The 136,302-nt window shown below is 40.3% G+C and overlaps 9 protein-coding genes and 1 long non-coding RNA gene across 16 annotated transcripts; 6 read left to right on the plus strand and 4 right to left on the minus strand.

Annotated features, from left to right (window-relative positions):
* Positions 1-2,991: 2,991 nt before the first annotated feature.
* On the plus strand, positions 2,992-5,496 carry LOC130427750 (uncharacterized). The gene is made up of 3 exons (XR_008907344.1): positions 2,992-3,100; positions 3,200-3,792; positions 3,877-5,496. It is a non-coding gene; the product is annotated as an uncharacterized LOC130427750 (long non-coding RNA).
* A 13,709-nt stretch (positions 5,497-19,205) lies between these two features.
* Positions 19,206-29,552, minus strand: LOC130427406 (high-affinity choline transporter 1). Of its 2 annotated transcripts, XM_056754867.1 has the most exons (9): positions 29,284-29,552; positions 28,702-28,897; positions 27,747-27,860; positions 27,374-27,529; positions 26,544-26,692; positions 26,160-26,303; positions 25,873-26,026; positions 24,059-24,276; positions 19,206-20,812 (listed from the first exon to the last, which is right to left on the minus strand). In XM_056754867.1, exons 2-9 carry the CDS (start codon positions 28,883-28,885, stop codon positions 20,162-20,164), a joined length of 1,770 nt encoding a protein of 589 aa, XP_056610845.1. In that variant the 5' UTR covers positions 28,886-28,897; positions 29,284-29,552; the 3' UTR covers positions 19,206-20,161. The 2 variants fall into 2 exon arrangements, with proteins under 2 accessions (XP_056610845.1, XP_056610844.1); XM_056754866.1 differs by lacking the exon at positions 27,374-27,529.
* Positions 29,553-33,940: 4,388 nt separating this feature from the next.
* Positions 33,941-45,497, plus strand: rrp1 (ribosomal RNA processing 1). Of its 2 annotated transcripts, none has more exons than XM_056754865.1 (16): positions 33,941-34,134; positions 34,423-34,505; positions 34,614-34,671; positions 34,853-34,938; positions 35,051-35,112; positions 35,260-35,389; positions 35,491-35,555; positions 35,638-35,771; positions 35,858-35,946; positions 36,025-36,122; positions 36,217-36,236; positions 36,323-36,451; positions 37,057-37,901; positions 44,489-44,584; positions 44,673-44,739; positions 45,178-45,497. In XM_056754865.1, the coding sequence occupies exons 1-16, from the start codon at positions 34,008-34,010 to the stop codon at positions 45,330-45,332; spliced, it is 2,244 nt and encodes a 747-aa protein (XP_056610843.1). In that variant the 5' UTR covers positions 33,941-34,007; the 3' UTR covers positions 45,333-45,497. The 2 variants fall into 2 exon arrangements, with proteins under 2 accessions (XP_056610843.1, XP_056610842.1); XM_056754864.1 differs by having other exon boundaries at positions 33,942-34,134; positions 44,486-44,584.
* Positions 45,498-46,939: 1,442 nt separating this feature from the next.
* Positions 46,940-51,280, plus strand: cldn10b (claudin 10b). Of its 2 annotated transcripts, none has more exons than XM_056755082.1 (5): positions 46,940-47,218; positions 49,264-49,425; positions 49,505-49,586; positions 49,666-49,770; positions 50,637-51,280. In XM_056755082.1, exons 1-5 carry the CDS (start codon positions 46,999-47,001, stop codon positions 50,788-50,790), a joined length of 723 nt encoding a protein of 240 aa, XP_056611060.1. In that variant the 5' UTR covers positions 46,940-46,998; the 3' UTR covers positions 50,791-51,280. The 2 variants fall into 2 exon arrangements, with proteins under 2 accessions (XP_056611060.1, XP_056611061.1); XM_056755083.1 differs by having other exon boundaries at positions 50,640-51,280.
* Positions 51,281-51,462: 182 nt separating this feature from the next.
* Positions 51,463-54,656, plus strand: LOC130427813 (claudin-10). Of its 2 annotated transcripts, none has more exons than XM_056755496.1 (5): positions 51,463-51,759; positions 52,471-52,632; positions 52,856-52,943; positions 53,623-53,718; positions 53,826-54,656. In XM_056755496.1, the coding sequence occupies exons 1-5, from the start codon at positions 51,528-51,530 to the stop codon at positions 53,980-53,982; spliced, it is 735 nt and encodes a 244-aa protein (XP_056611474.1). In that variant the 5' UTR covers positions 51,463-51,527; the 3' UTR covers positions 53,983-54,656. The 2 variants fall into 2 exon arrangements, with proteins under 2 accessions (XP_056611474.1, XP_056611475.1); XM_056755497.1 differs by having other exon boundaries at positions 51,463-51,645.
* Positions 54,657-60,492: 5,836 nt separating this feature from the next.
* Positions 60,493-67,074, plus strand: cldn10c (claudin 10c). Its single transcript, XM_056754095.1, has 5 exons — positions 60,493-61,196; positions 62,641-62,802; positions 63,030-63,111; positions 63,214-63,321; positions 63,817-67,074. The coding sequence occupies exons 1-5, from the start codon at positions 60,965-60,967 to the stop codon at positions 63,941-63,943; spliced, it is 711 nt and encodes a 236-aa protein (XP_056610073.1). The 5' UTR covers positions 60,493-60,964; the 3' UTR covers positions 63,944-67,074.
* Positions 67,075-67,990: 916 nt separating this feature from the next.
* On the minus strand, positions 67,991-86,549 carry plbd2 (phospholipase B domain containing 2). 2 transcript variants are annotated; one of them, XM_056755208.1, is made up of 12 exons: positions 86,352-86,549; positions 80,508-80,601; positions 80,272-80,430; positions 78,448-78,548; positions 78,147-78,361; positions 75,908-76,002; positions 75,673-75,833; positions 75,498-75,593; positions 74,800-74,871; positions 74,336-74,488; positions 68,367-68,529; positions 67,991-68,281 (listed from the first exon to the last, which is right to left on the minus strand). In XM_056755208.1, the coding sequence occupies exons 1-12, from the start codon at positions 86,519-86,521 to the stop codon at positions 68,111-68,113; spliced, it is 1,650 nt and encodes a 549-aa protein (XP_056611186.1). In that variant the 5' UTR covers positions 86,522-86,549; the 3' UTR covers positions 67,991-68,110. The 2 variants fall into 2 exon arrangements, 1 of the variants encoding a protein (XP_056611186.1); XR_008907324.1 differs by lacking the exon at positions 67,991-68,281 and adding an exon at positions 69,018-69,226 and having other exon boundaries at positions 68,392-68,529.
* Positions 86,550-87,854: 1,305 nt separating this feature from the next.
* Positions 87,855-109,982, minus strand: LOC130427418 (cyclin-dependent kinase 16). Its single transcript, XM_056754888.1, has 17 exons — positions 109,744-109,982; positions 108,596-108,755; positions 107,543-107,661; positions 107,121-107,246; positions 106,915-106,971; positions 106,308-106,422; positions 106,119-106,213; positions 105,992-106,051; positions 105,527-105,650; positions 105,334-105,454; positions 104,608-104,705; positions 96,130-96,229; positions 95,885-95,927; positions 94,055-94,145; positions 89,561-89,638; positions 89,383-89,475; positions 87,855-88,960 (listed from the first exon to the last, which is right to left on the minus strand). The coding sequence occupies exons 2-16, from the start codon at positions 108,723-108,725 to the stop codon at positions 89,396-89,398; spliced, it is 1,437 nt and encodes a 478-aa protein (XP_056610866.1). The 5' UTR covers positions 108,726-108,755; positions 109,744-109,982; the 3' UTR covers positions 87,855-88,960; positions 89,383-89,395.
* Positions 109,983-114,097: 4,115 nt separating this feature from the next.
* Positions 114,098-119,752, minus strand: aaas (achalasia, adrenocortical insufficiency, alacrimia). The gene is made up of 17 exons (XM_056755911.1): positions 119,674-119,752; positions 119,479-119,578; positions 119,208-119,338; positions 118,878-118,933; positions 118,713-118,804; positions 118,588-118,634; positions 118,412-118,510; positions 118,198-118,341; positions 118,004-118,124; positions 117,600-117,724; positions 117,451-117,511; positions 116,373-116,463; positions 116,216-116,288; positions 116,013-116,080; positions 115,827-115,908; positions 115,659-115,743; positions 114,098-115,541 (listed from the first exon to the last, which is right to left on the minus strand). The coding sequence occupies exons 2-17, from the start codon at positions 119,569-119,571 to the stop codon at positions 115,413-115,415; spliced, it is 1,497 nt and encodes a 498-aa protein (XP_056611889.1). The 5' UTR covers positions 119,572-119,578; positions 119,674-119,752; the 3' UTR covers positions 114,098-115,412.
* Positions 119,753-121,530: 1,778 nt separating this feature from the next.
* map3k12 (mitogen-activated protein kinase kinase kinase 12) lies at positions 121,531-136,090 on the plus strand. Of its 2 annotated transcripts, XM_056755656.1 has the most exons (14): positions 121,533-121,840; positions 123,192-123,714; positions 123,789-123,972; positions 128,489-128,680; positions 128,861-129,019; positions 129,104-129,262; positions 129,762-129,870; positions 130,205-130,314; positions 130,471-130,587; positions 130,699-130,818; positions 130,911-131,556; positions 131,805-131,872; positions 134,326-134,611; positions 134,689-136,090. In XM_056755656.1, the coding sequence occupies exons 2-14, from the start codon at positions 123,291-123,293 to the stop codon at positions 134,803-134,805; spliced, it is 2,691 nt and encodes an 896-aa protein (XP_056611634.1). In that variant the 5' UTR covers positions 121,533-121,840; positions 123,192-123,290; the 3' UTR covers positions 134,806-136,090. The 2 variants fall into 2 exon arrangements, 1 of the variants encoding a protein (XP_056611634.1); XR_008907370.1 differs by lacking the exons at positions 134,326-134,611; positions 134,689-136,090 and adding an exon at positions 132,594-132,637 and having other exon boundaries at positions 121,531-121,840; positions 131,805-132,535.
* Positions 136,091-136,302: the final 212 nt, after the last annotated feature.

The raw sequence follows: 136,302 nt of genomic DNA on the forward strand, positions 1-136,302 counted from the left end.
TCAGTATTGGCTGCAACCACACACAAAGAAAGAAAACTTGTCTAAATGTTCAATATTTGTTATCCAAAAGACACAATTATTCACATCAAAATGAAATCTTCATGACTTGTTGGAATCTTTTAACTTACATGGGAAACCAGGAGCAATATTCACTTCTGTGTTTGTTTCATTCAATCAGATGTAGCCTACACACAAACACTTATCAGTTATAATCAAACTCTTCTTGTTTTGTTTGTTGTTTATTATTATGTCGCCAGCAACACATGAAAAGCAAACGTGTGACACAAGGACAGTTCTCCACAGTGATGTCTCTTTCACAGACTAAAATGAATGTTTGATCTGTCCTACCGACAAATAACTAAAATACCTCAAATATAATTATCAGTGCATTGTTTTGTCTCAAGAATCACACCAGTAATGTTTTTAAATACATGTTTGTATATCCTAATTGAACTAAGGGTTGATGTTGGCGTAGGCTAAACCCTGTCTGTGTAACAGTGTGTTTTAAACACTAATGAATTAGATATACATTTACATTTATGCATTTGTCAGATGCTTTTATCCAAAGCGACTTACATTTCTTTATCCTATAATACAATGCTCTTACCACTGAGCAACAGGAAAGCAGCTTTAAATATGTTTGATTTGATTCAGTTGTAAGTGTTGTGTTGGTTTTATTGTTTCTATGGTTTGTGTAATTTTAAACGGGAAGTGATTCCTGCAAACGGGTCTATAAATGGTTCTCATTTAAAAGTGGACGCAGATGATGAGAAGAATGAGTCTGACTGCGTCATTACAGCGCCACCTGCTGCTCATATGATGTTAACAATCACCACATTATGATTTACTGCTAACTGATGTTTAAAATAAACTATATGTTTCAACTCAACATTGAATCTAAAAACATTTACTGTACAGACATCATTTGACCAAGCTACACTTATGAGACTGTACATGAACACGTAGCCTCTGTTTAAAACAGCATGAGACCCGGACATCCCCACTGAGGACAAACCATCCTGTGATTGAACTCCTGCTGACTGTCAGACTTCCATTGATTAAACTCACACAGTCTCATCACACCCACAAAACACACCAGAGAACAAACAGACCTTCGCTTTATATTTGAGGCATATGTGAATGTAAAGAATCCTTCAAACTCATTTCAGAGTTGTTGTCATAGGAACAGGTATAGGATTATTAGATCTGGCTTTATAACAGAATGTCTACTGCTCATTTTACATGTTAATTTCATTATTATGATGTAGGTTTAACACAAATAATCATAAATGAAATAATAATAATGGATTTAGCACTGAAAATTAACTCAAGTTTAATTCACATCTGTTTCATTTTTTTTCATTTTTCATTTATTCTTCGCAATGCTGCACTATACTGCATACTGCAAATGGCATTATTGTAAATTTTATTGTCCTCATAAAAAGCTTGTAATCTTCTAAAATGGCATATACTCATTTTCTGAGACTATGGAACATACGGTCAATTAATATGAAAAATGACATTTGATAAAAGGCAGGAGTGTAATTAAATTCAATTCAATTCAATTTTATTTATTAAGCACTTTTCACAATGTGCACTGTTCCAAAGCAGCTTTACATGAGAAAAACACAAAGAATGTAAAACACAGCACAAGCAAGATCACTCTTATAATATGATGTTAACAGAATCTACTGAGATTTAAACTAATCTAATAAATAATATCAGCAGTCTCACGGTGAGCAAGCCAACACGGCCCTGTGGCGATGAAACTAGACTCCAATGATGAATAAATGGAGAACAACCCTTCAGGAGGAACCAGACTCACTCAGGGGGACCAGATCTTCTCTGACGTGTCACAGCTCCACTCACTGACTTTCATTAAAAGATACTGAATACAAGTTATTGAAGAATAGGGAGAGTTTATTAGTTGTGATTTAGGAAGTTTCATTTGTTGAAACTGTTTGGATCTAATTTGTTGTATTTTTTAAATATATATATTTATCCAACAGAGGAATGTTATAAACAGGGAAAATAATAATGGCATAATGAATCTGAATGCAGCTATAACTTCATACTGCTGTCATGTGGTGTAAGTTTAGCATTAAATACTTAGCAATGTAGATGTAGCATTAATGTGACAAGAATAGTCCGTCTTTGCTCTCGGTTGGTGATGGAATGGCCTGAGATGGAGCTGAGATGGTCAGTCGGTCCACAGACTCTCACAGGAGGATGGCACGGGATGTTCAGATGTGTCATATATGGTTGGTGATGGGCATATGATGTTCATCTGATCCTGGTGTTATCTCTCTCTACCTCATGATGGGCATCCTGAGGCGGCGGAGGAAGCAGAGAGAGATGAATTAATGTAACTGCTGTGTAACACATAGTTAAGTAGTGAAGTCATCGTTTAGATCATTGTAATAAAAGCTTTAGAGAACAGAACCCAACACTCTCCCGGTGAACAAGAAACTCCTGAACTCTCTATGAGAGGAAATCTACAAGCTTTACAAATATATCAGACATGAACAACAATGCAGATGTTACAGAACCTGTGCCGTCTGCCATCCATTCACATATCCATACCAAAATAAATGTGACGTGTGATTACATATAACAATATATGATCTACTCAAGACAATCACATCACTTTACAGAAATCGTTTCATCTAGACATTGTTGGACAGCTATGAATCATTCTTGTTTCTTCACGACTTGTTTGATGTTATAGCTCTCGGTTTTCTCTTCATTTGATGATGTGACATCAGATCTCTGTGTGGATCACACGATCATACATTCTGTTTCATTCGAACAATCTAGATATTTTTATTTCAGTAGGAGTCTTCATGTGAATAAAAACACTGAACGTTGTAACAGTTCTAGTAAACTGTTACCTGTCTCCTATGTTAAATGCAAGTTGTAATTTCACTCCCGGCCATTAGAGGGCATTAGGGAGCCATTATTAGGAAGATCTCTGCATACCAGAGAGTAAAAGGAAGAGGGAAGTGTGAGTTAGGAATACCTGTTAGCTGAGAGCACATGCTCTTTCTATGCTTTCATTTGGAAAACCCTGTTGAGGAACATTTGTGTTCTACATCTCAATGTGAGTTGATGTGTTTCTTTATTATTAACAAAGGTTTATAGCGTGAATATATTTTGCTTGCTGAACCTCATGTTGTATTGTTTGTTTTGTTTTGACCAGAGGGTTTTGGTATCTGCTTGATTTTGATGGCTTCTCAATTGGTTCAAATTCTTGATGGTATTGTCTTCTACGTGGAAGTATATCCGAACTCCAGAACGAAAAGACACTTTTACCTTGGATTAACCCTTGTTGAGCAAATGTGGATTTTGTCCTTCTAACCCCTAAAACATCTACAATGGCATGATGGACCAAGGACATTTGTGGTAACTCTGGACTTTGATATCGGGTGTACTTTTGTAAGGTTTTGCTTCCAAATGCTATGCATCATGAAATTGTCACAACCTTGTGTATGATCTGAAAATGTATACCTTACTTAAGGGAAATATAATTGTTGGTTAATGGTGATTGATCCCTCCTCATTTATTTATGTAACCCTTGAAGTTAGTGTTACAACGTGTCAATTGATTGCTTTTCATTTTCTTTGAGAAGAAATGTCACATAACTCTATTAAAGTAAACCTCAGGCAGAAATCTGATGAAAAAATGAAACGACTAACGCAAATGTCAGTGTGAGATGAAGAGATTTGTAATGTTCTGGACTAATACACCAAGACCTCAAACACTCTTCAGTCAGCTTGAAATGACAAGAATAAGGTACACAAATTATGCATTCCATAAGCGCTACGTTACATCTCAATGTTCTTGTGAAATCTAACACTTGTGTGATTGTGTTGTCAGTTAGTAGTTGACAGGAGCTGATTTCTATTCACACAAACACACATGAATGCAGTTCATTTATTCAGAAGCATGAGATGGACGGGCTGACAGAGAAGTGTGAAGATGATGATGATGATCTGACGTTACACTACACATTTCATCTATTGACGATAACTTGCCATCAATCACCCTCCAGGATATCACCAAACATCATGTGTATAAAACAGTTACAGAATTACACAATCCTCATCCAGTCATGAACTAAACAGAAACAGACTGCTTTGATGTGGACGCAGAAGTGAGTTTGGGACATCTTGTTGAGATATAAACCCTTTGACTTCAACCGTGTCTAAAAACACTTTTCTTTAAAGAGGACATTGAATGAGTTCAGTCAATAACAGCTGAGGTCAACACAATCAATGACGCCCTGACACTCGGAGGAAACCCACATCTCCAGCTGCTTGACAAACCAAGCAAAACACGCACACACGCACGCAAGCATGGACGCACAAATACACACCCACACAAATAAACACGAACACAGACACACATACACACACACACATACACAGACACACACAAATATACACACAAGCACCCACACACGCACAAAATACACACACATGCACACACACAAACAAGCACACACGCAAATATACACACACACACACGCACACACACACAAATACACACACACATGTACAAAACATGCACACACACAACAGCCCTATTTTAAATTAAAGTCTGACTGTAGATATCCGTGGGTGAGTGAATTTATCGGATCTCTATTATCACACACACACACAGAGTTCAGCGCCATACAAACACACTTTGTTAGTTTCAGCAGCGTCAGTGAGAATGTGAATGAATTGTTGCTGTCAGCTTGTGTGATTCATGCTGGAGCTGAAGCAGGATGAAAATAATGAAATAAATAACAGGCAACGGTCAATGACAGCACATCTATCAGCGGCTCGTGTCCGCCCCCGCCGGCGAGCTAAATCTAGCTATTGCCTGAATCATTTTTAAAGGACAGTCCTGTAAAGCATCAGCTGAGGCCTCTGACAGCGGTTTGTTAGCAGGATAGATGAGCGGCGCTCTGAGGTAATCTAGCAGCTGTCAGATACACCGCACCACACGTGCTCTTCATCGGCTCGCTGTGTTTCAGAGGCTCACGCATTTGTCAGCTCTAGTTGGAAATAGTAAATGTGAAGAGTGACGTCCATCTTCCCCATAGCGGCATCTTCACAAGGTCAACAGAGTTCAATGAGGAAGAAGATCAATTGGGTTTTTAACACGAGCAGCGGCGCGTTCAACACAAACACCTTAAACAAACCTGGAAGCCAGAATATATCAAATATTGTGCTCTTATAGACATATTCAATTGTTTCTTTTGTTTACTGGCATACAGTTTGTACAAGATCTGAATGAACATTACAGTAAAAGCCATTGTTAGATTTAATTTCCGCATAATCGAATACAAGCCTGTTAACAAATGAATTGTGAAGTTGTTAAGCTCACTGAATACATTCTTGGCCAGACAGTTGGAGGAAGGGTTTCCCTCTGGCTATATGGGGGGATTCTTTCTATGCTAAACATTCTCGTCTGCTATACCTTATTTGGTCATTCTGTCAACCCCTGGACATTTGAAACCACCCAGAGGTCTTTTGGTACCTATATAAAGACTTGTAGATTCTAAAATAAATGAGTTCAAAAGCTGGATGCCTTTGTGTCTAGTTCTTCTGTTCCCAGATCTGCAGAAGAATTCTCTCACAACATCCAACCTAATCCAAAACAAAGAAAGAAATGTAGTGTTCGAAAGGAACCTAAAGTTTAACAGTGATTTATAGATGAAAGAAATACATGAAGGAAAGTTCAATGTGAGGTAAATTAACACAGTAACACAGAACACATCATCATGTCTGTTTAAATGTTTGTTGCGTGTAATGTTGATGTTTTGTATCAGTGAGTCTCTCCTCTCTGTGCAGAAATTTGTGGATTATGTGGGTTAAAAGTTCACAGCATTGGGAGATATTCTCTCTAAATCACTGTTGAAGGATGTCAGCTAACAGCTCATGAGGGACAACAACAAGCCCATTCATCCCTCTCCCCCATGGACATTCTGTAACTTCCTCTTTCGCTTCTTCCTGTTTATTCCATATTAAAGCCTGTTCCATGTGCACGATTGAGAAGTATTGCCAGGTCAACTGTGCACAGAGATCTCAGTAAAGCAAACTCCTTCTTGTGATCTTTGGACTCATTGTACTTTGCTGTCATCCGGCTGTCGGCTCTCGTTTGTAACAGATAGAGACGAGAGATGCTGCAGTAATGTAAACATGTGAAAAATAATGTTCGCTATGGATAATAATAAAAAACGCATGTGAGACCGGCCACTGCTTTAATATATTTACATTTACATTTAGTCATTTAGCAGACGCTTTTATCCAAAGAGATTTACAGGTGGGGTATGCAATGGAAGCAATTAGGACAGAATAAGTACAACAAAAGCATAAGTGCAATCAAAAAAGAAGACTGGTCTCATATAACCTAACACTGTATACAGAGATATATTAGTTAGTTAGTAGTTTTTTTTTTTTAAGAGTAGAGAAGAAAAGAGTCAGAACAGATCAGTCAGATGTTGGCGGAAGAGATGTGTTTTCAGGTGTTTCTTAAAGATGGCTACAGAATCTGCAGATCTTATAGCAGCAGATCATTATATAGGTGGAACAGATCCGGAGAAGGTGCGCGAGAGAGATTTTTTACCTTTATGGGATGGCACCACAAGACGTCGTTCGTTTGCAGAGCGTAGGGATCTGGCGGGTACATATGTCTGTATTAGTGAGTGAAGATAAGGTGGTGCCGAACCAGTAGTGGTCTTGTAGGCCAGGAGCAGAGTCTTGAATTTGATGCGAGCGACTATAGGGAGCTAATGTAACTTAATGAGGAGTGGAGTGAGATGTGCTCTCTTCGGTTCATTAAAGATAACTCTTGCCGCAGCATTCTGGATCATCTGTAGAGGTTTGCTTGTGCAAGATCAGGGCTCTAGACTAACTTTTTGCACTGGTTGCACTGGTGCGCCTTACTTTTTTTCTTGGGTCCACCAGCACAAAAGTTAGGTGCACCCAAATTTTAGACCGCATCGCATTTAACATTTACCTGCTTTGATCAGTTCACTTTTGTTTAATGTCCATATTAGCAACATTTACTTGTAAATGTTTATCTTACAAACTGTTCAACATTAAGTTCTTTATTTGAAGTACAAATTTACAAGAAAGGTAATTTACTGATAAAGTGTTTGTACTTAAAGTGCTTCAGTGAAGTGAAATTAAACTTAAAAGATTTCAAGATAAATGGTCAAGGGCTTGAAGGCTCCGTGTCAGAGCATTGCTTATGATTTTTGGACGGATCAGGCCTTAAATTAACATTATTTACGAAAAAGTTGTGAATTTTTCTTTTCATCTTCTCTCATCATCCCCTTCTACATTCACTCTGTTTAACTAACAGCATTAGTCTCCTCACCTCTCTGTCTCACTGCAGCACACGCATTTTCAAACGTGCACACCAGAGGTTGCGCTAGTGTTTTTTTTGTCCGTCATTTTGACTAACATGCTCGTAAAAACTCCGTCATAATCTGTTATTACCCATCACTATGGTTCAAGGTGGCGTTAGGTGCTAATTTGTATGTTCGTGACGTCATCACGCTGTACTGGCGTCTCAGAACTTGTTGTATTGTGATACAACCGAATGCCCAATAAAACCGATACAGTTTTTGATAGCATATTCAAGCCCTTTCCAAATCACTTTTTATTTTGCTCATATCTTGTGTATGTAGCAAAAGTTATGGCTGAGGTCGACTGAAGCACTATGATTTATAACGGAATTTGGAGTAAATTAAAAGCACAACAGTCCAGTATCACAAGAAAAAGTCACTTTCCAGTGGTGAGAGACTTACTCTAATAACAATTTATTTAAAAAAATCCTAGTGTTGAAGTCTATAAAAATACTGTACAAAACCGTTTGAATAAAACGTAAGTAAGGAAAATGGTGCAGCGCACACTTAAAGAACGAGAGCTCTAACATTATCACTACACAAGGAAATTAGCAAACATTACGGACAACAACTAATAAGCAGTGAAGCAACTTTTACATTGTTTATCATGTGCATAGTGTCTGGACTTTTGATCATCTCTTGTTTGTTTTGCGATCGCGGTCCGGCTCGCGTGAGGAGCGGAGAGGTGATAACTCCTGGGGCCCGTTTCAATAAGGAAGTTCCACCAACACCGAGTTAAAATCTGAACTCTGAGTTGATTTACTCACAGAATCGTTACTCTGAGTTTTCAGTATCAGACCAGCTGATTTGAGTTAGTTCAATCCACTCTGAGTAAGTTCACTCTAGGTTATGCGCGTGCAACATGGCGATGAAAAGCCATCATCAATTGAGTGAAGATAGCACTATTCACCATGGCAACGGCACGTGACAAGAAGCGCTCTGTTCATTTCTCGCCAATCGAATTGAAGGAACAGTTACAAGTGTACAGTGAATATGACACATATTAATATAAAAGAGCAACACAGCCGCAACAGCAAAAGAAAGAGAGTTGGCGTGGGAGAAAAGTGCTTCACGTGTTAATGGGCATGTTTATATGTCAATCACTTTTATATTTATTTTGTTGAAACTTTGAAAAAGCTCTCTCGCTCTCATGTAGGTGCAATCCTTCTGCAATAAAAAGATCTTGGCAGCAGCTGAATATGAAATATACGACGGCGTCGTAAAAAAAAAAGATTTCGAGAATAAAGTCGTAATATTTTGAGAAAAATCACAGAATTGCTATAAACAATGGCTGTGGAGGATTTCGTTGAATCCTACTTTAGATTAGGATTTAGCAATAAGGAAATTATTTGTCTTTTGGTGCGGTAGGAAACTGAATTTATTCAGAAGAAAAAATCTGACGTGAACTAAGAACTAACTCACTGGTTCAGATGACGTGCTTAAACATAACTTAAACTCTTAAACTACAACTTTCATGAAAATAAAATACGTATTACGACGAGTTTATTCTTGTAACATTTCGACTTTATTCTCGTAACATTTCGACTTTATTCTCGTAACATTTCGACTTTAATCTCGTAACAATTCGACTTTATTCTCGTAACATTTCGACTTTATTCTCGTAACATTTCGACTTTATTCTTGTAACATTTCGACTTTATTCTCGTAACATTTCGACTTTATTCTCGTAACATTTCGACTTTATTCTCGAAACATTTCGACTTTATTCTCGTAACATTTCGACTCTATTCTCGTAACATTTCGACTCTCTTTATTCTCGTAACATTTCGACTCTCTTTAATCTTGTAACATTTCGACTTTATTCTCATAAAATTTCGACTATATTCTCGTAACATTTCGACTTTATTCTCGTAATCTTGAATTTATTTTATTTTTAACGTGGCACTAAAACGCCGTCATAGAAATACAATAACATCATTCATTCAGGAAAGTTTAAAGAAATAAAATGCTCTTTCTAGTAGGATGCCTGATTGGGAAATGTTAAATGTACTTCTTAAACTGGCCTTAAAAGTTAAGATAAAACGTACAAACGGGGCCTCACAATTCTCTCTCGACATAAATATAATTCTCTGTGAATTAATGCAGCTTCCTCATCTATGGGTTCCTGAATAAACGGAAATGCCATTTTAAGTTCTGTGTGACTAAATAGAGCGCGATTAGGAACACGAATCAATAAACAAATGATGTATGCAATTTCAACACCGCTCGCGCTTCGAAAAGGGGGCGGAGATTGTAACAAACCCTGGGTTTGCGGAATTAAACCTGCTCCTGACCAGGTTGGGTTCACGGTGTGTGTTACTCTGGTTACTCACTCGGAGTATAAGATACCTCGATTTCTGAAATGGGCTTCACTTACTCCGCGGTCGCGGGTTTGACATACCTCGCGTTCTGAAACCAAAAACCCTGATTATTCCATTTTCTGGGGTTGACTAACTCTGAGTTTGCACTTTCTGAAGCGGGCCCCTGGTGCTGCAGACTGTGAGCTATGTCAACTCACGAAAACATTGTTTAAAAAAAACTTTTCGTGACATAGTTTACACAGTACTGGCGGGAAATGTGCAGTGATACTCCTTCATTCTTCATGTTATTTGGTTTACTTTGATTGGTCAACTGTCTTTCCCACGTCCCAGCGCGACATCCGATGCATATGTCTAGTCAGTAACAAAAACAGGTGAAAACACGCAGGTCGCTTTTCGAGCATATCACGCTGAAGAGAAATGGGGATTTACAAATTGCCCTCATTGTAATCTGCCAAAATGACGGGCGGCCATCAGATTTTTCCGTCACGGGTGAAAAATCCGTCAATGACAGAGACTTTTCAGTTAACGCGACCTCTGGTAAACTCACGTGCAGGAATATCTGGACCACAGCCAATCAGAGGGGGGTCCGCCCTTCACTATCATTGATTGGTTTTGATTGAAAAATCATTGAAAAATAAGGTTGCATGTGCGACCAAATTAGTCGCACTCTAGAGCCCTGAAACTGGAAGTCCATCCAGTAGCACATTGCAGTAGTCCAGTCTGGACAGGACCAGAGCCTGTACTAGGACTTGCGTAGCATGCTCTGATAGGAAGGGTCTAATTTTCCTAGTATCGTAGAGGATGAATCTACAGGACCGGGCGGTGTTAGCAATTTGATCTGTGAAGTTGAGCTGATCATCGATCACCACTCCCAGGTTTCTTGCCTTTCTGGAAGATGTGATGGTTGATGAGCCCAGTTGAATGGAAAGGTTGTGATGAGTCTTTGTATCAGCCGGGATTGCAAGCAGTTCTGTTTTTGAAAGGTTCAGCTGCAGGTGATGGTCATTCATCCAGAGCGAGATGTCAGCTAGGCAAGCAGAGATGAGTGCAAAAACAGTCGGATCGTCTGACCGAAAAGAAAGGTAGAGTTGTGTATCATCCGCATAGCAGTGATAGAAAAAGCCATGTTTCCGGATGACAGAGCCTAGGAATGACATGTATACAGAGAATAGCAACGGACCAAGCACTGAACCCTGTATTTAAATGCAAACCTTTCTATGAATGTATTTTATTCACTAGTTACTCAGTGCCGTGATGAATAGAGAAATATGATTAAAATGCCTTACAAACTTGTTGTCTTAGTACAAGAGACTGAGCTATTGGGTCAAATATGGACAAACCCAACGGTCGGGTAAAAATAACTCAAAATTTGCATTTTGTATTAATGCATTTGGCAGATATGGAAAATATAGTTATATTTTACCCAATAATGGGTTAAAACGACACAGAATTTCGATTTGTAATGACCCAGCATAGGTCCATTTATAACTCAATGGCTGATGCATTTTTACTCAGCGTTGGGTCGAGTGTATATCAGAAAGCATATTTATATATATTTATATATATAACATTTCTTAGACATACTTATATACATTTTTGAGCACTTTTAAGTATGTTTTGGACTTGCATTTAAATTGTGGATATGATTTTTGTTTATTAAAGTCATTAATAGTTGACTTTGAAGTGACGCTAAAGAGTGCAAGGGTATGTCATCTTACTTGATTCATTCCTCCATCCTCCAATACAAGAGATTCTTTCATCTGCTAGTTCACAATATTCACTGTGACCAACACTTCCACATGAGTTGTGTTTGTCACTCAGCATGTTTGTGTTCATTTCACAGCTGAAACATGTCAAACTTTACTGACATCAAATGGAAAATAATAAAAACGGATCTAATAAATGAAGTGTTTCTATTTCTCTATAGGGTCGTGCTCATGTTGAATGTTGTAGATGCCTCAGGGCTTCTGTGTGCTTTAGATCAGCACTTTGGTTGCACTTTAATGTAAAAACCTCCGGTGGTTTCTCTGATCTCTGAACATCTGAAGCTTTAAAACACATCACAGTCTCACTCCACCATCACTGTTTCAAGCTTCAAAACAAGACCAACACTTTCCAGGTCAGTTGTTGTGTATGAAGTGTATGCTTCCATTCTTGGTTTCCTGAACAAAACTCTGATTTCATCACACAAATACAAAAATCTTTTTTTTTTTTTTCTCAGTTCAGCCATCTAACAAATCATCACATATGTGCATACATCTTATCCAACAGTGCACATTTTTATTGACACTTCTGATGACGTCACACATCACACACACAGCTTCAGCTTTTCCGCCCCGACGGCCTGCAACCCAGCAGCATTGGAGCGGAAATTCTGTCCGACAACATCTCAAAGACGCTACGCACCATTTGACTAGTAAGTACAAATTTTTACCATAGTCTGTGTTGCTCTCACCCAACTGTTAAGAATGTTACTGCTAGCAAAAACGTTGAAACTGTGTCTGTTCCCCGAATAATACAAGCAAATAATAATTTATTTAAAAGTCAGAGAAAAAATCTTATCATGATTAAACCTAAAGACAATATATTTAATGAGCAAAACCAACGCCTAAAGTTTGGGCTACTTAATATTAGATCACTAAATCCAAAGGCAGTTATTGTTAATGAAATGATCACATCCAACAGTTTTGATATACTATGCCTTACTGAAACCTGGCTTAAGACAAATGATTATTTTGGTCTAAATGAGTCTACTCCACCAAGCTACGGTTATATTCATGAGCCACGTCCGGTTAGTCGAGGTGGTGGTGTCGCAACAATCTTTAGAGACTTTCTTACCGTTACTCGGAGAACAATGCATACATTTAAATCATTTGAAGTGCTTGCGTTGAGCATAATTTTTCCAAACAAAAGTAAAAAATCATTGGTCTCTCTTACATTGGTTACTGTGTATAGACCCCCTGGGCCTTACACTAATTTTCTGATAGAGTTCGCAGACTTCTTATCGGATCTATTGGTTAACGTCGATTAAGTACTGATTGTCGGAGATTTTAATATCCACGTAGATATTGCTAACGATCCATTAGCTGTGGCGTTTAAATAACTACTACGTCAATAGACCTACTCATCGCCTTAATCATACCCTAGACTTGATTATATCTCACGGAGCCGATATAACCAATATCGATATTATACCTCAAAGCAACAATGTTTCCGATCACCATCTTATAACATGTACACTGCACACTTCTGAAATCAGTTGTATATCTCGTTATCGACAGGGTAGAACAATCACCTCAACTACTAAAGATAGTTTCATAAAGAACCTGCCAGATCTGACTCCTCTAATAACCTTTCCAACTAATATAGAATCGCTCGACGACATGACCAGCATCATGGGCACTATTTTCTCTAACACATTAGAAGCGGTCGCAACTATGAAGTCATAAAAGATTAATGAAAAGATCATAGCACCATGGTATAATAACACCACTCGCGCCCTAAAAAGAGAAACACGTAAACTGGAGCGAAAATGGAAACAAACCCAATAAGTGGTCTTTAAAATTGCATGGAAAGAGAGTACAAACTGTTACAAAAAGGCACTCAAAGCACCAAAAGCCGACCACTTCCGTAACCTCATAGAAAATAACAAAAACAATCCAAGGTTTTTATTTAGTACAATTGCTAAACTAACAAACAAACAGACTCCACCTGACCTGGATATTCCGCCGCACCTTGGTAGCAATGGATTCATGAAGTTTTTTACTTAGAAAATCGAAAAAATACGAGAAAACATAGCTAAAACCAAACCTCCATGTCAGGATTCCATCACCATCTCACTCCACTCATTCCCTCACTCCGCCCAATCAGTCATTCACACGCTCATTGTCACCCGATTACTAATCACTATCACCTGGACCTCATCAGCAGTGCACCCATTTATACCACAGACCAACATTCACTCATTGTCTGATCTCGTCTACACATGACACAGACTCTATACCATACGTACCTGTATTCCTACCTACTATCCCGATCTTCTCAGCGAATCTTCTTCCGGCCTGCAAAGGAATTCATCATCAGCTTTATCAGCAAGATAAAGAGAGAGACTTGGTTACACTACGGATAAGTTTCCATCGGTTTTGTCATCTTACCGGATATTCACCTATCTCGTTGTACCGATCCATTCTGCAAATTAAACTTATAAACTTACCATTCTGTCTGTTTCGTCTCTGCCAAAACCTGACACTCCAAGTGTGACGAAGAATTAGTATCAACCATCACACAAAAAGAAAAGCTACAGTGTTTTTCTCCTATAAATCAGGAAGATTTAATAAAATTATTGCAACATCCAAACCGACGACATGCTTATTAGACCCCATTCCGATTACTTTATTAAAAGAGTTACTACCTGCTGTAATTGAGCCCATTTGTAACATAATCAACTCGTCAATTAATCTAGGACATGTCCCAGGGCCCTTTAAACTGGCTGTAATTAAGCCTCTTATCAAAATACAAACTTAGACCCCAATGAACTTGGAAGTTATAGACCGATTTCAAATCTCCTGTACTTGTCTAAAATACTAGAAAAAGTAGTGTCAACTCAACTGTGTACCTTCCTAGAAAATAATGACATGAACGAATAGTTTCTGTCTGGCTTTAGACCGCATCATAGCACTGAAACTGCGCTCGTTAGAATTACAAATGACCTCCTTATTGCATCAGATAAAGGTAACATCTCACTCTTAGTCCTGCTTGACCTAAGTGCTGCTTTCCATACTGTAGACCATAAAAAAATATTAGATCTTTTATACAATTATACCCGGCACTAAGACAGGCACTACAATGGTTCAGATCTTACTTAACAGACAGATATCAATACGTCCATTTAAATGGGAAATCGTCAAATGTTACGCAAGTAAATTATGGATTACCTCAGGGATCGGTTTTAGGAACCCTTGCAAACACAACATCCCCAATTTGAGATTACGCCAGCTACAGCTGCAGACTGACTGACCATCCCAGCTCCATCTAAGGCAATTCCACCACCAGCCAAGAGAAATATGACCATCGGACCATCCCAGCTCAGACCACTACATCCCCAACCAAGAGCAAAGACGGACTTTTTGTCACATTAATGCTGAAGTTACAATATTTGATATTAAATGCTAAAACTTAAATCACATGTCACCAGTTTGAGTGCAGCTATGACACGTCAGAGGGGATCTGGCCCTCCCGGGTGAGCCTGGTTCAATCATGGGAGATTGGGTTCCTCGCCACAGCAGGGCAGTGTTGGCCTGCTCACCAGGAGCAGGCCAATTTATTTATTTATTTAGAAATTAGATATTATTTATTAGAATGATCTTACTCGTTGTATAAATACCATGCACTGTGCTGTGTTTTAACTTTTCTGTTTTTCCTGTTTGCCCCTGTAAAGCTGCTTTGAAACAATACACATTGTGAAAAGCGCTATATAAATAAACTTGAATTGAATTGACACAAGCCCAGTGGATGTGGCACATGGTTGTTCTTGATGACAAATGCTGTGACCCCTCTTTCCCTCCACCATTACTGGGACACCGGTGTAGCACTACCACACTTCCTCTATACCGATGCTGCCAGACACATTCTCCCACTTTAATTCATTCTTTTTCAACACTCATGAAACACAGTATTCCTTGACAAGCTGATTTGTTAAAAGTTTCTTATCTGAGTGGAGAGCTGGGAGAGCTGACCCGTGTGGGACTTTCTTCAGCGTAGGGTAATCTGACGAGGGACGGAGCAGCGCACTTTGCTCAGATTGTTCATATTTGTCACTCAGAAATAAAAGAAAATGTCATGTTCAATGTCAAAACACGGTCTTAAATAGACCTTTAGCCATTATGAAGAAAGGTTGGTCCTTCATGAGGATGTGTGAGGAAGTACTCTGGTATATACCAGCTGATATGTCTTAATTCGGGTGCACTGTAAAAATAGGAAATTTGATGTCTGCTGGAATGACTTAAAGTATATAAAAGTATATAAAGTTTGGTATATAATTTTTTTTTAGAATTGCCTTTGCCTCCAACCTAACATGAACCTTAAGAAAACACACACAGAGGTCAAACAACTGTGAATTTTTAAGATACATTCAGAAATGGTCATAAAAAAAAAACCTCTATCACTGATCTCTGAAGCTGTATATATTTTCATATGTTAGATATACAGTATAACCATATATATATATATACACATATATTATATAAATGTACATATACATATACATATACCTAACATATACACTTACCACACAAAAATAGACTTTATATTTCACATCAAATAAAAGAATTATACAACAAATCATTGTTTGAATGAATAACATGTTCTCCATAAATGAGCACACGGGAATTATCAAATATACATCTATATTCATTAATGGTTTACTAGACCCATAATCATAACCAACACACAATCTAAACCGAAACCGACATGTTAAAGGCTGAGAAACACAACTGTACGACTGTAACGCTGCATGACGTATGACTGTAGCGCTTTATGACTGTAACGCTGTATGACTGTAACACTGTATAACTGTAACTCTGTATGACTGTAACACTGTATGACTGTAACACTGTATGACTATAGCGCTGTATGACTGTAACACTGTATAACTGTAACACTGTATGAATGTAACACTGTATGACTGTAACACTGTATGACTGTAACACTGTATGACTGTAGCGCTTTATGACTTTAACGCTGTATGACATAGCGCTGTATGACTGTAACACTGTATGACTGTAACGTTGTATGACTGTAACACTGTATGACCGTAACACTGTATGACTGTAGCGCTTTATGACTGTAACGCTGAATGACTACAGCGCTGTATTATTGTTACACTGTATGACATAGCGCTGTATTATTGTTACGCTGTATGACTATAGCGCTGTATGACTGTAACACTGTATGACTATAGCGCTGTATTATTGTTACACTGTATGACATAGAGCTGTATTATTGTTACGCTGTATGACTATAGCGCTGTATGACTGTAACACTGTATGACTATAGCGCTGTATTATTGTTACAATGTATGACATAGCGCTGTATTATTGTTACGCTGTATGACTATAGCGCTGTATGACTGTAACGCTGTATGACTATAGCGTTGTATGACTGTAACACTGTATGACATAGCGCTGTATTATTGTTACGCTGTATGACTATAGCGCTGTATGACTGTAACGCTGTATGACTATAGCGCTGTATGACTGTAACACTGTATGACTATAGCGCTGTATTATTGTTACAATGTATGACATAGCGCTGTATTATTGTTACGCTGTATGACTATAGCGCTGTATGACTGTAACGCTGTATGACTATAGCGTTGTATGACTGTAACACTGTATGACATAGCGCTGTATTATTGTTACGCTGTATGACTATAGCGCTGTATGACTGTAACGCTGTATGACTATAGCGCTGTATGACTGTAACACTGTATGACTATAGCGCTGTATTATTGTTACAATGTATGACATAGCGCTGTATTATTGTTACGCTGTATGACTATAGCGCTGTATGACTGTAACGCTGTATGACTATAGCGTTGTATTATTGCTACACTGTATGACATAGCGCTGTATTATTGTTATGCTGTATGACTGTAACATTGTATGACTATAGCGCTGCATTATTGTTACACTGTATGACTATAGCGCTGTATTATTGCTACGCTGTATGACTGTAACATTGTATGACTGTAACACTGTATGACTATAGCGCTGTATGACTATAACGCTGTATGACTGTAACATTGTATGACTGTAACACTGTATAGCTGTAGCGCTGTATGACCGTAATGCTGTATAACTGAAACTCTGTATGACAGTAACACTGCATGCCTGTAACACTGTATGACTGTAAGACTGTATAACTGTAACACTGTATGACTGCAACACTGCATGGCTGTAACACTGTATGACTGATACACTGTATGACTGTTACACTTTATAACTGTAGCGCAGTATGACTGTAACACTGTATGAATGTAATGCTGTATGTCTGTAACACTGTATAACTGTAACACTGTATGATTGTAACGCTGTATGACTGTAACACTGTATGACCGTATGACTATAACACTGTATGACGGTAACACATGACTGTATTTCTGTATGACTGTAACACTGTTTAACTGTAGCGCTATATGACTGTAACACTGTATGACTGTAACACTGTATAGCTGTAGCGCCGTATGACTGTAATGCTGTATGACTGAAACTCTGTATGACTGCAATGCTGTATGACTGAAACTCTGTATGACTGTAACACTTTATAGCTGTAGCGCTGTATGACTGTAACACTGCATGGCTGTAACACTGTATGACTGATACACTGTATGACCGTAACACTGTATAGCTGTATGACTGTAATGCTGTTTGTCTGTAACACTGTATAACTGTAAGACTGTATGACTGATACACTGTATGACTGTAACACTGTATGACTGTAAAACTGTATGACTGTAACACTGTATAGCTGAATCACTGTATGACTGTAATGCTGTTTGTCTGTAACACTGTAAAACTGTATGACTGTAACACTGTATAGCTGTATCACTGTATGACTGTAATGCTGTTTGTCTGTAACACTGTAATACTGTAGCGCTATATGACTGTAACAATGCATGGCTGTATGACTGTAATGCTGTTTATCTGTAACACTGTATGACTGTAGCGCTATATGACTGTAACACTGCATGGCTGTAACACTGTATGACTGTAACACTGTATAGCTGTATGACTGTAATGCTGTTTGTCTGTAACACTGTATAACTGTAAGACTGTATGACTGAAACGCTTTATGAATGTAATGCTGTATGACTGTAACGCTGTATGGCTGTAACACTGTATCACTGTTACACTGTATAACTGTAGCGCTATATGACTGTGACACTGTATGACTGTTACACTGTATGACTGTTACACTATATGACTGTTACACTGTATGACTGTAACACTTTATGACTGTAACACTGTATAGCTGTAGCGCTGTATGACTGTAACACTGTATGACTGTTACACTGCATAACTGTAGCGCTATATGACTGTAACACTGTAAGGCTGTATGACTGAAACTCTGTATGACTGTAACACTGCATGGTTGTAACACTGTATGACTGTAACACTGTATGACTGTTACACTGTATGACTGTAGCGCTGTATGAATGAAACGCTGTATGACTGTAACACTGTATGACTGTAACACTGTATGACTGTAACACTGTATGACTGTAGCGCTGTATGAATGAAACGCTGTATGACTGTAACACTGTATGACTGTTACACTGTATAACTGTAGCGCTGTATGACTGAAACGCTGTATGACTGTAACACTGTATGACTGTAGCGCTATATGACTGTAACACTGCATGGCTGTAACACTGTATGACTGATACACTGTATGACTGTAACACTGTATGACTGTAGCGCTATATGACTGTAACACTGCATGGCTGTAACACTGTATGACTGATACACTGTATGACTGTAACACTGTATAGCTGTATGACTGTAATGCTGTTTGTCTGTAACACTGTATAACTGTAAGACTGTATGACTGAAACGCTTTATGAATGTAATGCTGTATGACTGTAACGCTGTATGGCTGTAACACTGTATGACTGTTACACTGTATAACTGTAGCGCTATATGACTGTGACACTGTATGACTGTTACACTGTATGACTGTTACACTATATGACTGTTACACTGTATGACTGTTACACTGTATGACTGTAACACTTTATGACTGTAACACTGTATAGCTGTAGCGCTGTATGACTGTAACACTGTATGACTGTTACACTGCATAACTGTAGCGCTATATGACTGTAACACTGTAAGGCTGTATGACTGAAACTCTGTATGACTGTAACACTGCATGGTTGTAACACTGTATGACTGTAACACTGTATGACTGTTACACTGTATAACTGTAGCGGTGTATGAATGAAACGCTGTATGACTGTAACACTGTATGACTGTTACACTGTTTAACTGTAGCGCTGTATGACTGAAACCCTGTATGAATGTAATGCTGTATGACTGTAGCGCTATATGACTGTAACACTGTATGACTATAGCGCTATATGACTGTAACACTGTATGGCTGTAACAATGTATAACTGTAACACTGTATGACTGTAGCGCTGTATGACTGTCAATGATAAAATATAAAATGTGTAATCACTAATCCTAACATAATGTTAAAAAAAAACAGATAAACTATCACCATGAGATCACATTACATGATAACAAACACTTTGTAATACTTATTTCTAGCCTGTGAATAATCCACAGTTCTGCCTCCTGTCCTCCATCCTGCTACTTATTTCTTTTATCTTAAGCACGTTAAACTCATGCTCATCCCTGCAGCAGAAAAATAATCACTACTCGTATTCATTGTTGGAGGCTGGGCTAATGTCTCCCTCATCAGTCAATGCTTCTGTGTTTATAAAGGTTGCTGCCAGAGATCTTCCATGTCTCGCTTTAACAGGAGCCAGTTCAGACAGATTGATGTTGTCATTTGTTACGAGGGTTGTCTTGTCCATAGTGTTTCTGCTGTGCTTAGAAACCACTGCATCCAGAAAGTCATACTTCGGGGACAGAGTTCCACTCTCAAACAGATATTTGGCCAGATGTGAGAAAGCTGCGTTGCTCAATAGTGAAGCCAGCATGGAGACAGTCTTGTAGGGGAACCTCTGTTCTACGTAGAGCTCCACTTCCTTGGTGAGATGATGCACCTTTTGCCGGGACTGCCAGCCGGGGTAGTAGATGAAAGGGGGCAGTCTGAGGTAGGGTTCCCCCCCACCGATCCGCAGCAGCAGTCCGAAGAGGTATCCTGCCACGGAGCCGTACGTGTTGGTGCCCTTGACGAACAGCACGCACAGAAGCTGCGGGAAGATGATGATGTACACTAGATCTGAGCTCAAGTACCACAGACCGTAAACAGAACCAGTCAGAAGAGCCATAGCTGTTGCCAAACCCCCAAACACAAAGATGGTGATCCTCATAACCCACACAATCTCTCTGTCAGAGGCCTGTGGAGAGAAACACACAAGTATTGAGATAATGATACTTTGCAAACTACTGAACAATAGAAACATGATCATAAATGAACCCATAACTGGCATAATCTTGGCTCACTGTGGCCAGTGTGACATAAAAGCAGTGTTTCATAATATGACATGCATGCACACAGAAGAACAAACATGACATTAAAGTATCTCGTGATCAGTTTGACATACACAACACATAATATCACAGCATCAGTCTATGTGGACTTTGGTCACAGTGTGGATGATGATTTGTAGATGTTAATCCAGCTCTTTTTTTTTTAAGCCAAAACTACAACGATATACTAATAGGCCTACAGTACATAAGAAAAACATGGAGGTGTAACAGGTTTACATAGAAATGTAAACACAACAAACTAATAAAACACATTGTGATCAGTACCAGTTGTTATTGTGTTACTGAGAATCATTCAGGGGTATCTGAAGGTTATATTACAACTTGTGTTATCACATCTCTACCTATCAGAGACCGAGCATGTCAGCAGTATCGACATATTTTAAAGTTGCAGGGTTAAAGTTGAAAACTCCAACTGGTACACCATCACCATCCGCTGCCATGGTCTGTCAGGCAAAGCCTTAGGTTTTATGTGGAGAGAGGCATCTTGGGCCTGTTGGCCTTCCATATGCTCTCTCCAGTCTCGTCTTCGGCCCCGCCCCTCTTGTGCTCTCGTTAGCTTCCCTTCAGTGTTTTATTACCTACATCTGCCCATTGTTAATTATCATTTGTTACTTCTGCTATTTAATGTCCTTGTGTTTGCTGTCCTGTGCAGTTTCGTTTTGGTTCTTGCAAGCTATGTTATGCTTGCCTCAGTCCACATTCTTGCAGTCCCAGTCAAGCCTTGTACCTGTTAAGTGTTTTATTTTGATATCCTGTCTCTTGTTTTTTGTCGCCTCGTGGAAAGTCCTTGTTTTAGTTTTGTAATTTGGATTGTTCCGTCACCGTTTTACCCCATCGTGGGTCTTTTTGTTTCGCTTAAATAAATCTATAGGTATTACACTGCTGCCGGGGCTTGAGTTCTCCTTCTGTGTCCAAACTGTGCCACGGACTTTGAAAAGGCTAATGATAGTGCCAAAGCACGTAGTAGGCTATTACAAAGAATATAATACTATTCAAGGCCTCAGATGAGCAGCCATTCTCTCTGATAAAAGACACTGAATATTGAGCTGCATGACATGATGTCAAACAGACAGACCTCGCTGGAACAATACACATTACATTCTGTCATTTAGCCAAAACTTTTATCCGAAGCCACTTATAAGTGAGGTGAACAATAGAAGCAATCGGTACAACCCAAGGACAACAATGCATTGTGGGACAGTCACAGCGTGGCAGTCGTGGCCTAATGGTTGGAGACTCGGACTTGTAACTCAAACGCTGCCGGTTCGAGAGCACAAATTCGGAGTATGGAACACCATACTTGGCCTCACATCACTTTCACAAATTGCAGTAAAACTGCTTTCAGTAAGCCTAACTAGTGGTGGGCATAGATTAATTTTTTTAATCTAGATTAATCTAGATTAATTCCAAGATTAATCTAGATTAATCTAGATTAATATGGCTCATTTGAATTCTGCCGAAGGAATTCAGAATGTGTGCTACCCAAATAATGACTAAAAGTAAGTCTTTGAGAACGGGTGTCTAAAGCCAGGTGGCGCATTAGACCAGGGGCTCATCTCCTGTTTCCAAAATGCATCACAAACTGCTTGAGAAAGCTGTTCTACTATGATAATTGGTGATGAAAATTAAATTATGTTCAATAAAATGAACTTGTGACTCCTGAGAAAGGCGCAGGCTCCCCGTGACCCGAGGTAGTTCGGATAAGCGGTAGAAAATGGATGGATGGAAAATGAACTTGTGTTTACTTCCGCATTAGCTAAGGGATTCTTTGCGTTTAGGTGGTACTTGAGACTGGAAGAGCTCCTACAGTACATTTACATTTAGTCATTTAGCAGACGCTTTTATCCAAAGCGACTTACAAAGAGTGAGGGAGCAACAAGCGATATGTCATACAGGAGCCATAATACATTAGATCTCAATACAAAGTTACTGGTTTCAACTAAAGCTAGACCACTACCTGTTGAGAGAAAGTGTTTTTTTTAAACCAATTCCGCATTGCACAAGGTGCAAACAACCTTAGTCTTGTCGATGTTTCCATTGGGAAGCTTTTTTAAAATTAATATTCCCTGAAGCAAACCCGGCGGCTTCATAGCTGCATCCATGTTAGCACGTCACGTTTGATGCGGTAATTTCACAGTAACGTTATGTTGTGTTCAGACCAAACGCGAATGGCGTGTCAAGCGCGAGTGATTTATGTGTTAATGCAAAGAGACAATAGACCTACTTGCTGCGCGAATGAAGCCCTGGTTATGAGATGATGAGGCGGATTCTGCTTCCGCTTCCGCGAATGACGCGAATCACGCGAGTTGAAAAATCTCGTTCTCGCTCCGTACAGTGCAGTTAAGCTGGTATACATCTGCGCTAAAATATCAAGGTGAAAGTCATCATAGCTTGCGTAGTATAGACCCAGCTGCCAACCCAACTTTGAGAATAGATTAACGGCGACAATTTTTTTAACGCGCGATAATAGTCTCACTGCGTTAACGCCGTTAACGGCCCACCACTAAGCCTAACACATTATAAACTATTTTTTTGTCTAGTATAAAGTCTACTAACGTGAACCAAAGCGGGTCTTATCTACACGACAGATGAAGTTATTCTCTTGACCACAACACTGAAGCATCTGCATACAGTAGATAAGAGCTGAAAACGCACACCACAGCTAAATCAAACACTGCTGCTAAACACATTTAAAGAAACTGAGTCCATCCCTCATTGTAGTACGTCAAAAGTAGTAGATGGAAGATTGAAAGTTTTTTGTAATGTTGGTTTGCACAGATATTTAAAGAAGAACTAAGCTTACATAAACTGCGTTTGGACGTTTTCATTATAATGTGTATTCCACATTTACACTCTCTGTATTTGGTGTGTTACTATCAATAAAAATGTGATTATTCATGTTCATTTAGTAACCAGTTCTGAAAACTTTTAACTTTTTTGGTTAAGCCGAGTGCATCCTGAATGTTCTTTTTAGTACATCACTACTTAAAGCGCAGATGACTGAACACCCACAGATACCACTCCAGATCTTCACAATTCCTTTTCTTTTAATATTGAAGCAATCATTGAACCTCACAGTATCATGAACTTACTGATTGACGGAAAGCAAGCTGGTAAATATTTCTGGCAAACATGGAACTGGCAGAAAGAATGGAGGAGTCCGCCGATGACATCACAGCAGCTGACACCGCCCCTAAACCAAAGAAGGAAATGAAGGAAGGGCAGAGGTGTTGTAGCACAATCGGCAGAATCATTTCAGATTCATCTTTCTCCACTGGAGGAACCGGACCGTAGGACGTCTGATTCCAGTCTGAAAACACAAACACAACCGTACATCAAAACACATCCGCACCAGTGTACATTTCTATGCATCTTAAATGCCAAAAATCAACATAAAAGAAGATATTTTGAGAAATGTCTCAGTGGTTTTGTGTTCATACAAAGGAGCTCAATGTGGTTCAGTGCTGTTTTATTATCAACATTCTTCAAAATATCTTCTATTGTGTTCTGCAGAAGCAAGAAACTCATACAGATTTGTGTCATAGTTTCAAGTACAAACAGTGTTTTTGGCTGATGAAGTTTTAGTTTTACAGAGTTGATGTTCTTGTCTTCTCTCTATTTGTCAATCACGTGCATCAATTTAAAGGTTTATCATCTTGGAATGCTCCGATCCACACTTTACTCTCATTCAGGTGAGCTGAAATACACATCAGGTCACTTCTCATCGTTGACTTAGAAATCTGTTGTTTCTATATTCATTTGGAGATTAAATGTGAAATTGTTCGAATGTAAAAGTATAATTAAAACAATAATGTTATGTGCAATTAATGGAGATTAATCACAGTAAAAAAAGGGAGATTTTTTGATCCATTGACAGCACTCATAAGTTTATATTTAGTCCACACTGGATGAAGCGCGACGTGACAACTCCATTAGAACAAGCCGTGTGTCGAATTTATGAATCTGATTTTATAAATCATTATCATTATTGAGATCATTCTGGCTCCATATTGACACGCTGTGAGCTGAAAGATGCATTTATCTGTTTGGCAATAACATAAAAACAGCCCATTAATACAGAAAAACTGTCATAAGTTACTAGATTGTACCACATTGATAACAGGGTTGTCGTAGACGCTACCCTCCGGTGTAATATATATAAACTATCCTCACAAATATTGGACTTGAATATTATTATTTAAAACTAATATATTTCAAAGAAATTACATGAAATATGTTACCTGTAAAATGTCAAAGATATTCACACAATAATTTGATTTTAATTGCTTGCTGTTTTTTTACCAGAGCAACACACAAGCGCTCTTTTCCATGATAGAATGTTGTTGGGTGTTGATGGCAAACATCAGCATATTTATGTGCGTAAATCAAGAATTGAGAGTTGAGAAAGAAGGTCAGTCCGCATCATAAAACAGATGAGCTCAGATGATCCGGGGTGGGTTTGTCAGGTGTTTGTTTTCATCGCCTTTTCCAGCATCACATGAGTATAACCCAGAGTTTATATTCCATGTCCTAAAAAATGCCTCGAAGCTGCACCTGCGCTGTATTACTGTATCTATTCAGTGTGTTGTTATTAAAAAATACTGCAAGACGTGTAACGGTACAGTGTATTTCATCTCATGTGTAGAGGGTGTAAACATCTGCTTCTTATGTGAGACGGTCTGTCATTAACAACTTTAATGAAGTCCCTGTAGATTGTGAAATATAAATGACAGCAACCATCTGGAGTCACCGGCACGCATGAGCTCTGTGTGTGTGCTTGTGGTGAAATCCCCTGTCATTCACATTCTCCCTCTTATAAACAAACAGATAAAAAGATTTTGATGCAGGTCTCTAACTGAATCGACTACTCAATAAGACTGGGATTCTCTTCTTTTCTCTTTGTTACCTGTGGAAGCTCCTATAGCTCCGATCAGGACTGAAGGGACGGCCATGACCAGACATCCAAACGCAGCCAGAAATGACAGAACTTGAGCATAAGTGGCTGAAGACGCAGAGAGAACTCGCTGAAAATACACCTGCCAGGGAATCCCACCCAACATCTGACAAGAAACAAGAATCAGGAGATCTTCACACACAGTTGTCTGTTTCTGTGTGTGTGTGTGTGTGTGTTAGCGTTGTTTAGAAATGATCTCTGAGAGAGGTGAATGTGAAGGTTCGTTGTCACGGACTTACAAGAAGACAGAAGTTATCAGCCCACATCCAGCCGTCAGATGGATGGATCTCACCCAGCCAGGGCGTCTGAAACACTGCGTTGACTGCGGTAACACTGATGTCTGACACAGCAGGATTGGACAGTGCAAACGGCACACTCATCCACTAAATAAACAGACACAGAAAGTGTGTCATCAGGAAAACATCTGACGTCTCAAACACTTTCTGCAGAAAAACACAGCATCAGTATCACTGCACGCAAGAGACGACGTGTGTGTGAATTTTATTTGAAAATGCAGAAAGGTTTGTGTGATGCTTTGGTTTAGTGGTAGAATGAGGGTCACAGAATACAATATACAGTAAATAAATCATTATGACGATGGACAATCTAAACTGAAAATTTACCAATCCCAGAAAAATGCAGAAGAGTTGAACGACATCTGTGTAAGCGACAGAGTAAAGTCCTCCCACCAGTGTGTAGAAGACTGCTATGAGCGCAGACACCACCACTGACACGCTGATGTTTATGTCGACAATCACACTCAGTGTGGCACCTGCACAACAAATACACAACTGGGTTTACATCATCCATACAGTATCCACACATAAATGTCATTCTATAAGCCCTGTGTGACCTGTACAGTCTGACTAAGCATCACACACCACACAAGATCACAGACACACACAGAATAATTCGGCTGATGTACACACTTTTCCCACTGCACTTAACACCGGGTGTCTTCATACTAAACACAGATTTAGCAGGGAGAACCCTGGATTCCAGTGCTGAATGTATGCGGTGTGAATGAAGCGGAGGAAGAATATTATATAATAATAAAAACAACCAAACAAAAACTGGACAGCTCTTACCTCATATCACACTTTTTCAATAGAACAAATAACGTCACAGGAGGCTTAAAACAGCCAAAAAGGATTTTTTCTCAGATGTGGAACAGCGAGGTGATGGGTTTTTTAAAGCAACTACACACTGTTTTATTCAGTGGATTTGACACTGACGTGTTTATCCAATCATGACTGTTGACACTCAAATAAAGGGGTTCAAGGAGTCATCCAGGGGAGTCTCTGACGAGTGCCTCAGATTATTGTGACATCAAAAGTGTGCTTTGTTGGGGGTTCTCTGGCATAACAAACGGCATAAAGTTTATCCATCTGTATGAAGAGGTGATGAATGATGATGAGGAGGAGGAGGAAGAACACATTTGTGCTTTACAAACCCAATGCTGACAAAATTGCAGCAGACCAGAATAACTCTCCCAGTAAAGCAGGAATAAAGAGAAGTCCACCCATTCTCTTCCCATAGAGCTGCTGGAAAGGGTCCAACATAGTCACATAACCTCTAGAGCGCATGGGTTTGGCAAAAAATAACCCACCTGTCACACACAAGACCAGACAAGAGAAGAGTTGAGAAGAGATGTGTGTTCAGATGACTGCTCGTATCTGACTTTATCTGGTGATACTGCACAGAAAACTCTCCATTTCAAATGTGTCTATCTGATAAATGTTGATTTTGATTTACAGACAAGAAGTATAAACTCTCTTTAATAGAGTTCTTTACAGTAATGTGATATTGAAGTGAAGTCATCTCACCTACGACTAAACTAAGAGCGTAACCGAACGGTGCCTGAGCCCAAGCCAAGCCAGAGCCGGGCAGATACACCGACTCAGCCGTGCCGTTTATATAACCCCCACCAACCCATGTTGCTGAAACGAGAGAAAAGAGGAAAACATCACACAATTGTGCATGTGTGTGAGTGAGTGAGTGAGTGAGAGTGTGTGTGTGTGTGTGTGTGCATGTGTGTGTGTGTGCGTGTCTGTGCATGTGTGTGCATGTGTGTAAGTGAGTACGTGTGTGTGTGTGTGCATGTGTGTGTGCGCGTGCGTGCGTGCGTGTGTGCGTCTGTGCATGTGCGTGTGTGTGCGTGTGTGTGTCTGTGCATGTGCGTGTGTGTGTGCGTGCGTGTGTGTGTCTGTGCATGTGTGTGCATGTGTGTGCATGTGTGTAAGTGAGTACGTGTGTGTGTGTATGTGTGAAATTGAATGATCTTGCACAAACTATATGTGTGTGTTTGTGTTCCTCAGCAGTATAGGCCTATTACACTATAAATGGCATGATTAAATAAAATAATAAACATTATATTTCACCAAACACAGAGGAATAAATATCTCTCTTGAATGCGTTTCATTTTAAATGAGATCATGAATGAATAATGCAAGAACAATATAAAGCCTCAGGCTTTTTTTCTCATATCAGAATTATAAAGAACAAGGGCTGGACTTTATTTTCATACGTTGCTTTTATCAGACCAGTATTAGTCGTCTACAGTACAAAATATACGTAATAAATGCAATATACGCGTTTTGCCGTCAGTAATTAGTCGATGCGTTTATTAACGCTCCATTACATTTTAAAATAATTCATTTTTCCTTTTACTTAGCGCACATATAATTAAATTTGGACAAAAAATGAATGTACAATAATATATAATAACATTTTAGACAACAATATAAATAGTGACTTTATGAGATGAGATGTAAGACTCACCGGTCATTGTAAATCCACCGACAAATAATCCGATGTCTCGACCCCCGACCATGATCGACTCACTGCGGGTTGATCCGTCTGATGTCCCGGACCTCTTGTTCTTCCACGCTGCCCAAATCCCCACCATTAAAATCAACAGATAGAAGATGATGATGGCCAGCAGTCCTTCTACATGGATGGTCATCTTCACACACACCTGCACACACATGTACATAAAGAAGACTGATGGGCTTCATTTTTAAAAAAACAACTACTTAACACATATCAACAATCATGTCCTAAACATATTCCCTTATAATAAATAGTGCATAAAGCCCGAGAACAGACTCGTGTACGATTTTATATCTGAGAAAAAAGGTTTGCGTTGAGATGAGCGAAAGAAACTTTTATGTTTTCATAGCAATGTTGTCTGGTTTCTGTCATAGACTGTGTTCATTTGTATCATGCAATCGGTAACAAACACGTTTCAGATCAAATCTTTTTTAGTATTAAACGACATTACAGTTTAAAATTAAACTAGTTTTTAAATGATGTTCACACTGAATGAAGAGAGTAAACTGTGAATAATGAGAATAATGTTACCTGACGTGAGAGGATGAAGATCTTCAGATGCTTTTTAATATCTATAACTTCTAACGTGTCCTATTCCATTGACTGAAAAACTAACGCAACACTATCCAATAAACAAACGTTACTCTGATTTTCTGGTTTGAAGTAAAGAACACGACACAGTTAAGACAGTCTGACAGTTTTTATTTCTGCAGCAGATCTTAAAAACCCTGAACTTGTCGCCACCTGCAGGTCAAATGTGAGAGTAACATTACACTTCTCGCTGGAACTCTGAGAGGTGGCCAATGGCCAGTCAGAAATGCTCCAGATCATCCATCTGATTAATCGGCTGTCCACTACATTTCCCATCATGCATCACGGGCTAACTTTCAGTCTCCAATTCGCAGGGGAGTAGTGTATTATCTGGGGACTCGTGTGATTTAGAAAGTACCTCCAGACATCTGTTTTTCACACGGCGATCTTCTTCTGAACCTGTTGGCAGGTATTTATGACCCAGCACCCGATATAATATTAAAACATTACATTTCAACACAGCCTCCATTGTTCGCGATCGGTGGTTAAACCTTGAGGTTAGGATCAGGTGTGGGGGACCCACAGGACCAATGACAAAGCATCATTATAAGTGAATGAACTAATTAGAAGTCAAAATCTCACAGGGAGTCGAAATTCGGTCCGATTAGGGTGAATATTCGTGGTGTAATTCATGACCTTCCGGTTTTAACACAAAGGGAATATCCTCATGTCATCATTTCAGCACGATTCATACCTCACTCTGTCACGTGACACTCACTGAACAATGCTTGTGATCAGGTGCACATAAGTGACCATAAATAACAGACCTGGAAATGCCATAACAAGCCAATCAGAACTAAGTATTCCCAAGTGCCATGTTCTAAAAAACACATTTTATTAAAATAATCCTTTACACAATTTTGCATTGCTGCAAGCAGCTTTCCATACATTTAGGGAGCAGTTACTGTAGTAAAGAGAAATACTTATGAAAGACACAGAACACGTGGTATTATAATACATGATATAATTGCAGTTTTTCTTCATTTGAAACTAAACTGAAGTTTCATTAGTTTGTAATTGGATTGTAATTTTTATTCATAGTCCTAGTAACAACCGTGTATGTGGACATTTTTTGTGAAGTATATTAATAGGAGTCATGACACAGCTCTGCCTGTGTTTCCCTGATTATTGTGGACTTTTAGTTTGTATGCCCTTACGTTGTGTTCCCGTCTAGATCCTTTTCTGTCTCTAAAGTAATGCTCATTGGCTCTCCCCATCAGAAATGAAATGCAGGCTCTATAACTCTTTCTATCGAGTTTGCTTCCTTGGAGTTTCAAAGCAAACAAAATAATCTTGCAGTCATTTTTGATGCTTCACTGTCATTTGGGCCATTTATTCAGAATACGGTCAAGACCTCCTTTTTCCATCTGAGAAATATAGCCCTTTCAGTTGCTGAAAGGTTGATAAATTCCTTTGTTTTTTTCGCGAATTGACTATTGTAATGAAAAACTCCATTAACAAACTACAATATGTTCAAAACTCAGCTGCCAGAATTCTGTCTGGGTTCAGGTTTTGTGATCATATTTCTCCAATGTTGGAGTCTCTACACTGACTCCCTGTAAGATACTGCATTGATTTTAAAATCCTTATGTTAACGTTTAAGGCTTTGCATGACCCGGCTCCGCAGAACCTGTCTGATCTGTTATTGCCGTACACACTATGTCAAAATCTGCGCTCTTCTCAGTATGGTCTTTTAGTGGATTCTCCTCATACGCTCCTAAACTCTGGAACTCTCTATCGGCAGGCAGGGAGACAAATTCTCTTGCGATTTTTAAATATTTTCTTAAAACATTTTATTTTAAGATTGCTTTTACTGGATTTTATTATTTGATTTTGTTGTTGTTGTGTTGTTTTACAACATATTTTTTACAAATTGTGTTGTTTTACCTGATGTGATGTCATCTGTGAAGCGCTTTGAGAAATAAACTTTTAATTGGTCTGTACAAAATAAATGTATTATTATTATTATTAGTGTTGTAGTTCGGTGTAGTTCCTTTTTCTATTGGTTCTGTGTCATGATCTGTTTCACAAAAGGGTTCATTTCTCGAGGCTTCATTTGCTCACAACACCTCCTGCTGGCCAAAGAGTGTAAAACACGCAGATACATTACAGATGTGCCTGATGTGGCCTCTGATGCGCTGTATTTTGCGCCAGTTAAGAGTTAAAAATATCGATGAAGAATAAATGAATCTATGTATGTGTAACAGAGTCAAGCCAGTGAAGTGCTGAGCAAGTATGTAAACCTCACTCCTCTGCCTCAAGGACTCTCTAGCGACAGACGCTTGATACTGCGGTCTTTAGCCTCCTCGCTAGAGCGCCCGACTCCCGTGCAGAACCCCGCCTGGAGCAGGTGTGGTTCGTTCCGTCACATATGTGTTTACAATGTGTATCTTCTGATGGTATATAATGGTTGTATAACATAACTGTGTAATAAACGTATTGACTTGAAATGATCGGTGCCATCAAATGTGTGTAAATCAATTCTGTAGTCATAGGCAGAAGGGACAATATTGTTATTGTAAAACTGGTCAGATGGCGGTGAATGTGTTTGTGTAACTTAGTTTATTTGGCTTTAGAAATGTCGCGGCAACATTTGAACCGCTTACTGAACCACTCAGGCGGAAGAGAGGCTTCAAACGTCATATATGACGTCATTGGTCTAAAGCGATACAAGTCTCGATTGGAGCTTCACTGAAAGATTCCGGGATTCCTCGAAACAGAACGTGACGTCACTACCGTTTCCTGCCTGTTACTCTGTGTTTCATCAGGACCGAGTTTTCAGTGTTTCGAGTCAGATCAGTGCCAACTGCCATTACTCGGAACGGGAAGGGAATTTAATGCTCAATGTCCCGCCTTCCAGTAAAAAGAGCCAATAGGAAACGGATTAAGACTGATGATTCTCAAGGGCGGGGCGCCACGCGAGGCACTTGCCAACCAGAAAGAATTTGGTTATAGTGCAATTTAAATGAAAGAAAGGTTATGGTACAGCTGATGTCAGGTTCATTTGTTGGTCAGAAAAATGCCATTAAATGTGTTTTTTCCAAGCCGAGCGGCTCTTCTGGACTCTGATGGGTCCTGTGCACTGCATATGTGTAGATTGGTGCAGTGATGACGTCTTTCTGTAGGTGGACTCTGAAGTCAGCGCAGCACTGGTTAATGTAATCATACATTATTCCCTTAGATCTGTGATGAACATCTGTGTTTATGATGTTGAACGTTACATGTTTTGTCTATCAAGGTGATCTTTACAGATGAACAAAAGCTATTTATGAAGCCTAATTACAATCGGCAGAAGTGAAAAGCTAATATGAGACTACAAACAGACTATACATTACAGTCACCACCACCAATCCTCCGACAACTCTTTCAAACTTTATTCAAAACTTGTTCCCTGGTAATTAATAACTCCGTGAATGAATCCGCATCCATGTTTTTAGAGATTTGATCCTATGTTAGACATGACGAAGCTTTCAAAATCACAGGTGACCTGGAGGTGCAGAAGCTTAGGGTGCCTCTGACAAAAGTGCCCTTTTCACGAACCAACAGGCGGGGGTGACACTCATGCACCTTCTCTGGATCTGTTCCAGGAGTTAGGAATGATCTGCCTGTTGCTACAAGATCAGCAGATTCTGTGGCCATCTTTAACACATCTCTTCCGTCAACACCTGACCCATTACTTCAGGACTCTAATGCGGATGTGATTGGACAAGAACTTTGACGAGAGGCTGAAGTGTAGTGTGATGTCATGGAATATCTACATTCGTTTTGAAAGCTTATATCTTCTACATGCTAATTTTGTCAGCACTTTGGAGCATAACAGTTTATTGATGTTCTTATGGCTAACATGTTTTGAATAAAAGGAGAAAAAAATCCTTTTCACTTCAGTGCGTCTTTAACTCCATTTTAATATATTTTCAGCTGTGTAAGCCAAGGTCAAGTTCAGTGCATTTGTCTTGACATTTGAACAGTTTTTACTCTGATCATACATTTCTCATATAATATTATATAGAAATCACCAGATACATGAATACAATGTCCTGGTTATCTCTTGACCAGTGTACTACACATCTAACTCATACAACATTCCCGTGAGATTGTTTCACAGTGTTATTTCAGGATGGAGCCACAACATTTACATTGGACCATCTAGAAAAATTAAACTTCAAAAAGACGTCCTCAGAACGTGGTCAGAAAGTAATGTCAAACCGACCAAATAAAGATACAGTGCTTTTAAACCTGTTAAATAAAAAACAGGCAGATAGATAGGAAGATAAATTGTGTTAAAGAAAATATATCAGCACAAATAATAATAACAGCAGATCCTCACAATTGCTTGGACTAATAATCCGCAATAAATACACTGTATTAAGAATAACATTTGCTAGTGTAAATATTTTTATATTTAATATTTTGCACGTAACCATAAACATCAACAGTTATTATCTTTTGATTAACGTACATTATGGGAGCCAAACACGTTATTATTAAAGGTAAGAGGTCCACAAGTAACTGTTAAGAAATGCGATGACGTGCGCGTGCTGCCCGCCATCTTGCGGCGCATATGGGGAAATGCAGCCAATGACGTAATTCGAGTGCGACGAACAGAGGTGCGCATGCGCGGGGGTTAAGCGTGCAGGGTGAGATACACGTGAAGAGCAGTAAAAATGGCATCGCAACAAGAAGCAGAAATTATATTCGCTCAGAAACTCGCGTCCAACGAGAAACCCATCAGGAGTAAAGCGATACTGAAACTGCGTAAATACATCAGTGTGCGATCAGAGAGAGAGACGGGTAAATATATTACATCACATACTGTACTTTACTGTACTGAAATCGTGATTACATCAGTGTGCGATCAGAGAGAGATAAAGACAGACAGACAGTTTCATAGATAACATCACATGCTGTACATTACTTTACTAAAACCGTGCGCGTGTGTGTCTGTAGTGCGTGCGTGCGTGTGTCTGTAGTGCGTGCGTGCGTGCGTCTGTCTGTCTTTCTGTCTGTAGTGTGTGTTAGTTTAGTGTAAGCAGGAAAGCTGTGTGTTTTTATTAGCTGTTGTTGTGTTGTTGTGTGCAGGTGGATTCACTGAAGTCGAGCTGTTGAAGATCTGGAAAGGACTCTTTTACTGTCAATGGATGCAGGACATGCCTGTGCTGCAGGTCAACACACACACACACACTCACACACACACTCACACATGCACTCACACATGCACTCTCACACTGTTGTTCATTGAAGTTGTCATTGAATGTTGTGAATGTTTGCAGGAGGAACTGTCGACAAAAATTTCAGGACTGCTCCACAGCTTCAGGACCGTTGACAGCCGTGAGTTTCATGATGAAGTGTCACAGAATGCATTAATATTCAAATAATAACATTGTCAGGAAAATAACATTCACACACATGAGGCATGTTGGGTGTTCTTGAAGTTTGTAAATAAAGTCAGAGAGATGAAGTTTGATGAAGCTGTTCAGTGATTTCTGCTGTTGTTGATGTAAACACACAGAGCTGCTGTATTTTAAAACATTCCTTCAGACTATGAAGAGAGAGTGGAACGGCATTGACAGACTGAGAATGGATAAGTTCTACCAGGTCAGCACACTTGTAGCATCTGTTTGGGACTTAAGTCTTAAGCAGTTGTCAATCATCATGAACAGTTGTTGTTATGTGCTAGTCGTGATGTTTCTGCTGTTTTCTGCTCTAGATGGTGCGTTTTGTCTTTCGGGAGATGTTTAAACTGCTCAGACAACATGACTGGAAGTCCAGGTAACTGCAGACACCATGTATTGATGCAATTGTTCTGATATCTATACAAATATAGTCTTGTTTCCTCTTTGTGCATTTAAAAGAACGGAATCAAGTTGTTGTGATGAGCTGAAATATCTGAGTTGTGTGTTTGTGGTTGTGCTGCAGTCTGGTGAATGAGTTTCTAGAGCTGATGTCAGAACAGCTCCTACAGAGCTCCAGTTCGGCTCCGCCTGGACTCATTCTTCACATTCTGGATCTCTATATGACTGAACTGGCTGTCGTCGGGTCAGATATGGTAACACATACACACACACACACACACACATGTTCTCATGCTGTGATGTCGATCTGAAGTGTTGTTGATATTGACGCCGTTACGTCTTTCATTTGTTTCAGCTCACGGCCCAACAGAACCTGACCTTCATTGAACCATTCTGCAAGACTTTGGCCAAAACCAAAGAGTATGACATCATGCTTCTCATCTGTGTGTTGATGTGTTCTTGCTCTCGCTCATCCTCTCTCTCTCTCTGTGTGTGTCTGCAGTCGGGTGATGTTGAAGGCCATTGGAAGTAACATCTTCAACAGCATCGTGGATCAGGTTCCTTATGCCATCGAGGATCTGCTGCGAGAGATTGAGGAGTCTGGTCCTGATCCCATGAATCATACAGATGATGACGGTAGGCTCATAACACAATCCCTTCAGTAGTGTGTGCGCTGTATGAGGACACAGAGCTGATAGAAACCTTTGTGTTGCTGATCTCAGATCAGGAGGAAGACAGCGGGCTTGTGGAGGATGATCTTTCTGACGTGAAGGGTGTTAAAGATCACGATGAATGTGGACCCGTTCTTCAGGTGTGTTGAATGTGTACTGTGTGTGCGTGGGCTTTCTGGTCACAGACGTGTTCATCACGTGTGTGTTTTCATCTGCAGTTTGACTACGGTGCCGTAGCCGACAGACTCTTTCAGTTGGCCAGTCTCACATACATCCCCAGCTTCAACCGCTCCAAAATATACAAGTTTGTGAAAATGTAAGTGTGACTTTACTCGTCTCTCCTCAGGCAGGCAGAAACATTTGTTGTGTTTGACTTAATGGCGTTGTTTTGTCTTTCCTCATGTTTGCAGATTTCGAGACTTGGCTGAAGGTAAAATCTCTCGACTGATCTGGAGTCAAAATAGTTTCAGCATCACGTCTCATGTCTCTGAGTGATGTCGTGTTGTTGTTTGTCAGGTGTTTTCCCTCAGGATGAGATGGAGGAGGTGTCCACTGATGATGAGGATGAAGATGACGACAGGAGGAAAAAGAAGAAGAGGAAGAGGAAGAGATCGAAGAAACAGTCACAGGAGAAGACAGACAAAGGTTCATTTCTTCATTCTTTTTTGTGAAGTATTGTCAAGTTCATTTAAGATCAGCATTTACTTCCACCAATCAGATGTGTCAATTCAGCTTTCAACAGGAGACGTTTGTTATTTGACTCACGACAGCACGTTAACAGTCATGACATGTTGTTTTATTACAGTGTTAGATCAACATCATCCGTCATGATCACAGATTTCAGTCTCTCGTACAGATCGTCTTGTCTTCTGTGGAAGTTTCAGCATTTACTCCAAACCTTCTTTCTTTATCAGAACACAGCAGAAGATATTTTGAAGAATGTTGATAATCAAACAACACTGAACTCCATTGACTTCCATTGCATGAACACAAATCCACGGAGACCTTTCTCAAAATAGCTTCTGTTGTGTTCCAGTAAACCACATGTAGGTCAGAATAAATGATGACTGAAGATGGAGGTGTTGTGTAATGTTTGAAGAGTTCTGATGCAAAACCCTGTCAATCTGTCAGACCACTTCATTTATCATCAGGCATTCACTTCACATTTATAGCAGATATTTCAGATCAGGGTATTGATCGTGTTTGTTAAATAAAGTTTTCTTTTCTCTTTGTTGTTGTGGAACGTTCAGACGGGGAGAACCGCTCTGAGACGATACCTGAAGATCCATCACAAGAACCCAAACAAGAAAAGAAGAGAAAGAAGAAAGGTGTGAAGAGTGTTGAAGATAAAACACGATCAGATGCTGACAGACCCACAGCAGCCACCACACAAGAGAACAACGCCGAAGGGTTAAAGGTCAAAGAAAACCTGGTTCCATATAATGATTCCTCTGACCTCAGACCAGACGAGAAAGAAAGTGAAAGTGGAGCGGATGTAGAGACGAACATCAGTGTCCTTCCTTCAGCACTGCAGAAAAAGAAGAAGTTGAGAAAACTGAAGAAGACGACGACCAGAGATGTTCATGATGATGAGCAAACAGATGAAAACCAGACAGCACACATCAATTCTGCACCTGAACACACATCCAGAGAAGAAGAGCCGTCCTCAGATCCCTCCACGATCACAACACCACTGAAGAAGAGAAAAGTGAAGAAGATGAAGACAAGAGATGCTCATGATGGAGAGAAAACGGATCATTTGAAAGAAGAAAACTACTCTGGAGAATCAAACGTAACTTCTGCACGTGATGAAGAGCAGTCGTCAGATCCCTCCACACCGAAGAAGAGAAAGACCAAGAAAACCTCCTCAGATCAGACAGAAAACAACATGACAGCCAGAAAGAGTGAAAGAGTGAGAGCTGTGAAGTCTGAGGCTGAAGAGTCACATGAACACACAAACACCAGCCAGAAGAAGAAGAAGATGACAACACTAAAATCTCTAGAGCTGAATGGAGACACGACTGAACCCAAGAGGAGGAAAAAAATCATGATGAACGGACACACAGAGAGTGTGAAGAAACCCAAAACCCTCAGTGTGAGTCTCAGTGTGAATCTCTCTCTCTCTCTCTCTCTCTCACTCACTCACTCACACTCTCTCTCTCTCTCTCTCTCTCTCTCTCCTTCTCTCTCTCTCTCTCTCTCTCTCTCTCTCTCTCTCACTCACTCTCTCTCTCCCTCACACTCTCTCTCCTTCTCTCTCTCTCTCTCTCTCTCACTCACTCACTCTCTCTCTCTCTCTCTCTCTCACACTCTCTCTGTTGCTCTCCCTCACACTCTCTCTCTCTCCTTCTCTCTCTCTCTCCTTCTCTCTCTCCTTCTCTCTCTCTCTCCTTCTCTCTCTCTCACTCAAGATTCAAGATTCAAGATTCAAAGGAGCTTTATTGGCATGATAAAAGAAAATTTACATTGCCAAAGCACAAGATTAAATATAAACATGCAGAAATACAGATTAAGATCAAAAATAAGATAGAATAAAATTAAAAGTCTATAAGTAAAAATCTATATATATATACATCTCAATATAAACAGAAAAACAGTTTTAATTAAAGTTCTCAATAAGGGTGATAGTGTCAGTTTGTGTGTGTTGTTCTGTCAGTGTTGTGTTGTGTTGTGCTGCTTGTTCTTTGGTCGTGGCAGGACTTGACATATCTTGCAGCCAGGTTTGAGCTTCTTGACTTTTCTCCCAGTATGTATGAGATCTTGTCCTTTTGTTGAAACTGGTCAAAGTCTTTGTGTAAGTTTGTAAACTGGGGGAAGAATGTTTCTCTGATGTGTGTGTAGTTGGGACAGGAGAGGAGAAAGTGCAGCTCTGTTTCCACTTGATTGTGTGTGCAGTGTGGACACAGTCGCTCTTCTCTCGGTGTCCATGTGTGTCTGTGTCTGCCCGTCTCTACAGTGAGCTGGTGATCACTGAGTCTGTACATGCTCAACACTTTTCTTAGTTTAGGGTCTGATACGCTTGTGAGGTATTCTGACACTTTATATTCTCTCTTTAGTGACAGATAGCATTCCAGTTTACTTTGCTGAGCTGTTGCTTCTGTCCAGTGTTGGAGATATTTCTCTTTTTGTCTTTTGATCATTTGGTTTGTCTGGCTGGGGTTTGGGGTTGACTTGGGCATGTTTGGGGTTGTAGAGTTAGTTGTGAGATCAGTTGGATGAAGGGGTTTCTCTCTGGGCTCAGCTCTTGATGACTTAAGGCTTTGTGATGGAGTGTGTCTGTGTCGCTGTTCTTAAGGTGTGTGTAGAATTTTAAAGCTCTTTTTTGTATTTTAATGATTAGAGGATACAGTCCTAATTCTGCTCTGCAGGCGTTGTTTGGAGTTTTTCTCTGTACCCGTAGAATGTTTTTACACATTTCTGTTTGCAGAATCTCTATTGGGTGTTTGTCCCATCTGCTGAACTCTTGGTTGGCGAGAGGACCCCAAACCTCACTTCCATACAGCGCGATTGGTTCTATAATTGATTGTATTATTTTCAACCAGATTACGGTTGGGATGTCAATTTTGATATTCTTTTTTATGGCGTAAAAGGCTCTTCGTGCCTTGTCTCTCAGGTCGTTCACAGCCTTGTTTAAGTTTCCGGTGTTACTAATGTTTATACCAAGATATGTGTAGTTCTTGGTGTGTTCTAGGGGCACGTTGTTTAGTTTGAAACGCTGATGTTGATTTTGGCTACTGGGCTTTTTTTGGAATATCATGACTCGAGTCTTCTTAAGGTTAACCGATAGGGCCCATGTTTGGCAGAAAGTGTGCAGGGTGTCCAGATGTTGCTGTAGACCTTCTTTTGTGGGTGACAGCAGCACCAGATCGTCTGCAAACAGGAGACATTTCACTTCGGTGTCTTGTAAGGTCGGGCCGGGTGCTGGTGACTGTTCTAGAGCTCCAGCTAATTCATTCATGTAAATGTTAAATAGTGTAGGACTTAGACTACAGCCCTGTCTCACTCCACGACTCTGGGAGAGAAAGTCTGTGTGCTTGTTGTTTTAACTGCAAATGTGTTATTGGTGTACATTGATTTGATGATGTCGTAGGTTTTTCCTCCGATGCCGCATTGAATCAACTGAAGAAAAAGTCCCTCATGCCAGATTGAGTCAAAAGCTTTTTTGAAGTCAACAAAGCATGAGTAGAGCTTTCTTTTATTTTGGTTTGTTTCTTTGTCAATTAAGGTACGAAGAGTGTATATATGATCGGATGTGCGGTATTTGGGTTGGAAACCAATTTGGCATTTTCTCAGGATGTTTTGGTTGTTTAGATATTGGAGAAGTCTGCTGTTAAGAATGTTACAGAGGAGTTTACCTAGATTACTGTTTACACATATTCCGCGGTAATTATTAGGGTCGAATTTGTCTCCACTTTTATGGATTGGAGTTATGAGACCTTGGTTCCAGATTGTGGGAAATATACCTGTACTAAAGATGATATTAAACAGTTTGAGGATGGCGAGTGTAAGTTTTTGGTCTGCGTGTTTAATCATCTCGTTTAGGATACCGTCGATACCACTTGCTTTTTGGGATTTAAGTTTTGGTATATTTTGTTCTAGCTCAGCGAGTGTAATTGGATAGTCTAAAGGGTTTTGGTAATCTTTAATTGTTGACTCCAGAGTGCATAGTTTGTTGTGTAGGTTAGTTTGTTCATGGTTCTTGTTTATTTTACTAAAGAGGTTTGAGAAGTGCTTTATCCATACGTCTCCGTTCTGAATGGGAAGATCTTCATGGTGGGGTTTGTTAAGTGTGTTCCAATGTTCCCAGAAGCGATTTGTTTCTAGAGATTGTTCAATTGCTTTTATCTGGTTTTGTGTATCTTGTTTCTTTTTCTTCCTTAGTGTTTCCTTATATTGTTTAACTTTTTCATGGAAGAGTTGGCGTGTGTTTACATTGTCAGCATCTCTGTGTTTCTGATTTGATAGAATTCTTACTTCTTTTCTAAGGTTTTTACACTCCTTATCAAACCATTTCTCATTTACCGGCTTTTTGTTTGGTTTTGTGTTAGTGGGTTTTAGGTCAGATAGCGTTGCAGATATTGTAAAAATTTGGTTAATCCTGTCTACTGCTAAATTTACACCTTCATAATTGTGTGGAAATGGGGTATCGAGGAATTTATTCAGTAGGATTTGAATTTTTGGTTCACGAGTTATGCTTTTGTATGTATCTTCGCAATTTTGTTTCCACCTGAAAGTTTGTTTTAGGGTATGGAGGTGAGTTTGTTTTGATGCCTCTGTGTTAGGTTTGGATCTATTGAGGTAGAGAGTGATTTTACTGTGATCTGACAATGGTGATGGTGGGCTGACTGTGAACGCTCTGAGGGAGTTAGGATTCAGATCCGTGATGAAATAGTCTACCGTACTGTTACCCAGCTTAGAACTATAGGTGTACCTACCGTATGAATCTCCTCGTAGTCGTCCATTGACCATGTACAGACCCAGTGTGCGACAAAGATGGAGAAGTCTTAATCCATTTTTGTTTGTTGTTTTATCGTAGTTCAGTCTTTGTGTATGTGTAGGTATGGAAAGGACATCTCCTCCTGGAATGTGTTTGTCTCCCTTGGAGTGAACTGAGTCTGACTCTTCGCCTGTCCTGGCATTTAGGTCACCGCAGATCAGAACATTGCCCTGTGACTGAAAGTAGTTGATCTCCTCTTCCAGGATCGTGAAACTGTCCTCATTGAAGTAGGGTGACTCTGCTGGAGGGATGTAGGTTGCACACAGGAAGATATTCTTATCTGTTGAAGTGATGGTCTTGTTGATTTCTATCCATGTGTAAAACTGGCCAGTTTTAATCATTTTTGTTGAGTTAGCGTATTCAGATTTATACCATATCAGCATTCCGCCTGAGTCTCTTCCCTGGGTGACACCAGGCAGTTTGACGGATGGAATGATGAATTCTCTGTAGTTTGTAGGGCGACCAGTGGGTCCGTCTCCTCTACTCCATGTCTCCTGTAGGATGAGGATGTCTGAGTTTTTTGTTTCAGAGCTGAAGTCTATGTTTTTGCTTTTCAGTCCAAAAGCAGATGACCTCAGGCCTTGAATATTCCAACATGATATTGTAAATGATTTGTTATCCATAAGTTATTAATTTGTTTAGTGCGGATTTTGTCTTAGTACAGTAGGTGTGAGCAGATTAGGTTCAGCATCTGATGGATGTCTTTTAGCTCGGCTGTTGGAGCTTGTGCAGATGTCGGTGTGGAGTTTCTGCTCACTGTCTGGGCATAGCTTAGGCTGCTGGAGTTCTGTTGCATATGCCGGGTGGGGGGTGTAGGCAGCAGGGGTGGTGCTCTGGTCTGTTGGCTGTTGTTTTGGCAAGGAGGGGGGCCCAGTCTCTGGCTGTTTTTAGAAGGTGCGGTGTGGTTCATCCATGGTCTGGGTAGGGACTGCCTTGCTCCGTTGCTTCTAGGGGGGTTGTTTGTGTTGCGGTTTAGAGCAACATCTTTTAATTTCTTTGTAAAGATGGGGACAGACGCTCTGTACAGGTGTACATGGTCATAGAGGCATGTAAGGTCCAAGGTGGGATGATGTGCCAGGTGCACTTGAGGTTTGAGTGCACAAGTTCTAGAGAGATTTGCGTTTATTTGTTGAATTGTGTCTGGGTGGAAGTCTTTCCGTGGTAGCAGTGTCGAGATGGTGATTTTGGCATTTGGGAAGGTGGTTGTAGCTTTTTCGATTACCCTTTCGAGTGCTGTGGCCACTCTTTCTTGTTGTGCTCTCAGGTCGTTTGTGCCAGTGTGAATTATAATATGGCTTGGTGATCCTAGGTTGTCCTTGTTCAGTAGTCTGAGGGCACTGTGCGTGTTGGGGCACCAGAGTTTGGACACCCTTTGTTTGGGGAAGAGCTTTTTTTCGTCTAGGAATTTCCCATTTGAGTCTATCAGAAGGACAATATCTGTTTTCTGTGAGTCCTCGGTGGGTGTTGGAGTGTTGTCGGGTTCATTGCGTTGATCTGTACTGGGCAAAGGGTTTGGTGAAGATGGTGGGTTTTGGCTGGGTTGTGACAATGAGGTCTGTGAGCTGTGGACCGTTTGAAGGGTGACCTGTTGTTCTGGACCATTTTTGGAGTTGAGGGCTGTGAGGTGGGTATCTTTTTCGTGTTTCAGTTCTCTTATCTCCTCTCTTAAAGCAGTTAGCTGGGTCCGTTGACTCTCTGTCTGCTGTGTGATCTGGGTTTCCAGTGATGCCAGCTGAACCTTGAGCCTCTCCCTTCCTTGCACTAGCTGCTTCACTTCGGCCTGAAGTGAAGACAGTTCTTTCCTGATGTTGTCTCCCTCTTTTTGTTTGGCTGTGGGTTTGTTGCCGGATTGGTCTGGGCTTTGTATGGTTTGGAGAGAAAGAGTAATTTCTCTGAGCTGTACTAGTTCCCCCTCCAGGGCTGTAAATCTCTCTCTCATGTCAGTACAGTAGCAATGTGAATGGAGGTCCTTTGGTTGTTCTGCGTTAGGAGGATCTGTATGTTCTTGCTGATCATCAGAAACTGGGGTTCTGTCTGGTTCCTCTGTGGTGGGTTGCTCATTGTCGGGTTCCAGTTGTAATCTTCCTTTGATACTGAGGAAGTTTTGTTCGAAAAGACCTTGAGTGCTTTTCACTACAACTATCCCTGTTGTTTTGTAGATGTTAACATTTATCATTGTTACGTCATCCTCATTTTTAATTTTTAGCTGGAAACCCCCACAGATGCCTTTTCTTTCAGCGTTTGGGAATTCTGAGATGATGGCTTTGTGCCATGAATGAGGTCGGTTGGTGTAGAAGATCAGGTTACTGGTGCTACCATCTTTATGAAGGTCTGCGAATAAAGTCTCTGAGTTTTCTGTGAGTCTTTTGTTTTTGTAGACTTTCCTTGCTGTATCGTTCGTAACCTCTTTTGGGTAGTGTAGAGGAATGGCCTCCACACATTGGGGTTGTGCACTCATGATGAAATGGGCCGTTCGCACCTGTGTGGGCGTTGGTTGAGGAATGTCCTTTGTTTGGTCCAGTCGTTTTCTCACCTTCCAATTCACACCTCTGAGGCGTGGGTCATGTGGTTGAGCAGAGTTTGCTGCCTCAGTAACACTATTGTATCTTTGAGTAAAACTTTTAGTTTCTTTTCTTTTGCTTGTTTTGTTTGTTTGATTGTAGTTATTGTCGAGTATTTGGCACAAAGTGGTGGTAAATTACTTATTTTGGTACCTGGTAGAAGATAGACCTTGATAATCTAGTCCTCTTGTTATTTTTGGTTTGTTTGTAGAGCAGGATTGTTGGGTCGGTGTCCTTTGTGTCCTTTGTGTCCTTTTCTGATATTTTGTTCCAGAAATCCAGATTAAGAGTAAAAGTTTGATTTAAAAAACAACAGGTTCCGTTAATGAAGGTTTGTCTATGTCTCCTTTGTAAAAAATTCCAAGGAATTTCAGGTTAATCCAGTAGTAAAATATGTTTGTTGCAGGAGCTCAAGAGTGTGTGACCTCTCTCTCTGTCTCTCTCTCCCTCACTCACTCTCTCTCTCTCTCTCTCTCTCTCACACTCTCTCTGTTGCTCTCTCTCACACTCTCTCTCTCTCACTCTCTCTCTCTCCTTCTCTGTCTCTCTCTCTCTCTCTCTCTCCCATTGTAGTTTCAAGCCCTAGTAAACAGTATTTTGTGACTCTTCATCTCTCGTTAGAAGAAACCTGTCAAGCAGACCGATGGATTTGTGTTCAGTGAGAAGAAAAGTCCCACAGCTCTCTTCTGTAGATCTACACGCATGAGCAGGAGACGGCAGGTACACATGAATGATAACAGCACATGACATCACACACACACGCGTGTAATACATCAGTCTTTACAGTTATTTTGTGATTTTCATCCAGAGTTGCACAACTCCAAAATCAGAAACCAAAAAAGTGACTTTCGGGCTGAAGAATAATCAAACAATGGGTATGTACATCTACTCCAGAATCCGTCGCTGTTAAAATGATGATATTTATTCCGGCAGGTGATTCAAATATCTGTGATGTTCATTATTATCATTATTATGAATCATTTGTTTGAAGAAAACAATAAAGCACATATAAGTGAATGCAGCTGATTTCTTCAGACTTCTACGGTAAAGATTATTCATTATTGCTGATTATATTGTTAAAACATGAGTTTGAAATAACAATTGTTTTTATGAAACTGTTAATACATTTTTATGAAATTATGAAATAAACCTGGTGGTAGTTTCACATTGAAATATAAATATTTTTCAGATCATGTACTGTTATCTGTCCATGTGGTATTCTGTAAATGTTTTGGATTATTTTCACTTGTAGTTTGTACACAGTCAGAAAACAAAAACCTCATTCTCTCTCATCTGTTCTTTACTGTCGTCAGAATTCAGAAAGATGGACAGAAGTGCACTGGTGAGTCCTGGCGGTCCATCACGTGTTGCTTTTGACCCCAAGAAGACACCGGTGTCTGGAGTGTTGAAGTCGCCCACGTCATCTCCAGCGCTCCGGAGAAGATTCAACGCTGCAGATTTCTTTTAAAATAAAACAACTTGTTTCCATACGTGTAAAGCTCTTTTATATTCCAGTTTCTAATGTTCATTTGTGTTTCATCAGCTGGCCAATGTTAGAAAAAAAGAGCTTTATATTTCCTATAAAATTATTGTAATGAGTGAACAAAGATGATTAAAAAATATCACATCCTCACCTGTTTCAACCCATGTTGTGTAAAACCAAATGAGAATTATCAACATCACTAACAGGTGACAATAATACAAATACTTACAGACAAACTGGTCGTGATAATGGAGTGATTACACAGTTAGTGTTAATATGAATGAAGCCACACTTTGGTCTACCACAGGAATGCTGTGTATGCATGCATGCGTTTGCGTGTTTTGAAGACGTATGTTTTATTTGATAGATTTATTTCCCTTTTAATATCCCTTCAGGTCTTTCTCATCGGTTTTATTCATATCGTACTTCTCATTTATTGTGGTGTGTGTTTTGTATTTCTTACAGTTGAGGTTTTTTTCTCATGATGTCCACTTGGGTTATTTTAAACGTGTTAGAAATAAGTATTCAACAGAATTATTTAGGCAGCTAAATGAATAAAACATTTATTTCCATCTCTTACTCATGGTCAGTAGATGACGCTCTCTGTGTGTTCAGGACACTTAACTTGTGATCAGTCATCACTCAGAGGTCTCTGACAGGTCTCATTGAATGGAGGGGTTCTGCTGGGTAGCCCGAAACCACAAGCAGTTCTATCTTAGCACGGTTAAGTTGAAGGTTTCTTCATCCATCACCCAGACATGCTGAGATGTGAGCAGCTACCGCTAGATCATCTTGATCTGATGAGAAAAAGAGTCATATGTCATCAGCATAGCATTGGTAGAAGAATGACAGGTTCTAGGGACATCATGTAGATGGAGAAGAGAAGTGGTCCGTGCACTGAGTCTTGAGGTACACCAGCAGTGAGACTTGTCAGACACCTCACCACTTCATGACCCTTCACACTAAACCCTTTGTCCTCAGGGTTTCCAGGATGATGTGGTGCTTAACCGTGTTAAAAACAGTGGACAGATCCAGTAGGATGAGTACAGATGGTTTGGAGGCTGCTCCAGATATTGAGAGTAGTTTCACTTTGGAAGCCAGACTGATTCTTGTCCAGGTGGTGGGGTTGTATGTGACAGGAAGAGAGTCGGTCAAACACAACACATTTCTCCAGTCTGTTTGAAATCAATAACTTTTGATTGGTTATTGACAACACACTTCATTTTTTCTTTATATTTAGGTTTTTTGGTGTGTTAAATGAACCTGTCATCATTTCCTCTGAACGGTGAAATATTACTTGTCAGATCTTCACCATATATCAGAACCCTCCAGAACGAATACATTTTAGGGTATTTCTGTATTGATTATTGTGTGTGTTAATACAGCTGAAGATTTTCTGTTAAGCTGCTTTGAAATGATGGTAATGTGACCTGAGGATCATAACAACTTGTTGTCTTTTTTTGTTTTGCTGTGATGTTGAATGTCTTGATCAAGAAGAGAAACTAATATTGTCAGTGAAGTATCGTGACATTTCTTGTGCGTCTACTTTACATTCAGCGTATGGGTCTGCCTCCCATGACAATACATAAACCATCAGTTGATGTGCGCTGACTGAAACGACACAAACGTGCGGCGCTGAAGAACGCTTACAATGAGTAATATGGTGAGAGAAATCCTGGCGTTCATCCTCACCACCTCCGGCTGGATTCTGGTGTCCTCTACTTTACCTACAGATTACTGGAAGGTTTCTTCAATCGACGGCACAGTTATCACCACGGCCACCTTCTGGTCTAACCTGTGGAAAACATGTGTGACCGATTCCACCGGAGTCTCCAACTGTAAAGATTTCCCATCCATGCTGGCTTTAGATGGTGAGAAGTTTTCTCTCTCTCTCACAAACACACACACACACACAGGATTCCTGGTGTATATAATCGCTTTCTCTATTGGGAGCTTGAATTTAAAGGAAATTCTTAGTGTTTGGTGTTTCTGGGTCTTGTGAGGACAATAAGCAGATGTGTTTAGTAGCGTTGAAAAGCAATATGCCTTGCATTACGCTGGGTTTTATCACGGGTTAAATCTGTTTTCAGGAATTCTAAATTCATTTATTCAATGTGAGTTTGTTGGAACACTTTTCTAGGTGAGGGTTTACAGTACTGCTTACATATTGTAACTCAATTCAGTTTTATTCATGTAACGCTTTTCACAATGTGCGCTGTTCCAAAGCAGCTTTACAGAAAATAAGAAAAACACAGAGAATGTCAAACACAGCACAGCACATGGTGTTCAAATAACAAGTACGATCATTCTAATAAATCATATCAGCACAACATGACCCTGAGGTGAGGAACCCAAACTCCAATGACGAATAAATGGAGTAAATGTAATTGTTTTGTCACTGTGATGACATCCCTTCCTGTTCAGAATGTTGAATGTGACACGGGTCCGTGCGGATAAACTGTGATGATCGAACATGACATTCAGACTCCATCTCTTCTCCTATTCAGAAGAACTCTTTCTGCATTCATATCAGTCTTCATTCAAACACCTGTCAGTCGATGGGTTTGAACTGAAAGAGTCAGAAATGAAGCTGAATTCCGGCTCATGTGCACAAAGTGAAACTGAATGTTAATGATTGTGGCAGGACAGAAAGAGTTTATGAGTTCCAGGAAAGAGAAGTCACCAGAGCGAGACATTTGTTGAAAGTATAAACACTCTCTTACCGTCATCATGTCAATGTTTAGCACTGAAGTGTTTTCACGTCTCCAGGCTGTTTTCCATCTCTTCATTACTTCTGTGAGTTAACCAGCAGCCTGCTGAAGAGAGAAAGACACCTTCAAGGACACTTCACTTCTGTGGTCTTACTGCTCTCTGTGTCTGTGACGGGAGATGAATGAACGTGAAAAGTAAAGAGATGATCTGTTACAAGCTGTAGACAGATATCAATCACACACACAATCTAATCAAACTGTTTTGTGTGTTTATGTGTGTGTGAGTAACCCATCGGTTGGGACTTCACTTGGTTATGATGCATTATGAAGGGTTATTAACGGTGATGATGGATGACGATGAGGTGCCCAATCCTGCTCCTGGAGTTCTAGCGTCCTGCAGAGTTCAGCTCCAACAGCAATCAAACACACCTGAACACAGCTGCTAAACATCTTCTGGATTATTTGATAAATAACAATCAGGTGTGTTTCATGAGGGTTGAAGCTGAACTCTGCAGGACGGTGGATCTCCAGGAGCACGATTTTGCAGACGTCATACATTAAAAGCTCTTGACAAGAATTTTAACCATAATATCGCCAGTGTTAAAAAATGCTAAATAAACACTCACAGTGTATATACAATCCAGACTATTGAAGTGTGGACTATACTGTTTATACACTGTGAGAGTTCTTTTGACACTGGCCATTTTGCTGTGAAAATTAATGTAACAATGCAACAATGATGTGTTAAGTGTTATGATGTATTAGCAATAACCCTGAGAGCACACATACATCTGGGTTACGTCTATTTGACGTCTGGATGTACATCTGCAAGACATCTAAAATAGAATGGAAGTAAAGCTGCTCTTTCTAAGATATTTAGCTGATGTTTTTACGCAGCAGATCTCCAGATCTTTAACAGACATATTACAGATGTTCAGACATCTCTGAGTATATTGCAGATGAGCAAACTATGTATTGCAGATGTCTTGCAGATGTAAATCCAGACGTGAAATAGACGTAAACCAGATGGATTGTGCTATCTAGGAACATTTCACTATAAGGTGGATTGCAAGGCACAATGTATATGTTAAAAGAACCTTTATAATGCATTAATAGGATTTGTGTCCTAAATAAAAGAATGACACAAAATGTTGTGATCTGATCATTTATCTGAATGAGTGAAGTAAACCGAATGCTTTGTTCAGGATACATTCAGGTGTGTCGAGGATTGATGATCTCTTCTGTTTGTCTTGGATTTTTTGGATCAATATTTGCTCTCATTGGTATGAAATGCACTAAAATCGGAGGACTTGACGAAACTAAAGCCAGAGTCGTCTGCTTTGCTGGTCTCAACTTTATTTGTACTGGTAAGTTTTCCTCCGTCATCATGAACATGATAAGAAAGACAGCGTTCTTTAAGACAATAATGTGATGATGTTGTGACAGGTCTGTGCTCTCTCGCCGCATGCTCTCTCTACGCTCACAGAATCACCTCTGAGTTTTTCGACCCCATGTTTGTTGCACAGAAGTATGAGAGTCTCTATTCTTTAATGTTATGGTAATGATTGACAGGTGGAGGTTTGTCATGAAATCTGATGTTCTCTCAGGTATGAATTAGGAGCGGCGTTGTTCATCGGTTGGGCCGGATCGGTTCTGTGTATTTTAGGAGGACTGATCTTCTGCCTCTCGTTGTCTGATGGACTGGATCAAAGGTAAACAACAACAACACTGGAATGACATCACACAATAGTCTTTCTGAAGAAAAGTTTCCCATATTGTAACTCTTTTCAAACAAGATCATGAGACTATAGTGCTTCTGTACGGTGAAGAGGTCAGAGGCCTTCAGCCATGATCTATTCACCATAAAGCACTAACAACTGATCAATCTTAGTCACACACTATACAACATACTCCTCTCAATGACTCCAGTCACTACATGATGTTTATACAAAAGACTTTAAGAAGCATTCTAGTTAGATGCTGATAATTCCTCTACATGCTAAACATCCAAACCTCAAATCAATTCAACACTGTTCACTGATCATCATGTGTAGTACAAAAAAATAGAGTTCAACAAACTGTTTAATAACCTGATAATTCTGGACTTAACACTACACAACCTCCTTCCTCAACAAGATCAACATGATTTAAGAAAAGTGCTATATTCTTCATTAGGTCAAGAGAAAAACAGATAGGGGGTTCAGGATGGAGGTCAGAGGTCACAAAGCCCGGGGGGGTCTGGGGTCTCATTTATGCAATACTGCGTAGAATCCTTTAAGTGATTTCGCCATCATTCTGTCCAGATCCTTCACAAGCGGTAACACTGGCTTATATTTCCAAAAAACCTGCAGCAGTCAGACAAGCAAAAGACCCTAACGCGACGCTAAGCACTTTTCCACGTCAAAACACATTTGTATAAATATGAATGTTTGCTGTAGATGTTTTGTGTACACATACTCTATGATCCAATCCTTGTTTGTGAAACACACTGTGATTGGTTGCTGTGTCTCTGTTGTCGTTGTGTACGTGCAGAAGAATAGCACCTGTGTCTGTGTGTGATTGGTTGTTGTTGTGTTAGCAGTTCTCCCCATCATTCAGACAGAAGAGCATTTATCAACAGCGGTGTTTCTGGAATATCTTCTCGTGTGGTGTCACAGCGCCAGACGTCACACAACAGAAGACCAGACTACAGCAACACTTCACAACACTTTGACAAAAATGTTTATGTATAACCCACTCTTTCATTTCACACTTCTCTTCTCTACTCACACTTGAATGTATGACTTTATGTGTTCTTTAACATCAGTTAATCCATTCTCCAGGAACCAAAGCTTTTCACAGCATTTATTACATGCTTGTTATATCACTTGATGAAAATCTATGTTATCACTGAAATACTATTTACAGTACTTCACGTTTGTGCGTGAAACAAGGTAAAATTAGAGATGGTTAAACGATGATTTCAAGAGTAAAATCAAAATCAAAATACTATACAATATTTTAATTTTCATGATGGGTCAGTGATTTGTGTTTGTTTTGTTGCTTTGAACAGCTGCTAATTAAGTTCCCAATTTTACACAAGAAATACAATGTCATAAAACTGTCCGATACACGATACTGAAATTACATTGGACAGAAGAACTTTCAAGACAGATATTCTGAAAAACGATTGTACACCCTAATGTTTAACCACTCAATTAATATAATAAACATTGAAAAATAGTCGACTGAGTTGTTTTGAATGACAGGGAACACAACATCTGTAGTAAAATTCAGCAGATTTTTTATAAGAGATCTACTTATCTGAGCATTACGTCTCCTATGACAGGAACAGACTTTATAATATTTATAGTAAACAGTCGGGATGATGTGTGTTAGGACACAACACACACACAGCTGTCAGATCTACATGTGTGTGAGCACACAGAGAGTTCACCTGTAGAACGATCTCACACTTCTGACTGTAAAAATGAGGAGATCTCTGATACAGGTGTTTGGATTCTTGATTTCTACACTCGGTTGGCTTTTCGTCAGCTGTACAACAGCCATGGACTACTGGAGAGTCAACTATGTGGGAGGAAAAGGAGGTAACTGGATGATCAAGGCGTTGTGGTACTGGTCAAACCTGTGGAGAGACTGTGTGACAGACACTTCATCTGTCACTAACTGCAGAGATTATGATGTTCTGTGGTCAGTCACACGTAAGTCTACTTTAGTGCTGTAGTAGAGAATAAACACACACTGGATGTCCTCAAGGTTGTGTACTGAGGCCGTTATTGTTCTCACCCATTGCTGTATGGACACCTATGAAGAAAATACACTTGCTGATGACTTACAGACCTCCTCATCAGAATTCATGGTCTACTGATTTAGTGCAGAAACATCAAAGCTGAACAGACACTTGTGGATTTTAGCAGCGCCACAAGTCAATTCTAATAGTAAGAGGACCGAGAATCAAGCTTTTTAATTGTTTTCACACTCGTTTTATTAGTAAGAATGTCTTAAAAGTAATTTTTTATGTAACAGTTTTTTATGGCAGTGGTTCCCAAATGTGGGCTGGTTGATTATTTTGGTATTGCAGGGGGCCTGTGAATTACATATATTTTTTAAATATTATATTAAAGATATAGTCATGAATTGGACTGCAAAAAGGTTCACAAACTGACTGTGTGTCTTCTCACACATGTATTGCAGTGTTTGTGTTTGCTGTGAATACGTGTAGAATGTGACGCTTTAAATCTAATCACTGAGCTCAGAGTCGTCATGTCCACAATCAGCAGACATTATTCAACTTTTCTTATCAAACTAGACGTGATATAGCTTCATCCTCAGACTATTGGATATGGATATATTTAAGTGAGAGGTCGTGTCGGTTGTGTGATGACTGTTGTTGTTGTTGTTTTTATGTACAGCGTACGTTCAGGGTGTTCGAGGTCTGCTGATGATCGCCATCTCTCTGGGATTTGTAGCCATTATTCTCTGCTTCATTGGAATGGAGTGTACTTACATCGGTGGAAGAGAGATATCCAAGGATAGAACCTTAATCTCTGGAGCAGTTCTTCATTTTGTTGGTGGTGAGCAGAGTGTTTTGTAAACAAACATGAATGGTGTTGTGAGTCTGAATGTTAACACATCTTGTGTGCTGGAGGAGGGCTCACAAAAACTGTGATTTGCTACTGAAACACTAAAGAAAACATTGATAGAGTCGTTGGCTGTATGAGCGCAGTACTGTGAAGCCGTGCACACATCACACACATGCAGGTTTTTGAGAAATAAGCACAGATTGTTTTTCCACAGGTTTGTCGTCTTGTGCAGCGTATTGTTTATATACAAACAGAGTGGCCAGTGTGGCGTTTTCCCCCTCCACGGACAGAAGTGTTATCAGGTAAACAATCACAACACAACCGCACTCGGCCTTCATGTGCTTTAGACATGTTCATTATTATTGATGTCTCTAAAAATAAAACCTTCAGAGTGTGGATTAATAATCATAGGAGGCAGACACACTGTAAACGTAAGAAGCAGATTTGAGCAGATCAATGAACGATAATATCATCACGTCAGGAACAGTCGGACCTGTGCTTCTGTCGAGAGAAAACGCTCTTGTAGTTAAAGATGTTGATGGAAGATGGTTGTTGTCATGTGATGGTGACTCATGTTGAGTATTTCAATCAACTGTAAATATGTCTGACAGAAATGTTTGGCATCACATCGCCTCTATGAGTGTTTAGAGAAATCAACAGAAGAGCTGTGATGTCTTCATCTAACTTCATAACACAGAAGCAGCGCTTCATTAGATTATAAGACAAAGTATTTACTCTAGTATTTCAGCACTCTTTATATAATAATACAGTGCTTCATACACACTTTCATAATTACACCATTTATATAGAAATGACATGTGTATGTATCCTTTATATAATTGTGTGTGTGTGAAGACCCAAACTTACTTTTTAAAAAAACAATCACAAAATATATCTTCTGTGACCTTATTGCTGATGTAATATGATAACAGTACGATCTGAATGTGATTGTGGATTTGTTATAATGATCAATCTCTACAGGTACACAATAGGAACACCAATATTTCTTGGATTGGTTGGAAGTTTTTTCATCATTCTTGGATCTGTTTTGTATGCTATTACAATCACACCAAAAAGGTATAATTCCCAACATTAGTCTGTTTACTAATTCAAATCCTTATTTTATTGTATAGGTATAGTTACACTTGAATTCAAACAAATGAAATGTGCCATTGATTTTTTAGAATGACCAATGCATTCAGACAAAGACCGTTGAGCGGCCGTTCTGTCCGGCGCACAGCCATTAAAACACATCACACAACATCAAGAGATCGGTGGAACGGCTCCAGGACATCACACACCGATCATGAGAAAATATCTGTCAGAGACACTTTTGTGTGAACCTGATGATCCATCAAAGACATTTCTGCCTCTGCTTACAAATGTAAAGAAAGCATATAGTTTTATATTTGCATTTATCAAAATAATTAGGCTACACACTTTAAGTTTGTTATATGAGTTTACAAAGAGAGTTTGTGTGTGTGTGTCATGTATATTAAACATGATTTATGCTTTGTAGAACAAAAGCATGGCTTTGTTTTTTGGGAAAAGGTGAGATGTTTATATATGTTTTATATTCACAGAATACAACTGAAAACAAACATCTTTGTAATATTACTCACGGAGCTCTTGTTCTTCACTGGCTATCTGTGTGTTATAGAGTAGATTTTAAAATCCTTTAAGTCATTAAATGGGTCAGCGCCGTCCTACCTTGTGATCTGTTGACAGTCCATCAACAAGAGCTCATAGGTTCACCAATCTGAAGCTCATACTGGCTCTAGATCTATCGGCTCAAGACTCGGGAGATCGAATGTTCTCCATAGTTGCTACAAGAACTTGAAACATTCAGCTTACACAAACTAGAACCGCCCCTATCGCTTGACAATTTTAAATCAAGGTTAGAACTTTTTTATTCAATTTGTCCCATAACACATGATTGTTGATGGAGTTATCTTGTCTTGATGTTCTGTAGTTTTATCTGTGACTCTGTCATTGTGTTATATTTTTAAGGGTTTTATTTTGTACAGCACATTGGTCAACATTAGTTGTGTTTAATTGTGTTTTATTAATAAATTGAAATGAATAGAAAACCAACTTTTAAGTGTGTTTGAATGTTTGAAGGCAGGGTTAGAGATAAACTAAACAGAATAAGAACATGGACCCAAGCACATTCTGAGTGTAAAATCTGCTTTCATTTGATTTCAAAGAATCATCTTCTTCATCATCTCAGTGCTCTCGGCTGGACGGGCAGAATTATTTTATACTCATTCTATTTATGATTTCTTTCAAACCTGTACTTTTTTTATTTTAATCATAAATTGACATATTATTATATTGACAATTAACCTAATATTCACTATTAGCGACATGTATAGTTTTAATATATTACCAAAAGAACTGTCATTCTGAAAAAGACAATTCTATTGACTTAATCTCAAGTTTTTAAACCTTCCAGTTTTCACACATGATTTATTTCACTCAAATTAAATGAGTTCAGTTGGATCAACACTTTACACATTTAGTTGTTTTGAACTTGATTAACTGTAGCATGTTTAACTTCCGCAATGATGACCTGAATCCAAACACAACACAAATGTTTATTAAAATCCATAAAACACAAAGTAACCCAGCAGAGACATGGAGAGAACACATCAACAGAGGGTATGCATTGACATCACTATCTCCTGTGAACACGCAGGAACACGTCCCCTTGAGTGGCAAAACACTCAGCTGTTTACAATAAGAGAAACTAAGAAAGCGGGACTAAGACATGCATCTCTATCTGTTCGTACAATCAATCACACAACAACGTTTTCTGGTTTTAAATCTGGTAGAAATAGCGGCAAACACTGCTGCATTCTGTCTGTCTGACACTCAGAGAAAGCGACTTGTTTGACTTCCGTGTGCGGTGATGTCACATTCACATCTTTTATACATAGGAAGAAACACAGGTGCGTTACACAAGGACCAAAGACTACAATACAAAATTCATGACAACTCAAAGACACACATGAGAGTAGACCCAGTCCAGTGTGTGACAGGAGAGGAGTAGGACACAACACAGAACCACAGTACTGGACACCAGGGCCCATGGGTTTGGGACCACCAGGATGAGCTCCTCCTCCTCCTCCTGATGGAGAGGTGGTCATCTTGTGAGTGTCCTCATGGAGAAAGCAGCATTGAGTCGCCCTCCACATACAGTTGTGTTCAAAATTATTCAACCCCCACTGAAATTGATTGTTTTGGTCGGTTTGACATTGATTATGATCATTCAGTCATCCTGCTTACAATTAAATCAAAGAGGCACGTGTAGGTCAGACAAATATAACATAACATTTATAATGAAATAACCACAAATGTCTTTTCTGAGCTCACATCATTATCAGTTTTATTCAACCCCCAAGTGACATTCAATCTTAGTACTTAGTACAACATCCTTTTACAGTTATAACAGCTTTTAAACGTGAAGCATAGCTTGACACAAGTGTCTTGCAGCGATCTACGGGTATCTTCGCCCATTCATCATGGGCAAAAGCCTCCAGTTCAGTCACATTCTTAGGCTTGCGCACTGCAACTGCTTTCTTTAAGTCCCACCAGAGGTTCTCAATCGGATTTAAGTCTGGTGACTGCAATGGCCACTTCAAAATGTTCCAGCCTTTAATCTGCAACCATGCTCTAGTGGACTTGGAGGTATGCTTGGGATCATTGTCCTGTTGAAATGTCCAACGTCTTCCAAGCCTCAGGTGACTTTTGGCATACTGCAGTCGACTCTTCTTATTCTTTGGGGACAGCAAGGGGGTGCGCCTGGGAGTTCTGGCATGGAGGCCTTCATTACGCAGGGTGCGCCGTATTGTCTGAGCAGAAACTTCAGTACCCACATCTGACAAATCTTTTCTCAGTTCCTCAGCAGTCAGACGGGGACTTTTCTCCACTCTACGCTTCAGGTAGCGCACAGCAGTCGAAGTCAGCATCTTCTTTCTGCCACGACCAGGTAGCGTTTCAACAGTGCCCTTTGCCTTGAATTTGCGAATGATACTTCCTATGGTGTCTCTTGGTATGTTTAACATCTTTGCAATCTTCTTCTAGCCATTGCCCTTCCTGTGAAGACTAATCACCTGTTCTCTTGTCTTCCTGGACCATTCTCTTGACCTCACCATGTTTGTAACCACACCAGTAAATGTCTAGAAGGAGCTGAGTATCACAGTCATTTTAAAGCTGCCTAATTGGTGCTTATTAGGCTTTATTGCTGCTCCCTGATATCCACAGGTGTTTTCAATACCTGATTGAAAACACTTCATTGAACCTCTGTTCTTCAGAGTGGTAGTCTTTAAGGGGTTGAATAATTATGTCAATGAAGAATTCACAAAAGAAACATTTACTACTGTATTAGAAAACTAATTGATGTCATTTTAGTTGCACATGGTTCTTTAAGAAGTCCTTGTAGGATTTCATTCTGAATACAATTACAAATGTACACTAAATTCCCTAAAACCATTTACAGCATTCGGGGTTGAATAATTTTGAACACAACTGTAAAATTCACAGTGAGAAGACAAAGGGACAACCAGAGATCACAATCAGTAAACTCACACACAATAGAAGCCCTTCAGCATCACATCAGACCACCCTTACATAAATCAAGTGAGTCATCCTGAAGGACCCACTCTCGCACTGAACAGTTGCTGTTACTTACCAAATGTGATGATGTCTGTGGTTCATCAAAACGATGACTTGAGTTAAACTCTTCTTTGGCTAATGAATCAAGTGTGTATGTGTGTGTGTGTGTGTGTGTGTGTGTGTGTGTGTGTGTGTGTGTGTGTGTGTGTGTGTGTGTGTGTGTGTGTGTGTGTGTGTGTGTGTGTGTGTGTGTGTGCGTGCGTGCGTGCGTGCGTGCGTGCGTGCGTGCGTGCGTGCGTGCGTGCGTGCGTGCGTGCGTGCGTGCGTGCGTGCGTGCGTGCGTGCGTGCGTGCGTGCGTGCGTGCGTGCGTGCGTGCGTGCGTGCGTGTGTGTGTGCGTGTGTGTGTGTGTGTGTGTGTGTGTGTAATGTGCCAAACTGAACGAGACTTCAGTCTGTTTGTTTGCTGTTGTGTGTTTAGTTTGTGCACTTATGGCCCTTGATGTGTTTGTTGTCCAGTGTTGTTTCTGTGCTTTGACTCTTGACTGTTGTTGTGGACTGATCAGAAGTGTTGAGTTCAGGGGAGAGACTATAACAGCTGCTCATCACCGTGTGCTGATTGTGTCTTTATGACTCGATGATCTTCAATAAAATAAGCAGCTGGTTCCTGTCACTTCAGCCAAACGTTAGAACGATGACAAGAAATCAAGTTTGACATCAGATAAGCAACTTCTGGAATCATTTAAATATATACGGTACATGATCTAAATATAGAATGTTCTGGAGTAATATTGGCATCTTGGGGGAAACATAAAGACCACAAGCATTAAACACATTAAATGCTAAAACCGGGTCTCTAGTGCACCTGCCAACTCAGAAAACGTGAAAAAATCATTAACTTCTTAATACGAGCCTATTTCTGCAAGCCTTTGAGAAAACGAGCGCTTCAGAAATCGCGCTCTTACTGACATAAGCAGTCGTTCTTATTATAATATTTCCGCCCCTTGTTCTGAATTTGTCCAATCGCACCGCCGCCATTGTTGTGTTCACATGTGTGAAGTTCAAACACGATGATAGAAGTAGCAAAGCTTACAAACTGTTGTGTTGTTGTCTGCACAGAACAATGTTCCCAGACTTACGGGAGACAAGAGAGCGATGGATTATTAAGTTTTCAATGGAAATCATCCACACTGAGCGAGGCAAAGCTGCAAATAAAGACATTGTAAGTAGCGGTATTTTAAAGTAAATCCTCAGGGACCTGCGGTAACTTTAAAGTAGATAAAATGTCTCTGTGACACGTTTGTCCGTTCACTGTTAGAATGTGATGTGTGTGGCTTGTAAACATGCAACAGGATTCTTCTGTGTAACATTAATTTGATTTAGAGAAATATTGATGCGTTTGTCTGGAGTATCTTAACTTCAGAAAACTGTTTGATTGGTTTGTAAACACGCGACGCGGTTCTCTCTCCCGACAGGGACCGGAGGCAATAGTGTCTGATTGCAGAGTGCAAGACAGAGGCGTAACTGGTAATGGGCGGAACCTGTAATTGTCCAAATCACACGGGACAACGAGAGATATCAAACGTGAGATGTCGAAAAGATCACCTTCTTATTTTATGCTTTAATAGTATGTACTGGTTTGTGACGGAAAAAGTAGATATTTTTGACACCGGAGCAAATGTGTGCACTGGTACAAACGCGAAACTAAAGTCACAACTGTTTCCTTAGGACACTATAATTATTAACAAAGACAAACAGCATCTTGTTTTTACATTTAAGCATTTCTTTATTAATCATTTATTATGTATTATTAACTGTTTAGTTTTATTAATTCAGCGACGCATCATTTGGCCTATTTATTAATTTTGTGCAGCGCAAGTACACTACTACTCGCTCCGTACCGGTAGTGGTTTTTAATTGCTTGTCTTCACCAGATGTATGCGTGATATCCTTTGTGACACACCGTTACGAGACAGGAAGGAAATATTAACTCTGGGTTTATTTACATGTGGAACATACGACCATCTGTGACGTCTAACACCCGACTTCCACCGGGAACACTCTTCAAGGTTGCGCAGGAGAACAGAACGACATGATAGTAAAATACGTCCTCTACTGGCCACCTCCACCCTACAACACTACATTACGTCACAGTTAATATGTTAGACAAATTTAGTTTTATAAACATATAAATGAAAATGTTGCATTTGTTATACACAATTTCTGAAGATGTTAGAGTTCTAAATATTTCAGCATACTTTGACAAATCTGCATTTAAGAAACACACAATGCTTTCATTTATTAATTGTTTATTATTATTCTTTATTCTTTTTCAATCATTCACTCCCCCACCCATTCACTCTTTACTCTTTCAGCCATTCATTCTTTACTCCTTTTTGACCATGGCATTGACTCTTAAGCCGTATTCATCAACACAGGTTGACAAAAATGTTTCCCTGTCTTTGAGATGTTGAAACACAAACATAAAGTTATCTCTGTCTTCTGGGAAATGACCCTCCAGGACGAAATGATACCAACATGTGCGTTCCCCTATTATTGCATGAAAATTACTTAACAAATTAATATAAACTTTTATCTCGGGAAAATATCCTTACCGCTTTATCTATACGACCCGCCATCTTGCCGACAATGTGACGTTTTTGATATCTCGCGTTGTTCCGTGTGATTTGGACAATTACAGGTTCCGCCTATTACAAGTTCCGCCCATTACCAGTTACGCCTCTGTCTTGCAGTCCGCATGGCCCCGGGGGACACAGGTGTGCTTATCGAAAACACAGCACGTTTTCTGCTGAAAAGGGGGCGGAGACTAGCAGCTCTCTTGCATTTAAAGAGACACACACACATACCAAAACAGCGTGTTTCTCCTCACATGCTAAAGTGGGCATGTAGCGCATGGAATATTAAAAGATCGGTGGTGCTTTTTTTAGCTAAAACTTCACAATCACACTCTGGGGAAACCAGAGACTTATTTAACATCTAGTGAAACCATTCGAGCAACCTCTCCATTAAAGGCAGCGACTATAACACTAGGTTTAAATAGCGCTAGGCTCTGTTTACACTGAGTGAAAGTAGCAGCATTTCTTTGTGATATACTGTCTACACTAACCGAAAATAGCAGTGTTTTCTTTGGATTAAGTAGAAATAGTAGTGAGATGCTATGTTATTATAAATAGTGGCAGATCACTATATTTATAAAAAATATTCAAATGATGGCAAGTTATTGCCATAAAACCGCCGTACACACCTAACCTCACCCTGAACTTTATCAATAAAATGTTTTATAATAATTTTTATCGAAAGCAAATGCCTTTATGACCTGTAGGGTTATAGAAAACGGTAGAAGAGCATTTCGAGCGAGAGGTGGATGAGAACTCCAGTCTCCAGTGCTACACACACTTCACAATTTACGCCACTGGAGGCGCTGTCACGCTTTCTCTGTCCAATCACATATTGGTGGGCGGAGCTAGTGCTGCAGATAGTCCCTGCCAAACAAGGCCGGCTATTTGTTCTCAGTGTAAATAAACACACATATTTTAAGAGTATGTAGTTGTGCTTGTTCTAAGCTGTATGTACACAATAAACACACATCTGAATGACACTGATGACACCACAAACATTGTTTTCTCCTCCCAGCGATCAGATGAAATGATTCTTTTCTCTCAGACGGTGTTGATCACACTATAGATCATGGATCACAGAGCTGTGCTCATGTACGCTGAAATCGGCTGTTTCGTGGTCTGTGTTAGCGGATGGATCTTGGTTTGTTCCACAATGCCGACCGAGTACTGGACTTATTCTGAAGTGCAGAGTTTGGTTCTCACGTCTTCTCATTATTACTCTAATCTGTGGAAAGACTGCATCTCTGATTCCACAGGTGTGACTGACTGTAAAGGCTTTCCTTCTTTACTGGCTTTGCAGAGTAAGTGACAAGAACTGACAACACGACACACATGCTAATGAAATGTAGGCGACACCTCGAATAGACTTCTGCAAAATACAACAATGGAAAAGTAAATAGTGCAAACTTAAAATGGTAAAAACGTGCATAAATACCCCATCAAATGTTCTAGGTGCACATATAAACGAACTAAAATTTGATTGGCAGCGATGCTCAAACATCATTTTATGACATCAAATGTAACACAAATGTTTGTGTTGATAGTGGGCATTAATCTGAACTTTACATCTGAATAATCTGCTTGTATTAATGACGTATGGGGTTATTTATTTCACACTAAAACTTCATCAATGTGCCACCTCGTGTGAAAAAGTTACATGACTTTTAAGGTCCTGCTTTGGTTTCTGGAGTGTCCAACAACAAGTTTATGTTCATAGAAGGTGTAAAAACACTATTATGTCGTAATAATAGTCAGTTATTCTTACCTTAATTCTTGACTGACTCTCAAATGATTCGTTCCAATATTCATCCGTCTAATCCCCTCCTATCCGCTAGCCTAGTGTCATGTGATTGGTCAGATGGTGTATATATGGTGTATACGCCTATCATCATTACTAGATTACAGTTTACAGGTGTTTGGATATTATACAGTGTATAGATAGAGATGACGAGGATTTGAGTCTGATGAAGAAACATCCAAAGACGAAAGTAGATAATAGATAGACCGTAATAGATTGAACACAGGTTCTAGACATGATGCACACGCATCACAAATGAGCGAAGGTGTTTGGGGAGGAGAGTGAATTTCAGTCCCAGCAAAACGTGGGCGAGGACTATTTCTAGTGATGTAGATACGCGGCGGTTAGAGACTCGGCCTAGTTCACGTCTACTTTGCGTGATTCTGAGTTGACTCACTTTTTTACAGCCAATAACTTTGTTATTCATTCACCTTCAGATTTAAAACTTGTCAGACTGCTTACTTTCAAACACACCAACATAACAGACTGCATGAAATGTCATTTTCATGATCTCAAGTTATTTACTCTTTAACAAGCCAGAACCTCCCTTCACATATACATTCATCACCTTTTCTCTAATGAGTTTTATTTCATCATTAAACCATTATTATGGTTTAATGCAGAGGAAACACCAGATTTTTTCCCAATTGAATGAATGAAACAATTGACAAAATCATTAATCACATGCCAAACTGAAACTAAATGCTACATATTTCAATAAAATAAACTTTTAAATGTCAAAACATCACTTAGCCAAAAATGAAAAGTTATGAACAAAGAAGAGGAAGGTGATGTGTGTCTGCAGGTCAGTGTGGTTCTCGTGTGTTCGTTGTTCTCTATGCCACAGCTTTACCCCACAGGGAACCAATCTTTCTAGGATAAACCTTAGTGTTAATATACTTGTAATGAATGTATTAACAAACATGCAACAAATTGTGATTATTCAGCCCACATTCATCTGTGTCGATCTCTCATCATCATCTCTATAATTCTGGGATTCTTTGGAGGCGTTCTGGCTTTAGTTGGGATGAAATGCACAAAACTGGGCGGCTCTGAAACCATCAATGCCAGAATCACCTTCTCTGCTGGGATCAATTATTTATTGTCAGGTAAACGTGCACCTTGTTTCAATATGTTATATCTGGAAATCTGCAAGTACCGACAGCCAGTTCACAACATACTCCATGGCCTTTATTTCAAAAACAACTTCTGGGTCTTCCCGCATTTTCCATAATACAAGTTCCTAGTAAGAGTCTCAGCACTTTAACAGCACACGTCTCAGCAGTATACACAGAACCTCACAGTGTTGGACGTCTGAACTCTGTGTGTGCCGCAGGTCTCTCTGCTGTGTTCGCTTACAGCTGGTATGGAAACAAAGTCATATCCGCCTTCATGGATCCCAACTACAAAGAAAAGAAGTGAATACATATTTCCATCACTTGGTGAATCAGATGAAATGAATGTAAGCGTTTTTCACTTGATGTCAAAACTGAAGCCGACTGTCTCTGATGGTGTCACAGGTTTGAACTGGGAGCGGCTCTGTTTGTGGGATGGGGTGGATCGGCTCTTCTCATCACCGCCGGACTTATTTACTGCATCATAACAGGCCAAGAAATCTGCCAAAGCAGGTACAGTATCAATCCACATCATCTGTTTATATACAGTATGTCGAAGGTCACCTATTACACAGACACTCGTCAAGAAAGCATAAAAGAGGTGAAATAAAATAAAGTTCTTTCATTGTGAACTGCTGTGCAGAGTGTAGACAGAATGAGTCAGTCAGGTCATCCTGATGTGCGAGACGATTGGCTGACGGATGGCAGGATTAGGATTCATTTCACAGGAGATGAGGTTTAGAAAAGCTTCTGTATGTAGACTGTAGGGAAGTGTACATACACACATAATATACAGACTGCTTTTCACGACACAAAACATGTCATGAACAGCTCAAACATCTTCCTCAATCAACACTTCATCATCACCATCATCATAGCAAAGCAGAGCTCTTTCTTTCTTTTCACTTCAAAGGACAAAAGGACATCAGTCTTGTTTTTAGTGTCACGTTTATATGAACTCTTTCTCTTTCAACAACGTCTGTATGTTAACCATGAGTCTGATTTCAGCTCAAAGACTGAAGAGACGTCATATTGTGATCCTTCCTCAACATACACTCATCCACCTTCATCTGGACCTGAGAGAGATGACAAGCAGGAATTCAAGTCTTCAAGAGTCACGACAGCGTATGTTTAACGCTCATCTTCATCTGTTTCAATGCTGCCGGAGAGGATTTTGTGTCACGTGTCATCTCTATTATTCTGGCTGGTTTTTATTTGGGTCACATTTTGTCACAAAAACAGATTCTATGGAGCAGTGTTCGGTTGTTCTGTTTTTCTGATATCATGATTGTGCCCTGAGTGAGTCATGGAAAAAACAAATAGTGTAATATTAAAGATTCTGATCCCGCGAGCAGTTTGATGATGTTTAACACGACACGGAATCGTTGCTTTGGTTTTTTATAACTGGAAAGTCTTTGATCTCTCAGAAAATGTAAATGAATGATGATTATGTGTGTGTGTGTGTGTGTGTGTCCGCTGAAGATGATACGAGCTGTAGTCTCATGTCACACATCATGAGCTCTCACTGTTGATGTTCTCTTCCACTATTGACTGAATGAAAGCAGTTTCATTGATTGGACAAATTTCATTGGAACACTTGAGACTTGTTAAGGATCTCTTCAGGTCCTTAACAAGTCTCAAGTGTTCCAATGAAATTAAGATGAATGTGGTGTGGAGATGGACAGCTTCATGAATTCCTCAGAAATAGCCTCCATATACACACCAGTATATGAGTCAATGACATATAATTATGGGATGAATTCCGACTCAAAATGATTAACAAATGCAAGCACAGTCATCCGTGAACGTGACACACGTTACATTTGTATTTTACGATTCATAAACAAATGCCTTATGATTTAAATCTGTGAAATTTAGATTTGAATAAACATGAAGCTATTTGTACAAATAGAGACAGATTTGTGATTGCAATGTTTTATTTTATGTTCATGTATATTGATTTTGCGCATACCAATGAGAAGTTGTGCATTTGTCTATCCTGCAACGCGCGTCCATTTATCCTGTTCGGTTCATTCGGATTTTGAGACTTTCTTTACGCGGTTTTGCGGTTTCTGCGCAACTGCAGATCCATGCGCAACCGTGCAAAAATAAGAACTGCCACTAGATGGCAGGCTTACGGAAACCATAGGTGCTGGTCCCATTACAATATCATCAAAAAGTTGATGCATTTCACTCTCACATTTCACTACAAAATTCAAACATTTCAAATAATTTAAACAATTTGAAGTGAGGCGATTGTCTCAGCACACCAAGGTGACTACAAACATGATGTTGTCCAGTCACGACTTCTTGTTGCACAACATCAGGGCAAAAATGTTAAAGTTTTAGGGGTGATTTTATCGGAAAGAAATTAGAATAGACTAAAATAAATAAAATAACTGTCCAAACTGAAAAAACTTATGCTGAACATATTTGGCGAAAAACAAAACTTGAAGTTCACTATAAAATCTATAAAGACAGTCAGCATGCCTTTAATATCGAATCAGGCAAAGCTAGACAGACTTATTTCTATTGACTGCAACAACAGTCATAGGCTTTTTGCTAGTGTAGAAAGACTAACAAACCCCCAAGTCAAGTCCCCTTCTAAATCATTTCTGATGACAAGTTTGCAACTTTTTTCCTTGAGAAGAAAAATAATTTCAGAATGGCAGTCAGCAAAGCCCTACATGGCACTCAGGTCAGTCTGACTTAATTACAACAATCTAAGAAATTAGCAACATTATCTGAATTTCAGACAATTGATCAGAAAACTTTGGAGAAAACAGTAACGCATCTTAAGTCCTCAACATGCAACCTGGTACACTCACCGCATCCTTTTTCAAAAAAGTGTTTAACTGTTTAGAAGCAGATCTTTTAAAAATAGTAAATACGTTATTTCTCTCAGGAACTTTCCCAGAGTCCCTAAAAACTGCAGTTGTCAAGACTTTACTAAAATAAGAGCAGAGCAATCTAGACAAAAACTTACTGTCTACCAACAAATCTTCCTTCATAGCCAAGATCATTGAAAAAGTTGTCGTCAATCAGCTGAACAAATTCCTAAACTCAAATGGCAATCTGGACAATTATCAGTCTGGTTTCCGTCAGCATCACGGCACAGAAATCTACTGCACTGTAACTTTAATAACTGCATTGACTCATCTACTGCACTGTAACTTTAATAACTGCATTGACTCATCTACTGCACTGTAACTTTAATAACTACATGACTCATCTACTGCACTGTAACTTTAATAACCGCATTGACTCATCTACTGCACTGTGACTTTAATAACTACATGACTCATCTACTGCACTGTAACTTTAATAACTACATGACTCATCTACTGCACTGTAACTTTAATAACTACATGACTCATCTACTGCACTGTAACTTTAATAACTACATGACTCATCTACTGCACTGTAACTTTAATAACTACATGACTCATCTACTGCACTGTAACTTTAATAACTACATGACTCATCTACTGCACTGTAACTTTAATAACTGCATTGACTCATCTACTGCACTGTAACTTTAATAACTGCATTAACTCATCTACTGCACTGTAACTTTAATAACTACATGACTCATCTACTGCACTGTAACTTTAATAACTTTATTAACTCATCTACTGCACTGTAACTTTAATAACTTTATTAACTCATCTACTGCACTGTAACTTTAATAACTGCATTAACTCATCTACTGCACTGTAACTTTAATAACCGCATTGACTCATCTACTGCACTGTAACTTTAATAACTACATGACTCATCTACTGCACTGTAACTTTAATAACTACATGACTCATCTACTGCACTGTAACTTTAATAACTACATGACTCATCTACTGCACTGTAACTTTAATAACTACATGACTCATCTACTGCACTGTAACTTTAATAACCGCATTGACTCATCTACTGCACTGTAACTTTAATAACCGCATTGACTCATCTACTGCACTGTAACTTTAATAACCGCATTAACTCATCTACTGCACTGTAACTTTAATAACCGCATTGACTCATCTACTGCACTGTAACTTTAATAACTGCATCTACTAACTTTATGAGAAAATGCTTTGTCTTTTAAATTAAAACACCTGATCAATTTGGGATTTTCATTAGTTGACAGTTATAATCATTACAATTAAAATAAATAAACATTTGAAATATATCAGTCTGCGTGCAATGAATTAATATAATTTAGAAGATTCACTTTTTGAATGGAAATAGTGAAATGCATCAACTTTTTGATGATATTCTAATGGGACCAACACCTATGGTTTCCGTAAGCCTGTCATCTAGTGGCAGTTCTTATTTTTTTGCACGGTTGCGCATGGATCTGCAGTTGCGTGTGTGTGGATTGTCCAATGCAAAACCGCGTAAAGAAAGTCTCAAAATCCAAATGAACCGAACAGGATAAATGGACGCGCGTTGCAAGATAGACAAATGCACAACTTCTCATTGGTATGCGCAAAATCAATATACATGAACATAAAATAAAACATTGCAATCACAAATCTGCATCTATTTGTACAAATCGCTTCGTGTTTATTCAAATCTAAATTTCACAGAATCAAATCATAAGGCATTTGTTTGTGAATCGTAAAATACAAATGTAACGTGTGTCACGTTCACGGATGACTGTGCGTGCATTTGTTAATCATTTTGAGTCCGAATTCATCCCATATTATAATGACCAAATCATTTGGTACGACCAATTAAATCAGTTATTGTATTAAATAAAAAATTGGGTCTGAAATATGAATCTCTGATAAAAGGATGCTAAATTGAATCGTATTTATAAGAGATTTTCAGGAAAAAAACTTTAAATTTAAGAAGAAAAAAAATATGAGATGATTAGTTGCCAAAACACAAAGAAATGCAAATACTTTGTTTCTTGAAATCCTTAAGATTTGTTAGCATGGCAAGTAAATGAATAATTTTAAGATAGATCACAGTCGCACCACATGACATGATTCATAGATGAAAAAATGTAAGTCACTTAATTCAACTTTTTAACCTGCATTTATGAGTACAACACAGTCTAAATGTTTGAATAACTACAATAGATATTATTTATTTGTATTATGTATACATCATTGAGCCATACTGTATATGTGATTTTAATATTCCTGTACACCAAAGAATAAAGAATGGAGGGAAACCGATCCTAATTATTAAACAATCATCTTTATTTTCATTTCAAACGGAGGAATATTTACACATGTGTTCCCTTTAGTGAAGATCTTGGAGTGTTATATATCTCAAGAATGAATGATGTAATAAACCTCTATGTTGACCATTTGACGTGAACGGTGTTGAAGTCCCAGCGGTCCGGATGTCCCATATGAAGAAGTTTACTGTAGGGTGAAGTGCTCCACTGAAACACAGGCACCTGATCCCACGCCGGACCGCTCACGGCCAACATCTCAAAGTGTTTCATCATCTCATAACCCGTCAACTACACAAACAACATACAAACACATCTAACACATCATGTGCATGTACAGCCTCATCAACAACATCTGCTTGAGTTTGTACTTCACCTTCATGTCAGTTCCACCGTGTGCCCGCTGCCTCAGAGCTCCAAACGGATACGTGCCATTGGCAGGATTGAGATCAGAGCGAGCGGAGATAGCGTTCTCACCGTTCTGAACTGGAACACAGTCATCACAGATGGACAGAGGGTCCTCCTTATAGTTATTATACCTGCCACAGACAGACACACACAGAGAGAGAGAGAGAGAGAGAGAGAGACATACAGACACACAGAGAGAGAGAGAGAGAGAGACATACAGACACACAGAGAGAGAGAGACATACAGACACACAGAGAGAGAGAGAGAGAGAGAGAGAGAGAGAGAGACATACAGACACACAGAGAGAGAGAGAGAGAAAAAAATGTAAGTCACTTAATTCAACTTTTTAACCTGCATTTATGAGTACAACACAGTCTAAATGTTTGAATAACTACAATAGATATTATTTATTTGTATTATGTATACATCATTGAGCCATACTGTATATGTGATTTTAATATTCCTGTACACCAAAGAATAAAGAATGGAGGGAAACCGATCCTAATTATTAAACAATCATCTTTATTTTCATTTCAAACGGAGGAATATTTACACATGTGTTCCCTTTAGTGAAGATCTTGGAGTGTTATATATCTCAAGAATGAATGATGTAATAAACCTCTATGTTGACCATTTGACGTGAACGGTGTTGAAGTCCCAGCGGTCCGGATGTCCCATATGAAGAAGTTTACTGTAGGGTGAAGTGCTCCACTGAAACACAGGCACCTGATCCCACGCCGGACCGCACAGAACTCCAGCAGCCTAAGCTATGCCCAGACAGTGAGCAGAAACTCCACACCGACATCTGCACAAGCTCCAACAGCCGAGCTAAAAGACATCCATCAGATGCTGAACCTAATCTGCTCACACCTACTGTACTAAGACAAAATCCGCACTAAACAAATTAATAACTTATGGATAACAAATCATTTACAATATCATGTTGGAATATTCAAGGCCTGAGGTCATCTGCTTTTGGACTGAAAAGCAAAAACATAGACTTCAGCTCTGAAACAAAAAACTCAGACATCCTCATCCTACAGGAGACATGGAGTAGAGGAGACGGACCCACTGGTCGCCCTACAAACTACAGAGAATTCATCATTCCATCCGTCAAACTGCCTGGTGTCACCCAGGGAAGAGACTCAGGCGGAATGCTGATATGGTATAAATCTGAATACGCTAACTCAACAAAAATGATTAAAACTGGCCAGTTTTACACATGGATAGAAATCAACAAGACCATCACTTCAACAGATAAGAATATCTTCCTGTGTGCAACCTACATCCCTCCAGCAGAGTCACCCTACTTCAATGAGGACAGTTTCACGATCCTGGAAGAGGAGATCCACTACTTTCAGTCACAGGGCAATGTTCTGATCTGCGGTGACCTAAATGCCAGGACAGGCGAAGAGTCAGACTCAGTTCACTCCAAGGGAGACAAACACATTCCAGGAGGAGATGTCCTTTCCATACCTACACATACACAAAGACTGAACTACGATAAAACAACAAACAAAAATGGATTAAGACTTCTCCATCTTTGTCGCACACTGGGTCTGTACATGGTCAATGGACGACTACGAGGAGATTCATACGGTAGGTACACCTATAGTTCTAAGCTGGGTAACAGTACGGTAGACTATTTCATCACGGATCTGAATCCTAACTCCCTCAGAGCGTTCACAGTCAGCCCACCATCACCATTGTCAGATCACAGTAAAATCACTCTCTACCTCAATAGATCCAAACCTAACACAGAGGCATCAAAACAAACTCACCTCCATACCCTAAAACAAACTTTCAGGTGGAAACAAAATTGCGAAGATACATACAAAAGCATAACTCGTGAACCAAAAATTCAAATCCTACTGAATAAATTCCTCGATACCCCATTTCCACACAATTATGAAGGTGTAAATTTAGCAGTAGACAGGATTAACCAAATTTTTACAATATCTGCAACGCTATCTGACCTAAAACCCACTAACACAAAACCAAACAAAAAGCCGGTAAATGAGAAATGGTTTGATAAGGAGTGTAAAAACCTTAGAAAAGAAGTAAGAATTCTATCAAATCAGAAACACAGAGATGCTGACAATGTAAACACACGCCAACTCTTCCATGAAAAAGTTAAACAATATAAGGAAACACTAAGGAAGAAAAAGAAACAAGATACACAAAACCAGATAAAAGCAATTGAACAATCTCTAGAAACAAATCGCTTCTGGGAACATTGGAACACACTTAACAAACCCCACCATGAAGATCTTCCCATTCAGAACGGAGACGTATGGATAAAGCACTTCTCAAACCTCTTTAGTAAAATAAACAAGAACCATGAACAAACTAACCTACACAACAAACTATGCACTCTGGAGTCAACAATTAAAGATTACCAAAACCCTTTAGACTATCCAATTACACTCGCTGAGCTAGAACAAAATATACCAAAACTTAAATCCCAAAAAGCAAGTGGTATCGACGGTATCCTAAACGAGATGATTAAACACGCAGACCAAAAACTTACACTCGCCATCCTCAAACTGTTTAATATCATCTTTAGTACAGGTATATTTCCCACAATCTGGAACCAAGGTCTCATAACTCCAATCCATAAAAGTGGAGACAAATTCGACCCTAATAATTACCGCGGAATATGTGTAAACAGTAATCTAGGTAAACTCCTCTGTAACATTCTTAACAGCAGACTTCTCCAATATCTAAACAACCAAAACATCCTGAGAAAATGTCAAATTGGATTCCAACCCAAATACCGCACATCCCATCATATATACACTCTTCGTACCTTAATTGACAAAGAAACAAACCAAAATAAAAGAAAGCTCTACTCATGCTTTGTTGACTTCAAAAAAGCTTTTGACTCAATCTGGCATGAGGGACTTTTTCTTCAGTTGATTCAATGCGGCATCGGAGGAAAAACCTACGACATCATCAAATCAATGTACACCAATAACACATTTGCAGTTAAAACAACAAGCACACAGACTTTCTCTCCCAGAGTCGTGGAGTGAGACAGGGCTGTAGTCTAAGTCCTACACTATTTAACATTTACATGAATGAATTAGCTGGAGCTCTAGAACAGTCACCAGCACCCGGCCCGACCTTACAAGACACCGAAGTGAAATGTCTCCTGTTTGCAGACGATCTGGTGCTGCTGTCACCCACAAAAGAAGGTCTACAGCAACATCTGGACACCCTGCACACTTTCTGCCAAACATGGGCCCTATCGGTTAACCTTAAGAAGACTCGAGTCATGATATTCCAAAAAAAGCCCAGTAGCCAAAATCAACATCAGCGTTTCAAACTAAACAACGTGCCCCTAGAACACACCAAGAACTACACATATCTTGGTATAAACATTAGTAACACCGGAAACTTAAACAAGGCTGTGAACGACCTGAGAGACAAGGCACGAAGAGCCTTTTACGCCATAAAAAAGAATATCAAAATTGACATCCCAACCGTAATCTGGTTGAAAATAATACAATCAATTATAGAACCAATCGCGCTGTATGGAAGTGAGGTTTGGGGTCCTCTCGCCAACCAAGAGTTCAGCAGATGGGACAAACACCCAATAGAGATTCTGCAAACAGAAATGTGTAAAAACATTCTACGGGTACAGAGAAAAACTCCAAACAACGCCTGCAGAGCAGAATTAGGACTGTATCCTCTAATCATTAAAATACAAAAAAGAGCTTTAAAATTCTACACACACCTCAAGAACAGCGACACAGACACACTCCATCACAAAGCCTTAAGTCATCAAGAGCTGAGCCCAGAGAGAAACCCCTTCATCCAACTGATCTCACAACTAACTCTACAACCCCAAACATGCCCAAGTCAACCCCAAACCCCAGCCAGACTAAACCAAATGATGAAAAGACAAAAAGAGAAATATCTCCAACACTGGACAGAAGCAACAGCTCAGCAAAGTAAACTGGAATGCTATCTGTCACTAAAGAGAGAATATAAAGTGTCAGAATACCTCACAAGCGTATCAGACCCTAAACTAAGAAAAGTGTTGAGCATGTACAGACTCAGTGATCACCAGCTCACTGTAGAGACGGGCAGACACAGACACACATGGACACCGAGAGAAGAGCGACTGTGTCCACACTGCACACACAACCAAGTGGAAACAGAGCTGCACTTTCTCCTCTCCTGTCCCAACTACACACACATCAGAGAAACATTCTTCCCCCAGTTTACAAACTTACACAAAGACTTTGACCAGTTTCAACAAAAGGACAAGATCTCATACATACTGGGAGAAAAGTCAAGAAGCTCAAACCTGGCTGCAAGATATGTCAAGTCCTGCCACGACCAAAGAACAACCAGCACAACACAACACAACACTGACAGGACAACACACACAAACTGACACTGTCACCCTTATTGAGAACTTTAATTAAAACTGTTTTTCTGTTTATATTGAGATGTATATATATATAGATTTTTACTTATAGACTTTTAATTTTATTCTATCTTATTTTTGATCTTAATCTGTATTTCTGCATGTTTATATTTAATCTTGTGCTTTGGCAATGTAAATTTTCTTTTATCATGCCAATAAAGCTCCTTTGAATCTTGAATCTTGAATCTTGAGTGAGAGTGAGAGAGAGAGAGACATACAGACACACAGAGAGAGAGAGAGAAAGAGAGAGACATACAGACACAAACAGAGAGAGAGAGAGAGAGAGAGAGAGAGAGAGAGAGAGAGAGAGAGAGAGAGAGAGACATACAGACACACAGAGAGAGAGAGAGAGAGAGAGAGAGAATGAGAGAGACATACAGACACAAACAGAGAGAGAGAGAGAGAGAGAGAGAGAGAGAGAGAGAGAGAGAGAGAGAGAGAGAGAGACATACAGACACACAGAGAGAGAGAGAGAGAGAGAGAGAGAATGAGAGAGACATACAGACACAAACAGAGAGAGAGAGAGAGAGAGAGAGAGAGAGAGAGAGAGAGAGACATACAGACACACACAGAGAGAGAGAGAGAGAGAGTGAGTGAGTGAGAGTGAGAGAGACATACAGACACACAGAGAGAGAGAGAGAGAGAGAGAGAGAGAGAGAGAGTGAGTGAGTGAGTTAGTGAGTGAGTGAGTGTGAGAGAGAGAGAGAGAGAGTGAGAGTGAGAGAGAGATTGAGAGAGAGACATACAGACACACACAGAGAGAGAGAGAGAGAGAGAGAGAGAGAGTGAGAGTGAGAGAGAGATTGAGAGAGAGAGATACAGACACACAGAGAGAGAGAGAGAGAGAGAGAGAGAGACATACAGACACACAGAGAGAGAGAGAGAGAGAGAGAGAGAGACATACAGACACAGAGAGAGAGAGAGAGAGAGAGAGAGAGACATACAGACACACAGAGAGAGAGAGAGAGAGAGAGAGAGAGAGAGAGAGAGAGAGAGACATACAGACACACAGAGAGAGAGAGAGAGAGAGAGAGAGAGAGAGAGAGACATACAGACACACAGAGAGAGAGAGAGAGAGAGAGAGAGAGAGAGACATACAGACACACAGAGAGAGAGAGAGAGAGAGAGAGAGAGAGACATACAGACACACAGAGAGAGAGAGAGAGAGAGAGACATACAGACACACAGAGAGAGAGAGAGAGAGAGAGAGAGAGACATACAGACACAGAGAGAGAGAGAGAGAGAGAGAGAGAGAGAGAGAGACATACAGACACACAGAGAGAGAGAGAGAGAGAGAGAGAGAGAGAGAGAGAGAGAGAGAGACATACAGACAGAGAGAGAGAGAGAGAGACATACAGACACAGAGAGAGAGAGAGAGACATACAGACACAGAGAGAGAGAGAGAGAGAGAGAGATGTTGAGAGTCAAAGTCACTGCAGTAAGAGGTGAAGGTACAGTCATGTTGATGTCAGTGATGAGACGTGAGGAGGAGATCTGACCTCATAAGTTGCACCATGGACTCAATGTCAGTGATGAGAGTTTGATTTCTGCGGAATATCTGCGCTCGAGGATTCTCACTGAAGGAAAACCACAATCCGTATTTCTGAAGCAGCTCTTGACCTCCGCTCGCATTGAAAACCTCCTCAAAATATCTACAACATCAAACACGACATCACATGAACAAAACATGACCAATGAAATTCAGTTCATAGCAGATCACCTGTTATAGATATCTGTGATAATGTTTACAGCTCATGTGATACAGCAGCGATGTCCTCTGATATTCAGATTCTCACTTGACATATATCACACAGAGAGAGATCAGGGGAAGTGTGTGTCATCACACGTGTCAGATGAAGGGCCGGATCTCACATCACATCCAGTGTCATGGCTCTTCCAGATACCGTATGTACGTGTGTTTCATCTCTTTATGTGACCGTCACAAGACAGATGTTTCACTCACGGGATGTTGTAGCTCGCCCAGTAACCGCTCTTCAACAGTTCTTCAGTTTTATCTGCGTTTACCATCATACCACTGAAGCAAACAAACACAACAATTAAACAATAAACCTCCTGTAGTCACACACTCCTGTGGTTCATTACACAAATAAAGTGTGTAGTAACAGCATCAGTTCAGCTGTTGTGAGAAGGATCTTCAGTTTGACAGATGTTTATGCATTTCCTGTTAACAGCTATAGTGCCAAATGAATGTGAATGTGCTGCTGTATTTGAGCAGAAGGCACGCACACACTCCACAAACACACGCACACACACGCACAAATGCACACACAAACGCGTGCACACCCACGCACGCACTGCACACGCGCAGAGCACACACACACGCACCACACGGGTACACACAGCACACACGCACCACACAGATACACAAAGCACACTCACACACATACACGCACCACACGGGTACACACAGCACACACACAGCACACACGCACGCACTGTACACGCGCAGAGCACAAGCGCCCACACACACACACGGATACACACAGCACACACACATGCGCAGAGCACACACACACAAATGCACACACAAAAGCGCACATCCACACAGCACACGCAGGCACACACACACACAGCACATATAAATGCACAGACGCACATAAGCACGCACACACAAATGCACACACAACACTGAGTGCTTACGGTATTTGCTCCAGGACGGTGAACAGTCCTTGTTTCAAGTGTTTTTCTCCAGGTGTGAAGAGCTTATAGTCCACTATCATCCACTGATTATTGTACCTTACAAAGTAAACATGTGTTATTGTGTTCCATCATCAGTGTTTGTGTGTTGTGTTGTGCGTGTCGATGATTTCTTTACGTTCCGCTGTTGTACATGCTGAAGATGTCGGCCCACGCTGGTCCGCTCTCAGCAAGCCGATTGGCAACGATGTTTCTCAGCCACTCCATGACAGCATCCTGAGGCTTCACAAACTTCCACCGATCATCGTTACTGTTGCCAATCGTCGTTTCCATGGTAACCTATACATGACATCACGTGTCGTCATGGAGTTCAATGATGATGTGACACTAACGAAGAGCGGTGGGGGTCTCACCAAACCACTGCTGAGGATATAGAAGTCATCTCCAGAGAAAATACTGCCGGGATACGAGGAGAAGGCTTGAACTCTTCCAGGAATGACCCTCTTCCCTGTGACACACACACACAACCATCAGCCTCATGACATACAACATGAACACTTTCTAATGTCACAACAACCTCAAACAGATCAACTACACCAACACTTCTCGGTCTGATTGAAGATATTCTGTTTGGTCATGTGTTTACACAGATCAAGTGAATCGTCCGGTCTCTCTGGTGAAACCAACACGGAAGTGATTTAAACTGCACTTCACTGACTGGCCACCAGAGACTGTCTCTAGAATCTCACTGAGCCTCGTGTTCACATGCAGAAAATACATTAAACATCTTTACAGTCTTATGCAGAAACTATTTCATTACAACCGTGAGGCGGACGAATTGATTTGATAACTCATCCATTTAAATGATATTAGTTGGGTCAGTTAGGTCTAGTGGTTAGAGAGTTCGACTCGTAATCAGAAGGTCACTGGTTCCATTCTCAGTGCCATCAGGAAATGGCTGAGGTGCCCTTGAGCAAGACACCTTACTTGGGCTGCAACAACGAATCGATTAAATCGATAAAAATCGATTACTAAAAGAGTTGGCAACGAATTTCATAATCGATTCGTTGTGTCGTGCGACACAGAGACGTTTGATTATTTAAAAAAAACTTTATTTGAGCGCGGAGTGGAGTGAACACACTCGGTCTCTCTCGCGCACTGATACTAACAGAGTTCGGCGCCTCATAAACAGGGCGGAGCAAAAATAAAAATAGGCAGAGAAAGGCAGAGAAAGAGAAATCCGCGCGACCCAAGTCATCCAATGTGTGGGAGCATTTCACACTAAATAAACAGAAAAAGTGTGTTAACTGCAAAATATGCAAAAGCAGCATGGCACGGGAGCAACACGGCAATGATCCAGCACCTGAAACGCAAACATGTTTGAGTCTTTGATTAGGAGGAAGGGAGTTCAACAGCAGGTTAAGTCATTACAGAATCCCACTTTTGTTCCGTTTTGTTTACTCGTTATCCAGCTTGACAAGTTAGCGTTAGCTCGTTGGTAACAGTAGTAAAGCAGGGCTGGTATAGTTACTTTGCACTTTGCATTGCAAGACTAAAGACACGTTTTTATTAATCTTAAATCAAGATTACTTGACAAGAAAAATGGCCTGAGAAAATTAGGTGATGCTTAAAACTTCTGCTTGAGATTAAATCTCATTAAGATTATTTTTCCTACCCCATTGGCAAATAATTTTGCTTGTTTTAAGCAAACAATCACTTAATTTTGAGGTGTTTTTTCAGAAAACAAGACATCATTTCTTATGCTATTTCATGTGTCTAGTAAATGTATCTTGATTTAAGATTTTTTTTATATATGGACTGATAACAGGACAAAACTGTCCTGTGAGAGTTTGTGCATCTGCTAGTGTGTGCGTCTGCAGTGTAGTTTAGAGAACAAGTTCTGACATTCAAACAAATCCTGCTAAATTTTCTGATTTGAATTGTTCTTTATTTTTGATAAATTATTAATTGTTCTAGCAGCTCAGGTGGCACTTTATTTAAAAAAAATTTTTTTGGCAAACATGTGTTTGTTTTTTGTGTTAGTCAACACTATTATTTTATTTTATTATTATATTTATTATTATTATAACAGCTCAGGGATGATCAAGGAGCAACATGTTTGTGCACTTTCGGAAGATTTTAGTTCTGTTTTGAATAAAGGGTTGAAAATGAATGGGTTTTTTTTTAATCCGATTCATCGATTAATCGAAAAAATAATTAATAGATTAATCGATTATTAAAATAATCGTTAGTTGCAGCCCTACACCTTACCCCTGTTTACTCTGCAGTGATAGCTGCCCACTGCAGCCTACATGTAAGTTGCTTTGGATGAAAGCGTCTGCCAAATGAACAAATGTAAATATTATATTCTGCCCTTTTAAGGGGTGGTCACTTGAGTGATGCAGTAGGTGGATTGACGTCATTGTCTCCACCCACAGTCATCTAAACTCCACCCACATCTTTGCCCATTTACGGGAGTGAACCACTGTCAAGACTCCACCTACTTTAGGCTTCAAATGTGCTCTTCAAAGACCCTTTGTGTGACCTCACAGACACTACGTCCATGTAGCACATTTGAATGAAAGAAGAAAGTGAAGCAGACACATGATGTTGTGTGGATTATTTGTGTTTGAGATTGACGGTTGAATGTACCGTCTGGAGAGGTGCGGTAGGTGAAGTTGTATTTCTTTAATATCCTCAGCATTGACTGGTAGTTGTTCCAGGTATCGTGTGACATCAGTAAATCTCTGTTATCTGGCAGGAGTTTGATGAGAGCGGAGCAGGAGCCGGAGCCCTTTGCCCGAACAACGCTGGATTTATTCAATGCTGCCTCCAGATCCTCTAAATCTCCACCCATCTGAAAGAGTCTGAACAATCCAGAAGAGTTTACTCCAACACACACAAACAGAGACGTCAGGGGATGACCGACAGCAGCGTGTCTTTCTCTACTCACAGGAATCCAAACGGATCAATGGAAAAACTTCTGCTGGGATAATCCACCTGCCCGTTATAGCCGTCCTCCAAACCCTTGAGCTGAAGCAAAGCCAAACGCACCTGAACACACACACACACACGACATACATTCATTCATACCGACGCCTTCATCTGAGACATGTCACTGTGTTCTTGCAACGTCAGAAGTAAAGAAACAGTTCACTTCATACAGGAGAGTCTATCAAAACAGATAATAAATGTGTGAGGCTATCATGTTGTTCATATCAAACACAATAATGTCAAGATCCAGAGGCTGTTCAAGTAAACAAAAATAAACAACACAATACAAATAGACACACTTGACATCTCCATTAGGATATTAACAACACAGAGACTTCAGTGTTGAGTTGTGTGTAAAGAAAGATTTTTTGAGTCGTATAAACCTTCAGTCTGTGTGTGTGTGTGTGTGTGTGTGTACTTGTACATTTATCTTTAGGAGGACCCGTTTTTAGTTTTAGACCAGCAGAGTGAGGACTAAGAGAGTAAAGTGAGGACATTTTGTCCACTCCTCACTTTCTGAGACCCCTTTAAAGGGCTGTTTGAGAGCTGCTCAAGACCCGGTCTTGGGTTTAGGTTATCATCAGGTTTAGGTTATAATCAGGTTTAGGTTATAATCAGGTTAAGGTTATAATCAGGTTTAGGTTATAATCAGGTTAAGGTTATAATCAGGTTTAGGTTATAATCAGGTTAAGGTTATAATCAGGTTAAGGTTATAATCAGGTTTAGGTTATAATCAGGTTTAGGTTATAATCAGGTTTAGGTTATAATCAGGTTAAGGTTATAATCAGGTTAAGGTTATAATCAGGTTTAGGTTATAATCAGGTTTAGGTTATAATCAGGTTAAGGTTATAATCAGGTTTAGGTTATAATCAGGTTTAGGTTATAATCAGGTTTAGGTTATAATCAGGTTTAGGTTATAATCAGGTTTAGGTTATAATCAGGTTTAGGTTATAATCAGGTTTAGGTTATAATCAGGTTTAGGATATAATCAGGTTTAGGTTATAATAAGGTTTAGGTTATAATCAGGTTTAGGTTATAATCAGGTTTAGGTTATAATAAGGTTCAGGTTATAATCAGGTTTAGGTTATAATCAGGTTTAGGTTATAATCAGGTTTAGGTTATAATCAAGTTTAGGTTATAATCAGGTTTAGGTTATAATCAGGTTTAGGATATAATCAGGTTTAGGTTATAATAAGGTTTAGGTTATAATCAGGTTTAGGTTATAATCAGGTTTAGGTTATAATCAGGTTTAGGTTATAATCAGGTTTAGGTTATAATCAGGTTAAGGTTATAATCAGGTTTAGGTTATAATAAGGTTCAGGTTATAATCAGGTTTAGGTTATAATCAGGTTTAGGTTATAATCAGGTTTAGGTTATAATCAGGTTTAGGTTATAATCAGGTTTAGGTTATAATCAGGTTTAGGATATAATCAGGTTTAGGTTATAATAAGGTTTAGGTTATAATCAGGTTTAGGATATAATCAGGTTTAGGTTATAATAAGGTTTAGGTTATAATCAGGTTTAGGTTATAATCAGGTTTAGGTTATAATCAGGTTTAGGTTATAATCAGGTTTAGGTTATAATCCGGTTTAGGTGATAATCAGGTTTAGGTTATAATAAGGTTTAGGTTTTAATCAGGTTTAGGTTATAATCAGGTTAAGGTCAGGTTTAAGTACTCACTTCTGATGGTTAGGGGCTAGAGATTGCATTGTGTCAATGTATGTCCTCATAAAGATAGCTGTACAAACACGTGTGTAAAGTGAGTTGATATGAGCAGATCTACCTGATGCCAGTATGAGGAGTTTGTGTGTGTGTCCATCTGTTGTGTGATCCACTGCAGGTTTGTGTTGATGTAGTGTTTGAGACGCTGACAGTAGTCTGGCTCATGAGTGAACGCTCCACAGTACCCCATCAGTGTGTTCATCCAGTGTTTATAGATGAGCTGCGGATCACATCACATCACATGACATCACGTCACATCACATGTGCTTCAGTGTGAAGTGTGTGTGTGTGTGTTACCGGTGTTGTGACAGACGCCTCCACGAGTCCTGCAGCATACGCCTGTAAGGTGTCATTATAACTGCCATTGCTGCTCACCTCCAGATACGACCACCTGACACACACACACACACAAAAAGAGAAAACAAAACCACTTGGCTACAAAACTACACGAGAAAGAGAGAGAGAGAGAGAGAGAGAGAAAGAGAGAGAGAGAGCGACAGAGAGAGAGAGCGACAGAGAGAGAGAGCGACAGAGAGAGAGAGACAGAGAGAGAGAGAGAGAGAGAGAGAGACAGAGAGAGAGAGCGACAGAGAGAGACAGAGAGAGAGAGAGAGAGAGAGAGAGAGAGAGAGAGAGAGAGAGAGAGAGAGAGAAAGAGAAAGAGAAAGAGAAAGACAGAGTGAGAGAGAGACTGAGAGAGAGAGCGACAGAGAGAGAGAGAGAGAGAGAGACAGACTGAGAGAGAGAGAGACAGAGAGAGAGACAGAGAGAGAGAGAGAGAGAGAGAGAGACAGAGAGAGAGACAGAGAGATAGAGACAGAGAGAGAGAGACAGAGAGAGAGAGAGAGAGACAGAGAGAGAGAGAGAGAGAGAGAGAGAGAGAGAGAGAGAGAGAGAGAGAGAGAGAGAGAGAAATATACCAAAAACAAAATTATATTTTGAACATTATATATAAAAATAACTAACTGAAGACTCACTGAAATTAGAACAATTTTGTACTATATTAGAACAAAATATACCAAAACTTAAATCCCAAAAAGCAAGTGGTATCGACGGTATCCTAAACGAGATGATTAAACACGCAGACCAAAAACTTACACTCGCCATCCTCAAACTGTTTAATATCATCTTTAGTACAGGTATATTTCCCACAATCTGGAACCAAGGTCTCATAACTCCAATCCATAAAAGTGGAGACAAATTCGACCCTAATAATTACCGCGGAATATGTGTAAACAGTAATCTAGGTAAACTCCTCTGTAACATTCTTAACAGCAGACTTCTCCAATATCTAAACAACCAAAACATCCTGAGAAAATGCCAAATTGGTTTCCAACCCAAATACCGCACATCCGATCATATATACACTCTTCGTACCTTAATTGACAAAGAAACAAACCAAAATAAAAGAAAGCTCTACTCATGCTTTGTTGACTTCAAAAAAGCTTTTGACTCAATCTGGCATGAGGGACTTTTTCTTCAGTTGATTCAATGCGGCATCGGAGGAAAAACCTACGACATCATCAAATCAATGTACACCAATAACACATTTGCAGTTAAAACAACAAGCACACAGACTTTCTCTCCCAGAGTCGTGGAGTGAGACAGGGCTGTAGTCTAAGTCCTACACTATTTAACATTTACATGAATGAATTAGCTGGAGCTCTAGAACAGTCACCAGCACCCGGCCCGACCTTACAAGACACCGAAGTGAAATGTCTCCTGTTTGCAGACGATCTGGTGCTGCTGTCACCCACAAAAGAAGGTCTACAGCAACATCTGGACACCCTGCACACTTTCTGCCAAACATGGGCCCTATCGGTTAACCTTAAGAAGACTCGAGTCATGATATTCCAAAAAAAGCCCAGTAGCCAAAATCAACATCAGCGTTTCAAACTAAACAACGTGCCCCTAGAACACACCAAGAACTACACATATCTTGGTATAAACATTAGTAACACCGGAAACTTAAACAAGGCTGTGAACGACCTGAGAGACAAGGCACGAAGAGCCTTTTACGCCATAAAAAAGAATATCAAAATTGACATCCCAACCGTAATCTGGTTGAAAATAATACAATCAATTATAGAACCAATCGCGCTGTATGGAAGTGAGGTTTGGGGTCCTCTCGCCAACCAAGAGTTCAGCAGATGGGACAAACACCCAATAGAGATTCTGCAAACAGAAATGTGTAAAAACATTCTACGGGTACAGAGAAAAACTCCAAACAACGCCTGCAGAGCAGAATTAGGACTGTATCCTCTAATCATTAAAATACAAAAAAGAGCTTTAAAATTCTACACACACCTTAAGAACAGCGACACAGACACACTCCATCACAAAGCCTTAAGTCATCAAGAGCTGAGCCCAGAGAGAAACCCCTTCATCCAACTGATCTCACAACTAACTCTACAACCCCAAACATGCCCAAGTCAACCCCAAACCCCAGCCAGACTAAACCAAATGATGAAAAGACAAAAAGAGAAATATCTCCAACACTGGACAGAAGCAACAGCTCAGTAAAGTAAACTGGAATGCTATCTGTCACTAAAGAGAGAATATAAAGTGTCAGAATACCTCACAAGCGTATCAGACCCTAAACTAAGAAAAGTGTTGAGCATGTACAGACTCAGTGATCACCAGCTCACTGTAGAGACGGGCAGACACAGACACACATGGACACCGAGAGAAGAGCGACTGTGTCCACACTGCACACACAATCAAGTGGAAACAGAGCTGCACTTTCTCCTCTCCTGTCCCAACTACACACACATCAGAGAAACATTCTTCCCCCAGTTTACAAACTTACACAAAGACTTTGACCAGTTTCAACAAAAGGACAAGATCTCATACATACTGGGAGAAAAGTCAAGAAGCTCAAACCTGGCTGCAAGATATGTCAAGTCCTGCCACGACCAAAGAACAAGCAGCACAACACAACACAACACTGACAGAACAACACACACAAACTGACACTATCACCCTTATTGAGAACTTTAATTAAAACTGTTTTTCTGTTTATATTGAGATGTATATATATAGATTTTTACTTATAGACTTTTAATTTTATTCTATCTTATTTTTGATCTTAATCTGTATTTCTGCATGTTTATATTTAATCTTGTGCTTTGGCAATGTAAATTTTCTTTTATCATGCCAATAAAGCTCCTTTGAATCTTGAATCTTGAATCTTGAGAGAGAAAGAGAAAGAGAAAGAGAAAGACAGAGTGAGAGAGAGACTGAGAGAGAGAGCAACAGAGAGAGAGAGAGAGAGAGAGAGAGAGAGAGAGAGAGAGAGAGAGACAGAGAGAGAGACAGAGAGAGAGAGACAGAGAGAGAGACAGACAGAGAGAGAGACAGAGAGAGAGAGAGAGAGAGAGAGAGAGAGAGAGAGAGAGAGAGAGAGAGAGAGAGAGACAGAGAGAGAGAGAGAAAGAGAGAGAGACAGAGAGAGAGAGCGACAGAGAGAGAGAGAGACAGAGAGAGAGAGAGAGAGAGAGACAGAGAGAGACAGAGAGAGAGAGAGAGAGAGAGAGAGAGAGAGAGAGAGACAGAGAGAGAGACAGAGAGAGAGAGAGACTCTACCATGAAAAAGTTAAACAATATAAGGACACACTAAGGAAACAAACTGTTTAATATCATCTTTAGTACAGGTATATTTCCCACAATCTGGAACCAAGGCCTCATAACTCCAATCCATAAAAGTGGAGACAAATTCGACCCTAATAATTACCGCCGAATATGTGTAAACAGCAAATACCGCACATCCGATCATATATACACTCTTCGTACCTTAATTGACAAAGAAACAAACCAAAATAAAAGAAAGCTCTACTCATGCTTTGTTGACTTCAAAAAAGCTTTTGTCTCAATCTGGCATGAGGGACTTTTTCTTCAGTTGATTCAATGCGGCATCGGAGGAAAAACCTACGACATCATCAAATCAATGTACACCAATAACACATTTGCAGTTAAAATTGGCAACAAGCACACAGACTTTCTCTCTCAGAGTCGTGGAGTGAGACAGGGCTGTAGTCTAAGTCCTACACTATTTAACATTTACATGAATGAATTAGCTGGAGCTCTAGAACAGTCACCAGCACCCGGCCCGACCTTACAAGACACCGAAGTGAAATGTCTCCTGTTTGCAGACGATCTGGTGCTGCTGTCACCCACAAAAGAAGGTCTACAGCAACATCTGGACACCCTGCACACTTTCTGCCAAACATGGGCCCTATCGGTTAACCTTAAGAAGACTCGAGTCATGATCTTCCAAAAAAAGCCCAGTAGCCAAAATCAACATCACCGTTTCAAACTAAACAACGTGCCCCTAGAACACACCAAGAACTACACATATCTTGGTATAAACATTAGTAACACCGGAAACTTAAACAAGGCTGTGAATGACCTGAGAGACAAGGCACGAAGAGCCTTTTACGCCATCAAAAAGAATATCAAAATTGACATCCCAACCGTAATCTGGTTGAAAATAATACAATCAATTATAGAACCAATCGCGCTGTATGGAAGTGAGGTTTGGGGTCCTCTCGCCAACCAAGAGTTCACCAGATGGGACAAACACCCAATAGAGATTCTGCAAACAGAAATGTGTAAAAACATTCTACGGGTACAGAGAAAAACTCCAAACAATGCCTGCAGAGCAGAATTAGGACTGTATCCTCTAATCATTAAAATACAAAAAAGAGCTTTAAAATTCTACACACACCTTAAGAACAGCGACACAGACACACTCCATCACAAAGCCTTAAGTCATCAAGAGCTGAGCCCAGAGAGAAACCCCTTCATCCAACTGATCTCACAACTAACTCTACAACCCCAAACATGCCCAAGTCAACCCCAAACCCCAGCCAGACTAAACCAAATGATGAAAAGACAAAAAGAGAAATATGTCAAACACTGGACAGAAGCAACAGCTCAGCAAAGTAAACTGGAATGCTATCTGTCACTAAAGAGAGAATATAAAGTGTCAGAATAGCTCACAAGCGTATCAGACCCTAAACTAAGAAAAGTGTTGAGCATGTACAGACTCAGTGATCACCAGCTCACTGTAGAGACGGGCAGACACAGACACACATGGACACCGAGAGAAGAGCGACTGTGTCCACACTGCACACACAATCAAGTGGAAACAGAGCTGCACTTTCTCCTCTCCTGTCCCAACTACACACACATCAGAGAAACATTCTTCCCCCAGTTTACAAACTTACACAAAGACTTTGACCAGTTTCAACAAAAGGACAAGATCTCATACATACTGGGAGAAAAGTCAAGAAGCTCAAACCTGCTGCAAGATATGTCAAGTCCTGCCACGACCAAAGAACAAGCAGCACAACACAACACAACACTGACAGAACAACACACACAAACTGACACTGTCACCCTTATTGAGAACTTTAATTAAAACTCTTTTTCTGTTTATATTGAGATGTATATATATATATAGATTTTTACTTATAGACTTTTAATTTTATTCTATCTTATTTTTTATCTTAATCTGTATTTCTGCATGTTTATATTTAATCTTGTGCTTTGGCAATGTAAATTTTCTTTTATCATGCCAATAAAGCTCCTTTGAATCTTGAGAAAGAGAGAGTGAGATAGAGAGAGCGAGAGAGAGACAGAGAGAGAGAGAGAGAGTGAAAGAGAGAGAGAGAGAGAGAGAGAGAGAGCGGGAGCGGGAGAGAACTAGTTCAGCTGTACATTGTTTGAAAACACTACATTTCATGGCACATATTGTAAATAATATTTAGTGTTATTCTCAGCCGTTTTGGTGGAATTTGGTGGATTCATCTTGACCGGTAAACTCTGAGCTCTTGACAAGAGATTAAATAAACGCTAAATATATTCATACGCTGCTCGCTTTTATTAATTCTATCACTTTTGTTCATTTGTCAAACCGCGTCAGAACGAACACACTGCGGCTCAAACACAGACACTGTTCCGCTGCGCACACAGATGAATTGATGTTAAAGTGTCGCGAGAGCCAAATGCTTATTTATGCTTTCGAATCGCTCTCGCGTGACTTTAATGTCATAAGCCAAACAGTGTGTGTGACGTGTGCGCAGCCCCACACCAAACATACGAAGTCGAACACATCTGATTTATGACTTCAATATTTACCCGGTTTTGTGAATGTCGTCTGTGAAATTGGCGACTGCGACAGAGTTTGGGTAAAATCCCTCCTTTAGAAGCAGATTGGATGTTTTCTCATCATACAGCGCAGAGAAGATCTGAGCAAACGAGGCATTTAAAACACAGAACAAACACAAAAACAACAGATGAAGCGCCATTTGATCACGTGATTCCACCGTGAATGCAGCCAGCCACCGCTCACGTGTTACATGCCAAAATAAAAGTCTAAATAAGAGTCTTACTTTACACTGTCTGAAAGTGAACAAAAACGCTACATCTGAGAATACTAAAACAAAATATGAGGATCAAAAATAACATGAATAAATTAATAAAAAAATATATAACCCACATTACGTATGAAACTGACAGTTTTATGAAATATAAGTGTAGACAATATAAATCAAATGACCTTCGTCACATGTAGCTGCTCATCTGTGTTCATCACTCTCAGTTGGGTTCATATCAGGACCCTTTTCTCTATTGTTGACCCCTGTGCATTACATTTCAGCGCTTTTTACAATTTTCATTGTTGCAAAGCAGCTTTAGATTGGCTACATCATAATTAAAACTAATAAAGAATAATATAGTGGACATGACGGAACAAAATTAAAGACAATATATGATATTAAGAGACATGGTATTATTTCTCTATGCAATTTTAACTGATGAAACGGAAATAAACTCTATTGAATTAAATGCTGTCTTGGATTGCCATGACCGTCAATTATTCAATTGAAGTATATTATTTAATTTAAGTAGGCCTATAAAACATTTTACAATGTTGTTATCAGGACTGGAAACCTAAAATAACTATTTACATGAACAATTTGCAATAATACCAAAACCAAAGAAAGAATATATTTGTTAAAGTGAAGGTGTTAAACATAAATAGTTTATACAGTATAAAGTCATGTCTTCCAGTGACTATAAGCCAACGGTGGCAAAGAACCAAAACTGGACAGTATGTACTGTATGTGTATAAGAGTGCATCTTTACAATAGACACTTGTGGATGTGCTAAAAGTTGTTGGGATTGTCATGGCACGACGAACATCCAGCTTGAGACTGATCAATATGTCACAACCAACTGAAACCATCGCAGACATTCTATTGGTTTCCACTTAAATACCATATTAACCATTAGCCTTTCCCACTAAAACATTACAAAATTCCTTTTTGTAGTGTGTTTTGGGCATTATTCCAATAGGTTAATCTGCCAGATAACATCCCACTAACAGAACCCATCACATACCAGTAGACACCATTATGGTTTGCATTAAAGCCAATACAATTCCCATTATAACCATCAAACCCATGAGATTTTCTATTGTTTTTGTGCAGGGTTTAAAAGATGTTGTTTTTCAATGAAAAAACAATGTTTTATTAAATCAGTCACATTGTGTTTGTCTGTAAAGGTTGACTGACATCAGATGATATTTGATGAGTGATCTAAACTCTCTTCACAATACACAAATATAATCCAAACACAACATGAAAGAAAATGGCATTTATTTAAATTAAACAGCGTACAGCAAGAACTCATCGATGTTGTTCATCATGAGATCATACATCCACTGGCGTGGCATGGGTTTATTCTGAGAAACAGTCTAATATCATGTGTCACAGATTTCTTCTGGTTTCTAAACGTGAAGTTCATCATGAACTGAAGTGTCAGAATGTGTTTCGTGCTCACTGCATGTTGTACACAAACACAATTAAAGCTCATCTATTATTGCCTTTAAACCTGACCAGAGTTTTCTGTTCATTTGAGACATCAGATCTTCTGCAGATATCATCTGTGAACATGTGTAGTGTTGTTCATTCATTCATTCACAAACACACACACACATGTGAATCTAAAAACACATTTCCCTCTAAAATCTAATGAAAGAAACATGATTTTGTTTTGCATAAGAAAGATGATTTCTCTGTGTCCTACTGTAATGCATCTGATCTGAAATGATTCTCTTTTCTTTCTGCAGAATATAGTAACCGCTCATTTCTTTCATGGTAGTAAAGAAGTGAATGATTCATGCTTGTCCATGCCTGTTTGTGTCTATGGGTCGGGCACACGTCATCAGTGTGTGTGTTGAGTCACATGCTGTTGATATGTGTTGATGTGCAGCTGCACACGTGATAAATGTCTGTTGATCATCACTCATAGGATTTACAGTTCTGTGTGTTTCAGTGAATGAAAGAACAAAGCTGTCGAAATGCATTCACACGTGTCCACACTTCTGCAGACTGAAGACTGTTCTTTCTAGAGAAATATATAACAGCAGCGTGTTGCTCTTTCTACATGAATGATTGTTCTACTTCTTTATAGCAGCGATGGACGTGTGTTCAGTGTGATGTCATCATCATCATCAGCTTATAGTTCAAACAAATGTCAGACATTACCCCTGAGTGTGGAGACTGAATGAAGAAGCAGTTAACAGAATGATGATGATGGTGATGATGATGGTGATGGTAAAGAAACACGGGCGGTGCTGGTCGTCTCTCTGTGAAGATCTTAGAAACACACGTGATCTCGACTCAAACACTTGTGTTGATATACAGTGTCAGCATCTCCACGTCTTTCACATCTCCACCGGTGATCTGTTGAATAATAAACAGTGCTGTTTGGTCTATTTATGTTTTCATTAAATGTGATGTGATGATCCATCATAAAGATAAAGAGTTCCCTTCATCTGAGTTCTGAATGACCGGATCATTAAAAGACAAACACACATCAACACCATCACGCTGATCTCATCACAGGGAAAAAAGAAATCAATGTTTTGTTTCTACATCAAATCGTTACAAAGTTTTTTATAAAAAAAGTCATTTCTAAATGAGTGAGGTGTGATGTTTCATAACCCACTGAAGGTTTCTGACACCCGTCTCCTGTAACCCACGTTATAAACATCAGCAGATCTCATTGTTCCCCTTGGTGTTCAACACTTCAGCACTGAAGGACGATGAACTTTAGAGACTGATAAACCCCAAACAAACACAAGACTAAGATTAAACCCGTTTACCACATGAGGGAGTTCATGAGGAGAGAGGAACACGGTTGACTCCATCATTGTGAAAATGTTCAGGTGGAGCAGAAGCCATGCGACCGGCAAGAGCTGTCAAAACAACACATCACACTTCAGCAACACTGGTTTATATGATGCACTGTGTGTGTGTGTGTGTGTGTGTGTCAGGAGTCACCTGACTCTCTGTGAGATGTGAAGCGTTTGCCAGGATCCTTCTGTAGTCGAATCTCTTTGATGGAGAAGATTGAAGCAGCTGATGTGACAGAATGAGAAATGATGTCATCCACAGAAGTCAAGTCATAAACTAGAGAACATCAGTTACATGCTGCGCGCAGTTCACATACTAACCCTCCTAAATACATTTACATTCAGAAAAGCAACCGGAACCACAAGAGGACAACAGAGAGCATAAGCACAGTAACACTGGTCTCATATAGCCCAGCCCAGTTTACAGACTAAAGGATTTCTATTTGATAGAAAGATTAGAAAAGAGTTAGAAGTCAGATCTGATGGGTCAGGTGCTGACGGAAGAGATGTGTTTCAGACGATTCTTAAAGACCACCACAGAATCTGCTGATCTTGTTGCAGTGGGCAGATCATTACACAGTATTCCAAAGATTCATTAGTACTGTATGTGCCAAATCATAGTGTGCTGAAAGAGAATTACAAAGATTCCCAGATGGTCTACTACGTCCAGCAGAAATTCAAAGTTCAGAATGATTCACACTCTGATGGCTGATATTACCCACAACTCAATGCTAGTAGGCAGAGTTTAGTGATGCTCCACTGCAATCCCTTATGGATATTAACAACGGTTTACTACAGTTAAAACCAAAAAAACATGGTTACTATAGTAAAACTATGGTTTAGCCAAAAGTAATCAATAAATTAAACCACAAAATAAACATGTTCAATTTTGGTAAGGGATAATAAAATGAAATAACTGAAGGGTCTCATTATAGTATGATAGTATAATAGTTAACATCACATATGAAACAATGAGTGAATGAACCCTTCAATGGAAAGAAGAGCTGTATTTTGATGTGAGTGACAGTTAATGGCCACAGTGTTGTCTAGGCAACAACGGCCACTTCTGTTTCCTGTTAGTGTGTCCCAGTGTGTGCAGATTGTTTTGTGTCATGATCCCATCTTGCTAGCGGCTGTATCTCTGGAGAAGCGAACAAGTCATCACAAGTCTGCTGTAGTGCGTGAGTCTGCGATTTACCCCGTTACTTTGTTTAAACTGTTGAACTGGACTGTTGCCTGTTGTTAGTTAAGATTATTTGAGCTCGTTTATTTAATGATTCGTTGACTGATTGCTAAATTGTTAGCGTTTTTTTCGTTTGTACTGAATTTAATTTGCCGTTAGCCGCTCGTTACGGCTTGACATTACAAGTTTGCACTTAAAAGCACCGAGCTAGTTGATCGCTGTTTGATCCGTGGCCCATTCACATCGTACAGACTTTGTTTTGCTAATCGAGAAGGCGTGTTCCAGCTGTATTCTGTTCGCGCTAATCTCAACACATACTTAAGCAGTGCCTCTGCGCTTTCGCGGTAAGCGTCAGCGATAGCATCAGCCCTCGTGTTCAGCCTTCTTGTGTGAAGACCGAAGAGTGTAAAGACCTGCGACTCTACCTGCGCGACTCCACCAGGCAAAGACACCGGCAAGGCACATCAGTAAATTTAACATACCTTTGCTGTCATTTACTTGTCTACTAACATGTGTTTCGAGTTTATTCCTGTATTATACCGTAGACAGCGTTCTCACCCAAGACGCAAGGCACAACGCACACACTCTCAAGCGCGTCCCATTCACATCTCCCCTTTCACACCTCTGTCTCTATCTATGGGTCTCTGGAACTGCCAGTCAGCTGTGAACAAGACTGACTTCATCCATGCGTTTGCCAGCCAGTCTGATATTCACATTCTTGGTCTTACTGAGACTTGGATTCGTCCTGAAGACTCAGCCACACCGCTGCTCTCTCCACAAACTACTCCTTCTCTCACACTCCCCGCCAAACTGCTAGTGTTACCTCAGCAAAATCGTCTTTCTATACCACCAAGGTAAGCAATGCATCTAACACTCGACAGCTTTTCAAGACATTTTACTCTCTTCTTTGCCCCAATCCTCCCCCGCCCACTTCATCATTGACTGCGGAAGACTTCGCTGTATTTTTCACTGACAAAACATCATCCATCAGCAAACAATTCTCGGTACCTCAGACCTTGGGAAACACCTCCCACACTTCAACCATCAAACTCTCCTCTTTCACCCCACTTAAGGACACTGAAGTCACCAGGCTTCTCTCCAGACACCCCACCACCTATCCCCTTGACCCTATCCCTTCCGATCTCCTTCAGGACATATCCAGCTCGCTCACACCTGCACTCACACACATCATCAACACCTCCCTGCTCACCGGCACTTTTCCATCCACATTCAAACAGGCCCAGGTCACGCCCCTACTGAAGAAACCAACATTGGACCCTTCTACTCCCGACAGTTACAGAACTGTCTCTCTCCTCCCATTTATAGAAAAAACATTTGAAAGGGCAGCTTTCAACCAGGTGTCTTCCTACCTGTTTCAGTATAAACTACTGGATGACAAGCAGTCTGGCTTCAAAACAAACCACTCCACTGAGACGGCATTGCTATCGGTCACAGAAGCACTGCGGTTAGCCAAGGCGGAATCTAAATCCTCGGTCCTGATTCTGCTAGACCTATCTGCAGCGTTTGACACTGTCAATCACCAGATACTGCTAGCAACCCTGTCATCACTAGGAATCACAGGCTCTACCCTCCACTGGTTCAAATCCTACCTCTCCGACAGATCCTTCAGGGTGTCATGGAGGGCTCGCTGTCCACGGCTCACCACATGATCACTGGGGTCCCTCAGGGGTCGGTGCTTGGACCGCTGCTTTTTTCCATCTACACGACATCACTGGGACCCATCATACAGGCACATGGCTTCTCATATCACTGTTATGCCGACGACACCCAGATCTACATCTCGTTTCACCCAGGCGATACCACTGTAGCAGCTCGCATTACAGCCTGCCTCGAGGACATCTCAGCTTGGATGAAAGACCATCACCTCCAGCTGAACCCTGCCAAGACCGAACTACTCGTGTTTCCGGCACACCCTACGGTCCAACACGATTTCAACATCCATCTTGGCAATACCACTATCACCCATTCCAAAACAGCCAGGAACCTCGGAGTCATATTTGATGAACAGCTGTCCTTCAATGATCACATTGCAAAGACAACACGGTCATGCCGATATGCCTTATTCAACATTAGAAAGATCAGACCATATCTCACGGAGCATGCGGCACAACTCCTTGTCCAGGCCCTGGTAATCCCAAGGTTGGACTACTGCAATGCTCTCCTTGCTGGTCTTCCTGCAAAGGCTATCAAACCACTTCAGCTGGTTCAGAACGCAGCAGCACGCCTTGTCTTCCAACAGCCCAAAAGGGCTCACGTGGCTCCCCTTTTCATCTCTCTTCACTGGCTACCGGTTGCAGCCCGTATCAGATTCAAGTCACTAATGCTTGCCTACAGGACTATCACTGGATCTGCACCGGCTTACTTCCACACTCTCCTGCACTCCTACACCCCATCAAGATCCCTGCGTTCAGCAAACCAGCGGCGGCTTGTATTGGCTTCCCATAAGGGCAGTAAATCGCTCTCCCGCTCTTTCTCATTCACAACTCCTTCCTGGTGGAACATTCTTCCTAACTCTGTCCGTTCAACCACATCTCTCACAACATTTAAAACACTACTTAAAACCCATCTCTTCTGTGAATACTTGACGGACAAAAAAAAAAAATACACTAACTCTTTCTCTCAACAGGTAGTGGTCTAGCTTTTGTTGAAACCAGTAACTTTGTATTGGCACCTAATGTATTATGGCTCCTGTATGAACTATCGCTTATTGCTCCTAAACTCTTTGTAAGTCGCTTTGGATAAAAGCGTCTGCTAAATGTCTAAATGTAAATCTAAATGTAAATCTCTTGTTCTGGCCGACGGGATCATGACAGCCCCATTTCTTATGTTTGTGTTGGAAGCACATGGCCATTGAATGTGCCTTGTGCTCTCCTGTCCTCCATATAAGCCCCGCCCCCTCATTTCCTTATTCATTATCACATTCATTGGTTCTCAAAGTTTTTTGTCTTAAGTACCCCTTTTTATGATTTTTTCATGCAAAGTACCCCTTGACCAGACAACAACATTTTACTTTAAAATACAGTGAAAAAAAAGACAAACAGTTATTATATCTAAATTTATCAATTTATTTTACTTTGTGTAGTCCTAATTTCATATAAAAATACTATCATCATTATTTATAGATTTTCATTATTTATTCCTGAATGTAATTTTCTCTCACGTACCCCCTGCAGTACCCCTGGTATGCGTAACCCTATTTGAGAACCACTGCATTATCCCATTATCAGTTCTGTTCCATGTCAGTTTCATGAAAACAAGTTTATACTTTCCATGACAAAAACAGTACACACTTTAAGTGCATACTAGTACAAGTAGGAGAATTGGGCCGCAGCTACAATGTGAACAATGAGTGTGTCTCACAATCACATTTACATGCTTTTACTATAGTAAAGCCTTCAAAGAGTGAGGTGTGTGTGTAAAAACACAGATGAGACTCACTGTCAGCCAGGTGATGAACTCTGACCCCAAGATCTCTGAAATAAATGTGCTGCAGAGACACGTCTGCTGAAACACGCCGCCTACCTGAAAACTACACACACATCACATCACATACACTAGTGTGTGTGACGCTTGTATGTGAGTGTGAGTGATGTGTGTGTGTGTGTGATGTTTGTATGTGAGTGTGTGTGTGTATGATGTTTGTATATGTGAGTGATGTGTGTGTGTGATGTTTGTTTGTATGTGAGTGTGTGTGTGAGTGAGTGTGTGAGTGATGTGTGTGTGTGAGTGATGTTTGTATGTGAGTGTGTGTGTGTGTGTATGATGTTTGTATATGTGAGTGATGTGTGTGTGTGATGTTTGTTTGTATGTGAGTGTGTGTGTGTGTGAGTGATGTGTGTGTGTGAGTGATGTTTGTATGTGAGTGTGTGTGTTTGTGTGTGTGTGTGAGTGAGTGATGTGTGTGAGTGTGTGTGTGTGTGTGTGTGTGTGCGTGATGTTTGTGTGTGTGTGTGTGTGTGTGTGTGTGAGTGATGTGTGTGTGTGAGTGATGTTTGTGTTTGAGTGATGTGTGTGTGTGAGTGATGTGTGTGTATGATGTGTGTGTGTGTGTGTGAGTGATGTGTGTGTGTGTGTGTGTGTGTGTGTGAGTGATGTGTGTGTGTGAGTGATGTGTGTGTGTGTGTGTGTGTGAGTGATGTGTGTGTGTGAGTGATGTGTGTGTGTGAGTGATGTGTGTGTGTGATGTGTGTGTGTGTGTGTGTGTGTGTGAGTGATGTGTGTGTGTGATGTGTGTGTGTGTGTGTGTGTGAGTGATGTGTGTGTGTGAGTGATGTGTGTGTGTGTGTGAGTGATGTGTGTGTGTGATGTGTGTGTGTGTGTGTGTGAGTGATGTGTGTGTGTGAGTGATGTGTGTGTGTGTGTGTGTGTGTGTGAGTGATGTGTGTGTGTGAGTGATGTGTGTGTGTGTGTGTGTGTGAGTGATGTGTGTGTGTGTGTGTGAGTGATGTGTGAGTGATGTGTGTGTGTGTGTGTGTGAGTGATGTGTGTGTGTGAGTGATGTGTGTGTGTGAGTGATGTGTGTGTGTGAGTGATGTTTGTGTGTGTGTGTGTGTGTGTGTGTGTGTGTGAGTGATGTGTGTGTGTGAGTGATGTGTGTGTGTGAGTGATGTGTGTGTGTGTGAGAGTGATGTGTGTGTGTGAGTGATGTGTGTGTGTGTGTGTGTGAGTGATGTGTGTGTGTGAGTGAGTGATGTGTGTGTGTGAGAGATGTGTGTGTGTGAGTGATGTGTGTGTGTGAGTGATGTGTGTGTGTGAGTGATGTGTGTGTGTGAGTGATGTGTGTGTGTGTGTGTGTGAGTGATGTGTGTGTGTGTGAGTGATATGTGTGTGTGAGTGATGTTTGTGTGTGTGTGTGTGTGTGTGTGTGTGTGTTTGTGTGTGAGTGATGTGTGTGTGTGAGTGATGTGTGTGTGTGTGTGTGTGTGTGAGTGATGTGTGTGTGTGAGTGATGTTTGTGTGTGTGTGTGTGTGTGTGTGTGTGTGTGAGTGATGTGTGTGTGTGAGTGATGTGTGTTTGTGAGTGATGTTTGTGTTTGTGTGTGTGTGTGTGTGTGTGAGTGATGTTTGTGTGTGTGTGTGTGAGAGTGATGTGTGTGTGTGAGTGATGTTTGTGTTTGAGTGATGTGTGTGAGTGATGTGTGTGTGTGATTGATGTGTGTGTGTGTGTGAGTGATGTGTGTGTGTGTGTGTGTGTGTGTGTGATATTGAATAAAGAGTGTGTAGAATATGTCAAGACTCTTTCAGTCTGATTGGATGAACAAACATTACCTGTAACAACTGATGGATGAGATCATGTCCATCACTGCTGAGCCTGTCAAACAACACACACAACATCCACACACATGGAACACATCTGTGACACACTGATCCATCAAGTTCTGTTTCATTTAAACTCATCAGAACACATGCACTCGTGTCATTACTCAATGTGCTTGAGAGTTTCCTCTCATGAGAGAGTCAGCACATGACAGGTGAATATAAACACTGTCAATAACAGAAGAAGAGAATCACACCTGGGTGCATGAGTGACGAGAGGTTCTCCATCATAATGAGGAAAATGATAAGAATGAAAACTCTCATTGAGTTCTGGCCAAGACTTCTCAGTGGGAGAACCTGCACACAACAACCTCATCATCACTCCATCATCAGATCAGACATCATCACTCCATCATCAGATCAGACATCATCACTCCATCATCAGATCAGACATCATCACTCCATCATCAGATCAGACATCATCACTCCATCATCAGATCAGACATCATCACTCCATCATCAGATCAGACATCATCACTCCATCATCAGATCAGACATCATCACTCCATCATCAGATCAGACATCATCACTCAATCATCAGATCACACTCCATCATCAGAACACACATCATCACTCCATCATCAGATCAGACATCATCACTCCATCATCAGAACACACATCATCACTCCATCATCAGATCAGACATCATCACTCCATCATCAGATCAGACATCATCACTCCATCATCAGATCAGACATCATCACTCCATCATCAGATCAGACATCATCACTCAATCATCAGATCAGACATCATCACTCGATCATCAGATCAGACATCATCACTCCATCATCAGATCAGACATCATCACTCCATCATCAGATCAGACATCATCACTCCATCATCAGATCAGACATCATCACTCAATCATCAGATCACACTCCATCATCAGAACACACATCATCACTCCATCATCAGATCAGACATCATCACTCCATCATCAGAACACACATCATCACTCCATCATCAGATCAGACATCATCACTCCATCATCAGATCAGACATCATCACTCCATCATCAGATCAGACATCATCACTCCATCATCAGATCAGACATCATCACTCAATCATCAGATCAGACATCATCACTCGATCATCAGATCAGACATCATCACTCCATCATCAGATCAGACATCATCACTCCATCATCAGATCAGACACCATCACTCCATCATCAGATCAGACATCATCACTCCATCATCAGATCAGACATCATCACTCCATCATCAGATCACACATCATCACTCCATCATCAGATCAGACATCATCACTCCATCATCAGATCAGACATCATCACTCCATCATCAGATCAGACATCATCACTCCATCATCAGATCAGACATCATCACTCCATCATCAGATCACACATCATCACTCCATCATCAGATCAGACATCATCACTCCATCATCAGATCAGACATCATCACTCCATCATCAGATCAGACATCATCACTCCATCATCAGATCACACATCATCACTCCATCATCATATCACACATCATCACTCCATCATCATATCACACATCATCACTCCATCATCAGATCAGACATCATCACTCCATCATCAGATCAGACATCATCACTCCATCATCAGATCAGACATCATCACTCCATCATCAGATCAGACATCATCACTCAATCATCAGATCACACTCCATCATCAGAACACACATCATCACTCCATCATCAGATCAGACATCATCACTCCATCATCAGATCACACGTCATCACTCCATCATCAGATCAGACATCATCACTCCATCATCAGATCAGACATCATCACTCCATCATCAGATCAGACATCATCACTCCATCATCAGATCAGACGTCATCACTCCATCATCAGATCAGACGTCATCACTCAATCATCAGATCACACGTCATCACTCAATCATCAGATAACACATCATCACTCCATCATCAGATCAGACATCATCACTCCATCATCAGATCACACGTCATCACTCCATCATCAGATCAGACATCATCACTCCATCATCAGATCAGACATCATCACTCAATCATCAGATCACACTCCATCATCACTCCATCATCAGATCAGACATCATCACTCCATCATCAGATCAGACATCATCACTCCATTATCAGATCAGACATCATCACTCCATCATCAGATCAGACATCATCACTCCATTATCAGATCACACATCATCACTCCATCATCAGATCACACATCATCACTCAATCATCAGATCACACGTCATCACTCCATCATCAGATCAGACATCATCACTCAATCATCAGATCACACATCATCACTCCATCATCAGATCACACATCATCAATCCATCATCAGATCACACATCATCACTCAATCATCAGATCACACGTCATCACTCCATCATCAGATAACACATCATCACTCCATCATCAGAACACACGTCATCACTCCATCATCAGATCCCACATCATCACTCCATCATCAGATCAGACATCATCACTCCATCATCAGATCAGACATCATCACTCAATCATCAGATCACACTCCATCATCAGAACACACATCATCACTCCATCATCAGATCAGACATCATCACTCCATCATCATATCAGACATCATCACTCCATCATCAGATCAGACATCATCACTCCATCATCAGATCAGACATCATCACTCCATCATCAGATCAGACATCATCACTCCATCATCAGATCAGACATCATCACTCCATCATCAGATCACACATCATCACTCCATCATCAGATCACACATCATCAATCCATCATCAGATCCGACATCATCACTCCATCATCAGATCAGACATCATCACTCCATCATCAGATCAGACATCATCACTCCATCATCAGATCAGACATCATCACTCCATCATCAGATCCCACATCATCACTCCATCATCATATCACACATCATCACTCCATCATCAGATCAGACATCATCACTCCATCATCAGATCAGACATCATCACTCCATCATCAGATCAGACGTCATCACTCCATCATCAGATCAGACGTCATCACTCCATCATCAGATCAGACGTCATCACTCCATCATCAGATCACACGTCATCACTCAATCATCAGATCACACGTCATCACTCAATCATCAGATAACACATCATCACTCCATCATCAGATCAGACATCATCACTCCATCATCAGATCAGACGTCATCACTCCATCATCAGATCATACATCATCACTCCATCATCAGATCAGACATCATCACTCAATCATCAGATCACACTCCATCATCAGAACACAAGTCATCACTCCATCATCAGATCACACATCATCACTCCATTATCAGATCAGACATCATCACTCCATCATCAGATCAGACATCATCACTCCATCATCAGATCACACATCATCACTCCATCATCAGATCAGACATCATCACTCCATCATCAGATCATACATCATCACTCCATCATCAGATCAGACATCATCACTCCATCATCAGATCAGACATCATCACTCAATCATCAGATCAGACATCATCACTCAATCATCAAATCACACGTCATCACTCCATCATCAGATCAGACATCATCACTCCATCATCAGATCACACATCATCACTCCATTATCAGATCAGACATCATCACTCAATCATCAAATCACACATCATCACTCCATCATCAGATCACACGTCATCACTCCATCATCAGATCACACATCATCACTCCATTATCAGATCACACATCATCACTCCATCATCAGATCACACATCATCACTCCATCATCATATCACACATCATCACTCCATCATCAGATCAGACGTCATCACTCCATCATCAGATCAGACGTCATCACTCCATCATCAGATCAGACGTCATCACTCCATCATCAGATCACACGTCATCACTCAATCATCAGATAACACATCATCACTCCATCATCAGATCAGACATCATCACTCCATCATCAGATCAGACATCATCACTCCATCATCAGATCACACGTCATCACTCCATCATCAGATCATACATCATCACTCCATCATCAGATCAGACATCATCACTCAATCATCAGATCACACTCCATCATCAGAACACACGTCATCACTCCATCATCAGATCACACATCATCACTCCATTATCAGATCAGACATCATCACTCCATCATCAGATCAGACATCATCACTCCATCATCAGATCACACATCATCACTCCATCATCAGATCAGACATCATCACTCCATCATCAGATCAGACATCATCACTCCATCATCAGATCAGACATCATCACTCAATCATCAGATCAGACATCATCACTCAATCATCAAATCACACGTTATCACTCCATCATCAGATCAGACATCATCACTCCATCATCAGATCACACATCATCACTCCATTATCAGATCAGACATCATCACTCAATCATCAAATCACACATCATCACTCCATCATCAGATCACACGTCATCACTCCATCATCAGATCACACATCATCACTCCATCATCAGATCACACATCATCACTCCATCATCAGATCACACATCATCACTCCATCATCAGATCAGACATCATCACTCAATCATCAGATCAGACATCATCACTTCATCATCAGATCAGACATCATCACTCCATCATCAGATCACACATCATCACTCCATCATCAGATCACACATCATCACTCCATCATCAGATCAGACATCATCACTCCATCATCAGATCAGACGTCATCACTCCATCATCAGATCAGACGTCATCACTCCATCATCAGATCACACGTCATCACTCAATCATCAGATCACACATCATCACTCAATCATCAGATAACACATCATCACTCCATCATCAGATCAGACATCATCACTCCATCATCAGATCAGACATCATCACTCCATCATCAGATCACACGTCATCACTCCATCATCAGATCACACATCATCACTCCATCATCAGATCACACATCATCACTCCATCATCAGATCAGACATCATCACTCCATCATCAGATCAGACATCATCACTCAATCATCAGATCAGACATCATCACTCCATCATCAGATCAGACATCATCACTCAATCATCAGATCACACTCCATCATCAGAACACACATCATCACTCCATCATCAGATCAGACATCATCACTCCATCATCAGATCAGACATCATCACTCCATCATCAGATCAGACATCATCACTCCATCATCAGATCAGACATCATCACTCCATCATCAGATCAGACATCATCACTCCATCATCAGATCACACATCATCACTCCATCATCAGATCACACATCATCACTCCATCATCAGATCAGACATCATCACTCCATCATCAGATCAGACATCATCACTCCATCATCAGATCAGACATCATCACTCCATCATCAGATCACACATCATCACTCCATCATCATATCACACATCATCACTCCATCATCAGATCAGACATCATCACTCCATCATCAGATCAGACATCATCACTCCATCATCAGATCAGACATCATCACTCCATCATCAGATCAGACATCATCAGATCAGACATCATCAGATCAGACATCATCACTCCATCATCAGATCAGACATCATCACTCCATCATCAGATCAGACGTCATCACTCCATCATCAGATCACACGTCAACACTCAATCATCAGATCACACGTCATCACTCAATCATCAGATAACACGTCATCACTCCATCATCAGATCAGACATCATCACTCCATCATCAGATCAGACATCATCACTCCATCATCAGATCACACGTCATCACTCCATCATCAGATCAGACATCATCACTCCATCATCAGATCAGACATCATCACTCAATCATCAGATCACACTCCATCATCACTCCATCATCAGATCAGACATCATCACTCCATCATCAGATCAGACATCATCACTCCATTATCAGATCAGACATCATCACTCCATCATCAGATCAGACATCATCACTCCATTATCAGATCACACATCATCACTCCATCATCAGATCAGACATCATCACTCAATCATCAGATCACACATCATCACTCCATTATCAGATCAGACATCATCACTCCATCATCAGATCAGACATCATCACTCCATCATCAGATCAGACATCATCACTCCATCATCAGATCAGACATCATCAGATCAGACATCATCACTCCATCATCAGATCAGACATCATCACTCCATCATCAGATCAGACGTCATCACTCCATCATCAGATCACACGTCAACACTCAATCATCAGATCACACGTCATCACTCAATCATCAGATAACACGTCATCACTCCATCATCAGATCAGACATCATCACTCCATCATCAGATCAGACATCATCACTCCATCATCAGATCACACGTCATCACTCCATCATCAGATCAGACATCATCACTCCATCATCAGATCAGACATCATCACTCCATCATCAGATCAGACATCATCACTCCATCATCAGATCACACATCATCACTCCATCATCAGATCAGACATCATCACTCCATCATCAGATCAGACATCATCACTCCATCATCAGATCAGACATCATCACTCCATCATCAGATCAGACATCATCACTCCATCATCAGATCAGACATCATCACTCAATCATCAGATCACACTCCATCATCACTCCATCATCAGATCAGACATCATCACTCCATCATCAGATCAGACATCATCACTCCATTATCAGATCAGACATCATCACTCCATCATCAGATCAGACATCATCACTCCATTATCAGATCACACATCATCACTCCATCATCAGATCAGACATCATCACTCAATCATCAGATCACACATCATCACTCCATTATCAGATCACACATCATCACTCCATCATCAGATCACACATCATCACTCAATCATCAGATCACACTTCATCACTCCATCATCAGATCACACGTCATCACTCCATCATCAGATCACACATCATCACTCCATCATCAGATCACACATCATCACTCCATCATCAGATCACACATCATCACTCCAAATCACACGTCATCACTCCATCATCAGATCAGACATCATCACTCCATCATCAGATCAGACATCATCACTCAATCATCAGATCACACTCCATCATCAGAACACACATCATCACTCCATCATCAGATCAGACATCATCACTCCATCATCAGATCAGACATCATCACTCCATCATCAGATCAGACATCATCACTCAATCATCAGATCACACTCCATCATCAGAACACACATCATCACTCCATCATCAGATCAGACATCATCACTCCATCATCAGATCACACGTCATCACTCCATCATCAGATCACACGTCATCACTCCATCATCAGATCAAAAATCATCACTCCATCATCAGATCAGACATCATCACTCCATCATCAGATCAGACATCATCACTCCATCATCATATCATACATCATCAATCCATCATCAGATCAGACATCATCACTCCATCATCAGATCAGACATCATCACTCAATCATCAGATCAGACATCATCACTCCATCATCAGATCAGACATCATCACTCCATCATCAGATCACACGTCATCACTCCATCATCAGATCAAAAATCATCACTCCATCATCAGATCAGACATCATCACTCCATCATCAGATCACACATCATCACTCCATCATCAGATCAGACATCATCACTCAATCATCAGATCAGACATCATCACTCCATCATCAGATCAGACATCATCACTCCATCATCAGATCAGACATCATCACTCCATCATCAGATCAAACGTCATCACTCCATCATCAGATCACACGTCATCACTCCATCATCAGATCACACATCATCACTCAATCATCAGATCAGACATCATCACTCCATCATCAGATCACACATCATCACTCCATAATCAGATCAGACATCATCACTCCATCATCAGATCACACATCATCACTCCATCATCAGATCAGACATCATCACTCCATCATCAGATCACACTCCATCATCAGATCACACATCATCACTCCATCATCAGATCACACGTCATCACTCCATCATCAGATCACACTCCATCATCACTCCATCATCAGATCACACGTCATCACTCCATCATCAGATCAAAAATCATCACTCCATCATCAGATCAGACATCATCACTCCATCATCAGATCAGACATCATCACTCCATCATCAGATCACACATCATCACTCCATCATCAGATCAGACATCATCACTCCATCATCAGATCAGACATCATCACTCCATCATCAGATCAGACATCATCACTCCATCATCAGATCAGACATCATCACTCCATCATCAGATCACACATCATCACTCCATCATCAGATCAGACATCATCACTCCATCATCAGATCACACGTCATCACTCCATCATCAGATCAGACGTCATCACTCCATCATCATATCACACATCATCACTCCATCATCATATCACACATCATCACTCCATCATCAGATCAGACATCATCACTCCATCATCAGATCACACGTCATCACTCCATCATCAGATCAGACGTCATCACTCCATCATCATATCACACATCATCACTCCATTATCAGATCAGACATCATCACTCCATCATCAGATCAGACATCATCACTCCATCATCACATCACACATCATCACTCCATCATCAGATCAGACATCATCACTCAATCATCAGATCAGACATCATCACTCAATCACACGTCATCACTCCATCATCAGATCAGACATCATCACTCAATCATCAGACGTGACGTCATATCTCTGATAAGTGATCATACCCAAAATACGAAATATAAGATGTAGTTGATCCTCCACTGTTGAGCCGGAGAAGAGAGGTCCTCCTGTGAGCATTTCATAGAATATACAACCTACACCCCTGTGATAACGCACAAGAAGAACAAAATCCTTCAGAATTCACGCAAAATGCTTCTCAAGAGCATCACAACACAGCCAAGACTGAGCCAAAAACAGCTTTAAAGGGATACTCCACCTGAAACTGAGAATTCTATTATCACTAACATACAGTTCCAAACCTGTATACATTTCTATTCTCGGCTGATCACAAAGGAAGATATTTGGAAGAATGTCAGTAACCAAACAGATCTCATTGCTCAATAACTGTCATAGTATTTAATGTAAGGGTGAGTAAATGATGATAGAATTTTCATTTTAGTGTGAACAATCCTGTTCAGTCTGAGAAAACTGACGACACAGAGTTGTGTAGTTTGTGTGCAGGTGAGCGTGTGTGTGGGTAGGGTAAACCCTACAGTATGTGGACAAAACGTGCCCAAAGATGGCAATATCCAAAAAAGAATTGTTTGGTCCCCATGAGGAAACAAGCTTGTAAATCACAGAATGAACTGTTTTGAAAATCTAAAAGAGCAGAAAGTGTTGTGTGATTGTTAGGTTTAGGGAATATGATACAGTTTGTACAGTATGAAAACCATTGTGTCTATGGAATGTCCCCATAACACATTGAAACCCAACATGTGTGTGTGTGTCACCAGATGTCGATGGATGTGGAGTATTCTGTTGATCCCAGCAGCACATCTGGTGGTCTGTACCACAGCGTCACCACTTCATTTGAGAAGGTCTTCGTGGGAACTGAATTGGCCCGTGCAAGACCTAACACAGACACACATGAGCTCATGAATCATCTCAATCTTCATCTGTTTGCTCCTGTAAGTGTGTCTGTACCAAAGTCGGCCAGTTTCAGCTCTCCTCGCTCATTGATGAGAAGATTTTGAGGTTTCAGGTCTCTGTGTAAAACTTTCCTATGATGACAATAAGCGAGACCTCTCAACAGCTGAAACAAGAAGATCTGAAAAGAATACGACACCAAACTTTAGTCAAACAGCCGAACATGATGAAAATCAATATAGTTTGCAGGCTCAATTTTTCTTTCATCCATGTTGAATATTGAGGCTTGAAGACAAAAGACAATCCTCCTCTGTGTATAAATACTGTCTGATAACAAGACATGCGAGCGTCAGGTTAACACTGACAAGAGCCTTTTAAAGTCTGGTGACAGAAATCCCCCCACACGTCCTGTATGTCATATAGATTGATTACATCAGATTGACAGTGAGGTCTGTAAGGGTTTGTGTCTTTAGATGATCTGGAGGATTCTCTTTACTCAACACACTTGTATGAGTCTCTTACCTTCACATTAAACACATTCATGATGCCACAGTCATCCAGATACTGCTTCAGATCTCTGTCCTGAAACACACATGTGTTAGAAACACACAACACAAACATGAGGACACACTGAAGAAACGTCACATACCAGATACTCAAAGACCAGTGTAAGGCACTTGTCCGTGTGAATGATGTCATGAAGCGTGACGATGTTTGCGTGTTTCAAGTCTTTCAGAAGAGACACTGACAGACGGACAGATAAACATCAGACAGACAGACAGACTCAGATCATGTCTACACTGCACATTACACATACACAGTATAGATATATGTGTACCTTCTCGTATGGCTGTGCATGGCGCTCCCTCTTCATACTCCAGCCTGATTTCTTTTAGAGCCACCAGATTATCTGTCAGTTTACTACGACCCTTAAACACTGTGGCATATGTACCCTACACACACACACACACACACACACACACACACACAGTATAGATTACACTTTGTTCAATTGAACATAACCTTAAGTAACATTGCAACGTCTTGCTAACTAGAAGTAATGAGAGTTCAACTTTATGACTCTTATCAAATATTATTATACCAACCATAACCTTCCTTATAGATTACTTACAGTACTACAGTAACAGACTGAGTGAAAACCTGTGGACACGACAACAATGTGTGACAAATCTAAAATATTACAGTTTTATGAAGAAAAAAATGAAACAGACAGAATATGGAGTAACAAAAGAATGCAAAATAAGCTTTCGAGAGGGAATCAACCTTTGTATATCATGGGAAAGGTATCATATACAATGTATAAAAAAGATTTTAAAGTTGATCGATTTTGTATATTGTATGCTGAGATAAGCAGCACAGATGGCATCTGACAAAAACAGGAGAATTAAAAGCACACATGAAAGTTAAAGTTAGTTTCATCTCACCTCTCCCAGTTTGTCCAGTTTGATGTACGTCTCCAACTTGCCGAAGCCGATTTCAGACTTGATTGAGAAAGAAGAAAGGTCAGTCAGGATTCAGGAATAAGATTTCTGTGTGTTCCTTTAGTGTGTGAATCAGATCAGAGGCGTTCAGTACCTTCACATCTCATCCATCCATCACACATACATCTAACCATTCCTCATGAACTCACCAGTGACGCTCGACGGAGTCTTCGACTGAGGGGCTTGTCAAACGGAGGACTGTTGGTGGCAAACTTCTTCAGGTAATCTTCTGGTAAACGGATATCTGCTGGTAGTGACAGACGTTTATTGATGTCCTAACAGAGAAAGAAAAAGAAGGAATGAAAGAATGAATGACATTCAGACATGATGAAGTGACATTTATCTGCTTCATTTCTGCTGGAGAGAAAGTGAAGTTAACAATCCTTCAGACAACACTAAATGTGTTTACAGTGAGCATCACTGATGGAGAGTTTCAGTATATGTGTGTAGAGTTTCTTTCTTTATTGTCAATTGAGTGCTTGTTTTTAAAAGCATTAGCCGGGGTTAAGAACGATCCTGAGATGAAGATTAAAGAAGCGCTCTTGTGAGGTGAGTGATGTTGACGCTGTACCTCATTTGAGATGCGCTGGGGAAGGTTCCTCATACAAACTCTTACAGGACTCTGAACTTCATCTGATGATGTTCCTGAAGTCTGATCACTTTCTCCATCTGAACCAATCTTCCTGTGGACTACACACACACACACATGTTGGTTTGGTGGTTTACAGGGACATTCCATAGACGTAATGCATTTTATAGTGCACAAGCTGTATATTCTTTCCCCAAACCCTAAGAATCATTAAAACGTTTCTGCACTTTTACATTTTGAATAAAACCTTTTTTAGTATGTATATTTTACGTTTTGAAGTACGAGGACATCGGCGTGTCCTCATAATGTAGGGGGCGTGGCCAAACACACGAATACACACAGCATTGTAATGACTTATAATGTAGGAAAAAGCAGTGCAGAGAACACAATTCGGAAGTCTTGTGTACATCACTTTCCCGTTTTCAGTTTGTAAAACTAACATAATCATGTTAACTCTGAGTAGAAATGTTTAGCTTATTTTAAAGAGGTGTATAAAGATCTTGAATAATGAAGCGTTAGGTTTTTATTATTTTAAAACAAGCTGTTTTTATTTAAACACACAGAGTCCCCTTGCACTGAATTCTCCATGTTGTTTCTAAAGGAGCCTGAAACAGACAAACTGCTCAGCAGAACACCATTGATAAATACATGATCTCCTGCAAAGAAGTGAAAACATGACGACATCTTAGTCCTGGTTCAGCCAGCGTAGAGCTTTAAAGAGAGGGCGGAGGGGTGGAGTGAGCATCTCTCATTCATCTCACCGTGCCTCTGTTGTTGTGCCTGTGATGATGGTCTTGATACACATATGAAATAACCCTTTTATAAGGAAGGGAGGCCGAGAACCACCTGACGCGAAGATGCTGATGAGTTCAATCAGGTGTTTGATATATTGGGAGAGATCTAAAACATTCTGTCCGGGGTGCCACGTGAGACTGGGTTTGGAAACACTTTTCTACACAACAGGTCTGACCCTGAATCTGCTTTACGTCATCAACACTGCTTTGATGTGTGTGTGTGTGTGTGTGTGTGTCTCACCACCGTCTCGTGACTCGTGAGCTTCGTCCAGTCCAGAATGTTCTGGAAGTTCAGACAGACGGTCGTCCACATGGCGAACGCTGTGTAAGCTCATGGACAGACGCTTTTTAATGATCTTCATGCGGTCCATCAAAGCTTTCTGCTCAACGCCCAGAAGATTCTGTACATTTAAATGACACGTGACGAATACATGACCATACGTAACCATACAGCAATGATCTTATTTACACGGCATAAACAAACCAGAACACATTGACACCGTATGACGGGTCAGTGAACATTCAAATGATCTGATGGTTAAGTGAACTTAAGACTCATGGAGTCAAATCCTCAGATTCACTTAAAAAAGTTCAGTTTGATGCTGTGTTAGGCAGAATTTCTTCTGTTTTTACACAGATTGGGTTTGTTCTGAAGTGACAGTACATGAGTTATTTCAGAAGAAATGTGCGCTGGGTTAAGAGCGGTGAGGAAGACCTTCAAGGTGTTTTAGTAACCAATGAGCACGAAGATTAAAGTGACAATTCTCTCATTCATTTATTTTATGTGGCTGTAAATCTGTATATGACTCTTTGTCCTATATATATGTAAATGTGTGAATTTATGACAAATACATCAAAAGTAACACGGAAATAAATACATGTTGTTTCCTTACTAACATTAGTAAGAAAATGCATTAAAACTGTATATATTTGAGAGAATATGAATTTTTGACTAATTTATGATTCGTCTGAAAGTTTCTCATGAAAATAATTCAGATGTCATTATGAGGACTATAAGAAGATTATTTAAAGATTCTTATTTTAATAGATATGGGTGATCTAAATACATCATAAGCAATTTACTGTACTTTATAATTTCTCAAACGGCTCCATTTAATGAGTTAAATCACACACACACACACACACACACACACACACACACGATCGACATTTTGGTAACACAATATTGGCCTTTAAGTTGTTATGTGCTGGAAATGAAAGTAAACGCTCTCATGTCGTGTGTGATGTCAGAAGAAGCACGCGACTGAATCATGCTCAATGTTATTGTATAAAACATGAATGTCATGTATGTGTGAATGTCAGAAGGAGAACAACACAACTGTGAATCTCAGCTGATGAAATAAAGAAGCGCGTGTGCTCGTACAGTACCTGCAGTGAGACGCGACGCGACGCGACTGACGCGAGTCTTCTCCGCTAACAAACCGCGATCACCGATATCATCACACTGATGTGTCGATTAATAACACGTGGATATATAAATCAGTCGTGAAGAGATGACCGGACATTTCTCCCGTCCGACACCGGGACTCCTCGCGATCACGTGACCTGTGATGATGCTGATGCTGTAAAACATCCCATAACGGAATGAACCGGTCGCGCGCGCGCGCTCATGTCCGCACCACACAACATCGATGAAGAGAACTGATGGAAACTAAAAGACGACATGAGAAAATATCGGTTCTCTGTAAACTACACAATTCAACTTTCTTTGACTTTTTAATTCGGTGAAATGAAGGACCCAAGAAAAATAAATCAGTAAATTGTGGTTTGGTTCACCTGACAAAGACATCAACATTGTGATCATCGAACCCTTTTGATTACTTTGTAAACTAAAGCAGGTCATGGAAAAAGGCAGGATAGAAACAAAAATGACCAAAAGCAAAATAAAAAAAACACTCTTGTATAAAAAAGATCATAAAACACACTCTGGTTAACATTAGTTAATGCCCAATAAAGTTTTTTTTTTTTTATAGCGCTTTTCACAATGTGTATTGTTTCAAAGCAGCTTTAAAGGTGCAAACAGGAAAAACAGAAAAGTTAAAACACAGCACAGTGCATGGTGTTTATACAACGAGTAAGATCACTCTAATAAATAACATCTAATTTATAAATAAATAAATAAATAAATAAATAAATGAATGAATGCAGTCTCCCAGTGAGCAGGCCAACACTGCCCTGCTGTGGCGAGGAACCCAAACTCCAATGATTGATTAATGGAGAAAAAAACCTCGGGAGAAACCAGACTCAACCGGGAGGGCCAGATCCCCTCTGACGTGTCATAGCTGCACTCAGACTGCTGACGTGTGGTTTAGGTTTAGCATTTAATACCAAATATTGTAACTTCAGCATTAATAAGACAAATAGTCCGTCTTTGCTCTTGGTTGGGGATGTAGTGGTCTGAGCTGGGATGGTCTGATGGTCATATTTCTCTTGGCAGCTGGTGGAATTGCCTTAGATGGAGCTGGGATGGTCAGTCAGTCTGCAGCTGTATCTGGTGTAATCTCAAATTGGGGATGGGCATCTGTCGGTCGTCTGGACACAGTGGAACTTCTTCTTACCTCGGGATGGGCATCCCGAGGCAGAGGCGGAAAGAGAATAAAGAGAATAATTAGCGTAGCTGCTGTTCATTAACTATGCATTAAGTGAAGGCTTGGCTGAAAAGATATATAGCTCCAGCGCTAGTTCTGCCAGGAAGACTCAATCCTGCATCACTCATTGCCAATCAACTCCCAACCAATCTCCTTCAAACATGAAACATAAATGATCGCCACTTACCCCTTCCTATGTCCGCAGTCGAAGCAACGTGATTCGCCCCCATCCTCCCCACCACCCCCAGGAGGTCCCTGTCAATATAACCCCGGGGGGGTTGGCTACGCCCCCGCCTTACCATCTCAAGGCGGGAAGTGGAGGACTTCTTGGCCCTCTGGATGCGAGCCACGGACAGGGCCTACTCCAAAGAACTATAACCATCTTTATTATAACCATATATATTCTGTATCAGCTGTCAAATAAATGTTGAATACTCAACATTGGGCTTCCGAGTCTTTCTGGTAGAAGTGTCTTTAATCTAGATTTAAATTGGGAGAGTGTGTCTGACCCTCGAAAAGTATCAGGAAGGCTATTCCAGAGTTTAGGTGCTACGTATGAGAAAGCTCGTCCCCCATTGGTGGATTTTGTTATTCTAGGTGTTATCAAAAGTCCTAAGTTTTGAGATCTTAGAGAGCGTGATGGGTTGTAACGTGATAAAAGCTCGGTTAAGTAAGTAGGGGCTAAACCGTTCAGGCTTTGTAAGTAATTAAAAGAATTTTAAAATCAATACGATACTTAATGGGTAGCCAGTGAAGCGATGATAAAACTGGGGTTATGTGATCGTATTTTCTTGACCTAGTAAGAACTCTGGCAGCTGCATTCTGAACTAACTGTAGTTTGTTTATTGATGATACAGGACAAACACTAAGTAGAGCATTACAATAGTCAAGTCTTGAGGTCACAAATGCATGAATAAGCTTTTCTGCGTCTGCAACACACGAACTATTTCGTTATTTGGCCACATTTCTAAATTCTGTTTTTGTGATATTTGAGATGTGATTTTTTAATGACAGGTTGTCGTCTAATATAACGCCTAGATCTTAAACTGTATTTGTCGGAGTAACAGTGCAGCTTTCAATTTGCAGGCTGTAGTCGGAGATATTCTGTTTACTTGATTTTGGTGCTATAAGTAATATTTCTGTTTTGCTAGAGTTTAAAAGGAGGAAATTACTAGTCATCCAATGTTTTATGTCCTCGATGCACTCTGCCAGATAGTTCGAAGGAATCATCTGGTCTTGATGAGATATATAGCTGAGTATCATCTGCATAACAGTGGAAGCTAATTCCATGTTTTCTAATAATGTTGCCGAGTGGCAGCATGTATATGGAGAAAAGCAAGGGTCCTAAAACCGATCCCTGAGGTAATCCATAATTTACTTGCGTGAGATTTGACGATTTCCCATTTAAATGGACGTTGTAACACATCTCAATAAAATCGAAGGAAGGAGGCGGGAACCGGCAAACATTTAAACATTTAATAAAGTAATATAACAGCCGGCGGCCCCTCACGGACGACCGCCGGCGAACAAAACATAATATAACTACAAACATAACATAAGTTCGGGCCCGGTCCTCTCTCTTCGACGGTCCGGTCGCTCGTTCCTTTTATGCTCCCATCTCCTACGTGATTCGAGGCCGGTGTGCGCACAGCTGGCGCTAATTCACAATTACTCACCGGACTCGAACCACGGTCTCGCCCCGCCTACTCTACTACAGACGTATTGATATCGGTCTGTTAAGTAAGATCTGAACCATTGCAGTGCCTGTCCCTGAATACCGATATAATTGTGTAAACGATCTAATAGTATTTTATGGTCTACAGTATGGAAAGCAGCACTTAGGTCAAGCAGGACTAAGAGTGAGATGTTACCTTTATCTGATGCAATAAGGAGGTCATTTGTAATTCTAACGAGCACAGTTTCAGTGCTATGATGCGGTCTAAAGCCAGACTGAAACTTTTAGTTCATGTCATTATTTTGTAGGAAGGTACACAGTTGAGTTGACACTACTTTTTCTAGTATTTTAGACAAGTACGGGAGATTTGAAATCGGTCTATAGCTTTCAAGTTCATTTGGGTCTAAGTTTGTATTTTGATAAGAGGCTTAATTACAGCCAGTTTAAAGGGTCCTGGGACATGTCCTAGATTAATAGACGAGTTGATTATGTTACAAATGGGCTCAATTACAGCAGGTAGTAACTCTTTTAATAAAGTAGTCAGAATGGGGTCTAATAAGCATGTCGTCGGTTTGGATGTTGCAATTATTTTAATTAAATCTTCCTGATTTATAGGAGAAAAACACTCTAGCTTTTCTTTTTGGGTGACGGTTGAAACTAATTCTTCTGACACACTTGGAGGTTTGGTTTTAGCTATGTTGTCTCGTATTATTTCGATTTTCTCAGTAAAAAACTTCATGAATTCATTGCTACCAAGGTGCGGCGGAATATCCAGGTCAGGTGGAGTCTGTTTGTTTGTTAGTTTAGCAATTGTACTAAATAAAAACCTTGGATTGTTTTTGTTATTTTCTATGAGGTTACGGAAGTGGTCGGCTTTTGGTGCTTTGAGTGCCTTTTTGTAACAGTTTGTACTCTCTTTCCATGCAATTTTAAAGACCACTTATTGGGTTTGTTTCCATTTTCGCTCCAGTTTACGTGTTTCTCTTTTTAGGGCGCGAGTGGTGTTATTATACCATGGTGCTATGATCTTTTCATTAATCTTTTATGACTTCATAGTTGCGACCGCTTCTAATGTGTTAGAGAAAATAGTGCCCATGTTGCTGGTCATGTCATCGAGCGATTCTATATTAGTTGGAAAGGTTTTTAGAGGAGTCAGATCTGGCAAGTTCTTTTTTGTTTGACAACATTGATTAATCTCTCAGTTCATGTAACTGTATTTGTTCAAATGAAGTATTGCCAGTTGAGAGCTAGTTTACACCTGGAGTGATCTTTCTAGGCTTTATTTATTGTATCCAGAACTTCCATGGACCGCTCTGGCACACAATGTAAAACATGTCGTTTATAACCAACAATATTCTTAACATTTTCCATTTAACATTCATCTGCTCTGAAAATGACCAACATCTTTATAAGGTGCTTTACATAAACCTGCATGCAACAAAAAATAATGATCACACAATTTACTTCTTACAAACGCTTTATTTTTCTGATTGTGAAGGTTACAGGTAGAGTGAGTGGACCAAAGCGAGGTGCACTGGTTTATTAAGTTCAGAGGTTCAGATGTGTTCATGAGATGTGTTGAGCACAGGTCAGGTGTGTTGAGCACAGGTCATGTGTGTTGAGCACAGGTCATGTGTGGTGTTCATGAGTTTTGTTGAGCACAGGTCAGGTGTGGTGTTCATGAGTTGTGTTGAGCACAGGTCAGGTGTGGTGAGCACAGGTCAGGTGTGGTGTTCATGAGATGTGTTGAGCACAGGTCAGGTGTGGTGTTCATGAGTTGTGTTGAGCACAGGTCAGGTGTGGTGTTCATGAGTTGTGTTGAGCACAGGTCAGGTGTGTCGAGCACAGGTCAGGTGTGGTGGTCATGAGATGTGTTGAGCACAGGTCAGGTGTGGTGTTCATGAGTTGTGTTGAGTACAGGTCAGGTGTGGTGTTCATGAGTTTTGTTGAGTACAGGTCAGGTGTGTTGAGCACAGGTCAGGTGTGGTGTTCATGAGTTTTGTTGAGTACAGGTCATGTGTGGCGTTCATGAGTTGTGTTGAGCACAGGTCATGTGTGGCGTTCATGAGTTGTGTTGAGCACAGGTCATGTGTGGTGTTCATGAGTTTTGTTGAGTACAGGTCATGTGTGGCGTTCATGAGTTGTGTTGAGCACAGGTCATGTGTGGTGTTCATGAGTTTTGTTGAGCACAGGTCAGGTGTGTTGAGCACAGGTCATGTGTGGTGTTCATGAGTTTTGTTGAGTACAGGTCATGTGTGGCGTTCATGAGTTGTGTTGAGCACAGGTCAGGTGTGTTGAGCACAGGTCAGGTGTGTTGAGCACAGGTCATGTGTGGTGTTCATGAGTTTTGTTGAGTACAGGTCATGTGTGGTGTTCATGAGTTGTGTTGATCACAGGTCAGGTGTGGTGTTCATGAGTTGTGTTGAGCACAGGTCATGTGTGGTGTTCATGAGTTGTGTTGATCACAGGTCATGTGTGGTGTTCATGAGTTGTGTTGAGCACAGGTCAGGTGTGTTGAGCACAGGTCATGTGTGGTGTTGATGAGTTTTGTTGAGTACAGGTCATGTGTGGCGTTCATGAGTTGTGTTGAGCACAGGTCAGGTGTGTTGAGCACAGGTCATGTGTGGTGTTCATGAGTTTTGTTGAGTACAGGTCATGTGTGGTGTTCATGAGTTGTGTTGATCACAGGTCATGTGTGGTGTTCATGAGTTGTGTTGAGCACAGGTCAGGTGTGGTGTTCATGAGTTGTGTTGAGCACAGGTCATGTGTGGTGTTCACAAGGCGTGTTGAGTGTAGAGTTTGTTTGTGGAGTGGTCTGTGCTGGGCTGCTGTGAGGCTCCTGCTGAAGGTCCAGCGCTGCTGAAGTAGAACGGCAGATGAGAGATGTGTCCATCAGACCAGCACTGCATTTAAAAGACAGAAAAAAAATGTCTAAACATCATCTGCGGTCGCACCTGGAAAGGATTTTGTTTCATTAAAGGGTTTGAAAGACATTTGAAGTATTCTGAAGCTTTGCTCACCACAGTGAGGAGAGCACCGTGTTGAAAGTGAGGATGAAACTGCATGAATCTGGGTTCTGTTCCGTCTTCTCCCATCACAAAACCACTGAACCAATGAGGAGCACAAGCAGAAATAAAGATGTGAGTCCTTCACACGCTACATATTCCTCATTTGAATATCATACACACCATGGCAGCAGCTCAAGAACTGGACTGGAGCGTGTTTTAAACACCGCGATGACAGACGGGTGACTGACGGCCTGAGAATCACCTGCACACAACAAACACATGTTGTGTTTCTTCTAACAAACGCTCTCTGCTAGGCACGCTAACCTGAAGAACTGTGTCAGTAGTGTGAGAAGAAGTGTACTTTACCTTTGAGAAGCACAGCCAGTCTTTCCCCTCGAGGATCCCACGCAAGAGAGCGCACCTCACCACCAACACTAGCCAACACAAGAGACCAGTCAATGTTCATGAACATCAAGAAAGAGACTCTTGTGACATCAGCATCTGGGTTTACTGACACACAACACCTTCACGGTCAAGAGAGGAGCAGATCTTGTGTGAAACAGACTTACGTGATGTCTCCATCAGGTCCAGTGAAGCTGGTCTCTGACAGATCAGCCACTACAGTCGCAGCTTTAGGACCTCCTGAAACACACTCATGTTAGGTACGGTCACGGTCATCACAGATGTCACACACACACACACACACACATCCAGCATAAGCAGTACCTGTGAGATCAGAGAAGGTGAGAGCGTAGACGAGTCTCTCGCCCTGAATACTGAACAACAAACAGCTGCCGTCTGGACTCCAGCAGCCCGACTGAACGCCAGAGATCAACAAACACACCACAGTCAGTGATCTGAACATCTTATGAGCGCTGTGTCATACAGCCACTTCTCTACTACACACAAAACTCTCACACACACACCCGAGTTATTATAGTTTTGTGTATTTGACTTTTATTCATACTTTAAATTAGCTTTTGTGTTCATTTTGGTTCAAGATTTGCTATTTTGATATATGTGACCCTGGACAACAAAACCTAAACCCTAAGCTGAATAAATAAGATTTCTATTGATGTGTGAGTTGTTAGAATAAGTCAATATCGCCTGAGATACAACCATTTAAAACTCAGGAATCCAAAAAAAAATGAAAATATTGAGAAAATGGCCTTTGAAGTTGTTAATCAGAGGTGGCACTGGATGGACTGCCAATCACTCCACTCACAAAAAGAAAGTTTTTATATATTTAAGGTAGGAAATGTACAAAAGATCTTCATGACACATGATCTTTACTTAATATCCTAGTGATTTTTGGCATAAAAGAAAAATCGATAATTTGGACCCATACAATGTATTTTTGTCTTTTAGTAAAAATTTTCCCGTGCTACTTAAGACTGGTTTTGTGATCCAGGGTCACATATGCTTCTGTCATTTTATTATTTATATGTTAATCTTTCTGTTGCTATATAAAATTCATTCATTTTTTATTAATTAAAAGTGTATAATTATCACTTTAGTGCCTTCAACTAATTTCAGTTGATTTTGAAGCAACATTTACATTTTCCTTTGGTTTAGTTTTTCCAGTCATGGTTTTAGGTCAATATTCTATTTGATTTCAATGAACCGTAATGTTTTAAAACATTTAATTTCAGTAAATTAAAATAACCTTGAGATGTGTCTGGCTGACGTAATTCTGATGTCAGCACACAATATAAAAGAACAAGAGTCTGAGGGGCCACTCTCTTTAGACAAGGTTGATCTGACCCCTGACCCACAACAGATCGGACAGTGCGAGTACACTCACCTGACAGCTGCCTTTAACACACGGCCACCTCTCACAAGTCCACATGCGCGTCTCCCACACCCTGAAACACACCCACACAAACTCTCTTCAGTCTTTGTATAGTTTGTGTATGATGACAGCGAGCAGGTCATGTGACGGTCAGGGCTCACCTGAAGAGCGCTGAAGGTGTGGCGGCCAGCAGCCGACTGCCATCTGGAGACCAGGACAGGTACGTGACGCCTCCTCCACCAACTCGCTGTAAAGGCACACAACCTTCTGCTGCCACATCCCACACCTGCAACACATCACACAAAACAACACAAACTCACACCATGAGCTCGCTTGCACTCTCTTACAGTTCATGTGGGTTCAAATAATGCTGGAAATCATAAACCTGATCAAAACAGAGACATGAGTGATAGAGGTCAAGCCAAAGGATCGCTGTGTGACGTCCTCTGCAGTTAAGGACAGGGTAGGCCATTCTTTCCACATACATGTTATCATTTATGCTTTTCACAGATCATCTGGAAGACATCAAAGACATCCATCACGTCTAAATCACAGACTTGTTTACCATCATGGCAGTATCGACAGGTGACGCAGACACCAGCAGAGATCCAGTGGGAGACCAGGAGATGGACGTGATGGGGGAGTGACCCGGATGAGACAGGACCTGAGCGCAGCCGGACGACGGCCTACAGACGACAGGTGTGAGCAGGTGTTTCATACGTCTGCAGGTGTGAGGAGTGTGCAGGTGATGGTCAGTACCTGGTGGAGAGAGAGGTGGGATCCACGTGCCATATGAGCAGACAGCTCTGACAGGCCACCGCCAGCACTGATCCACACAGAGGTTTCCACTGCAGGTCACACACTGACCTCTGACACCGGTGCTTCAGCGTGGGGCTCAGGGAACTGACACACACACACACATGTCAACAGTGCTGTTATGACATGCTACAGATATCAAGCGCGTGTCACGTACCTGTTAGACTTGTAGATTTTGATGGAGTCGTCCTGTAGAGCCACGGCAAACTTGTCAGTGTGAGCATGCCAAGCGAAGCTTCTTATAGCGCTGTCAGACCTGAAAATAAATAATCGCATGAATGATTTCTTACATTCCTCCTCATTCAGAGCAGACGTCAACAGCTGATGACATACCAGTCCAACATCTGTGAAAACTCGGCCACCATCTCATCTCCACTCAGCTAGACAACAGAAACAGACATTTCTAGGTTAATATCCATGAGCGCGGAGGATGTGTAGACGCGCGTGCCCATACTCACAGTCAGATGTGGAAAGAGTGAACCGTGAAATGAAGACGCCCACCGCAGCAGAGCCAACAGACACCCCGAGCTCACAGCTAACCACCTGGGCACTAAAACACAGTTCAACCCCTATGACATCATGCTTCACACACACAACTCCACTAGTGTGTTATTACATCATACCCTCCTCAGCACTGTTTGTGATTTCATCCAGAAGACCGTGAAGACCAACATCACGCCTGAACAATGTAAACCAAACATGAGATCATGTCGTTAAAGGGACGGTTCAGCCAAACATGAGAACTCTTTCATCACTTATTCAGCGTCATTTCAAATCCGTGTCCATCTTTCATCTTCCGAACACAAAAGAAGATATTTTGAAGAATGTTGATCATCAAACAACACTGCAACCGATTGTATGAACACAAAAACACCAGACGTTTCTCAAAATATCTTCTGTTGTGTTCCACTGAAGGAAGAGCCACACGCAGATGAGACAGAGAAGAGACACACCAGGCTCCAGCGCTCCTCATCCACAGCGTGTCTGTCTGGTCCAGAAAAGCGGATTTACTGCTGCAGCTCTCCGGACGACTGTGACCCTTCAGAACATCTCTGCTGAACTCAGGACTGGGCAGATCATACAGCTGTATCACACACACACACACACACACACACACGCGCACGCACACACGCACGCACGCACGCACGCGCACACACACACACACACATTTTGTCAGGACACGTATTTATGTTTGGTGTTTGGACAGTATAGAAGTATCTGAACCTGTTTGTTGTGTCCCTGCAGCAGCTCGTTGTTGTGTTCGTACAGAGTCGCACCAATAGTGCGCGGTGACGGAAACAGACTCAGAGAACACATGATCCGTCTACACAACACACACATTCACACAACAACCGTAAATTCTACACATGACCTCAACAGTTCGGGTCGAGTTGTTATTACTGAGTGACAGTTACTCACTTTCTGATGAGATTAACGCTGCCGTTTCAACTCGAGATCTCGCGCCTTCGCTTCCACAACAGGAAGCGACAGGACAAACTATGAGCTTTCATAATAAAAGTCCCCCAACGAACACTAAGGTAAAATAATCAAACGAATTTCACGTTTAGCATACTTTGTGCCCTGTTTAATTACAAGACCTTTCAATATTTATTAGTTATTGTTTCCTTTTTTGTAAGAATAATACCTCTTTTGTTTTTATTTATAAGATCATTTTTCAACTTTGTTTAAAGTAGCATCATGTGTTTGTGATCAATACGGTCCCTGATGTATCTGCTGTAAATGTGTTTTTGGTTATGTGGTGTTTATCTGATTTAAAAACTTTATGGCTATATTTACAATGACATACTACCACATAAGTATCACAGTGTGTCTCGAGTATAAAGTGTTTTGTCTGTAGGGATATATATTGACATTTATCTACTGCATTGTTTTTTTTTTATATACATCACAATTTTATACAACTTGTGTTGCGCAAAAGTGCTTCACAATTCACATAAAAGAACACATACAATTTAAAATAAAAACAACACATACCACCTTAACACACAAACAATCAGAGTAAAAATCTATCATACTGACTGACAAATTGAATCTAAGAGATGTTGTTAAACCATAGTGTTGAACACGGGTAAAGACCCGGCAGAACCAACAGCCAGAGGGACGGCGATCCATAGTCTGGGCCCTGAAAAGGCTCTTTTTGTAGTTCGTCCGTAGATGATCTAGATGGCGTATAACTCAGCATCAGATTTGACAAGCAAACAGGAGATAAATTGTGAGTGGCCTTGAACACAAGTATGAGAATCTTTTAAATAATTCTCAAGCGTTCTGGCAGAAACTTAAGTGATATTAAAAGTAGGGTCACCAAGTTATATCTGAGCAGACTTAATCATTTTTGCTGTTACATTTGACATTTTCAGCATTTGCATAAGTGCTCTGGAATCAACCCCATAATAGAGGGAATTGCACTAATCCATTCGAGTAAAGACAATAGCTGGAATCACTTTCTCAAAGTCAGCTGTGGGTAGAGATGCCTCAGTCTAAATGAGAAAAGCAAGATATAACCACAGAGTTCATCTTTAGGTCTCCATCCAAAACAACAATCATTTTGACACTAGTTTTAATAAAACCCAACGAGGAAGGGGCATTCAGACATTGCAGAACATTTTGTTTTTAGGGTCAAACTAACTTCTGTTTCATTTTCATTCAAAAGCAAAATTTGCCACCATCTGTGCCGTAACCTCCTGTAAACATGCTGATAGGCCATCATCATTTGTCAAAACGTGCAGTAAATACAAAGATGCACACATTTTCACTGGATCTGGAAGCATTATCAACCATTTGTAACACCATTCAGCTTCCATCATCTTTTGGGAATTCAGGGGATAACATTACTTAAACTCATTACTCAACATTAGGGGTGTTCTTGGCCATTTTTGTAGAAAACAACTAAATATCCCTTAAATCAAAGGAAATTATAGGTGACAATGGTGTAGAAGCATGCACCCAAACCTGCAAGGGTGTAAATCTAAACTTCACATTCACTGTAAACTTATCCCTAAAATCTGATTTATTTAACAACAATGATGTTGACCCAAGAACATCACAGACATGTTAAAATCAGAAAAGCTGTTTGAGATTTTTCTCTAATTTATTATGAGTAAATAATTCATGGTCCATTAATATGATACATTAGTCGGTCTATAGACATGAAGAGTTGACTGTTTAACGGCAAATGTCCGTTTTAAAACTTCACTTTTAATAAATCGAAATAAATAACAAATACAGCGAACGGCATTACATACATGTAAATAAACATTCGCTCTTGACGGTTTGACATCATGCTCTGGCGCACGGTCGCGAGCGCGCCCCCTGTCGGGCGTAATGACGCCCTATGACGTCACTTCAGCACCGTAGAGGAGAAACAGCTCCTTCCGCTGGACCGATGGAGCCGAACCTGTGATCATCCGATGGAGCTCGATAGGATTCACGCCAAATCAGACCGTGGGAGAAGGAGATAGAGGAGAACGCGCGTGGATAGTGCGTCTAACGCGGAGCTGAGAGGACAACATCGCATCCCGCCCGTCACCTGACAACGCGCGCGACAACAGCAACCCGCGGAGATTCGGTACCGTTCACCCACAACCCAAACACAACACGAGCTGCGCGTCGAGCTGGCGATGAAAAACACGGCTGAATAAATGCATGAATGATCGTGAGATAAATAGATGTGTGTAACCGTGTGTTTTTGTGTCAGTGTGTGTTTATTGTGTGTGTGTGTGTGTGTGTGTATGCGCGCGTGAGCGCAACCTCAGTCATTGCGGTACTTCACTGACGCCAATGACGTCACATCAAACGCGTGTATTAATGCGCGTGTCAGTCGTTCTTGTGTTTTTGGTAGAGCTTGTTATTATACGACTCGCCTCAATCACAGAAGAACGCGCACGCCACGAGAACGCGTGCGTTAGTTATGCAATTTTGTCGTATTTTGCTGAGACTGACGCGAGCGCGGGCGATGCGTGCGTCGGTGCGCGTGGAATCGCTTCTCTCTGTGTGTTTTTTTATAGCGACACATTATGTTGAGATGAACGTGTGTTTACTACACAATAACTGAGTTCTGCTGCAGCTGATCTACTGAACTGCCTTCATAACATCACAGAAATACTACAGCATGTGTGTTGAGTTGTGATACACTGATGTGTGTATTTAATCTGTCAACCTTTGTGTGGTTTCGTATATTGATTATAAATGTGTGTTTGATGTTAATAATGTGTTTCATAGATTTATGTGTCTGCTGATAGCTTTAACATTTTCTATTTGGGAGAAAATTAGGAATAAAATCACGAAGATCTTAATTGGAAAAGCACATCCATCAGGGTTTAGTCATCTGAACTGCAGCATCCTTCACAAGTTTAAAAAAACAGCTCAAAACATACCTGTTATTTCACTAACCCATAAATCTGTCTGTCTGTCTGTCTGTCTGTCTGTCTGTCTGCTCTCCTTGGTTTACTCCAGCTTTAATCCTCTTTATCATCACAGCCTTGTAAACTAATGCTACTGTTTAGCGTGTTGACCAAATGTTTATATGGTCTCCTACTTGTAAGTCGCTTTTTGATAAAAGTGTCTTCCAAATGAATAAAAGTAAATGAATAAATGTAATCATTTTCCAAAATCATGTTTTATTACGTAATCATGTTTTAATTGTGTTAGTTGGCAGAATATTTTTGTATCACTAAATAAAAACAACCCAAATGCAGTCTAATGGACATTAGTTGGAATTCAAAATAAAAACAAAAAATTTCAAGTTAACTCTTTGTAATAAGATATTATTGAAATATATGATATACACCTGGTTTGCTCTCCTGAAGTGGCATGTAATATATAGGCAGTATAATACTATCCATGTCATGTTGATATCAGACACTCAGTGTGTAAATGCTGTTGTTATATTGAAGTGTTGTTGTGATTCATCTTTGCAGCTGTGTTAAGGACCACCGCTGCTTCAGAGCGACTCTTCAGAGGTGTTCTTCTTCAGGGTGGGTGGGTAAATAAGCGGCCACCCCACACCTTCTGCCCCCATGGCATGTGTCCACGAGCAACACGCCCCATCCCCCTCCCTCTCAGGGTTCAGCACCCCTCTCTCAGATCCCCCTTTCTGTCGGCCCGATCCCGAGGTGCCTGCGAGCACTCCGGACACCGAACTGACCCCGACCCAGTGCGTTCTGCGCAACGTGCTTTCCATCGATCCCGTCGGGGGTGGGAGTGCCAACCACACCCATAGCAACAGCCCCACCCTGAGCGACGAGCCCGCCAACTTCTCCAATAGCGTGCTGAAGCTACAGGAGGGCGGAGCTGAGGGCGGAGCCGTGCGCAACCAGTCGGACAGCTTCAGACTGCAGGCGGGCGGCGGGGGCTTCCTGGAGGGTTTGTTTGGATGTTTAAAGCCGGTGTGGACGATGATTGGCAAGGCTTACTCTACAGAGCACAAGCAGAGTCAGGAGGGTGAGTACCCACCGACTCCCTCGGATAGAAAAGCCACTGACGTTTGAATGATTTAATGCAAGTGTGTGTTTCAGAATTGTGGGAGGTCCCGTTCGAGGAGATCTCGGAGCTGCAGTGGGTGGGCAGTGGGGCACAAGGGGCCGTTTTTCTGGGCAAGTTCCATGGCGAGGAGGTGGCTGTGAAAAAAGTCAGAGACATCAAGGAGACTGAGATCAAACATCTGCGCAAACTCAAGCACCCCAACATCATCACCTTCAAGTGAGTCAGAGCAAATAACTTGTTTTTGTCATCATGCTCGTGATGTATGTTTCAAGACATGTGTGAGCATCATTTGACCGTTGTGTGAGGGTCGGTCGGCGCATTAAAGAAACTTTTGAAGCCAAGCATAAATCTGTCAATTCACACATGATTGACACATATGTCCCAGTCTGTCGTGCCCATTGTTTGTTTGGGAAAGCACAGTGGTGGAGCTCGAGCTTGGGAAGGCGGGAAAACTAGTGTGACCCTGATCTGGCACTGAAGGATCATTATTAATCCTGTTAGGATTGTTGATTAGAGAGACAAGTGATCATTTACTTCCCAGAGTTCCTCAACTGAAGTGTCACAAATGTGATTTAAATGTATTAACAAACCAATTGCACAACGATATGAGCCTAAAGTCAATCTAATCACTCAAACTACAAATCATTAAAATGACAGAGTTGATAACTGACAGCTCATTTAATTGAACAGAAATAAAAGAGCACCCAAAGTGTCTTAAACTGAGGGATCACATAATACAAATATATTAAAAAAATAATCGTATTAATCACACATTTTTTCTGTGATTAATCACGATTAATCGCACATAACAATAATATTTTAAAATATACTTTTACATTTGAATACTTTCACCATCAATCTTCAAATTGATGTAGAAACAAAGTATTTCTTTAACAGCATCATTTTATGAATGAAAGCAAACATTCTGATATTAGTATAACATAATCTAAATGTAATGCTGTAATCCACAGTAGTTCATTTCATTTAGATCAATTGTAGTTCTTTTTGTTATGTCAGGACCTTTTATCTTGAATTTGCAAGGGTTTTTAGTCATTTTTCTAAAGCCCCGGGTTATAAACATAATGTATGTTAGGTTAAATGGGAACAGATCTCTCTTATATGATTAATTATCTGCTATTGAAGCCATACAATACCTTAACAGTGATTGAAAACGTTGTTCAGGAAACCAGAGGCATAACCTGAAAATTGTTTTCAAATACGATGCTTCCTTATTCTTGTGTATCTCCAAATGAGTCATTCGGCCGTCCTCTATTTAAAAAATGTGTTGGACTGCTGCCATCAAAACATAAAGCTTCTTTAAAATGTCAATCAACATAAAAAGATCAGTAGAGAATAAAACTTTGGAGTGGCTCATATCAGATATCAGGGCTGTCCAGTGTTTTGAGTTTTATGCCACTGTGTCCTGGTCATCAGTGATGGCTGGCTGAAGAACAGCAGATAGTAAAGCTTTGCATTAGTTGTGAGATCATGATCTGTAAACTAAAAGTTATTTTTTATATTCCTGATGTTGTGGAGTCAAAGTTTTTGACATCTGATGTGTGAACATTACCCATGATTCATGGTGACCTGACATAGCAGAGTTGTAATTGAAGCGGGTCAAACACTGAACCTTGTAACCCCTCTGTTCTCAACAAAATCTTCAGCGTGTGTGAAAAGACTGAAAGCCACGCAGAGTTGTACTGGTTTTAATCTGATCAGTAGACAGGTCAAGCTGGATGAGGACAGATGATGTTCTTGAGCTTTGAGCTTCAGTAAGTAATAGTAGCTCTCTTGAGACATTGTTGAGCTCTGGTTCAGAACATCGTGAATTGTGGGTGAATGATCCCTTTAAAGCTCATCCACACTGAATGTTACATTCAATCTGATATCTTAATATCTGTACAGGTCAGCATTGATTCATGAACCCCATAGAGCTAGTTCAATTATTATTACAGCCGTGAATTTGAAGTGCTGTGAACAGAACATTTGCAGACTGACACCTGTAATTAAACTGTTAAATGTCTGTTTAGTGATGTTCTGTGCTGTAAGTGTGCTGCTACTGTGCCATTAAAACACTCAATGACCTCCACAATCCTACACGTATGTGTTTGCCCCAAGTTTTCCTGTAGGTCAGGGTTGCCTCACTTAAAAGCTGTGTGAATGCAGCCATTATCATCTAAACAGAGTTCATGGTTTAGTTCAAAACAAACACAAATCTGTGATCGAGCAGGAACATATAAGTAAGTTTATAATAATGAGAGAGATGTACCAAGACTGAGCCCATTATTCAGAGTGATATCTGCCACTAATGATTCTGAAGATTATGTTAATATCATTGCACTTTCTGAATGTTATTAATTCATATAATAACTAGTATTTTTGAACATCAAGCTGGAGATGTTTCAGAGCATAAATTATTTGCATGTTCTTGTCATGATTCTCATTGAAGACCCAAGTGCAGACAGCAGGTGGCAGCAACAATAATATTGTTTATTTAAGAATAAAACAAAAACCCACGATGGGGGGAAAAACACAATAACCAAAGACTTTACAAAAGGCAAACAAAAACTTCCCACAAGGGGGCAAAACAAGAACTAAACCCAAGGCAACAACAAGGCAAGGATAAGGCACGATTGGAATCAGGACCAAGAAAAGCTACAATACAAAACAAACCAGCACAAGACAAAGAACACGAGGGCATTATAAGGGGAAACTAACACAGGATAATTAACAAGCGGCAGGTGTTTGTAATGAGACACTGGTGGAAAGCTAAACGGGGCACCAGGACCAGGCACAGAGTATAGAAGGCCGAAAGCTTCAAAATCTCTCTCTCCACATAAAACCTAAGGCTTCGCCATGAATCTGCCACAAGACCGAGATTAGACATGACATGATGAGGAAGATTCATGTCATGATAGTTCTTGTCCTCTTTTGATTGACAGGATATATTGGCCCTGATCATTAACTGTTTTTAAACTATTAACATAAACCTCAATACCGATTGTTGGTCGATATATCAGTGCATTTCTTATAGTATAATTGATCCTTTTGGTTCAGATTTTGTGGGAGGTGTCAGTTTGACATCGTTTGACTTTAACCCACGTAAAGAGATGTAAAGAAACACACTTTAGGGTGATTCAGCTTTAAGAAACAAAACAAGAAGGACAGAGAACAGACAGATGATCTACAACAACTGACCACACGATTAACACACAAACACCTGCTGAGAATACAAAGAATCGTAACCAATCAACAGAAGAACATATATGACACATTTTATGAGCACACAGCCTGTCTTCCACACACCAGTTCTTGGGTTTGACATCATTCTACAGAGACACAACACAAGCAGCTGATGTGAATGTCTCTTACAACTGTATTTGTCTTTTAATGATGTATTCATTTATTATCTTAGCTTTGTGTTTTTGTCCAAAGAAGATCCAGATTAAAGTGTAAACACATACTGTATGTGCCACAACATAGAACAACATGCTATACTTCTGTTCCTGTGAATGAAGATGCTATTATTGAGATATCAATCACAACAAAACTCCTGTGTTTGGAAGAACTGCACTTTTTCTACATTCAAGTTTACACTTCTGAACACATTTCAGTGGTTTACGATCTAAATTGGAATTGGATTGTTAATAGGAATGAAGGGTTGTCATGAGGAATAGTTTGCCTGCTATTCCTCCACTAGATGTTATGATGTTTAGTGAGATGTTATGGAGTTATAAAGGTAAAGACCACATGTTGAATGTCCCGATTCACATTCTATCCACCCTAAACAGTGCTCCAGATGAAACAGTGTTGGGCAAGTAACCTATAAAAAGTCCTTCATTACTAGTTACTAATGACATATTCAATAGTGCGATTAGACAAATGATTCTCTCCAAAAGTATTTCATATTGTAGTAGAGTAGGCGGGGCGAGACCGTGGTTCGAGTCCGGTGAGTAATTGTGAATTAGTGCCAGCTGTGCGCACACCGGCCTCGAATCACGTAGGAGATGGGAGCATATAAAAGGAATGAGTGACCGGACCGTCGAAGAGAGAGGACCGGGCCCGAACTTGTTTTACGTTTGTATTTATTTATATATATATTTGTTGTTTATGTTATGTTCGCCGGCGGTCGTCCGTGAGGGGCCGCCGGCTGTTATATTAATTTATTAAATGTTTAAATGTTTGCCGGTTCCCGACTCCTTCCTTCCTTTTAATGAATTGTGTTACACATATATTATTACTCATGAGTTTCTATATCCTTCATCAACCTTGATTAGTTCAGTGATTCAAAGACAGACATGAAACGGCTCTTTTAATTCATTAATAATAATATTAAACTACATGAAGTATAATTAATAACTGACCAAAGATTAAAGAACAGATAGTCTGCACTTTGAGATAATAAAACATTTTAAAGTTAAACTTTGAATTCTGATGTCAGTTCCACTATTTCACACACACACACACACACACACACACACACAAACACACATATATGACACACAGTATTTAGAGATATCACCACTGAAGTATCGTAGATTAGACCTTATTGATGTAAGACTGGAGCTGACCACAGACATTTCAGACGTGACCGTGAAGTCTCCTTAAAGACACTTACCCAGAAACATCTTACAAACTCGTTGGCAAAGAAACATTTGTGTCATTAATTTATCAAAGTGTCATTACATATAAACATACGTCCTAAATCCTAACACGTGTGTGTGTTGTTCAGGGGCGTGTGCACACAGGCTCCGTGTTACTGTCTCATCATGGAGTACTGTGCACAGGGACAGCTGTATGAAGTGCTGCGAGCCGGCAGAAAGATCACACCGTCACTGCTGGTGGACTGGGCCATGGGCATCGCCGGAGGAATGAACTACCTCCACCTTCACAAGATCATCCACAGAGATCTCAAATCACCAAAGTACATCAACACACACACACTTTCATTTCCTCTACATCAGCTGTCAGTCCTGCAAGAGTTTTTCTCTTAAATCCAATAAAAAGCCTTTTAGGTCTTTAGTAGCTTTACACGAGAATGACAGGAGGAGGGACAGCAGTCTTGTGTGTGTCTCTTAGAGATTTTGCATGTGTTGTGTTACAGTATGTTGATCACACACGATGATCTGGTGAAGATCTCAGACTTCGGCACGTCTAAAGAACTCCGAGATAAGAGCACCAAGATGTCGTTTGCTGGCACCGTGGCCTGGATGGCACCCGAGGTCATCCGAAATGAACCCGTGTCTGAGAAAGTGGATATCTGGTATGAGATCTACAGCGGATGCGAGAGCGACAGCAGATCGAGCCGCTCGTTGATTGGTTGATGTGTGAATGATGTCATCTGCAGGTCATTTGGTGTTGTGCTGTGGGAGATGCTGACCGGTGAGATCCCGTATAAAGACGTGGACTCCTCCGCCATCATATGGGGTGTCGGAAACAACAGCCTGCAGCTTCCACTTCCAGAAAGCTGCCCAGACGGATTCAAGATCCTCCTCAGACAGTGCTGGTGAGCCGTGCTCCACCCAAATGGGTTTAAACACCAGTGTTAAGAGAGCACTGTGGCCGATATAACACAAATACAATTATATGAGAACATGACAGACGGACAGAAAGTTGGTGAAACTAAATGAACAATTATTGTGTGTTACAGTAGTAACAGACTTAAACACATGGAAGGTCCACACATGACATTGCATGAATTGTGGGCAGCTTAACATGGTGTACACTTTACTGCGGTCACTACATTACTGAGTGTCAAATGCCTGCTTTACATATTGGTGACATTTCTATGAATAAAATGCCAACTGTACGTCCAACAGTAACACGGAGGGTGCTGTATGGCGGCCAGACAGAAAAATATCATCCATGTTTAAAAATACATCAACCGATATACTGTTGAGACACCATCAGACAGACAGAGAGAGCGTTTGGGCTCTGACATTATTAGAAATGTAGAAATGAGAGACAACAGTTTTAACTCTTGTAATGTGTGTGTGTCTGTGTAGGAACTGCAAACCCAGGAACAGGCCGTCATTCAGACAGATTCTGTTGCATTTGGACATCGCCTCTGCAGACGTGCTGTCTACACCACAGGAGACGTACTTTAAATCACAGGTGAACTATACAACACAACAACTCTGTACTGCACAACATCTGATGGTTTGATTCATCAAGGATTCGCTATTTCGTTTTTTATACATTTACATTTACATTTAGGCATTTAGGCACTTATTACAGGGACAATCCCACTGGAGCAACATGGAGTAAAGTGTCTTGCTCAAGGACACACTGGTGGTGGATGCTGCTTATAGACTTCACAATCAGTTCAAAAACTCAGAACACAATCCCAATATTCACACTGTGTGTGTGTGTGTGTGTGTGTGCGTGCGTGCGTGTTTGTGCATGTGTGTGTGCGTGTGCATGTGTGTGTGCGTGTGCATGTGTGCAGGCGGAGTGGCGTGAGGAGGTGAAGCAGCACTTTGAGAAGATAAAGTCTGAGGGAACGTGTCTTCATCGTCTGGATGAAGAGTTGATAAACCGCCGTCGAGAGGAGCTCAGGTGAAGACATGACATCATCTCAAACTCATCGTTCATGTTTGAGTTTAATCTCAGAGTGATTGTCTACTTCTTCAGTGTTTAAGGGGTCAGGTGATGTTTGTTGAATAATAAGGTTGGATATAAGCTTGTCATTGTGTTTGTGTGTGTGTGTAACAGACACGCTCTTGACATCAGAGAACACTATGAGAGAAAACTGGAGAGAGCTAATAATCTTTACATGGAACTCAATGCCGTCATGCTACAGCTGGAGCTCAAAGAGAAAGAGCTGCTCCGGTAAAAAATATTCTTTCATATCTCCTTTCATTTCCTGCTTCTTCTCAAATAGTCACTAGGCTTTAATTGATCATGATCTCTCTCTCTCTCTCTCTCTCTCTCTGTGTGCAGGAGAGAACAATGTCTGGACAAGAAATATCCCAGCCTCTTCAAACATCACCCCTCAACCACAGTAGACAAACTCATCAAGAAGCGAAGTGTCCCGCAGAAACTGCCCCCCCACGGCAAGAGGTGATGATGATCACCACCACACAAAAGAATATATCACTCCATCAGCAGCAGAAGATGCGTCTCATTTAACCTTTATTGTCTTTCATATTAAGGCCGGATCTCCTGAGGTCAGAGATCATTCTGCCTAAGATGGATGCTGGCGTGCTCCAGGTGAACGTCCCACCCTGTGCGAAACCCACCTCGCCGAGCCGCGCTCGCAGGGTGAAAACTCGCCACCGGAGGAGCGGCCGAGGCAGCAGCGGGGATCTCTCAGCCGCCAAACATTCATCTGCCCCTCCCAGCCGAGAGAGAGAGCCCACCCTGCCCAGCGCCCCCACGCCCGCTCCACCCCTCACCGAAACAGATCCAGGGACCGCGGCGGGGGAGGGTCAGCTGGAGCCGCCCCCGTTAAAGCTGTCCTCCTCCAGCCCCGATCTGCTGTGCTCCACCCGCCGTGTGGAAAACGGGGTCAGCGGAGCTGTGGCGACCGAAGCCCTGGGCGGAGAAACGGCGGGCGGGGCCGGGGTGGGCTTAGATGAGACTCCGCCCAGAAGTGACACGGCGAGCGAGGACGCGGCCTCGCTGCCGTTCTCCAGCAGTCCTGACTCGCCCTGCTGCGGCAGAAGTGGAGCTGTGGGCCGCGCTCATGCAGAGGAGAGAGAGGAGGGCATCGGAGCCATTCGGTTACCCAGAGGATCCAGCGGAAGTCACCTGACCCCGTCTGCCATTCTGTACAGAGCTGCCATCACACGCAAACAGGTAGAGATGACACAATTTTCTTTCAATCCTATGAAATGTGGTGAAACAGAATTCATATAAAGCATAGCCTATTTATGAACATTTCTATATGAGTTCTACAGCTGGATCTAAACATGTGCGTCTCCAAAACACTGAATCCGCATGACAGCGATGAGTTCATCCTCATAAACTGATCTTGAACTCGTGTCCGATCACCTCTAAACATGCGTGTGAATTCTCTCATGTTGTATGTGTTGTTCGTTCACCAGCGGCGTGGCGTCTCATCTGAAGAAGAGGAGGGTGAGGTGGACAGTGAGGTTGAGTTACCAAGACGACGGTAAGAATCAAGAGTAGCAGGTCACGTGAGTCTAGCTTGCATCAGTCGTTCACAGGTGCAGCTAATCGACATTAACCATCAGTCACACAACACACACCAGATTAAAGATGCATTGCTCTGCTTCTTATCAGCCGCTTAATCCTGCTCAAACCCACCTCCATCCCCATCTCCACCAGACCTGCTGTATCTGTCGGATCTTTTCATTGAATCCTGTTAAACATCATGAACTCTTCTGGTTCTTCATTATGCATTTGGGTGATGCTTTTATCCAAAGCGACTTACGTTGCATCATCCTATACATTTGTTTCTTAGTATGTTTCTCCAGGTAGGGGACATGTACTGCTGAAATGCCAGGCTGTACGGACAGGCGGCGATTTTTCCCAGAACAGTTTCATTCCGCCAACCTTAAATATTGATATTGTTTAAATATTTGGCGACAGTGGTCCTGACAGAAATTCATAAAATGGTCAGTTCTGGTCCTTGATTCTAATTGGCTGAGCCGACTTCTAAGCTGTTATATAATACCCAGACTTATAACAGCTGACTGCATTACATAGCCAAAAAATCACTTTATTTACTTTATTTGATCAAATCTTGCTTATTTGAAAAAACTTTTATTTGTCATTTTATTTAAGTTGACCGTTTATTTGTCATTTTATTTAAGTTGATCGTTTATTTGTCATTTTATTTAATTGATCGTTTATTTGCCATTTTATTTAAGTTGATCGTTTATTTGTCATTTTATTTAATTGATCGTTTATTTGTCATTTTATTTAATTGATCGTTTATTTGCCATTTTATTTAAGTTGATCGTTTATTTATCATTTTATTTAACTTGATCGTTTATTTGTCATTTTATTTAAGTTGATCGTTTATTTGTCATTTTATTTAAGTTGATCGTTTATTTATCATTTTATTTAACTTGATCGTTTATTTGTCATTTTATTTAAGTTGATCATTTATTTGTCATTTTATTTAAGTTGATCGTTTATTTGTCATTTTATTTATGTTGAATGTTTATTTGTCATTTTATTTATGTTGAACGTTTATTTGTCATTTTATTTAAGTTGATCGTTTATTTGTCATTTTATTTAAGTTGATCGTTTATTTGTCATTTTATTTAAGTTGATCGTTTATTTGTCATTTTATTTAAGTTGATCGTTTATTTGTCATTTTATTTAAGTTGATCGTTTATTTGTCATTTTATTTAAGTTGATCGTTTATTTGTCATTTTATTTAAGTTGATCGTTTATTTGTCATTTTATTTAAGTTGATCGTTTATTTGTCATTTTATTTAAGTTGATCGTTTATTTGTCATTTTATTTATGTTGATCTTTATTTGTCATTTTATTTAAGTTGATCGTTTATTTGTCATTTTATTTAAGTTGATCTTTATTTGTCATTTTATTTATGTTGAACGTTTATTTGTCATTTTATTTAAGTTGATCGTTTATTTGTCATTTTATTTAAGTTGATCGTTTATTTGTCATTTTATTTATGTTGATCTTTATTTGTCATTTTATTTATGTTGAACGTTTATTTGTCATTTTATTTAAGTTGATCGTTTATTTGTCATTTTATTTAAGTTGATCGTTTATTTGTCATTTTATTTAAGTTGATCGTTTATTTGTCATTTTATTTAAGTTGATCGTTTATTTGTCATTTTATTTATGTTGATCGTTTATTTGTCATTTTATTTATGTTGAATGTTTATTTGTCATTTTATTTATGTTGAACGTTTATTTGTCATTTTATTTAAGTTGATCGTTTATTTGTCATTTTATTTAAGTTGATCGTTTATTTGTCATTTTATTTAAGTTGATCGTTTATTTGTCATTTTATTTAAGTTGATCGTTTATTTGTCATTTTATTTAAGTTGATCGTTTATTTGTCATTTTATTTAAGTTGATCGTTTATTTGTCATTTTCTTTAAGTTGATCGTTTATTTGTCATTTTATTTATGTTGATCTTTATTTGTCATTTTATTTAATTGATCGTTTATTTGCCATTTTATTTATGTTGATCGTTTATTTGTCATTTTATTTAAGTTGATCGTTTATTTGTCATTTTATTTAAGTTGATCGTTTATTTGTCATTTTATTTATGTTGATCTTTATTTGTCATTTTATTTAATTGATCGTTTATTTGCCATTTTATTTATGTTGATCGTTTATTTGCCATTTTATTTATGTTGATCGTTTATTTGCCATTTTATTTATGTTGATCTTTATTTGTCATTTTATTTAATTGATCGTTTATTTGCCATTTTATTTATGTTGATCGTTTATTTGCCATTTTATTTATGTTGATCGTTTATTTGCCATTTTATTTAAGTTGATCGTTTATTTGTCATTTTATTTATGTTGAACGTTTATTTGTCATTTATTTATTCTTTTGTACTTAAAAAAGTGATGTGAAAGATGCTTATTTTGTGCTCTCTGTGTCATTAACAGCCGGCCAACCAGCATCACCAAATGTCAGTCTGTGTCCACCTTCAGTTCAGAGAATCTGTCCGTGTCAGAGGGGGAGGAGGGTCACACCACTGACCACTCCCACAGCGGCACGCCTGACGTGGTCAGCACCAATACAGACGAGCGTCTGGATGACCGCAGCGATGACCTCATCTCTCAGGGCTCAGAGATCCCCGCTGACATCACTGAGCCTACGCTGTCTGAAAGAGCAGCTGCCGCCCTCGAGCTGGAGAGAGCCAACTTTGACCTGGAGCAAAATATCCTGGAGGTACACAAACAAACACACGCACTGACGTGAACCCAGAACAGATGAACGGATATATAATGTGTGTGTGTGATCCACAGACTCGTGCTCTGTGTGAGGATTCAGACTGTGACAGCGCTGAACTCGACCAATCAGGGAGTGGAGAGCCCAGTCGTCCGCCGAGCGCCGGAGGATGGGGTCAGGCTCCTCAAAACTGAACCAGCACACATGCTGACTCTCACTGACACCCTGCCGAACTGACGAACTCAACACAACCGTGTAAAAAAGAAGAAATCCTCTGGTCAAAACAATGTTGTGATTGTAAACTGCCTCGTGACCAGGGCATCGTCACGGAAACAAACTCATCAGGAAGAGCATCTCACCATCACCCCGTCAGCTATAGCTGTGTTTGTCTTGTTAGTCTTCATTTGTAGTGCAGATACACATGAGCGAGCGTTCACATGCTAAAGATTCAGTGTGTAGTGTTTACATGGGGACTGACTACACAACACTACTATGTACTGGTAGAAGGTGCACGTCTCACATGACCGTCATGCCCTGAATATCATGTAAATATATATTTAGGTCACACACACTGTAACACACAACGATAAAGAGGGTTAGGGTTCAGACAATAGCAGATGTGTATCATGAACACAAGTATACAAACACTCTTCCGTTACCTCTTCTCTACTTTTTCTTTTCTAGGGACATGCAATATGTACATTTCAACTGATTTTAAAGAAGCACTTTTATTTTCTGTACAAACAAAGGAAAATCACAAACAACAATAATATTAAAAAAAACTATGTATATAAATTTTAGCTTGCAAGATGTAGATGTATGAGAAGTGTAAAGTCCTGAAGATGCATGATATACATTTTTATGTATTTTAATTTTTAAATCAATTGTTTTTATACATCTAAAGAAATGTTTGCACTTTTTTACCTTGAATGTGTAATAACGTTGTGTTGCTTGTAGGCACTTTACAGTAGGATGTTTATATACACGATCAAATATTGTATTTATGATACGATAATAATGAGAGATGCCCATCTCCAGCATAAGTTATTAAGACATGTTTTAAAAAAACACCGTAAACCACATCATCTTTCTTTTTTGAAGCCATGACTTTAGGTGTAAATTGAGCTTTATATGCAGGGAGGGGTAAAGAGTAAAGTGTAAGAAGACTGTAAAAATGTAAAAGTGGAAAATTGTTCAAACTATTGGAAGCCCTGTTGTGAATTATTATCGTTTAAATTCTGCGATTAGTTTACACGGATGTAGACAGCAATAATCTGACTATGACAGTAATCTTAATTTGAAAAACATATTTCTGATGATTGTGACACATTTGGAATAAGCATGACTGAACTGACATGTGGACTATTTTAATCGCATTACTGCAGAAATGTAAACTCTTCTTGTACAGCAATCAGATCGCTTGATAACACCTTTTACCTTCCAATGTTTGTGAAAATAAAATATATCAGTATAAAATCACTGCTGTCTTGTATTATGATGATTTACAGTTCATTTAACAGTTACGTCTTCCGTATGTACACATGAGGATCTTGATCTAATGGGAATTCAGGAATCCAGTGTGGATTTAAATTAAAATGGGTTCTCACGGGTTCTGTTGTCTTTTGTCCGGTGTAGACATGTGATCTCAGAATTATATGATGCGCTGCTGACGGGGTTAGGGTTAACCCTAA

Source organism: Triplophysa dalaica, chromosome 8 (assembly GCF_015846415.1).
Source record: "Triplophysa dalaica isolate WHDGS20190420 chromosome 8, ASM1584641v1, whole genome shotgun sequence".
Taxonomy (NCBI): domain Eukaryota; kingdom Metazoa; phylum Chordata; class Actinopteri; order Cypriniformes; family Nemacheilidae; genus Triplophysa; species Triplophysa dalaica.

Excerpts from the sequence above, each read along its gene's own strand:
- LOC130427406 (XM_056754867.1), bottom strand. The coding sequence starts at position 28,885 with ATGACCATCCATGTAGAAGGACTGCTGGCCATCATCATCTTCTATCTG. Across the intron at positions 27,861-28,701 it reads CGGTGGATTTACAATGACCG|CAACATGGGTTGGTGGGGGT; the intron begins GTGAGTCTTACA and ends CTCTCGTTTCAG. Across the intron at positions 26,693-27,373 it reads TGCAATTTTGTCAGCATTGG|GTGCCACACTGAGTGTGATT; the intron begins GTTTGTAAAGCA and ends TTTGTTGTGCAG.
- rrp1 (XM_056754864.1), top strand. The coding sequence starts at position 34,008 with ATGGCATCGCAACAAGAAGCAGAAATTATATTCGCTCAGAAACTCGCG. Across the intron at positions 34,506-34,613 it reads AGGACATGCCTGTGCTGCAG|GAGGAACTGTCGACAAAAAT; the intron begins GTCAACACACAC and ends GAATGTTTGCAG. Across the intron at positions 34,939-35,050 it reads GAATGGATAAGTTCTACCAG|ATGGTGCGTTTTGTCTTTCG; the intron begins GTCAGCACACTT and ends TTTCTGCTCTAG.
- cldn10b (XM_056755082.1), top strand. The coding sequence starts at position 46,999 with ATGAGTAATATGGTGAGAGAAATCCTGGCGTTCATCCTCACCACCTCC. Across the intron at positions 47,219-49,263 it reads ATCCATGCTGGCTTTAGATG|GATACATTCAGGTGTGTCGA; the intron begins GTGAGAAGTTTT and ends TGCTTTGTTCAG. Across the intron at positions 49,587-49,665 it reads CCCATGTTTGTTGCACAGAA|GTATGAATTAGGAGCGGCGT; the intron begins GTATGAGAGTCT and ends ATGTTCTCTCAG.
- LOC130427813 (XM_056755496.1), top strand. The coding sequence starts at position 51,528 with ATGAGGAGATCTCTGATACAGGTGTTTGGATTCTTGATTTCTACACTC. Across the intron at positions 51,760-52,470 it reads TGTTCTGTGGTCAGTCACAC|CGTACGTTCAGGGTGTTCGA; the intron begins GTAAGTCTACTT and ends TTTTATGTACAG. Across the intron at positions 52,944-53,622 it reads ACGGACAGAAGTGTTATCAG|GTACACAATAGGAACACCAA; the intron begins GTAAACAATCAC and ends CAATCTCTACAG.
- cldn10c (XM_056754095.1), top strand. The coding sequence starts at position 60,965 with ATGGATCACAGAGCTGTGCTCATGTACGCTGAAATCGGCTGTTTCGTG. Across the intron at positions 62,803-63,029 it reads GATCAATTATTTATTGTCAG|GTCTCTCTGCTGTGTTCGCT; the intron begins GTAAACGTGCAC and ends TGTGTGCCGCAG. Across the intron at positions 63,322-63,816 it reads CAAGAAATCTGCCAAAGCAG|CTCAAAGACTGAAGAGACGT; the intron begins GTACAGTATCAA and ends GTCTGATTTCAG.
- plbd2 (XM_056755208.1), bottom strand. The coding sequence starts at position 86,521 with ATGGCGCTTCATCTGTTGTTTTTGTGTTTGTTCTGTGTTTTAAATGCC. Across the intron at positions 76,003-78,146 it reads CTACCGCACCTCTCCAGACG|GGAAGAGGGTCATTCCTGGA; the intron begins GTACATTCAACC and ends TGTGTGTCACAG. Across the intron at positions 75,834-75,907 it reads ATATCCTCAGCAGTGGTTTG|GTTACCATGGAAACGACGAT; the intron begins GTGAGACCCCCA and ends TGTCATGTATAG.
- LOC130427418 (XM_056754888.1), bottom strand. The coding sequence starts at position 108,725 with ATGGACCGCATGAAGATCATTAAAAAGCGTCTGTCCATGAGCTTACAC. Across the intron at positions 104,706-105,333 it reads TCCACATCCATCGACATCTG|GGGTGTAGGTTGTATATTCT; the intron begins GTGACACACACA and ends GCGTTATCACAG. Across the intron at positions 89,476-89,560 it reads CACATCTCACAGAGAGTCAG|CTCTTGCCGGTCGCATGGCT; the intron begins GTGACTCCTGAC and ends TTGTTTTGACAG.
- aaas (XM_056755911.1), bottom strand. The coding sequence starts at position 119,571 with ATGTGTTCTCTGAGTCTGTTTCCGTCACCGCGCACTATTGGTGCGACT. Across the intron at positions 117,725-118,003 it reads CTGTCGATACTGCCATGATG|GTGTGGGATGTGGCAGCAGA; the intron begins GTAAACAAGTCT and ends GATGTGTTGCAG. Across the intron at positions 116,081-116,215 it reads GGACCTGATGGAGACATCAC|TGTTGGTGGTGAGGTGCGCT; the intron begins GTAAGTCTGTTT and ends TGTGTTGGCTAG.
- map3k12 (XM_056755656.1), top strand. The coding sequence starts at position 123,291 with ATGGCATGTGTCCACGAGCAACACGCCCCATCCCCCTCCCTCTCAGGG. Across the intron at positions 129,020-129,103 it reads TCTGAGAAAGTGGATATCTG|GTCATTTGGTGTTGTGCTGT; the intron begins GTATGAGATCTA and ends TGTCATCTGCAG. Across the intron at positions 130,588-130,698 it reads AAAGAGAAAGAGCTGCTCCG|GAGAGAACAATGTCTGGACA; the intron begins GTAAAAAATATT and ends CTCTGTGTGCAG.